This window comes from Mytilus edulis, chromosome 10, assembly GCF_963676685.1.
Source record: "Mytilus edulis chromosome 10, xbMytEdul2.2, whole genome shotgun sequence".
Taxonomy (NCBI): Eukaryota; Metazoa; Mollusca; class Bivalvia; order Mytilida; family Mytilidae; genus Mytilus; species Mytilus edulis.
In genome coordinates, this window is record NC_092353.1 from 68,538,065 (window position 1) to 68,682,243 (window position 144,179).

The following is a 144,179-nucleotide window of genomic DNA, read 5'->3' on the forward strand; positions in this document are numbered from 1 at the left end:
TTGGTGTCGGTCTTGAAAATTTACATGCAATTTTTAATAAAAAAAATCTACAGGCAATATAAACCTAAGAAAGAAAAAGATGATCAGCAATAAATGTGATGAAGAAAACTCTCAGGAAGATGCTGCAAAAAGATACTGTCCCTGTCAACCAGTCAGATGGTGATGTCCCTGGCAGCCAGACAGATGGTGATGTCCCTGTCAGCCTGGAAGATGGTGATGTACATATCTGTCAATCAGTTAGTTTTTATTTGTTCCTGTCAGTCAGTCAGTCTGTGATGTTCTTGTAAGCCAGTCAGAGGGTAATTATAATGTCCCTGTCAGCCAACAGATGGTGATGTCCTAGTCAGCCTGGCAGATGGTGATGTTCATATTAGTCTGTCAGTTGGTGATGTTCCTGTCAGTCAGTCATATGGTGATGTTCCTGTCATCCAGTCAGATGGTGATGTCCCTGTCATCCAGTCAGATGGTGATATCCCTTTCAGCCTGTCAGATGGTGATAACCCTATCAGCCTGGCAGATTATGATGTCTGTGTTAGCCAGTCTGATAAGGTCCCTATTAGTGAGTCAGGTGGTGACGGTCCTTTCAGCCAGTCAGATAGTAGTTCTGTGTCAGAAAACCAGATGATGGTGACTGTGTATGCAGACATACTAGTGATCTCCAATTTGACCATTCTACAGCAGTGTAGAAGATAGTTATTTCAAAATCTTGTTTATTTATCCCTTTTCATTCACCAGTCAACACATGTATCATGTGTATTTACTGATGCTCATTATAGAAATCTATAAAAGTTATCATAAATGTAAGATTAACCAGCAGAAATAAAACGAGATATAGGGTAATATGTCTATCAGACAACAACCTCAAAGATGAAACCCAAATTGTTCTTTATAGAAGTTATGTAAACGATTGAAAATAAGATTCTCAATAAATGCAGCTGTATCAACCTCTCGTAGATTTGTCCATATTTTGTCTTGGCTTTTCATACTATTAGTTTTAAGTGTAACTGTGTCACATGAATGAGGGATACATGTAATCATTTTGTACCCTTACTTTGTCAGTATTAGTTATTGAGTGAGAAACTTCGTGGATGCTGATGGTTGTGTGGTTGTCTTCTTATCAATCGCATCCCTGTGCATAACAAAACGGGTTGCTTACTTACTCAGGGATCTCCATGGCCTGTTTAACGATGGCGCCCCGCCATCGTTCAAATGTCTTGCGCCATCGTCAAATGACTCGCCCCATCGTTAAATTATCTTGCGCCATCGTTAAATTGTCTTCCGCCATCGTTCAAAACTTCATCATTTTTTGTAGCCCGACGCCATTTTTTTATCAATTATAATCAAATGCATGTAATTGCATAACCCTTAGGCTTTTTATGTTATAATCCAACACAGTTCTAACGCCTGAGGGATATCTGGATTAAGATCGCTAATCACTTGTACCTGAGCTTGTACAGGTAGATCAACAAACCAGACAGGAGAATACTATCTGAGGAGAGACTATCCATTTGTCGAATTAATCAACTAAGTTTCAGCAAATGATTATGATAATTTAGATTATATAAATAAATTAATAATCCAGTTACAAAGAAAACAGTTTAACAAGTCGAACACGTGCTTTCTTTTGACTTACGCAATCAGCATCCCCCTTTTTTAAGAAGAACAAAATAAGACGCATAACAGTAAATGTTATTTCATTGCAAATAACTCGAGTACTGCTGTAACGATAATTTAGAATTACTTTAAAAGTTTAAAAGTAAAAACTTATAAATATTTCCTGTAAAGAAATATCGTATCGTAATTCCGAATAAAATACTTCCGATCGCGCTACACTGTACAGCGTAGACACGGTTTGTAATGGTGAAAGTTCCTCCATGGTTCAATTTTCATCCATGGAGATCCCTGCTTACTGATATAAAAATGTTTCATGTTGTGGAAATTTTGGATGACTCCTTCATCAATTGATCTATCTTTGGTCTTAATTTTATTTTTCTGGTTATTTTGACATTTGAATATCGTTTAATTTAGCCTTCCATAGTGTACCAACATGAACAAGCATAACTACTGGTATAGTTAAAAAATATGTCTGCTGTCTGAAATTTAGGTGAATGGTTTTGGTATTAACCACTATTTAAATAATATCATATATGAGAAATGTGGCAGTATAATTGTATAATTTACATTCAGATGGTTGTTTGGAGGCTTTTTATATCTTTTAAGGTCAATTCTGGCATGGTTCATTATTCATATTTTTTGTGTCCACGTTACATGCAACATTTAAGTCACTATTTTATGACAGAAATGAAATAATTGCAAAAATATTAATACAATTTTTTAATGTGAGGGTAACACAATGAAAAAGAGCCTTTACATGCTCAGAAAGAAAATGATTCTTACTGTATTTATCTCTTAAACATTGCATGTAACATTGACAGAAAAGTAGAGGAAACTTGCTTTCACAAAATTTCTGAAAGAAATGAAAATATAAATTTTAGAGTTTTGATGATAGACAATGTTTTGTGATCAATATATATGATATTGAATGTTGAATAAGTTAAGGAATCATTAATCTCAATTTGGAAAAAGTGTCCATGTTACATGCTCCAAACTCATTATTTGCTTTGGTTCCGAACTGACGTAAGTTTAAAAATGATTTTTTTGGTTACAAATAGAAGGACACCATTTGTAGCAATAATTTGTAAAAAAAATTAGAAGCTTATAATGATTTTTATTTTTTTCTTACAATGTCACACTAAAGTAGCATTAGCGAATTCCTGCCCATCTATTTGTGCATATTATACAATTTTCCGTCCAATAAAAAAAAATACATGTATTTAAGGATTCCAATTTTTTGTACTCTTAATCTGGTATTTTTTTAAACTCTTTTATATGTTATGAATTTACGTAAAATAATTACAATGCTATTGAGTTTTGTGTTTGATTAACCTAACAATCTACAAGATCTGAACAGAATTTTTGATTGCCAGATGATTTAATTTTATGATTACATAATATCTTTACATTCAAAAATCTTGTGGCCGTACAAATATTTGTATGCCAAAAAATACATGTAAGTTTATTTTTACAATATGTGCCTCCTTACCTTGACACATCCAAAATCTTGACTCATTTCTAATGCTTAAAAGTAAAATAGCAAATAAACCATTCTGAAAGGAATATTTAAAATAGGTAGTCCTTTATATAACTAATTCAAACTATAATTATCTCCCTTATGCTTTTTTTAATCAAGATATCCTAAAACTGTGTGTAACAATATCAGGGTTTAGAGTGAAGAATTATTTAATATTTCTGTCTCAACAGTTTCCAACACGATTTATGTCAAACACAATATTATACTATGCTTTACAAATTCATATTTTTATTATATATGTCTATAAATTTAAAATTGAAAAATATATACATGTATGTGATGTTATACTTTTGTTGAAATACAGATAATCTATATGTTTTTGTTTTTGTCTCTTATTTTCAAGAAATGAGATACATATGCAGTTGATGGTATAAATTGACTCAAACGGCTGTTTCAATGATGATTTATGAAGGTACAATTCTTGGGAAATTTGTGGGCAGCGTTATCCCTTTTCTAGATACAATCCAAATGGGAAAATTGTAATATATTCAATTATTCCCCTTCTCTAAAAGAGGGACGAAAGATACCAAAGGGACAGTCAAACCCATAAATCTAAAACAAAATGACAACACCATGGCTAAAAATGAAAAAGACTAACAAACAACAGCACACATGACACAACATAGAAAACTAAAGAATAAACAACACTAACCCCATCAAAAAACTAGGGATGATCTCAGATGCCCCGGAAGGGTGCTCTAAGAGTTGGGCCTCTACAGCAATGACTTTGTCTTTCTAAGCATTCATCAATTAGATATTTTTGTCACTCTTTTCTCTAGATTACCTTAGCTGTATTTGACAAAACCTTTAGGAATTTCTGGTCCTCAATCGCTCCAACTTCATACTCTATTTGGCCTTTTGAACATTATTTGATTCAAGCGTCACTGATGAGTCTTTTATAGACGAAACGCGCGTCTAGCGTACCGGTAAATATAAAAATTTAATCCTGGTATCCATGATGAGTTTATTTCTAAGATACTACTGAACAAAATGACTTCATATTGGTCATTAGATTTATATGGATGAGGGGTCTTGACAGTCAAGTGGTCTATATTTCGAACTACTGTATCACAAGCCTGTTCTGATAACCAATCCTTGAACGAGTTGATCGATTGATTGGGGATTACTTAACGCTGCTTCAGTACAAAAAGGCTATAATGTAGCGAAATATGGATGAGATGTGATGTCCGAGTACTTTTGAGATTTGTTCTGACACCTACATACTGTTTGCCTATACTTTGAATTATCAGTTGGGTATGCTTAGCGCAACAACAGTGACATGCATCCTCTTGTTTGTTCTTGAAAGAAACAATAGCATAGTTTGGGAAAGGAACACTGCTCACTATTTTTATCTTGTTTCTACATCAGCAAATAGATTTTTACTTTTGGATTTGATCCGTTTTCAAAGTAGCATGGGAACCTTTCATAAATGGCTGGTTGTTTTTTATTTGACCGGGGCTAATTTATTACCCTGGTCGGTGGTATGTCCATCTGTCTCATTTAGTTTAGGTCACATTTATATGAGACTCTACAAACCAGAGCTGCATGATTTTTTTTATTTTACTGTGTGACATGATTTCAGATACATTGATAATCTACTTCCTGTTTACCAAATTGTTGTAAATCATAGAAACAGACATGCCATTAAAAAAAAATTCAACACAGTTTCCTTGGGAAATACAAATAAGGCCTTCCTTAAATTTGTTATTAGGCTTTATACAAACATGCTTTACCTTGTAATGGGTTATCAGAATAGCTTCTCTTCCCCTCTTCAATCTAATGTTGAAAACTTTTCATTATCACAACTGGAAGTTTAAGTGCTGGCAAATGAACAGATGAACAATGTATACAAGATAGCCTTTCCAAAATGTCCCCTGTTTTTTTTTCCTTGTGCATATAGCTCAGGCTTAAGTTTTCAAATATTTTTTTCCCTCTTTAATACTGTTAGTCTTTTCTTTTGGCTTTGGTGCTGTCCTTCTTTCTTATACCTGCTTTAATGATTGTCCCCTTTTTAAAAGAGTTGATGCATTATTTGTAGGATATAATTTTGTGTGGATTCCTTGGTTAAAGATATACAAGGTTTTACATGTTCCATGAAGTACACATATTTTCTAAAGGCTGGTAGGCAAATCCATGAATATCAATAAAAATATAAGCTGTCCTTAAAACAGGAAAAATAAGTATTCGTGAAAATGATAAATGAATCCACCATAATTAAAAACAAGGAATGTGTCAAGAGAAAGAGACAACCTAACCAGAGAGCAGTGAACAACCAAAGACTCAACAATGGGTCATCAATGCAAATATAAAATCAGAATCAAAACCCTGGCCACATTCACATCTTCAATATACAGTAAAACCTGACTAAACCGAACCCTTTCAGGACATGAGATTTTGTTCGGTTTTGGCAGGTATTCGGTTTCATCAGGTTCACAATGCATAACATGTGATATGATTGGTCTTCAGAACAAGTTTGGATTAGACAGGTTTCCGGTTTATTCAGGGTTCAGTTTAATCAGGTTTCACTGTATGTACAAACAGCCAGCAAAGTGGGCAATTCCTAGAACTCTAACTGTAGGAAGAGTTATCTGGAACAGTTTATACCCATAATGGGATTGACGGAGAGACAGGGGTAAAACAATATGCCCCCAAATTCCAGTTACAGGGGCATGAATAGGAAATCTATAGGACAGAAAATGATCCATAAAAGAGTTAAAGGGAATAAAATGGATAAATAAAGAGCAAACAGAGATTTTAAAAACCTTTGAACATGCAAAATTTCTGACATGGACAGACACGCTGAATATATTTCATTTAATACAGGATTTAACCACTTTGATGGACTATGAAACTCTAATAAGAAATGGAAAAGAAAGCTTTAAGTTGAAATTGACACAAAATCCTTTCTAACAAACCACAAGCAAAGAAATGGCACTTTCACAGCCTGACGTCCATCAGTTGAGACATAAATAACTATGTGGGAGACAAAAAGAAACACTAAATCTCATTCTAGAGCAGATTAAACCCTTTGATGGAACATGAAACCTTATATGGAAAAGAAAGGTATAAGTTTAAATTGACACAAATCATTTCAAACATACCCAAAGCAAAGAAACAGCACTTTCACAGCCTGACCCCCATTTCTTGTTTGTGCATGTAATAAAATAACAATATTCATATTTAAATTTCATTTTATTTTTATACAAAACCATCTAAATTACAATCTAAAAAGAAGAATGATGAAATGAGAGATGAGATGATAATAAATATAGACAACACCCATTTACACACTCATCAGCATTCTATACAAAAGCAATTAACCCTTAGTGGTCTAGAGGAGACCTTATGGTCCATAGAGGACCATACACGGTCCACGGAGGACCATACACAGTCCACGGAGGACCATACACGGTCCACGGAGGACCATACATGGTCCATTGAGGACTATACACGATCCATAGAGGACCATACACGGTCCACAGAGGACCATACACAGTCCACAGAGGACCATACACAGTCCACGGAGGACCATACACGGTCCATGGAGGACCATACACGGTCCACAAAGGCCCATACACAATTCATACCCTTATATATAAATTTATGGTCTACTAGAGACCCAGAAAGATCATTCTTAAATATACATAAAATGGTCTTTTAAAACCAGTACAAAAGTTTATTACCCAATATTAAAAAGTTAGTTGTCAAATGACCTAAATATAGGAAAGGTCCTTAATAAACAACTTTGGTCTGTTTTAAAAAGACTGCCATAAAATTTGTACCCCAAAATGTAAATAATATAAATTATATTGCAGATCTTTAAAAAAAGACCCACTATTTAATAGATGTATAAAATCCAGTTTAAGCATAAATATTCCATAATGAAGACCTGTATATGAATTGGTTTAGAATGTACAAAGTGGTAACCCATATGGTCTGTCTCAAAAATACACCTTTTTCTTTTTGAAAATTGATTTGCGTTATATATGAAATTTTATTTTTACTTCAATCTTGTAATCCAATCCATTACAGAATATATTTTAGAAGGTTGTATATAAAAAGTCAAAATTAATTCAAAATTTGCTTCACTGTATCTAAACACCAAAGGTACTCGTTCTCATGAAGGTGAGTAATTCATTTCAAAAGGTAACTTGATAAGTCAAATTTAGCATTTCAGACATCCTATAACGACAGGAATTGGTGTTTCAGAACTCTTCCCATCCCTACCCCAACAGTATACACTACAAGGTGTGAAATTCAAAATTAAATTTCCCATACAAAGGGATGACGACAAAATATATAAATATCAAGAATAATTAACCATAACACAAAATATCTCGTGATAATTTATACAACATACAATCCATTTTATTCCCTATGTATAATTCCATATTGTATCTAAGCAACAGTTTAAAATATTTCAAAAACAAATAATCATAACATTTAAACTTGTCAAAGCTTCTAAAAATTATATTTTACAACTTTCTCTCAAACTTTACAACAGAAATATATCTTTTGTATTTAAAGCTTATCAAAAAACTAACCACATGAAATGCCTCTGACACTAGAATTTACCTTTTTAACGGTCACAATCAGAAAAAGAAATAAATATATCAAAAACTTAATAGTTTATGCTCTTATTAATCAATTATCTTGATGAATCGATAGCAATAATGCCAAGTCAGAGAATATCAATTTTTTTTTGATAAATTCACTATAACAGAATTCTCAGAAAAATATTCTAGCTTTGACTTGGCCTCCAGCTTTTATCATCTACTTTAATTGACTAAGAAGAGCCTTTGATAAGAACAGGAAAAATATTCTGCTTAGACGGGTTTCTTAAAAGATTAAATACTACAAAATAGAAATCTACTATCAGTCTCAGAAGCACCATATAAAAGTTTTACCAACAAGTGATTCTAATAAAATAGAGAAAATCAAATTGGTTCAATAAGATCAGTGAACTACAAATACTTCAGTGAAAAAATACTGTAAATTCAGAAATTATTGCAATTTTGTCATTTTAATTTAATTGCGATTTTAATTTTTGCGATATTCAGAAAAATCTTGTTTGATTTATATAAAAAATTTCAGAATGCGAGTTTTAATTATTGCGATTATAACCCTTTCCCATTTTTTGCAATATTTTCCAAATCTACAGTAATAACTAACAAGTTGACTGAATAAAATTTGATTGCTGTGACCTACTTAACAAAATACCTTAACAACAGACAACAGTAAAAACATCACACAGCCTTGTTTTACTTATATATATACAAACTAAATACAATATTAACAAAGTAATAATGTTGTACAGCAATCAATTTTGTACAATACAAAAACATCAAAATCTCATGACGTTAAAGTGTTGATCTGAGACGCCTGAAATCTAGCTTCTAACAAAATATCAAAATTCAAGGTATAAATTGTTTGAAAATATTAACAAGTCCACAAAAAGTTCTCAAAATTTTTTCACAAAACTGAATAGCAACTAAGATAAATAAGAAAAAAACTCAAAAAGGAAACATAGAATAATTTGTAATTGGAAAGTTGCCAAGAAGTAAATCATGCCTCTACACAAAACATTCTTTGAGCTCTTGGATTTTTCATTATGCCATTTCATGGCTCCGTTTAGCACATCTTTTTTTATGATAATAAACTTCTAGTCATTTTACCCCATTCATAACAAGCTCTAAATTTCTCATGTGTATATAACATAAAATAACTATTTTATTACATATTTTATACAGAATTTTTCAATCATTCACAGCTATTCAGTCAAACAAGTGCCAATAGTCAAAAGTTTCGTAATCAAAGTGTGGATTATAATCCATTTATGTATTTAAAATTTACTCAAGTTTTATTACTTTGAAATTGATGTTGTAAGAAATAAATCATTCAAACTTAATTGTTTTTAAATTTGAAAATAAATAAATTTTTTTTTTACATGAATTAAGAAATCAGATCTTTATTGATATTTGTGTACCGGTATATATATGACAATCAATCTATTGCGGCTAAATAAATACTGTTAAATCGCTGCTTCATTCATTGTGAAAAAAATCAAGTTTGCACTACCTATTTATATAATACAAAATATCTACCATTAGGTTGAGCTTCGTGATAAAAAAAATAAATAGTCAAAATTGTTGTCAATAAATATTGTATAATATGTACAATTGTTATTATCAATTAGCATTCTCACAAATATAAGCACAGGCAGATATTAAGATACATAGAAACCCTGACGAACATTCTGATTGTTCACATAATTAATTTCTGCATCCCACTTCATTTGGTTCATTTTACTTCATTTACATTGCAATAAGTGAAAACATAGTACAAAACCATATTTCATTTAAAATTCATATTTTCAATTTTACATCATTTATTTTTTTGTTATGTACAATGTATTTTCTTTACAATTTTAATGTGCATCTAAGGGTTTCCATTCAAACTTCAGACCAATGGAAAATAGCAAACACTTGAACTCTTCACTTTAATTGGAAAATATATACATAATCGCTACCACTTCTATTGTCTAATTGATAGGCCTCACAATAAATACAAATAGAAGCATGTTCAAAAGTTTGTGAAAGGTACAAACATATAAATGCATGTTGCCAATATTATAATTAAGACTTTATTTTCAATGGTATTTTCAAACTGACAGTGCTAGATAGAACTTGAATATTATAAAACATCATCTTATCTTAGAGAAAGAGTTAACACCAAATCACAACTGTAAACAACATATATCATCACTTATGCTAGGTTGAGCTTTAAAATGTAATATTTATTTTAAGAATAAGACAGCTCAAGTTTTACTGTACTGTTTATGACTTTCAACATTTTCTTTGAAATGCCTCCTGATGCAATGGTTAAAAGATGCTTTAGAAATTTGTTGGCTTTTTTTTTTTAAAGATTTTTCTAAATTATCACTCATTATCAACTTCTATCCAACACAGCATACAAATTTGGCTGTTGTGTATAACATTTTCTATAGCAATAATATAGGATGTATATATTTCATTCATGACATTTTTACTACAATTCTTAAGATCACTATAAATATCCACACAAATAAAATAACACACACTATTGATTCACAAAATTACATGCATACACATGATTTACCGTTACGTAGGATATAGGTAACAACGTTGATAATGGATGACAATGGTGATGACAATACTGACAACGCTGACACACATGACATGTACTTTAGATGGCATTATAAAATCTACCATTTTGATGTTTTTTCACCCTGAGTTTGCTTGTTTTGTGATATGACCCTGCATAAGTTTTTGGCTAGTATTCCGAGCATGGACTATTTACACTGAGCTGTTTATGTGTTTTGTTTTCTCATATTGTTTTCTCCTTTGGAAATCGCATCTCTTGGGGTACAAATACCATTTACTGTTTTCTTACATTTTAACCAGTGATAAAAATAATTCTTATTAAATGTTGTAATTTAAGTGTTTCAAGTCCTAAAGCTTAATTTTACAATCTTGCTATTACAGATCCCAAACAATCACAAATTTTGTTTATGATAAGCAGGGACCAAATATCAAAAATCCATGACAAGGGACATAACTCTTAAAAATTTCTGCTACATTTGTGCCAACTACTTTCATCAAAATATTCTAAGCTGCTGGTTAACACAGACTATTTTATTTCAGTTTCAAAGAATGCTTAAAAAGCATTGACCAAAAAGTATATTTCAAACACATTAGTGATTTATAGAGTTATCTCCCTAAACCAAGATTTACCTCCCCTTAATTAACCTCTAGCACTCTTCCAATAGCATGGGTCATAGCTTATTTGGTAATGTTATAATAAAAATTCATCACAAAAAATATCACAGTTCTTATTTTACTGATCAATAACTAGTATGTTTTTATAATAATAATGGATGTTTCAAAGTTACAATGGAAACTGCATGATAGTGTTAAACATTATATTAAAGCATGTGTACACAAAATTAAAGATATGTTAGTGTAAACTCTTAAAGAGTTAATTATGTATTTCAAGCACCACTTCCAATCACACAATAAAAATTGTCAAAAAGTAGATTCTTTTTGGATGGCTGGTCTAGCTTAAACCAATTAGACAACCACGAAACTAATATATGTGACTTGATTGCATGTCTAAATTTTCAGACTATTTATATGCCAACTCATTGAATACTCATTTAAATCACAAACTTTCAAATTACAAGTTTACTAAATCCCTACATTTTACAAGCAATTGAAGGTGATGCTTACTTACTCCAGAAACACTTCTAGTATTAACCTTTTTATTGCAGCTGGTCAATTCTACCAAAACTTTAATGATAGTTCAACTTTAAAAATTCAAGGAGTTGATACAAAAAATTTGTTAATAAAAGTTAAAACTTTTAAAAATTCAAGAGGTTGAGAAATGAAATTGTTTATTTTAATGACAGTTTATCTGAATAAAGCTGTATCATTGGTATATTACAACTTCTTACAATTGTTTAAATACCATTTGCAAATATTTTTTTTCAATTCAACTGACCGTGACAGTTGCAAGAAAAATAGTTAACACATTTAAAGTATCTGATGTTGAAATACATAACCGATGATAATGTAAATGCTGAATACAAAACTCCTTTTTTATAAATACAAATTACAATTTCATTAATTTAGACTACACATTTATTTTTAATCAATCCTTTCTAACTAAATGTACCTTCATTGGAGAGATCAAAAGATTGTGAAAAAAAAAAAATATGATATCCTATGCTTTTGCCTTTTTGTCATAATTTATTATCACTAACTTTTAAGGGCCGGTATTATCTTTAATAAGTCTTAAAACATACTAAAATTCATTCTATTCTTATTCTCAGGTTAAATATTACACATGTACTTTTCTGGTACCCCAATTCTGATTCAAACCTAGCTACATTATGATTTTTTCAACTAGATCATGCTTTCATACAGATATCAAATCAGCTTCTAACAAAAACTATCGATTTGTAGCACATTTTTGAAGTCTTCTTTTACTGGCCATGTTGAGCAAAGTACACTTATACTCTGAAGGCACTTTTATTCAGTAGAAATTCTCCCATTTTCATCGTGATTACCTAATGGCTGGTGTTTGTATATATGATATTCGATAATACACTGTTACAAGATAGTGCAAGTCAAATGAACGAAAGCCTAATTCATTGAGGCATATGAGGTAGGATTGATATAAATAAGACTGTTACCGGTTTCATTATTTGAGAAAGAATATCAGTGGCAAAGCTTTGAACTCAGCAGATGTTCTACAATCTTTACATGAATTTGTGTAAAAAAAGCGTTAAAATATTTTCCAAAGGGGACATAATTAATGCTATGTTTCGCTCATAAAAAAAGAATCTTATGTCAAGTATTGTTCATACAAGATAATATGCAGTATAAAGCAATTTTACTATCGGTGAATGTAGTTATGCTACATTGCATTTTAACGGCATATATTATCTATTGATATGTGTAAATATGGAAAATTTTGCCTGTTTTTTTTTTATTATTTACAAAACAAATGGTTGGTAGTTACCTGTTCTTGTAAACAACTAACAAGGAACCAGTGGGCTGATTTGAAAAGAACTGTTATCTTTTTATATTCATATTTCATTGGCAATCCTCATAATTAGGTAGACTTTCAGTGATCCCTCTCTAACCAATATGACATTTGGAACCATTTACAAAATGGATATAACCAAAATTGATCTTTTCTTTAGTCTCAAAATAATCAAACTGGAAATTATATTACACCTTCTAAAGGTGAATGCTTTCTTTAAACATTTTGTATGAATTCTAATGAAAAAATAAGCATATAATGAAATGTTTATAAGGTAATTTAAATAAATAATTGTCTTTACTTTTAATGTATTCCATATTTAAAACAAATTGACTTTAATTCATTTGTCGATACAAATACAATTAACTTATCAGAATATTTATGAAATCTAATGATTAAGACAAATAAACTGTTATCACAGAGATATGTCTCCCCTTTTTGTTATTTTGATAATGCAAATATACAAAGTCGATGAACCATAACTCAAGGTACATGGCTAAACCATCTCCATGGAATGAGATGTGCCAATGCTGATACAACAGCATACCAAATATCATTGACTTATCATAAGTTGTTACCTTTAAACAAACCTAAACACAAACATTAACTTGTAAACTACATGCATGTAAAATTTTCAAAGTCTATAGACCATGACTAAGGGGCGGAGCCAAATAATCTCCATGGAAATGAGATATGCCAATGCTTATACAACTGCATACCAAATATCATTGACCTACCACTAGTGGTTCCCCATAAATTGACCTAATCACAAACTAATACATGTAAACTATGAAAAGTTTCAAAGTCAATAGAACTTGACTGAGGGTGTGGGGGCCACATAATCTCCATGGTAATGAGATGTGCCAATGCTAATACAACTGCATATCAAATATCATTGACCTACCACTAGTGGTTCATAATGAACTAGACCTAATCACAAACTAATACATTGTTGACGCCGCCGCCGCCTGAAACAGTATACCTATGTCTCGCTTTTTGACTCTGTCAAGGCGAGACAAAAATTAATGAAAACTAAATAATTGCACTTAAATATCAATCTGACTAGACATTTAAAATGTCCTGGATCTTAATTATGTATCAAATAGTAATACCTCTCTTTTAACTATTTCTTATATAATAGTCCTTGTCCTACTAGGTGATCTTTACAGAGATGAAAATCAAAATTGTCTGGTGTAAAACAAGGTGACAATTCATCACCTACATTGTTTTCAATTTTCATAAATGACATAATAGATGAACTGAATGAACTGAATGAATTGAATATTAGCATTGACATCTCGGACAGGAAATTATCGGTGTTGCTTCATGCAGACAATATTGCATTAAATCATTTATCAAATTAAAACCTCATAAAAAGGGTAAAGGTCAAACATTTCTATGTATTACTCAAAATTGAAGGTAAGCATTTAATCTAGATGAGAAATCAGCAGCAAAATGTAATGAGAAGTAAGTTTTATGATTTTAGTTTAAAAATAAAGTTTATTTATAGTAAAAAATAATAATGAGTTTATGTAACAAGTTAAAAATTAGTTAAAAACAAAAACACAAAAATTAAAACATATATAATGACTGATATTCAACTTTTTCTGTATTTGGTAATCTAAAAATCAGATTTTATGTTCCAAATAGGATCAAATTTCCATGATATTTTCTTCTATATTTAAACATTATATTATGAAAATATTGTTACATAGGAATTTTCCCAAATTTGAACAATAAATTCATATCATAGTGTACAATCTAAACAGGCTAATGATGTTTTTCATGTTTTATTGCAGAAGGTTATAATGAGTTTACTGAATGATGAGGTCAAAAATATTGTCACAAGTAGCAATGAAAAACACCATACTGTACCACTGAGATTTGGAGAAATTTGGCATGTATATCTGCTAATTTGAAAGGAAAATTATGAATTTGTAAAAGAATTCAAGAATTTTTTAAATTGTCCATTGCAAATAAATGCCGTCAACAGAAATTCAATTATTAAAATTTTTCTTTTTTATAATTATATGTCAAATGTGAAATCTAAAAAAAAAAAACACTTGCTAAATTGTTTGTTTGCTTATGCTTTTTTAAACTTTCTCTACAATGAACATAAGTCTTATCTGTGTGGAAAAAATGTGTACATCAAATGATTTCAATTAGATTGTATATTTTTTTTATCTAAGAAAAATGAACTTTCTACAGTGACATACATTGTGTAAGGCACTACATAAACTAGTGATGTTAAAAAAAATGTCATGGTTTAAATTAACTACTGTGCACATAATTTAATTTTGGTCATTTCATTTCATGATTCTGACTGACTGGAATACATTTTGTGAATTAATCAAATCTACCTCTACAAAGGAAATTTAATAACTTAAATTTCAGTCTTTTTACAATTATTTTAAAAAAAAATGGCAAAAATAATAATATACACAGTATAAAGCAAAAAAATAAACATAATGTTTGCAGCAAATATTGACAATATGGTCATAATTAACCAATATCATCAGAATATAAAATTTCAAGGGAAATAACTGTGACTCCCAAGGGAGGTAATATACATTTGATATGAGGAATTTTGAGACAATTTTCAAATTTATAATCCATTGTGCCTGAGTGATTTGATCATTGTTGTACAGTTTCTATTGCACCTTTCTTAAGCTTGAATGATTAGCAATGTCCTTTCAAATTTCCCAAAATAAATGCAATGTTTTATAGCAGTACAATATGAACTACATGAATATTTGGTGTTGATGTGAGATAACAATATGCAGTGACAATTTTAAAATTAAACCTTTTGAATTCATCAAACATCTAACTACCTAGTTTAAATTGAACCTATGTCCAAATAAAAAAAAATACATATAAAGAATTTGAAGCTAAACTTCATTCAAAAAAAAAAAATAATCAAAGCCCAGAAACCCTAAATTTTTCATTTTTGTCATCTTATAAAATATGTTATCTAGCAAATACATGTACAAACAAAAGCATGTGCATTTAAGTGGAAATTTGAAAAGGACTTGTTTAACCATTCACGCTTTAAATCACACGTATGACATGAATAAGAACATATTTTGAACAGCATCGTCAGCCTTCAATGATCAACTTTTATCCCTGAGATTCAACGGAATCTAAAATACTTGGTCAAAATAATGATTAATAAAATATCTTCTTCTCTGTGTTGATGATGAAGATGATGGTCGTCATTTCCGCCTATGTCTTCTGTAGCGATGCTGACTAAACAAGGATGGATGTAACGCCGTGACCGAGTCACGAGGTAGTTTTCTGAGTGGAATGACACAGGTTGATAAAGACTTAGCTTCTTTTTCTGATACCCAGGAGTCTGGAATTCTGAAAAAAATGAAATCAAAATAAAGACATACGATTAGAAGGTGAAGGTAGCCAGCATTAATATATGATTGGTTGTGTAGTCTGTAATTATAACTTTTTAATTGATACTCTCAGTTGATATAAGCAATATATACCATTTTTACATCATATTAGTCATAATAAGAGAGAAATTAATAATACTACTAAAAATCCTTACTTTTTTCAAGTAGTCACTGAACCACTATCCCTCTATCCAGCTTCTGCGACAGAGTTGGCAGGTTCAACAAAATTAACAATACAGCTTTGTGGTGGGTTATCAACACAAAATTATCACAGAAGCCTAGTGGTGAGGGCATCAAAAACAAAAATACAATATATTTCCAGATTCTGAGTACTTATGCTATTTCTTGATAATTACAATACATTTCCTGTTTCTGAGTAATTGAATTATCTCTTGAAATGTTGTTTAATTATTCATCTACTAAATATATCATCTGTAACAAGATTGTGTACTTTCACCTTAATTAGCAGACGACAACTTACACATTCCTGGGTGTCCATTGTAATAAAACCTTGGCTTTACAGCTATCTTCTGTTCTTCTGGCTATTACCTATAAAAAAAAATATGACCAATAAATAAACTAGTATGGCGTTCATTATCACTGAACTAGTATATATTTGTTTAGGGGCCAGCTGAAGGACGCCTCCGGGTGCGGGAATTTCTCTTTGCATTGAAGACCTGTTGGTGACCTTCTGTTGTTGTCTGCTCTATGGTCGGGTTGTTGTCTCTTTGGCACATTCCCCATTTCCATTCTCAATTTTATTTTTATTATTTCCTTTTCTCTCTAAAATTCTTTTCAATATCATCTTTAGATTCCACAAAGGAAACAGTTAAAAGTTATCATAAGCTTGTATAATGACCAGTGAAGTGTTTCAAGTACATGTTTTTCATCAAAAATTCCATTTTCATGTTAATGTTTGATTATTTTATATTATACAACTTATTTCTTCAATATTTATGGCCATTCCACTATATTTTCTCGTAATCTTGTCTCCTGTTCATTTTTTCCCAATTAATAGATGAAAAGTGGAAGCTCTTGTATCCATAAAACTGATAGAGAGATTTGAACTAAGGACATGAAGGAGGATTAAAGTTACTTTTCATTAAACAAAAGGGAGGGAGTTTTAAAATAAAGATTCTAAACTTCTCTGTTTGATTTTTTTAGGCTTTATTTTTCTTTATAATAAATAATTATATCAATACATTTTTTGAAAATTTACATAATAGCTGCACCAATGATACCCAAATTTCTTGCAAGTGATCAATTGTGAAGTCCTTAGCAATAATGTGCCTATTTTTTTAGGGTTGCTGCTCGAGTTCATCTCTTTAAACAGAAAGTCAATCATTGGAATTAGAATTAAAGAATATTTTAATCACACTGCACCTTCATTATCTCACTTTCAATGAGCATAATTTTGCACTAGTTGACCAAACTGCACCTTATTGAGTTATTGTGACAATAATTATATAATAGAACTGGGGAAAAAATTGGTTACCAGCTAGTGTATGGTTTCTACTGAACCAAATGACAACAAACAACAATACAATATTACTAATACTCTTTCACTTAATTGGAGTTATGGTAAACAGGTATACAGTTTCTAGTGTACCTAATTCAAAGACATCAAACAACAGGTGTATGGTTCCGGCTGTACCTAATTCCTGAACCTAACTCAAAGACATCAAACAACAGGTGTATGGTTCCTGCTGAACCTAATTCCTGAACATAATTCAAAGACATCAACCAATCTAATACAAAACTTCTAATCATTATTCCTGTAATTGGAATTATGGTTAACACTCCTTTCTATTCACAGTTTTATTACTTTCCATTCCAAATGTAATAAGCCATGATTTTCAATACACAGGTTTATAAAACCTTGAATACACATAATAAGATTCTGTAACAAATGGCAATTCCATTCCAGTGGATGAGACATATATTCCAGATTGATCACATGCTGGGACTTCAGTGCAATGCTTTGGATCACTGCATGAAGGCATGTAATTGAATGGTGTTAAAAAACAATTAAATCTGTAAAATTATCTAAAGACTAAAATAATGCTTTTCAAAATGAGCAGCTGCGAAATGCAGTCTTTTGACATCCCACATTCTTTTTGAACAAAATATGTATTAAGTCGCAAGCATGAGTCATCTTTAGATGTGACTTAGAACAAAGTGTGAAATATTGATAGATAAATAATAACATTTACAATCTAAATTAAAGCAGTGCTTCAACCTTGATGCAGATGTTTTTTATTTTCTGAATGTTTTTTGGTCACTGATGTTGAGGTTAGATCTAAAATAGGTCCTTAAATAATTTTATATTTCATATGCGCCTGTCTTGATTTTTTAGTGTTGCTGGGTTGCTGTCTCATTGACATATACCCCAAATCTCTTATAAGTCTTCTGAAGACACACATGTAATATCAAAGAGTAGTATTTCAATAAGTTATATTTGATTTCCCAAATTGAAAAAAATTCAAAACCGTAACTATGGCTGATGTCATCTCAGTTTACTGTTAAATCTTCAATTTTTTCAAATTATATTTTATTATATGACTTGATTGATCTTTCAAGTATTACTTAATTTTTTTTAATGTGTATCTAATACTGTAGTAATTTTAAAACTTTCATCAGGGGCAGATGCTATACTGTGTTTTTTTTACAAAAAGTTGAAATATTAACAATTTTCTGTACAGATTATATTCCATGCATATTGATGCATTGCTAACATCTCATCTAGATTTCAATAGTGATATGCAAATGTGGGTCAGGATTTTGTAGAGATCCTGCTGGTTTCTGCTTGAATTTTGTCTTTGATTCCACAGATTATAAGATAAAGAAGCAATTTTCAAATTTATCAGCAAAAAAAATTTTGTAATGATGTTAGACAAGTTACTGGATTAATGAAATAGCTTACCATTCTAAAACGTAAACAATCTGTGAAAGACCCTTATGGGTGGCCAATGTCTTTAATTATATTGAAATTAATAGAGAATAACAGTGCATAAAGGGAAGGAAAAGAGAAAAATGGCTTAAATTCAAACAATACAGAAATGGAGTCCATCTAATCTCTAGACCATAAACCTTATCACTATTTAGAAATCTGCAAGGCTTGACCTGAGAATTTATGCATTTTCAACTATAAAAGTTTTTACGAAAATCTTGTGATGTCCAGTAATGGTGGACAAATAGTGATAAGGTGTATGATATACAACTCTGATGTGATATCAATTTCAGAACCTAATGTAACAAATTTTGGGAATAAACTTATGTCCTTTTACTTAAGAGGAACCATTCCATATATAGAAATATATTTAATTAACCCTAACCCTAAAACTGTTCCTTACCCATGCTGCCATGCAATAACCCAATGCTTGAAATTAAAACATACTGAGATGCCAACAACATGAAGCCTTTGGTAGCATCAATAACTGTCTCACACGTAGTCACACGTAACAATATTTATATTTGGAAAATTTGGTTACAGAAATTGTCTGCTTCATATTACCAGTTACTAGTAAATCAATGAAAATCCAGGCAAACCATAGAAAACTTAATAAAACGTGAGTGTTTATGTACCGAAAATTCATAGAAATGCTTGTGTTTCTATTGAAACTTGTGTGAAAAATCGAGTAGAGTAAATAGAATTTTCTTTGTTTTCTGTGTGACAGGTAAAAAATATTTAAATTACCAAAATGAGTGATAATTCCATGTTTTACATAATACTAAATAATATGGTTCCAAGCATAGAACTGGAATTATTTTCAATTATCATTATCTCCATGTCAGCTAGTCAATTAACTTTTTATTATAAAAAATTCAACGCAAAAACTTATTCTATCTGAGAAATGAACAAAAACTCAAAACCTTAACAGAAAGATGAAACCAGCCAAAACCATAAAAAGCGATGAAATGTGACTTAAAATTACGACTTACTGTGATATGGAATGTGACTTTAACAATGAGTTACTGTGCTATGGAATGTGACTTAAAACTACGACTTAATGTTCTATGTAATGTGACTTAAAACATCAACTTACTATACTATTGAATGTGACTTAACACAACGACTTCAAACATTGACTTAATTTTCTATGTAATGCGACTTAAAACATTGACTTACTGTGCTATGAAATGTGAATTAAAACAACGTCTTACAGTGCTAAGGAATGTGACTTAAAACATTGACTTCCTGTGCTATGGAATGTAACTCGACACAGTGACTTACTGTGCTATCAAATGTGACTTAAAACATTGACTTACTGTGCTATGGAATGTGACTAGATACAATGACTTACTGTGCTATGGGATGTGACTTAAAACTATGACTTACTTTGCTATGGAATGTGACTAGATACGATGACTTACTGTGCTATGGGATTAGACTTAAAACTATGACTTACTGTGCTATAGAATGTGACTTAAAACATTGACTTACTGGGCTATGGAATGTGACTAAAAACATTGACTTACTGTGCTATGGAATGTGACTTAAAACATTGACTTACTGTGCTATGGAATGTGACTTAAAACATTGACTTACTGAGCTATGGAATGTGACTTAAAACTATGACTTACTGTGGTATGGAATGTGACTAAAAACTATGACTTACTGTGCTTTGGAATGGGACTTAAAACTATGACTTACTGGGCTATGGAATGTGACTAGACACAATGACTTACAGTGCTATGGAATGTGACATATGACTTACTGTGCTATGGAATGTGACTGAGTCTGAGCTGCCCTTGAGATCAATTTGTGTTTTGTTTGTGACAAAAGTCACCTGGTCTGATAACCTTTCCATGATGCCAGGGTCAAAGTAATCTGTTGTTTTCACTGAAAATACAATCAATCAAAACATAAAAATCTGAACTTACAAATATAATTCTGTCAAGCTAAAATACTTGTACTTCTTATTAAAACTTGTCCTTTGTTATGGAAGATGGGAGCACGGAAAATTGCATGTAAAAGGAAAGTTTTCTGTCTGGTTCAACTTTTATCATTTCAAATCAATAACAATTTGAGGAGTTGAAAGGACCCCTCTAACCTGTTTCTATTATAGTACTGAAGTTACCTTTTAAAATTACATAATAAACTGTTTATCATAAAGCAATTTTCAAGCAAGTGGTCACATTTAAAAAAATATTTGGTTTTGAAACAAAAACTGATCAACTGGAACTTTAAACATTTTTTAAGTAAAATCACCATAACCTAACCAATTTTCCTAAGAAATACTTTGCAATTAAGCTGTTTTGTTTTTCAAAAGATCTATTGATATAAGTAAACTGTAGATAAGTGTTTTTGGTTATTTATAAAATACAAGATTCAAACTTGAGTGTATGCAGGAAAAAGGCATTTCCATATGAGCTAAAGTACATGTAATGCAAGTCTTTCTTAAAACCTGTCTACTTCTTGACTGAATTATTTTGTTCTTAGAAGACAGGAGGTCATTTTATACAAGTTATATAAGAAAAGAGCATGTATTTTAAGTCCTGTTGGCTGTCATTGTTCCATTAAGAAAGGTTTTTTCTCCTTTACTTTTTAACAGGTTTTATTTATATATATATGTTATAATGCTCTCAACTTTTAAATTAAGAATTTCACCTCACTGATGGAAGTTGTATCAAAGTGACTCAACAAGGCCACACCAAGTTTGTTTGTATTTCAAACAAACTATTTCTAAATGGATTAACCTACTTTTTTTTTCTTCAGTAAAAATCATTTCATACGTGTTCAGATTAACGTCTATCTTAACCCAATTGGTGCTATTTCCTGTAACACTCACGAAAGTAATAGCAAATATTTCATCTTCAATCAAAGAGAACAGAATAGAATAGTCAATTTTTTTCTTTCAAGTCTCAGAATTGAAATAATCCTCTTCTTAAAATGAATGGAAGAAACCTACATGTATATTAATTTTAATCAAGATTTAAATAGTAATTTTTTGGGGTCTCTTTAACTGTCCATGATTTTAAAATATATGTATATTGATAAACAAAGACAAAAAAATCTGCACAAGTATGTGAAATTTGATCCAAAAATATGTGCACTTAGTTCTAATTTTAAAATACTTCATACAAAAAAGATGTCCTCGGTGTCATGAGTTTGTATAAATTATTGTCTATAGTTTTTTACGTAAGGAGCCAGTCTATTTATATCAAGCACATTTGTTTAAAGGTCTTAAAATTGATACAGTTTTTCAAATATATAACCAAGACACATGCATGAAACACAAACTCATTAATAATATTCCAGACAGATTTAAAAATTAATAAATTATCAAATTGTTCCAGACTTTACAATTAAAATAAAGAAAATTTTGATTAATCACACAACGCAAAAGTAACATTATGCATAAACGATCTACTGTAATTAGACAAGGTCTACAATTTTCTGCACATTAAACAAAAACAAAGAACTTTGCACTACTCCATAGATAATTCAAATACCATTCCTGTCATCCAAAACCTCATTAACTCGGAAAAATATACCATTTAACTGTTGCGATTTATAGCCTTATCTTATTATTTCTTCCTTAGTTTGAAGATTTATAATTATAATGTTTTTGGTCACAAACAAGGACAACGAGGGCATATCCACTGCATTAAATATGGACTATACAGGTCGTAATTAGGTTGTACTCTACCGATATTATTTCCGAATACAGAGCTCGGTCTTGTAGAAAATCAACTATTAACATTTCAATAAAGATTGTGATTTATTGTCAAGCATGCTCTGCCTATGTCGCGACAAAGTCAACGATTTGTCGGTAATTTACTAATTGCATTTTCTGTACTGCAGTAAAAACTGGCTGCTTTAATAAGATGGCATGTTAATACGCATCAAATAAATACAGGGAATGGATTCAAATAAATAGATTCATTCCACGTCTAACCATGATTTATACAGAAATCTTCAAATACAATTGCTCATCCTTTTAAGGATATTGAATCTTGTCGTAGATGCAGAGCAATTAAATAACAGTTGCAATCACAAAATCACTTTTCATTCTGTTTAAACAGCTAGATTAATGTCAAATTTAACAAGTCTATCGAACTTATATAAAACAAATATATCGTCTAAGTGATCTAAGGCCAATTAAAATTAATAGCTAGATTTTCATCCCCGCCCGCCCCTCTGAAATCGTCCCGCCCCGATTTTTTTTATTTAACAAAAATACGATTTCCGGATTTTGTTCATGTCCGTTACCGGGAACCATCGATAATTTCATTTAATTCAAAACTTCCTATTTACGTTTCAATTTCGTTTTTTGTATTTCTTCGAGTAATCTAACGAAAATGATTGAGTCGACATATTCTGCTGCTCTATGATGACAACATCATCTACCCAGAATAGAGATTGATAACGAGAAGGGCATGAAATATTCGAGTTACGAGTAAAACGCCTTGTCCTTGAACGCAAATTGCGGTAGTCACAAGTGAATTGAAAACCGTGTTTTTTTCTTTATTTATACAATGACTTTGTGTCAGGAAATTTGGACTGTGAATGATATCCAAAGCGCAAGAATCGTAGAACAAATTGGTACAAAAAACATGACTGGATTAAAGAAATTGACACAAGCACGAACTTGTTTGATTTATGACCATATATTGAGAAAAAAAGTCGACAAACACGCATTTTAATTTGGTTAAGTTCATGTTTTACATCATAATTACTTTCAACACTGAGTTTACATTTTATTCTGTACTCAATACTTGTGTTGCATACAATTGTACCAATACATTTTTTTGATTTTATGGGGACTACAAACCATTGCTTAGAAAGCAAAATAAATTTGGTGTAGGTATAGTTCAACTGAAGAGAGCATTTCTCTTCTTTTTGATGTATACTATAAATAGGTTTCTAAAGCGGCAATTACATGTATAACAGTGGTTGCCGATCAGGGATTTTTATTTAAGAGTTTAAAAAATAATGTAGCATTCCTTATACATCATGTCTATACATTATACAAGCTTGTTTTCCACAAGCATATACCCTGCGGTTTGAAGAACTCGTGACGAGGGTTTCATAAAATAAAATCCTCCCACCCGCCCCATTTTTTTCAAAACTTTGGATGAAAATCTACTAATTAATTTTAGTTGGCCTAACCTTAGATAAATTTCTCCAAAAATTTCCTCCAAAAAATTACAACCCTAAAAGTCGTGAACACCATACTTTTTGGGGTAAAAGTATGCCACAAACTTTAAATTTCAAATGAGGAACAAAATTCTATAGGCTAGTATTCAGACTTCAACAAAAACCATGAATTCAACATTCTAACTCAATCCACCAAAACTGGTACCAATGGAAATACCACAGTTATGAATTTTCTGGTTAATATTGGATCAAAACTTCAATGTAAACTTGACTTTGATAAGGGAGAAACACACTGACAGACACCCAGAATAGAAAACATTAAGTGTCGTACATGTACCAATGGAAAAACCACAGTTATGAATTTTCCGTTTAATATTGGATCAAAACTTCAATGTAAACTTGACTTTGATAAGGGGGGAACACACTGACAGACACCCAGAATAGAAAACATTAAGTGCCATACATGTACTAATGGAAATACCACAGCTATGAATGTTCTGGTTAATATTGGATCAAAACTTCAATGTAAACTTGACTTTGATAAGGGTGGAACACACTGACAGACACCCAGAATAGAAAACATTAAGTGTCGTACATGTACCAATGGAAAAACCACAGTTATGAATTTTCCGTTTAATATTGGATCAAAACTTCAATGTAAACTTGACTTTGATAAGGGGGGAACACACTGACAGACACCCAGAATAGAAAACATTAAGTGTCGTACATGTACCAATGGAAAAACCACAGTTATGAATTTTCTGGTTAATATTGGATCAAAACTTCAATGTAAACTTGACTTTGATAAGGAAGGAACACACTGACAGACACCCAGAATAGAAAACATTAAGTGCCGTACATGTACCAATGGAAATACCACAGCTATGAATTTTCTGGTTAATATTGGATCAAAACTTCAATGTAAACTTTACTTTGATAAGGGTGGAACACACTGACAGACACCCAGAATAGAAAACATAAAGTGCCGTACATGTACCAATGAAAATACCACAGCTATGAATTTTCTGGTTAATATTGGATCAAAACTTCAATGTAAACTTGACTTTGATAATGGAGGAACACACTGACAGACACCCAGAATAGAAAACATTAAGTGCCGTACATGTACCAATGAAAATACCACAGCTATGAATTTTCTGGTTAATATTGGATCAAAACTTCAATGTAAACTTGACTTTGATAAGGGAGGAACACACTGACAGACACCCAGAATAGAAAACATTAAGTGCAGTACATGTACCAATGAAAATACCACAGCTATGAATTTTCTGGTTAATATTGGATCAAAACTTTAATATAAACTTGACTTTGATAAGGGAGGAACACACTGACAGACACCCAGAATAGAAAACATTAAGTGCCGTACATGTACCAATGGAAATACCACAGTTATGAATTTTCTGGTTAATATTGGATCAAAACTTTAATGTAAACTTGACTTTGATAAGGGAGGAACACACTGACAGACACCCAGAATAGAAAACATTAAGTGCCGTACATGTACCAATGAAAATACCACAGCTATGAATTTTCTGGTTAATATTGGATCAAAACTTCAATGTAAACTTGACTTTGATAAGGGTGGAACACACTGACAGACACCCAGAATAGAAAACATTAAGTGCAGTACATGTACCAATGAAAATACCACAGCTATGAATTTTCTGGTTAATATTGGATCAAAACTTCAATGTAAACTTGACTTTGATAAGGGAGGAACACACTGACCGACACCCAGAATAGAAAACATTAATTGCCGTACATGTATCAATGAAAATACCACAGTTATGAATTTTCCGGTTAAAATTGGATCAAAACTTCAATGTAAACTTGACTTTGATAAGGGAGGAACACACTGACAGACACCCAGAATAGAAAACATTAAGTGCAGTACATGTACCAATGAAAATACCACAGCTATGAATTTTCTGGTTAATATTGGATCAAAACTTTAATATAAACTTGACTTTGATAAGGGAGGAACACACTGACAGACACCCAGAATAGAAAACATTAAGTGCCGTACATGTACCAATGAAAATACCACAGTTATGAATTTTCCAGTTAATATTGGATCAAAACTTCAATGTAAACTTGACTTTGATAAGGGAGGAACACACTGACAGACACCCAGAATAGAAAACATTAAGTGCCGTACATGTACCAATGAAAATACCACAGTTATGAATTTTCTGGTTAATATTGGATCAAAACTTCAATGTAAACTTGACTTTGATAAGGGAGGAACACACTGACAGACACCCAGAATAGAAAACATTAAGCGTCGTACATGTATCAATGAAAATACCACAGTTATGAATTTTCTGGTTAAAATTGGATCAAAACTTCAATGTAAACTTGACTTTGATAAGGGAGGAACACACTGACAGACACCCAGAATAGAAAACATTAAGCGTCGTACATGTATCAATGAAAATACCACAGTTATGAATTTTCTGGTTAATATTGGATCAAAACTTCAATGTAAACTTGACTTTGATAAGGGAGGAACACACTGACAGACACCCAGAATAGAAAACATTAAGTGCCGTACATGTACCAATGAAAATACCACAGTTATGAATTTTCCAGTTAATATTGGATCAAAACTTCAATGTAAACTTGACTTTGATAAGGGAGGAACACACTGACAGACACCCAGAATAGAAAACATTAAGTGCTGTACATGTACCAATGAAAAAACCACAGTTATGAATTTTCTGGTTAATATTGGATCAAAACTTCAATGTAAACTTGACTTTGATAAGGGTGGAACACATTGACGGACACCCAGAATAGAAAACATTAAGTGCCGTACATGTACCAATGAAAATACCAGTTATGAATTTTCCGGTTAATATTAGATCAAAACTTCAATGTAAACTTGACTTTGATAAGGGAGGAACACACTGACAGACACCCAGAATAAAAAACATTAAGTGCCGTACATGTACCAATGAAAATACCACAGTTATGAATTTTCTGGTTAATATTGGATCAAAACTTAAATGTAAACTTGACTTTGATAAGGGAGGAACACACTGACAGACACCCAGAATAGAAAACATTAAGTGCCGTACATGTACCAATGAAAATACCACAGTTATGAATTTTCTGGTTAATATTGGATCAAAACTTCAATGTAAACTTGACTTTGATAAGGGAGGAACACACTGACAGACACCCAGAATAGAAAACATTAAGTGCCGTACATGTACCAATGAAAATACCACAGTTATGAATTTTCTGGTTAATATTGGATCAAAACTTCAATGTAAACTTGACTTTGATAAGGGAGGAACACACTGACAGACACCCAGAATAGAAAACATTAAGTGCTGTACATGTACCAATGAAAATACCACAGCTATGAATTTTCTGGTTAATATTGGATCAAAACTTCAATGTAAACTTGACTTTGATAAGGGAGGAACACACTGACAGACACCCAGAATAGAAAACATTAAGTGCTGTACATGTACCAATGGAAATACCACAGTTATGAATTTTCTGGTTAATATTGGATCAAAACTTCAATGTAAACTTTACTTTGATAAGGGAGGAACACACTGACAGACACCCAGAATAGAAAACATTAAGTGCCGTACATGTACCAATGGATATACCACAGCTATGAATTTTCTGGTTAATATTGGATCAAAACTTCAATGTAAACTTGTCTTTGATAAGGGGGGAACACACTGACAGACACCCAGAATAGAAAACATTAATTGCCGTACATGTACCAATGAAAATACCAGTTATGAATTTTCCGGTTAATATTGGATCAAAACTTCAATGTAAACTTGACTTTGATAAGGGGGGAACACACTGACAGACACCCAGAATAGAAAACATTAAGTGCTGTACATGTACCAATGAAAATACCACAGCTATGAATTTTCTGGTTAATATTGGATCAAAACTTCAATGTAAACTTGACTTTGATAAGGGAGGAACACACTGACAGACACCCAGAATAGAAAACATTAAGTGCCGTACATGTACCAATGGAAATACCACAGTTATGAATTTTCTGGTTAATATTGGATCAAAACTTCAATGTAAACTTGACTTTTATAAAGGTGGAACACACTGACAGACACCCAGAATAGAAAACATTAAGTGCCGTACATGTACCAATGAAAATACCACAGCTATGAATTTTCCGGTTAATATTCATATTGGATCAAAAGTTTAATGTAAACTTGACTTTGATAAGGGAGGAACACACTGACAGAAACCCAGAATAGAAAACATTTAGTGCCGTACTTGGGTAGCAGGGGTGGATGCAGGAATTTTCGAAAGGGGGGGTGCTAACCCAGGGCACCCAGGGCAAAAGGGGGGGGGGGGGGGGGGGGTGCAAAGCATATGTCCCGATACAAATGCATTGATTGGCAAAAATAAAGGGGTGGTGCGCACCCCCGGAACCCCCCCCCCCCCCCCCCCCCCCCCCCCCTGGATCCGCTACTGGGTAGCTATAGGATGAGCTTAAAAACATGTAGCAAAGTATCTGAAAGTGACAATACAAATATTATCGGATGTAAAATTCTGATAAGATCTTGCATACAAAATTTCTTTCTTATATGTTCTATATAAACATGCAACATTGAAATAAAAGTTTCCTATAGCTCGCAGCTGCATAATAAAAATCTAAATGGCAGTAATCAGATATAGCTTTAGTGTTGTCCAATTTAATAAAAGATTTTAATGAACATTAAAAGAATCATTGATCTAGAATTTTGTAGACTATGCTGCTTTGATAATCCTGTTTATAAAAATTTGCTTATTCCATCAAAATATGTTACTTGAGAAAATAGATGGATTTTAAATTAGTCAAATTCAAATCTCTTTAACATGTTTTGCCCTATTAAATTGGGAATGACATAGATGATGCTTCCTTTTGCTTTATAAAGGAACATAACTAAAGAATGGTAAAACCCAGGCGTGGATCCTTGGGGGTGGGGGTGTTCTGGGAGTTGGAACCCCCCTTTTTCTGGACGATCAATGCATTTGAATGGGGACATATAGTTGGAACCCCCCCCCCCCCCACTCCCTCTTTGTCCTGGTTTAGAATCCCCCCTTTTAAAATGGCTGGATCGGCCCCTAAAACCGATGCTACCCATATCCGTACTAGATCTGAGTTTTGAGGTAATAAGCATTGTGTATAATTTTCAAACATTTGGTTGAGGACATATTTTGGACTTTGGATGAACAGATGGACTAATGGAAGTAGACTGACAAGGGTAAAACTTAACCATCCACAGAGAGAGGGCATATAAAGTGCATTAATTATAAATTAAAATTTTCAAATTAAGGAGCACTCTGTTTTTAATGTGTTTCTTTTATGTATTATACAAGTTTTATAACATATGGTCTATGTACATTTATGTAAAATTTCCGTCAATCCTTCAAATTATTTATACATGTATTTCTACTATTTATTTATGAAAGGAAATTAATTCTCCCACACATTTTTTTTTCATCTAAAAACAGAAATGTGGTATACCATATTTTCATTAGTGAATCATTTAAAAGACCTCACGAGAATTAAATTGTTAAAAGGTCTATGTTGACATGAAGAAATATAATCTGTGTTTTGATAACTTAAGTGTGACCAATTATAGTTTTTAGGTAACAGATCTCAAAATCTTAAAGTTACAAGTTACAACCAGTCATAGTTAACCATCAAATTGGATGAGCTTGAGACTCAGTTGATATATTATTTGAGCAATTGCAAGTCATTTTAAAAAATAGGATCAGAATTGAATTTTATAAAGCTTAATGTCACTGGACTTCATCTAAAGATTACCCAGAATGCAATACATTTAGGATTGATTGACAGGTGTTTAACACCACTTCCAACACAATTGTGCTATTTAGAGGTCAGTTTTTAATGATGGAGGCAGCCGGAGTGCCCGAAAGAGCAACCGACCTATGATATTGGTAATGGTATATCAATTTATGATGCAAAATAAATGCATGTTTATGTAAAAATCAAAAGCCAAGGTACTGGGCTGTTCTTCATCTCAAAATAATCAACTTCATCATGGAGCAAGAATGTTTACTCTCATCTCACTGTTAGTAGTCTTGTTTGAATTGTTTACATTTGTGCTTTCAGGGCATTTTTTAGCTGACAATAGGGTATGAGTTTTGCTTGTAGTTGAAGGCAGTACAGTGACCTATAGTTGTCAAATTCTAAGTCATTCAGTCTCTCATGTTTGAGTAAAATTAGCTGCTATATTTTGATCACGTTAGGGACGACATCAAAAGTTCAATGAAGGATAAAAAACTTAGTTCACATAGTTTTTTCACTGACCCCCCCCCCCCCCCTCTTAACATAATTTGGGAAAAATTGATTGACCAATAGGGATATATATAAAATCGATTTTAGATTAACAAAACTTGCAGCAATGTTGACCCCCCACCCCAAACTATTTGATTTAAGTTTTTATCCTACATCATCTTTTGATGTCATCCCTTACATTTTGCACATTGAAAAACACAGCTGTGAGTTGTTATCAACAAATGACATATATTTATATGTCATTTTCAACTTGCCCACCCTAGCAGCCCACTTGAGCACTTAAACATCAGATTTGAACTGATATTAAACACAAAATTTATAGTTGCAATTCAATTTTATCATTTAGGCAAATGTTTGCAGTACCACAAACTAATTATAAATGAATTGATAAAACTGTGTTTAGTTTGCCCATTTGTAGGTTCACTCCATAGGGTGGCCATAAACGACAATTCAGAAGAAATGGTCACTCTGCCATGGATGGGTAAGAATAACAAAATCAATTGATCAATTGCTGTTTACTTAATGTTTGTATGCAAATATTTCATGCATTTTCAGGATAGGTCAATCTAATGTCCAAAAAAAACCCACATAACAATATTATTTCTAATCTATTGTATTTTGTAATCAGAATTAATATATTAAAAGGTTATATACATGTATATAAAAAGTTAATTCCAAGTGGTTATAATTTCTACTAAACTTTTATTTCACCACACCTGCAGACAGGTGATATACCACACATCTTGAAATTGACTAAATCTAATTAATATGAGCCTTGATGAAGACTTATGACTAATGATAAACTTCTTTGACAAATCTAATAACCTGACAAGGTGTGGGGTACAAAGTAAGACACAAAATACAAGTCAACCACACCAAGGAAATCATTCAATTTATTGAGATTTTCATTGCAAATAATTCTGTATTAAGTCATGAAAATAATATTTTAATTAGAAAAATAGAATTATCTTGAGCGCAGAAATTTAATTAGTTCAATGATCAAACAAAGTTAAATCTGGGTAATGAGTTCTCAAAGGACACATGTTTATATACTGTAGCAACATGAATTTTGTGGTTTTGTCCATGAATTTGATATCATGGCATAGGCGGATCCAGGGGGGGCCCCCCCTTTCGTGGGGAAATTTTGGTTGATTATATAGGGAATCATTGAAGCATGACTGGAGCATGGCCCCCCTTAGGTCAGTCAGCGGGGCCCCCTATCGTGTATCGTGTTTCTTGTGGTTAGTACTTCGCTTTAGGGTTAGTAATGAAAGGCGTTGTGTTCAAATCAAATTGTATTCAAGTTATGAGACGTTGCGCACAAGGCAACGTTACGTAAACAATAGGCAACGTAAACAATAGGTAACGTTAGTGACGTTAGTTACTTAGTAAATGTACAGCGGCTAATACTTGACACCCCCCTTAGGAAAAGTTCTGGATCCGCCACTGCATGAAAATTATTTTCGTATTTTCCACTATGTGACCCCAAGATTTTTTTTTGGTTGTTTGTATTTCATGGATAATATCAATTTATGATTTAAACCAAATTTAAAAAAAAAATCATTATATATATTAAAAAAAACAAACTTTTGAATAACAATATATTGAATTTGCAATTATCTAATGGTCTATCTTTATTAATTTGCCATAGCATTGCTATTTTTGTCATTGGCTTGAGAGTATGAAAATCCCCTTATACCTTCTGACCCTCTTTAAGAAATGGAAAAAAAAGTTGAAAAGAAATTTTATTCCTTTCCTCTGGAATAAAAGTCTACTTTATGTTCAATCACTCTCTCACGTATGTTAATTTAAATGTGTCACATTTAATATGAAAGGTAACAAAAATAAAAAAAATATAGAAAATGTAGGTTAACCACAAGTGACACTTAAAAATACAGAAACACAAATTAATCAGAGTATTTCTACGCTGTATGGTATACACTACTAAAGTATTTTACAAGTCTACACATAGAAAATATTATAGGTATTAAAATCCTAAACATCACAGATAAATAAATTTTAACTACATTCCTGTATGCTTATTCATGTTATTCATATTCACTAATTTCTATATTTTTGTGGTTATTTTTATCTGATCGTATTTGGATAAGCCATTTAATACTTGATCAATGACCAATGTAAAATGCACTGACTGATTTTCATCAAAACCAAACTTTTCCTGACAAAAACATATGCTTACTTAAGTCATGCAGAAAAATCTTATTACTCGAAATCTATTTGCCCTCAGGGTAGGACTATTGTGTTCAGAAAACGATTTATTTCTATGGAAAATTTGCACCAGTCACAACTTTTCTTCTTTTCAGCCCCTCGGCTAACTTAATTCCTCCAACGACCACTTATATCTAAATTCAATGACATTTTAAACCTCTCCGGAAGTCTGAATCACCTTAATAATGAACTTCAATTTTTTTTTTTTTATTTAATTTGGATTTAAACCCCTTCTGTATTCACTTTTTTCAACTGAAGAATTTTCAAAACTAATTAACAGGTGACAATAAAAATAAAAAGTCCGCAAATCAGTTCAAATGTAATTGCAGGCCCGTAGCCAGGAATTTCCAAAGGGGGGTTTGTTGGACTAACAAACTCAACTTTAACAGTCACAATTCGAACAGAACATCGACTTTAACAGTGCTTATTTGTTTTCAAGGGGGGGGTTCGGACGAACCCCCCGAACTCCCCTGGCTACGGGTATGAATTGGCTGGGTTTATATCAGAGCTGGCACAAACTATGATGCTTTATCTTATATATATTGATGCTAAACATTATTCCAAATTTAATCTATGAATCTTTGGTCAACCTGACACGTGGATTTTACAACATTCCTTCTTCAGCTTTATCATTTATGAAAGGGTTATGGATTAAAATGAGTTCAGCTCAACTTTAAACTGTTTCATTAAAGAAAATAAAAACTGTTTTTTTTGCAAAGTTTAACGAACTGCTATAATCTATATACAGCCCTGACGCCGGGGAGGAAGTTATGAATCAAATCTACTCTAACATCGTTAGGTTGATTTTCTAGGCACTGTATATATATATATATAAAGAATCTTAATATTCCTTTTACAACACAACGTAATTAAAACGTTTAGCTGACTTTACAGAGTTATCTCCCTGTAGTGTTAGGTACCACCTTAAATATCGATGTCAAGCAATCTCACCTCATTTTTAGAACATTTACTCACCTAGAGGTCTTTTTCTCTTACACCTTCTTTTCCTATACTGTTTGGTTGGCGTGTCTTCCCGAGGTTTTGATGGTTTCTGGCTAGTGTGTTGTAATGCATTGAAATGGGTATTTACATGACGTTCCAGTGCTTTCTGCGACGTGAACCTTAAGTAACAGCCATCAAATATACATTTAAATGGTTTGTCACCACTGTGTGTCAGAATATGTCTATCTAACCAAGATTTAGAACTAGAAGATTGATTGTAAACTTTACAGCCCTCCCACAGACAATGAAATTTTTCACCCGTTTGCTGTTCTACATGGCAATGTTTTAAGTGGTCCATAAGACGACAAGAATCTAAAGAAATATCACAGTTTTTCCATTTACATATAGAAGGGGTCTCTTTGCAACTCTCTTGGACGTCAGGGGCCCGAGAGTCCTTGCTGATTTGACTAGACACACAACTTCCTGCGACAGACAGCGGCGTGCACGAACGAGAAGCATCTGGTGTAAGCAGATTCGAACAACTGTCGTTCCCCATATCATCTATAAAGCTGTAAATAAATAACCATAACAATGACTACAGATGTTATTCAAATTTAACTCAAGCTTAAAATCAACACTTTAGTAACCAAACACGTAACAAAAAAAAAAGAATTTTAAATTCAATAGCAACAATTGTTAACATGGCAAACAGGTGATGATTTTTCGGTAGAGTAACCACAAACACTACGTATGACAAAGTGTGCATGACACTCAAACATAAGGGTCAGACTAAATACATGCAGATCAAATCTGGAAAAAGATATTGTAACAATTATAAAATGTATGTGTCTCTTTTAACTGAATAGTTGATGACAATAAGACAGCGACCCAATGGCACAAATAACCAGCAGAAATCTCAAGGTCAACTAAGAGTAATGAACAATATATCGTTTGATAACTAGTTATTTTGGGGCCCTTTCAGGCTTACTGTTCTGTGTGAGCCAAGGCCCCTTGTTGAAGACTACTTTATCCTTATAATAATGAATTACATTGTGACATGGATGGAGAATTGTCTTATTGGCACTCATACCACATCTTCTTATACCTAATACATAAGTGTCTATACCAGCTCTAATCTATAAAGTTTTTATGTAAAAGTAAGTACATTTTTAATGCCCTAGATGTCAAAGCACTTACCATGAATCACCATTTCTTTTCACTGTAATGAGATCAAGGCATGATAGACCTAACTGTTTCTGGACTTTTTCTTCTGTGATTGTCCTGAAAAATAACATTCAAATTAGTAAGAGATAGAAATGCAATCTGTGGTTTACATTTATAGCAAATAATACTGGTGACAATAATTACAACCCTGGATTAAGGAGGTAGACCTAGGTTAAGGGAAATAACTCTTAAAATCATCAGTACGTTTGTGTCAACCATTTTCAAAAACATATTCTAAGCTTCTAGGTTACATAGATTATTTTTAATCTGTTTCAGGTAAATGCTTAAAAAACATTGATGAACTTGACTTTTACAAACGCTTAACTGATTTAAAGAGTTATCTCCCTGAACCAAGGTCTTCCCCATTAAACCTTGATTGTCAACTAATACAGAAATAAACATGGACTGTACCTAAACACTCTCATGAAACTGAAGGATCTACGTTTTAATAATTCGTATGTTTGTACATCAAAACGAAAAAAATGTAATTTTTTGTGTATCCATTGCTTTATGGGATGCTATGACATCAACACCTTGGTGAACTCTTTAGAAATATTACCCTGTAATACTCTGACAGTACAGTTGAAATGCTTTATTCTAAGTTCTGAAACTGCTAGCTTTCAAATAAGTCTGGGATAGAATACAAACCCATTGCAATTCTTCATCCTTTTTGAATATCAAATTGTAACTAAGTAGATTAGTTTTTTATTTAATATATTTATTTAAATACAATGTAATATATAACATCAGAGGGTTGAAATTTAAAACACCAACAACCGATTAAACTGATAACTACCCTATATATATATATAAATGGTAGAAATCAATGTATAAATTACTTCCTTATTTATAATCTATGATGGTAAAAAAATTGACGATTTATCATTTTTACATCATATTTTATCAATATGTTATCACGATCTGTCCTCCATATTACATAAACAACTGAGAACTGTTCTAATACTTCCTACATGATAACAATTGTATTGTATAAACCCTGCAACTCTCACAAAAAATCAAACAAGAAAGAATAATTTTAAGTCATGAACACTTATAACTTACGATTAATTTGAGAAAAAAACAGATGCTTCGCAGGGCACAGCTTTATACGACCGCAGAGGTCGAACCCTGAACAGTTGGGGCAAGTATGAACACAACATTCAAGCTTGATACAGGTCTGAATTTGGATTGTGATTAAATAGTTGACACAACATAGGTTTCTGACACAGAATGAATGTGGTCTAAGAATTTAAACTTAAAAACTTAAAAATTTTAAATTGGACATTAATACCTATTATGGTCCAATATCCAAAATCTAAATACATGGTTAGATTCAGCATATCTTAGAACCCCAAGAATTCAATTTTTGGTGAAATCAAATAATGTTCAATTTTAGACCCTTTAGACCTCAATGTGGACCAATTTGATAACTAAAGTTATTGTGCAAAAACCAAGAAAAATGCTTATTTGGGACCTGTTTTTGGCCGTAATTCCTAAACTGATGGGACTAAAACTCCCAAAATCAATCCTAACCTTCCTTTTGTGGTCATAGACCTTATGTTCAAACTTCATAGATTTCTATTTACTTATACTAAATTTATTGTGAGAAAACCAAGAAAAATGCTTATTTGGGCCCTTTTTGGCCCCTAATTCCTTAAACTGATGGGACCAAAACACCCAAAATCAATCCCAACCTTCCTTTTAAGGTCATAAACCTTGTGTTTAAATTTCATAGATTTCTATTTACTTTTACTAAAGTTAGAGTGCGAAAACCAAATGTCTTCGGACGACGACGCCAACGTGATACTAATATACTACCAAAATTGTTTTTCAATTTTTGCAGTCGTATAAAAACTTGTAAGTCATGAACACTTCAATATAACTTATGATCAAATAGAGAGAAAACACTTGTAAGTCATGAATATTTCAATATACATTTTTGTAACTTACGATCAATTTGAATCGTATGATCTTTTGTGATAAAGAGACACTAGTAAATCATCTTCAACTTTTTGCCAATAATTATTTATAAATAGTACTGTAAAATGGAATCGGTAATCTTCAGTTAATATTTAAATAAAATGCATGTTTGCCATACTATTTGAAGAATGAATACATTCTTTACATTTTCTTCAGGTTCTCTTGTTTTATAAAATCCAATTTATTGGATATAATGAAATCTGTGTCTTTATGAAATTTTTATGTCTCATCAGGAAAACAAATTTTGCAGTCGAAATTTTACATCAAGAACGAATTACAAACAAAAATTGGTAAAATCAATTACTTTGCTACACTATTTTTAAAAGGTGTCCCTTTCAGATAAATGTTTAACTATACCAGACAATGTAGAAAAATGAAGAACAATATAAAAAATCCAAGAACTATTAACATTTTATGATTTGTTTTTTGCTATAAATCCTCTTTGCAACTCTCTCAATAAATCAAAGTGCTGTTCTTTATTCATTATTTCTAAGCAATATTTAAGAGGTAGCTCAGACCTCAAATACTTCATATTATATTACATGAATATTTCAGTTCAAAATTGAAAAAAAAATAAACCAACATGGTTAAATCATAACAAAATAAGTCCCTAACAATTAACTTGCATTGTTGTAAGAGCAATAAACGTTGTCTAAAGCCATAAGATGTGAAATACTGTCTGGAAAATCTTCCCTCAAGATTACAATTTTTTTCGATAAATACAATAAGTACTCAGCATCAAAAACTTACAGCATTCTTCTTTTATAGACTGTCTCAACCAAATCTAACATCACACAAGCTGTGAGCAGTTATTATGAACGAATAGAAACCACAAGTGCTCTTGTCTTTCCATTTTAAAGAGGATTAAAAACCTTACCACATACAACACAGGACAAAGAAATTGTAAAAAATTATTATTTAATATTTCCAGGATGAAGAAATTAGTAATGTTTGAACTTCAAACAAGGAAGTGTCTCTTACATCTGCTTATCATCGTAAAAGTGCACTGTCCTTCCAAAAATAACGTGATTTTACAAAACTAACCTTTTGAATTTGGAACTGCCAAATTTAGGTCAAAACCCTACATGTAATCTGCGGCACATATATATTTTATGTATGCTAAAAAAATTACAAGTTTATGTGACCACAAAAATTTTAACCTATCATTCAACCTTCTACGTATATACCTGACAGATAGATAAATGGAAGAATGCACAGACCGCAAATCCCTATACTATTGTAGGCTTGGCAAAAAACGCATAAATTAAATAATTTACGATTGTTTTATCCCAACTGTACGGTTTACGAACTGTAACAAAAAATAAAATGAAAGTTTGGGATAATCTTTTACCAACTGTAACAAAAAATAAAATGAAAGTTTGGGATAATCTTTTACCAACTGTAACAAAAAATAAAATGAAAGTTTGGGATAATCTTTTACCAACTGTAACAAAAAATAAAATGAAAATTTGGGATAATCTAAGTTGTTCATTCTTACTAATCCCATTCAAAATTATTATGAATATAAGATGCAGAAATGTGTCAGTAAAAAGTTAATGAAATAAGACAATATTTTTAATAATAATAATTCTTTATTCAAAGAGGGTAACAAAATTAATCTTCCCTGAGGCCCTCATAAAATACATAATGAAAAGCAATCAGGAGGGCATTATCAGCAAGGATGTCCGATGAGATACAAACTTCAATCTTAAATATTTTTATTGCAACTATTAAATTCAAGCCAAATAATAAGAACGAACTGGAACTTCACCATAAGAGGTTAATTGCTTCTGGAAATTATTTTGATGAACAAAATGTTACAATTACAAACATTCAGACTCGATTATCCCTTATTATTTCCTATTGATTTAAGTATTGCTTACAGTTTGTTGAAAAACAATTAAATATATTCCTGAAATTGTTAAAACTTTTATCGATTTAATACTAACTGACATTACATTGCCTTCCGTCAAAGGATTTTCTGTAAACGTCATTACCACAAAAGGAAATGGAAATGTTTTTGTGACAATTTAAGGAAATAAATGCACTAGACAAGTGTTTTCCCAGACAATGTGCTATATACAAAGTGTTCTCTAAGTGTTTTCAAAGTGCTGTAATGCTAATGTCATTGGTGGCCTATGGCTGTATTCTGCTCTTGGTAGGGGTTGTTGTCTCTTTGACACATTCCCCATTCCAATTTTTAATCCTATGTATAAGCATTTGATTATAGCTGTAATAGTGCAACTGCACTCGACATTAAGCGCTTTCAACAAAGAATAAAATTATTGATTGTCAAATGTTTAATGTGTCCTGTGAGGATGCAGACATTAATATGTATAATGAATAAAGAATCCAAATTATCTATAGATATCTTTTTTTTTTAATGTTGTTAAATATCAGACGTCTTTATTAATATTTACCACACATCTCCTTTTATTCATAACATTTATATGATATGCCGTTATAAATCCATAATATTTAATATTCAGAAACAATCCTTTCCTTATTTGCCGCAAAGTCTTGTGCAAATGATACATTAACATGTTAATATAATGATTTGTATGAGGGACAGGTCCATTAGTTACTGAGACTGTCTATGTTTGTAAAAATCAGGTTTATAGTTATCTTCTTTAAAATACTATTGTAACCTATAGCTCGTTGCACAATTTTGAAAACTTTAAAATATGCCCATTAGTTACTGAATTTTACAGAACTATATATATACTAAACTGTAAATAGATTTTTAACACACTTCAAATCTTACAAGGAAAAAAAATCATATACCTTCACGTAATTTGTACACATGAGCTTATAAGAAGTTTTTAGATCAGATAATTTTCAAAAATATGATGTTTCAAGGTCTGACAAAAGTATAGACATTGGCCACGGCCATTAATTTGCCATTAATTTCGTTAAGGATAAAACATTAAAATGCATGTATACCATGGTAATAGTATTTGTACATTATCTTTACTTTTCATCCACATCTTATTTCAGATTGTACTCCCAAAGGAGATCAAACAAAATCCAGGTAATTCCAATGCTGACACAGTTAGCAGACAGCAGGTGAAGGTCATCAGTAATAAACATGTCGTCTGCTGCTACTGGAGCAGAAACTGATTTCATTGATCCATCCACATCTGCAGATAATTGGACCCAGGTCAATCAAATATCTTATACAAAGTTTAAAATCTATGCCAAAAAAATCTTTAAAAATTATAACAACAGTACACTGAACATTGCCATGAGCGAAAACAGATAACATTTAGATAATAAAAACATCTTTGAAAATTTCTGGTTATATTGACACCTTTTCAAATACAATGAAAGTACCATCCAATATCAAAATATTAAGACAGAAAAAAATAAAATGCTCAACTTTAAAAAATCACAATAGACTTAACAGCTGCATGCTAGGTCATTTTAAAATTTTTATGTAACAGGTCTAATACCAGTGCGAAATGCAAGGTATACCCTGGTAATATTAATTCAGCCATGGAAATATTTCCAAATGTCTCAACTCAACCCCCCCCCTTTTTTTATATTAAAGATCTGTACATCAGCACAAAGTTTATAGCAAAAAATCTTGCTGCTAGATGGGATGTATGGGGTGCAAATATATCACATAAATATCAATATTATTATCAATATTTACATGCCTACAGTCACTATGATCAAGAGAAGAACCAGTGGTTAAAATAGATTTCCCAAATTCCCACGGGATTTCAATTAACTTAATTAAGTCATACTGATGAAAATTGTCATTATAATAGGTTTGTCCTAATTTATTGATGCTCTTTAAGTTAAGTACTTTTTAATCTATATAAATTGAAGTTAAGTTAAGAAAGAGCATAACAAAATCATTTCATAGGCAAGTCTTTAATACTTATAATAGTACATGTACAAATACTACAATGTACTAGCTGTATATGCACTTTTTTTTTACGGTGTACTTATTTTCACGAATTTCGCAAAAATAAATACATGTGAATCAAAGGCAGCCTAAATAAATGTAAAACCTTTAAAACCTATAATCTACTCAGGATTTTTATTCTAAAGAAAATACTTTGAACACTACTGGTACCCTATGCATAACAAATGATCGTTACTAACTCTTACCCATAGGAAAGGACAATTCTATTCTAAAACATGTCTTGGTATACATGTATATATATATATAGATGTTACTTGAGATCTGAGAGTTATAAAGTGGTGTAGTACGTTAATAAATATGTCACCAACCTCTTTCAAAAAAATCTATTTCTGTAGTATATAGTTTATAAAAGGTCAAAATTATACTATTAATTTTTTGTAAGGTCCTTTGCTTTAAACAGAAAATAAATGATAACATGTTGTAATGGAATATATTACCTTTGATATACGAATCTCTTCCTACTATAAACTGGGAAAATGCTGTAATAATCTTGTAGATGTATATAATTCTGTACATGTTTACAAGTTACTCCAATATTGTAGTATTTCCAAGAAATAGGATAGAGATATTATAAACATTTAAAATAGGTCCCTTGTTCTGGCTGTTTTCGAATATGAGGCTAAAAAAAAACCAGACTAGTACTGCAGACTACAAAATTTGGACCTAAGCCTCATGCCATGGTAGTCCTTTTTTTATTTTTGATATTTTGACTTTCATGCACATAAAAATGTTATTCAAATTTTCTATTGTAAAACATCATAGTGTAATATCAATTTGACAAAATATTGGCAAACTTCTTTGAAGAACTTTATAACATGAGGGTGCCCTGATGTTATATGATTATTAACAAAATATAATCGTTTAGATTTGATTAGAAATGAAATAATCTCAGAATTCTTATAACATTTTGTTGGTCAAGTAATTTTAGCAACAAGACACTTTGATAATTTCGTCTATGCTTTTTGAAATTTCTCAGGGAAGACACCAGATTTGTGTCCCTACTTATCTTGCCAAATTTTAAGTTTTTTTTTACAGTTTCTTGACAAACAGGGTGTCTTAGCTGTGTAGTATACTTGTAATAAAGTCAACTTTTTTATCATCCTGTGACTTTGATGTGAAGTACAATTTTTAATACTGTCTTGTGGTTTGAAGATGCAAGACAATATAAGTCCTTCATGCAGGACATCATACTACATTGTACATCCAACAACTGTCATAAAACTATGTCAAATAATACTTAAAACCAGTCTGCCCTGACTGAATGTGTCACATGTCTAAATTTAGGTCCAACACAAATTAGTGGTGTCGACAACGTAATTTTATTTCACTACTATATTTGTCTCTGATTACGATCTCCGTTATTGATTTGACATAATAGCTTACAATTTGTGAGTCGATTTCCATTATATAATGCGACATACATTGAGATATATATCAGTCAGCAAATCTCAGTTATAAAGAAAGCACTCTTTACTGCATGTGTACACAAACTACAAATCTGTTACCTTTGAATGGAGGGAACTTATGTTTGCCTTATAGTCTTCAAAGTTTAAGAACAATTTACTGCAAGGACCAAAGAGACAAAATTATAAAGCTCAGGTTAAGAAGACAAAATAGTCAGCAAATTTAAATGCAGTTATAAAGACAGCACTCTTTACTGCATGTGTACACAAACTACAATCTGTTAGCTTTGAATAACTCATGTTTGCCTTTTAGTCGTGCTAGTCTTCAAAGTTTAAGCACAAATACTGCAAGGACAAAGGAGATGAAATTATAAAACTTAGGTTAAGACAACAAAGCCTTCTAAACTATCTTATTAGCTCAGCTGACTTGAGTGGAACTTGTATACAGTAGTTCTAAATATAAATTTCAGCTCTCAGAAATGCTTGCTTAATATAAAGAACTAAATTTACCAATTGCAGGAACATGATAAACCCGTTAAGTTTTATCCTTTCAGCTGTATAATGCAGCTAAATCAATAATTTTAAATTCTGATGTAGAAGTTAAATAAATTTGAAAAGATAATACAAGTACATTATATGCTTTGTGAACAGTGACTGAACTATCTCATAGCAGAAATAGAAAACACAGAAACTGAAGAACACTAATGGCCAAAACATCTGATTCCAATAAATCAAATCTTTTTACTTGAATAATGAAAACTGTTCATAAGAAAATGGTTTCGACTTAGTCTTAGAAAAATATTGCTTCTTTGTAATTTTTCAGTGATATTTCGTCGTTATAGTTCTACATTAAAAAGCCCCCAAAATTGTCCTTATATACTTAGTTTTTGGACTTTGATATAAATCATTGTTTTGTAACCTTATTATTTTAAGTATCCAATGATCTGTCCACTGAAGTCACTTTTGCTAAATAATTTATAACGATTCCTGTATGAACTCAGGATTGAAATACGATAATATGTTTAATTGGACAGATGGACAACATGGACAACTTTCCTCCTATATTCAACTGGCCTTTAAAAAAACATTTATTTTGTGTTTTATATATAAATCAAATCAGCCAAGTGGTAAAGTTACTATTGATATCATATAAGGGATTCAGAATTAATTTATATGGTTCATGCCAGCAGGAGAGAGATTATTTTGAAGTACAGTAATAAATTAAAATAAATGACCTTGACCTTGTTTGCTTTCAATAAATAAATATAAATTGTTACTCCTACACCTGCATGTAAATTTCACTTTGATGCCATTATTTACAAATTCATCAAAATGATTTGTAAATTTATATTAGCAACTTTGATACATGTGTAGCATACAAGTATTCTATCCAAATAGACCTTTCTACTAAAGTACATTGTACTGTACAAATACAGGTGTGCAGAGAAGATGAAGCAATAAACGACAATATTTTAACAGTCTCCTGGTAGACTGCTGCTGTTGTGAGTCGATCAACAGTTACAGTTTATATGATAAATCACAATCCAATTTGGGGACCCCATCAACCAAAATAATTGCATTTTTCCAATACACTATTTATTTTGATTTCATTAATTTAAGTTGCACTTTTTGTGTACAACTTGGTGATTTTCAAGATAATAATAATAAAACAACAATAATGATTTGAATCAAATTGTATTTATCATATACCTCTTTAAAATCTTTTCAAAAAAATATATAATTTCTCTTTGATTATTTCACCATTTTCCTATATTAGAACTGGCTGAAAAGAATTGCTTTTGTGATAAGGTTCAACTGTATTTCCAATACAATTCATCATCTTGAATATGCATAAAATAAGTGGAACCCGACATTTATTGAAGCTTTACAACAATCAACTATACAATTCATCCTGCTGTTACAAAGTCTGTGACAAACACGATCAAAATCATATTAATAAATTTATTCCTGCTCATTCAGGAAATTATGATTTAAAAATATACACAATTGTACCTGCAATTCTATAGCTAGAGTCTTATAAAATAGCACATGTCGCAATAGACAACTTACAGACAAACGTACATTTCATGGCATAACATTTACAAACGCGATCAAAATCATATTAATAAATTTATTCTAACTCATTCAGTAAATTTTTATTACAAAATTTTATTCAAAATATATGCATATACCTGCACTATTAGGGTCTTATAACATAGCACATGTTCCAATAGACAATTTACAGACAAACGTTCATTTCATGACATTCATTTCATGACATAATGTTTATAAACATGTATATTTCTGTCTGATAACTGCCTAGTCAAATCAACCTTTGTATTCATTCATACAGAAATATACAAATCTATTTATTGATCAGGAAATATTACAAAGCATTTAATTATCATGGTCTCAGTTATTATAACATATATATAACTTTCTATTTAACACCTTTTTGATAATTCCATTTTTATAGCACTACAACCTCTTTAAATGGCTAGTCAATTTGATAAACGTTTTACCTACTAACCCACTCTACATAAAAACTCTTTGTAGTCTATATAAACAGGTACACTAGCCAAGATGCACTGCCAGTACAGGTAATCTTGTTAATACTCTGTCGGACGCAGTACAGTATTTAATGCATTGAAAACGAAAACATGTATAAACATGCCGCATCAATTCAAGTACTGTACACATATGCAGTTACAGTCCATCAGCGACTAGAAATCTGTAGAATCTAATCAATAGGAGATATAATGTAATCAATATCAGGAAGTAACAGTGAACCGCTCACATCAAAGAACAATATTCTGCATGATCAGCAATTTCCGTTTGTATTTTATATAAAATATTTACTCTTAAGCCTCAAAGCCATCTTTCTTAGCATTGAAAAATGACTACTTGTAGATTTACTTTTGAACTATCTTCTTTTGAAATTTTGAGATTATGAAAATCTAGATAAAAACAGACTTTTACAAAACCATTATCTGGAAAAATTTTGTTAAGAATAAAAGGAAAGTTCAAAATTTTTATCATTTGATAAAGTATCTACACATTAAGACTACACATGACAGCCTACATGTATATCAGCAACCTTTCTAGGAATTAATTGAATAGATCAGAATGAATAAGGGCTAGATCTATTTTTGATCTTCTTTAATCAATGTATTTAATCAATAATTTAAATTGGAGTTTTAAAAGCCGACTAATTATACAAAGTCATGTGTCTGCAATACTACCAAAATCCACAGTGGCATTGTTAATTTATACCCTAATCTATAAATAATGATCTTTTAATTGAATGATTAATTGTATTATTTGAGAGTTACTTACCCCTTAATGAATAAGTTGCATAACAAAGTATTGTGTAAGCATAGTAAACTATATGCATGTCACAAATTTCCTCCCACAATATAATTTGATTCAGTTTAATTTAAATATACATGTATCATTCACACATGACTAAAATATGGAGAAACAACCAAATGGAATTTGATAATCATATTGTCTCAGACTACATGTATGTATTGTTAACACCTACAAATTATTCTGATTAACACAAGAAAAATGTGTTTTCAACAATCAATGAAACTACATGTATGAAAACTCAAATCTTCCACAAATTTAATTTCAAATGCAACCCACAGATAAAATTGAGAATGGAAATGGGGAATGTGTCAAAGAGACAACAACCTGGCCATATAAAAAACAACAGCAGAAGGTCACTAACAGGTCTTCAATGTAGCGAGACATTCCCGCACCTGGAGGCGTCCTTCAGCTAGCCCCTAAACAAATATATACTATATCTAGTTCAGTGATAATGAACGCCATACTAATTTCCGAATTGTACACAAGAAACTAAAATTAAAAAAATACAAGACTTACAAAGGCCATGCCAGAGGCTCCTGAATTGGGACAGGACAAAAATGCGGCGGGGTTAAACATGTATGATATATGACCCCTATATCTATAATTTAACCTGATAGAGACTCAACAACTAATCTGCAGAAAACTGTGCCTATAAAATAACAACAGCTGTTCAAGCATGAAAGATTCTAATCATAAATGACCATAACACTTTAAAAAAATAGTGTGTTCTGAATTTTGGATTCGCAATGCTCTTCAATTTCATACTTTATTTGGCCTTTTACCTAAATATGATTTAAGGGTCACTGATGAGTCTTTTAAAGATGTGTTTAAAAGTGTGTCTGACATACAAAATAATGTGCCTGGTGTCTTTGACATTTTTTTTCAAATGCTTGAAAGTGTGATCAATGTTTCAAGGTGTGATCAATGTTTCAAGGTGTGGTCAATGTGGTGTGATCCATGTTTCAAGGTGTGATCAATGTGGTGTGATACATGTTTGAAGGTGTGATCAATGTTCGAAGGTGTGATCATGTTTGAAGGAGTGATCCATGTTTGAAGGTGTGATCCATGGTGTGATCAATGCTTGAAGGTGTGGTCAATGTGGTGTGATCAATGTGGTTTGATCAATGTTTGAAGGTGTGGTCAATGTGGTGTGATCAATGTAGTGTGATCAATGTTTGAAGGTCATTGTTTGAAAGTGTGATCAACAACTTGGATAAAAAAGTTTATCCTTTAAAGGTGCTTCACAGTTTTAGCGGCTGCATTTTCCCTACTATAGATGACATTAAGGTGATAGCAGTTTGCTAATCCTTATTTCATTCTTATTAGGAATAGTACATGTGTACTTAATTACATAAGTGTACTTTGCTGTAAAGAAACAGACAACTTAAAGCATCTGTCTTTTATTATGATTGGACATGAGCTTCCATGAATCTTAATGTATTTTCTTTTTAGTTCTTTTCTCTTTCGCTTTTATTATTTTCATAACTTTGGGGTTTGCCTGGAGTAGGAGGTACATATGTAGCTGCCTACATGCTTCCACATAATTAACAGCCCTAAAATGATTTTTATTTGTTGGATTGCTGTCTCATTAGTCTACTATAGATCTCCATTTATTCACATAATCGTAAAAGGGTAAAATATGTTGTGTGATGAAATCATACTTATATCTATTATATTTACAATTTAAGGCCTAGCTCTTAGTCTATGATATAATTCAGTTATAAAACATCAGTTAATATTGAACTGTAATGTTTGCCTATCAATAAAGTCATCAGATAGATACCAGGATTAAATTTTGTATTTACACCTGACGTGTGTTTCATGCTTGGTCTAAAAAAAGACTCCTTAGTGATGCTCAAATCCAAAAAAAGTTACCTTTTAAATGCATTTTTAAAAATCTTGGTAAAAAGTTGTATATTGATTGACATCCATATTAATTATGTCAATACACAGTGACACTAATACGTTACCCTAAAAAACAAGTATGCACATATATATCTATTACATGTATGATGACATGTGAAAAAGAAGATGTGGTTTAATTGCTAATGAGACAACTCTCCACAAGAGACCAATTGACATGTTCATCATTAAAAGTCAATATTTTGAACAATTTATCTGTTCTAATAATTTCTAAAATCAAATTAAACCTCTTTTTAAAAAGCCACTGTACAGGGCTTCTGTCCAGTGTACCAACAATACATTAGACATTAGCTAATGTGTTTATTAGGTCAGAAGTTCATACAGTACATAACTCAACAGAACTGGTTTCCTGTCAGATATTTCTGCCTGATTTAACTGATAAGTTATTGGATGTGACTTGTGCACTATTACATAAATGTCCTATTAAATTGAAACATCCAAAAATAGCTGTAACAGACATATATATTTACAGAAATGCCAGAATGGGAGTCAAGACTTATAAATATTTTTTTTTCTAAATTCTATTTTGAAAATTAAATTAATAGTATATGATCCATGTACATCTACATCTATTTTACATATTTTGGAAACGTAACCCTCTATGGTCATGATGGTTAAATTTTAATATGGAAAAATTAACGGTATATATAACTTAACCCTCTCAGTTTTTATTTCTAAACTGACAGATTTTAACATGCGTCATTTAAGGATGCATCATATCATATGTATGTAAATTGCAAGCTAAAAGTACAACAATCTACTGGTAATGATTCAATTAGACTTTAGACTATGTATATATAGTCTTTAACATACATGTATTTATAATCGAAAATGGAAATGGGAAATATGTCACAGAGACAACAACCCAACCAAACAACAGAAAACAGCAGAAGGCCACCAATGGGTCCTCAACGATTGCCCCTTTATAAAAATGTGGACTTACGTTCAGTGAAAATGGATGTCTTACTAAATTCAAAAACATATAAATGAACACATACAAGATTAACCCTTTCCTCCATAATGACGCCTTTTGACGCCACCCCCTTTACTCCATAATGACGCCTTTTGACGCCTGTGTATTACATCAGTTGAAAAGCTTGGACTACAAAGTGTCTTTAGTAGACTCAAAAAAAATTTGTATCCAATATGAAAAGGAATATCATAGAAATGTCTGACTTTAATCTATTTGATGAACTATTTGTTTTTCGCAATGCATTAATACTTTAAAGCATATTTTCAGCATTTAATTGAAAAATCCTATGCAAATCAAGTATGCAAATAAAAAATTTCAATGGAGGAAAGGGTTAACAAAGGCCAGAGGTAGTAAAATTTTGAACATTTCAAATGACTTATGTGAGGCTTTTTTTTCAGGATTTATTAGATATTTTCATGTGTTGATTCAGATTTGTTTCCTCATTTTGTGTTGTAAAGTATTCATTTTTCGTTTTGTCATTTCCAAAGTTATTTTCAGTTCTTATCCCAGATAAGTTATCTTTTTCCCAATTCTTCTTTGAAATTTGTTTTACTCATAAAGAAACAAAATTCACAATCTTCTTTTTAAATTATTGATAATGAGGCTATTTTGTTTTGTTATATTGAGATTTATAGTTATATGACATTTCAAAATTACTATAATTACACAGAAGTATGGAATATCATTAGAAATACGATAAATAAAAAATACAAATGAGCACTCAGCATATGATGTCTGCAATACAAAGCTTGCAGCGGTGCTTAAATATGTCAAATCATAAATGTCGTCAATAATTTGTACGTTAATGACAGAATTGCACCCAGAGCTAAATATGTAGGGCAATGTGATCTAAGATTACTAGATCAATGTATCATTTCAAACATTTTTCTCTTAATTAAGTCAAATTATATTCTCATATACTGTAAGTAACAAAATAACTGCTCTTTTATATAATGATATAAAGAAAAAGGCCTGTTTAATTGTGATTCGTATGGTGTAAACTTTAATCCTTATGCAATTTCCATGAAAATACTTTAATGCATGGTGTAGAAAGTTGTAAACCAGTAAAAATCCTTTGTTGATCACTAAATGGATTTTGATTTTTTTTGTGTTGCTAGACTGCTGTCATACCAATGCAAGGTATACTCTTAAAATGAGTGTGTGGCAAATTCCATAGAATTTTGTCAGTTATTGGAATCTTGAAGACCTCTACATGCATGAATCTTTTGGTTTTTTGTCTTGTGTTAATTTGTAGCTGTCTAATTAACTGTTTAATGAAAAGACTCCTTACTCCTATACAAATAAAAAAGAAGATGTGGTATGATTGCCAATGAGACAACTATCCACAAAAGACCAAAATGACACAGACATTAACAACTATAGGTCACCCTACAGCCTTCGTCAATCAGCAAGGCCTATACCGCATAGTCAGCTATAAAATGCCTGATAAGACAATGTAAAACAATTCAAACGAGAAAACTAACAGCCTTATTTATATAAAAAATGAATGAAAAACAAATATGCAACACATAAACAAACGACAACCACTGAATTACAGGCTCCTGACTTGGGACATTTTCAGATGTTACATAGAGATTTATTGCAAGTTTTAACAGTTTAATAAATTGAACTTTTTTGTTGCTGACAATCGATCAAGACACTTAATTGAAAATCTGCAAGACAGGCACAAAAAATAACTACATTGTAGTTTATCAGGATGAGAATGAGGTTTAAGATGGGGTTTACAAACTTATAAATAGTGGGCTAAATTTACAGAAAAATGGACCAAAACTATAAAGAATACAGAATAATGGAAAAAATATATAATTTTGAATAAGTGACCACTGTTTATTAAAAGAAACTGGAAGATACAGGAAAATTCCAAGAGATTTAATGTTTTAAGCCATTGACCCATATGGGTGTAAAATGCTTTTCAATAAAGTAATATAATATAGACAAGAAAAATTACATTAAAAAGTAAACAATACAGAAATGAAAGGGGTATGTTTTATGCTATTTTAAGAATCCAGTTAAACAGGAAGTAAATCCTCAATAAAGTTAATGTAAAATACCTAAAAGAAAAATATTAACAGATGCATTAAGTATATAGAGCAGTGCTGTTTCATATCAATTTCAGAGATTTCAAAGAAAAACTGAGATTTTTTTCAAGTCTGTTCATGAATACTAATATCCAGATATAATTGACATAATAGCACTTCTGTTATCTCAGAATGATCATGATCTACAAATACACATTTTGTAAAAGTCTTTTTCTGTGTATTGATTTTTATTGGGTCATTAGTCTTATGATGAGGATTCGTGATGAACTAGTTATTGATCAGAAGGTCATTGGACAGGAGACAGACAGGGTATTGCCCCATAATAAAAAGTAACCTTCACCTTCAAGTTCTTTGTGTTTCAAATTTACTTACGCAAACAGATATGGATCCATTTTTTAGTTCTTTTCATGTACAAACAAGTTCAAAGACATTTTGACTTTTAACATGTAAAAATTGATCTATTTAGAAATGGTGTTTTTTTTATACCAATTTTATAGTTCTGAAACTTGAATTTGGAAAAGATAAAGCTACAAATGTAGTTGTATGAATCAAATACATATAAAAATATGGGATTTATTTTGTATATATTAAAGACAGCAACATAAAAATGCAAAAAAAATCCTTGGCCAGTTTTCAGCTTCTTACACTGAAAAGTTTTTACTGCAACTACATGTACAACTGTAAACATGGTAAATTAACTAGAAGTTGACAAAGTCAATGATTTTAATTTATATTTGTGCAATACATTACACATTGAACTCATAAATAATACATGTACAAAACATGTACATGTAGATGATTTATGTGTGTGTGTTTTTTTAATTTATACATTTTGTAAATAGTATGGACAGGATATGGTAACAAAAAAAAGGATAGTTTATTTAAATAGGCCTGAACTGATAGTAGTCAATTTTAAACTTTTAATTTCAAATTAAAGGTGACTGCTAGTCTGTCGGCACAAAAACTACATTATAATCATGATAATGAAAAATTTATTGGACGTCACAGTATAATATGACACTTCAAGTATAAAGCCTGGTGTCTTCTTCCGACCTGGTGTGGGTGAAGTTACCAAAAGTCGTAAAACCTTAATCATGTTAATCATGATCGAGATTTCTGTCAACAAAGGATTGCTGTGGTTTACCATGAAAAAAAATCATAACATAACTCTAACCAAACCAACCAGAGAATGATATATATATATATATATATACACATACATGTACATCCACATTTATCAAGGAATTATAACTATTTGAATCTGGAATGATTTTGAATTCTGGAAAAATTTATATTAAGAATTGTATGATGAAAAATAAACTTACTTAATGAGGGTTAGACAATTGCACGCATAGCTTAGGTTAATTTTACTTTACAATCAGGACAATGATAATTTCAGTTTTCATATAACAAACCCACCTAAATTTGGTCAGTTTTCATCTGTAATCCTTATCAGTTTTCCAAAAAGTCAAAATTATTCCAGATTTGAATAATTCCTTTCATTGTTACATGTATATTTCCTTGCATTGTTACATGTACATGTAAGATTAATTATGTACCTATCTATAAATATACTGACATAATGCTCCTGAAGTATACATTAGTACCCGATTCAAAAAGATCAACACAAAAAAGACAAATAATTAATGACTTTTAAATTCTAATAAATATCTTAAATGTATTGTTACAAGACTCAATATTTTTACAACTTTTAAAGTGTAAAATATATATATATATATATAATAGTTAAAATCTCATTGCAACAAAATTTTTGGAACCTTATATAGCTTCATTGTTATTAAAGTACACCAATTATTATATGTAGCTGTACATAGTTTTGTCCAATAAAATATCCATTTTCGTACATGTATAATGTATTGATAAAAATATGATAAGCTTTTATGATTATGCAACAAAGAGTGTTTTTTCACATGTAAGCAGATGGTATGCATGTGTATTCACATGTTAATATGCATTTTATTGATGAGTCCTAGTATAGACAGAGATTTATTGAAGCAATTTCCAATATAATTTTATGAAATTTCATGCATAATTTATAAAAACTTTTTCTTTAAATTTTAACAGTTGTATAAGAGTATAAAATGCAAAAATCCAATTCAATATTGTTGCACATACATGTACATACATTTTTGTACATGTATGATTTACAAAATTTACACATGGTAATATACATGTATACATATACATATATGTACAAAATGTATGTACCATCGTGTTTATAATTAACAGCTGTCAACACTATCTTATATCTGCATGGTACATTTTGTAAAATACATTCTTTTAATTCACAGCAAATTGAATTATTACATTCTTAGATAGGGGGAAAATATATGAGAATATTTCTCAAACAGGAAATAACTTTTACTGAAGAGTATCATAAAAATAATTCAGTACAGTCTGGGCTAAAGTAACTTGCAGTATCACACATGTCACAGCATAGTCACCCAGCTGACCTTATCACAAATACATTGGAAACTTACAAATGTCATTTTGCCAAATTGTAAGAAGAGTCTGAAAGGCCTTTGGATCTGGGCAGCATGCCGCATGTGGAATGAAAGTGCGTAAAAATTACTGAACCAAATATCATTTTACCGCTGATCTATGTTCTTATGAATTTCTTGATATAAAAAAAACAACATTAATCTTGGATTCTTCTGCTTTTAGGCAACAATTAAAAATATTTTGGTTTGCCCAAACCCTACTTAAAGGTTGAGACAGTGGGTAGGTACATGTAGGTAGGCATTTTCTTTTTTTTTAAAGAGAAATTGAAGTATCGGATGTTTATTTGTCTTCATGCCTATCTGATTAAAAAAAAACTTCTTCAAATCAGGACAATAAAAGAATTTGAGTAGGCATCTTTTTTCTGGGTAGGTAGCATTTGGACAAACAAACCTATTCTTTTTTTATCTAATATGGCCTTATTAATTTTTTTACTTAAAAATTTAACATGCAGTCAATAACCTTGTAACATACATTTTTTTGTACATGTACATTTTTTTGGTCATTCTGACCTTCATGAATTTTTATTTTCATTTAAAAAAATCTACTAATGTATATGCACATTGTAGAGAAAAGAAAATGTAAATGTCAACATCTACATGTAGAACACTGATTAAAGCATTTGTGGAGTAAACCTCAATGACCGACTCACTGACTCACTGAGGAAGCAACCAAACACAAATCTAACCAAAAGATATCAAGAAGACTGGAAGCAAACAGTTTATACATACATTTTATACAGGTATAAATTGATTCGCTGCACATGTTCATTTACTTCTTAAATATATCTGTGTCTATGTGCGCGTGACAACATTGTCAGAAAAGCGTTCAAGAAAACGTTGAAACAGCACGTAAAAGCTTAAATACTTTACTTTAATATACATGTGTCTTTACAATGTACATGAGGGGACATTTTCTCCAGGACATTTCCAATAAAGGGGTACAACATTGAAGTCATGGGTTTATTTTGACCAGTATAATTAATATGTCCAGCATTGCCTTGATTAACAGATTTACATGTTAAAAAGTCAAAGTTGTACAGAACTTATGTTGTATATTGTTATATGTATAACCAGCTTTAAATAAATCTTTATGCTTTGTAAGTATAAAGGCCACTGTTCAATAAAAGTACAGAGCATAATCGTGATGATTGTACAAAACAAATGACTGAAATGTACATTTCCTAGTGTTGTTATCAGAACTCACAATATTGTGACTATTTTCATGATTTTCCTAAAATTTAAAAACATTCAATATTTCAAACAGGACTGTTCCTGGGTTAGTGAGGTAATTTCCCTCCTCAAAACTGTAAGAAAACAGTTGATCTGTTCCTTTTAATATGAGGTTTGTGATGTGGCTATCCTCCTCAAAACAATAATAACCCAGGGGGGGACTGGATTCTATGTTGAACATTTTCTTCATGTATTTCAGAGTAAATAATCAAATATCACGAACCCTTATCAACCCTATTGGTAATACATTTACTATACTTTTCATTAAAATGAAAAATAAATGCTGTTTAATTTTTTGTGTAATTTTACATTTATCACACACCCTTTATGTACCCCATCACAGATGTCTTTGTCCGTAAAGTGTAAAACTGCAATGCGAAATTTGAGAAAATTTAGAATAAAACTCAACTTACGCATTGTTCACATCGATTTTATCATGTCTTGACGACCTTCTCCTTCTTTTTGGTGGTTCACATCCCACAGAATTCCGCTCACTACGAGATCGAAGTGCCGGGGTAGACGGTTTTGTGAATGAATTTTGTTTCAATAAGCCATTTAGTTTATGATTTTTTTCTTGAAAAACACTTTTATTTTTATTGCATTCAAGAGAACTTTGGGTACATAAACAGCGATGATTTAATCCATTTTTTCTGCTATATCGTTCCAGTTTAGAGACGCTATGTTCTTGGCTTTCTTCACTATCTTGTCCACAACTTTCCATGCACCCGACCGCCGCCATCTTTGAACTCTCGCCGTGACGTCATTCATTTTCGTAAGGAATCCCCTTTTGAAAAGGGGTTTTCCCAATATGGCAGGTGCTAGATTGACTTCAATTTGCCAAATTTAGAAAGCTTGATATCTCTGAATGGTAATGTAATGAAAACATATCATATCACGGTTGATGAAGTTCATATTTTTTCGAAGCATCTGAAAAGTTCTATATTTTATCAAATTGATTTGAAAATATTTGAACGTGGAAATATTTCACAAAAATCATTGTAAATAAATCACAAAATAACAATATATAAGAAAATACAGATGAAACTAAAAAAAACCTGCAGTTATCAAGGAAATATGGAGCAAATGTCCTTTTAAAGATCATTTCAATACACACTCAAGCAGTATGTAAAATTCAGGGATGACAGAATAAAAGTAGGTTTTTTGTCCTTCTCTGGGCAGTAAAATGCTTGCGAAAGGGACTTAAAAGTTTAAACAGGGCATCTGTTTGGCCGTGCAGGAGGTCTGATGTCTAGTGTCGAGCAGTAAAATGCTTGCTGAAGTGCCCTGTAAAAGGGCTTCTGTTTGGTTGTATGGGGTGCAGGAGGTTAAAGTATGCATCCACATTGGGTCTTGTATAAAGAAATTGCTGGTGCTCTCTGTATGTTATGAAGGTGGCCTGTTCATGTTTTAAATCAAAATGTCTGTCCATATGAAATTTGACTTCATATTCCACGGGCAGTATAAGTTTTCAAGATCTCCATCCCAGAAAACATACATACCTGCCAACTTTTCAAAATGCCCATGGGGGTTTTGCGTGCAAGATGGCTGTCATAGTTCTAAAAAACCTTTATGGGGGCCTTCAAATACGTTTAAATGTTGTTTTTTGGCTTCTTCATACTTTTATAAGCCTCATGTCATTTTACAATTAACTTTTTTGTTTAAAATTGTGGACATATTGCTCTTTCAAAATTTCAATTTGGGAGCCTCCATGGGGGAAATCCCTAACAAATATTGACAGTTGGCAGGTATGAACATATATAACAGGACCTATCTATTGTATTATGTTTATTGTTTATTGTAAATCTCATTGGGGTCTAAACCTGACACTGGATTGCAGATTTTTTGTAAGAGTATTTTAAACACGTGAAATCAAGAATTATTGTGCTGTGAAAACTGGAATTATATAAGGTCTAGCGGGACACAAGAAATTGCAAAAAAATGATAATAATAAAATTGAGAATGGAAATGGGGAATGTGTCAAAGAGACAACAACCTGACCAAATAAAAAACAACAGCAGAGGGTCACCAACAGGTCTTCAATGTAGCGAGAAATTCCCGCACCCGGAGGCGTCCTTCAGCTGGCCCCTAAACAAATATATACTAGTCCAGTGATAATGAACGCCATAATAATTTCCAAATTGTACACAAGAAACTAAAATTAAAATAATACAAGACTAACAAAGGCCAGAGGCTCCTGACTTGGGACAGGTGCAAAAATGCGGCGGGGTTAAACATGTTTGTGAGATCTCAACCCTCCCCCTATACCTCTAACCAATGTAGAAAAGTAAACACATAACAATACGCACATTAAAATTCAGTTCAAGAGAAGTCCTAGTCTGATGTCAGAAGATGTAACCAAAGAAAATAAACAAAATGACAATAATACATAAATAACAACAGACTACTAGCAGTTAACTGACATGCCAGCTCCAGACTTCAATTAAACTGACAAAAGGTTATGATTTCATCATATGAACATCAGGCACAATCCTTCCCGTTAGGGGTTTAGTATCATACCATCATAACATATATGAGAAGAACATAACCCGTGTCATGCCAACAACTGTTTTTAGAATAAATGTGTTTAGTTCCGATGCAAAGACCTTATCAGTGACTCAATATTAACGCCAAAATATGCAATCTTTAATGACTTGACAACAGTATCGTAATTATATCCCTTCTTAATAAGTCTATTCAAAGGTTTTGTAAGTTTCTGAGGTGAATACTGACACCTTTGTGCTTTATAAAGAATATTTCCATAAAAAAATGGATGTGAAATACCTGAACGAATTAGAAGTCTGCATGTTGAGCTATATTTACGAATGATGTCTTTATACCGATGATAAAATTTAGTAAATGTTTTGACTAGTTTGTGATATCGAAAACCCTGGTGTAATAATTTTTCAGTAATACATAAATTTCTCTCGTTAAAATCTAAAACATTATTACATACACGAGCGAATCGTACAAGTTGAGAATGGCCAAGGTACATAGTGTTAGCGGGATATGGGAATCTGACAGAACAGTAAGCGGGATCAGCGATTAAAACCCTCAATGAGACCCCCTTTATTTGTTCTCATCCTGAACATGGACATTTGTCACTGGACACTAAATTAAACTACATGTAGCTATATGACATTGTGGAAGATTATTTAAACCTCTTGTGTCAATTGCAATAACTGATCTAAAAAAAGGAATAGAAATACTCCCTTACATCCTTAGGAGAGGTTATGACATATCTGAGTAGTTCTTGCTTAGAAGTAGCATGTTTGGCATCCTATTTTGTATACATGTAACAAGAGTCCAAAAAGTAAAGAATTAAAAGTTCAGCAAAACCAATCTTCAATTCTGGATATAGATAGGTTTTGATTGACACATACATTTTGAGCAAGAGACTGAAGAGTTATTTCTTCTTTGTTGCAATGTTGAAGGTCTATATACATGTATGCAAAAATTACTTCATAACTCAGCAAAATTCACCGCTAGACTTAAGTTCTACACAACTCTATATGTAACAATCTAGTTAGGATCAGACTTGCTAAGTTGGTTCACTTGGTTGTAAATAACTGCTGGTTTAAGCCAAGTGCAATGGAATTGCCCTCAAAAATCCTTAGTGAGAACCCTGGTGAAGCACAGCTTTACAGATGAAGACAGATATTTCTGAGTCTCCTAACCACAATTACATCCTCCTTTATTCAAATATAACTGAATTATACTTGTGTACCAGCCTGTACTTACATGAGCATCATGATAGGTACCAAATGTGGATCAGGATTTGCTTATACTCCTGTAAAATCTGACATCACAGCGGGTAAAGTGGGTCTCATTGGGGTCTAAGCGTGATATGCGCGATTGCCGATTTTTTGCAAGCATGACACAAGTAAGTCAAATTATTGTGCCATGAAAATGGGAAATGAAGTCTAGTGGGACGCGGGAAATTAGAAAAAATGAGAATAGCTTACGTACATTATATAGTGTAAGCGGGATACAGAATCTGACAAAACAATAAGAGGGATCCGGGATCAGAACCCCCAATGAGACCCCCGGTAGAGTGTGTCCAGTTTAATGTATTGCACTTCTTAGAATTTCTATGTTGTGTTATGTATATGGTTGTTTGCTTTCTTTTATTATTCCCCCAGCATAGCAGAGGGGTTTTTAGGTTTTCTCTGTTTGTATGTCTGTCTGTCTGTCCGTACATCCGAAAATTGGTTTTTGTTCTTCAGGCCAAATAAAAATATATGTGTGGTTCCAGTTACCCTACCTACCTTACTTTTTAGTCGTAAAAATAGCCTACCCTAAAGATTTTTTTGTCATGTTCCATGAAGCACTGTTAAAGTCAGAATGTTGCTCCCATAGACTCAATGTAAAAAAATAACATAAAATAAAAAAAAAAATCCCTACCTACCTACCCTATTTTTTTTAAAATGTAACTGGAACCACACATTCTATTTTATTTGGCCTTAACATTAGTTTTCCGGAACCAAATGTTATGAAACTTTTACACAATGCTTATTACCACAAAATACACATCAAGTATGAATTTTGGTAGTGTCACTTCAACAGTTCTAGAGTTATGCCCATTTACAAAAGGAAAAATTGCAAATTTTATTTTATAATTTCAGCCAAGTAATGAATACTGTATACCTAGTAATTAAACTGTAGTCATGGAGGCAGACTTGCACCAAAGACCATCTCAAACTTTATCAGATGACATAGACACAGATGTACCTCTTGGTGAAGAGGCTTATGAAGCAGAAATAGAAAATAATGGAGATATTTTAGAACCTCCAAAGGTTCTGGTGGACCCCGGACCTTTTCTGTATAACAGAAGAGTATGTGTGGTAGCCTTGCCTGTTTTTCTGCTCATGTTGTCAATGGTTGGAGAAACGTAAGAACATGAAAAATATATATTTAATCAATTTTTTGTTCAATTTTGTGCTGAGCCTTAATTGTTAACGTAGAGTACATGGTGATTAAAAGTATTTTAAGGCATCTAAATCAACTATTTCATCTGAGGAATTTGTATTCAGAGTATGATCTAACTATTGAATAATACTACATAGATTATTGTTATTACTTAAATTGACTGGTTGCAGGAAAATAAGTTTTTGCCTACAGAACTAATTCTCAAATTTTTGGAATCTAAACTTTGAAAGGAGTAGGTTCAGTAAGACCCCTTTTTGGCCCCAAAATATAGCAGTTTTAGAAAGTTGTGAAAATGTAATCTTCAAGCTATATTTTAGAAAATAAAATGCTTCTGCTACAGAAATATGAGCTGTTTTTGGCACATACAATGCACAAATATCGCCTTCTAGCATCATTAAGTCATGATAAATTACTGAAATCTTCAAAATTTTAGCATTTTGGTTAATTTTTAGACGGTTTCCGTCTAAAATGAAAGTGGCCGCATTCGTGTTCATTCATTATATTGAAATGTAAGTTGTATTTGATGATAATACAAAACATATATAAAGGTTGAGGATGAACACGGATGCGGCCACTTTCATTTTTGACAAAAATCATCTGAAAAGTGATGTTTTTTGGCATATTTGATAGATTTTTCATATTCAAGCTTGAATCAGAGCGTTTTTAATGACTAAATCAGTTAAAATCTTTCACATAAACTAATCGAATCAATTGAAATAGACACTTAAGTGTTTAAAAAGTGTCCAGAAACTTTCGTTAGATGAACCTGAAATTTGAGGCCAAAATCGGCCCTTACCGGACCTACTCCTTTAAATAACCATAAGGTTTTCAATCATTTTTGTCAATGATATACATAACAAACACACACACTGTAGTCTGCTATAAAAGGTCCCCGCATGTTAAAATGTGAAACATTTTTTTTTTATATCAAAAACATGATTTAAACTTGAAAACTAAAGCAAAACAATCATATGACAGATAGCAGCCAATCATATGACAGATAGCAGCCAATCATTTGACAGATAGCAGCCAACACCATCCACTAAATTCCAGGCTCATGACCTGGTCAAGTACATTTAAGGTTTGAGGTAAATTTTCTTTCTTATATCTATATATGCAACAATATTTGTTCTTCTTTTCTTTGTAGACTTGTGTTGTTGATATGTTTTGGTCTAGCTGTATTGTTATGTGTAGACAACAAAGGCTTACATCAAAGGTAAATAAACCTTATACAGTGTCAAAAACCATGAAAACTGGATTTTAAGAAAAACAAAATTATGAGGTTTCTGTTGAAATATGATTAATTGAGATAAATTTGTAGTACTGTTTATGTTAACAGAGCATAAATATTTACATTTTTAAGACCAAAGCAAGACTTATCTTAATTTTATAAAATAGTGAAATTTTAGACAAAAAGTTATTTTCAATGAGCAAGCCTAATATTACAGAAAGTCCTGAAGAAACATTTTACCATGGACACTTTATAATGTATCAACAGTTTGTGTGAATCTTAGAATACACATGATCTATTTAAACATTAAGATTATCTCTGAAGAATTCTATAGGTCATATGAGCTGATGTAAACATAGATATAAATACACAGGCAAAATAGTAAATAAACATTTTACATATAGTCATGATAGTTGAATGATTTTGGTGGCCAGAATCAGTCTACAAAAGGAATTCTCAGATGCTCTACTTCACTTTTCAATGTTGCCATTTCTTAAGAATAACTAAGTATAGTTGGCTTCATCCCAGTTAAGAGTTTAGAATTGAAATTCGGATGGATACAGTTAAATTAATATGAGTTAAATTATTATTATTGACTTGCAAATGAATAATACTTCATCAATGAATTTGAGGTTATTTCTAAAAAATCGAACCAAAACTGATTGCTGTCAGCGAAATATTATTTCACAGTTCGAATTAAATAAATGTTTAGACAAAAAAATCATGTTTTGATTTTTTTGTCAACTTTGTAGCTAATGCCCTTTTAATGACATTTATTTCTCTTTCAGTTGCTAGTAAACAAAATTCATACTGTTCTTTCTTTTCAGGAGTATGGTTGTATTTATGTCCATTTTTGTTCCAAGTCATATTCTCATCATTTACTCATTCTTTCCTTTAATCTGGTAAGTATAATAAACATCATGTGTCAGAAATAATGCATGTATTTATAATACAAATATTTAATAAATAGCATGTCAAAAAGTAAAATCACATAAATACTGAACTCCAAAGAAAATTCAAAAAGGAAAGTCCCCAATCATGCCAATAAAATGGCAAAATCAAAAGTTCAAACACATCAAACGAACGGATAACAACTGTCATATTCCTGACTTGATACAGGCATTTTCTTGTGTAGAAAATGGTGGATTGAACCTGGTTTTATAGCTAGCTAAACCTCTCACTTCCATGACAGTCACATCAAATTCCATTATATTGTCACCGATGTGTGAACAAAACAAACGGACACAATAGGTAAAAATGTCAAAAATAGGGATACAGCAGTCAACATTGTGTTATCATCTAAATCACTATAAAAACAACAAATGTAAGGAAGAAGCACACAAAGGCATGCATCAAAATCAATGTCCTCGTTTTGCTTATATTATATGATTTTATTTATCTATGTACAAATGGAACTCCTTCTGGGCAATAGTTTTATAGGTTTTGAAATAAGAGTTCAGCATTCAATAGTCTATGTCAGAAGAGAAGTCTAAGAAATAAAGACAATGATTACAATATGATAAAATCAAAACAGTGTTTTGTCGAATCAGCTGATAGTTGTTTTCAGTTTTCAAAATTTAATTAATAATTGTAGCAATCAACAGACAGTCTGAGGTATTCACCTAAAACAGAATTCTTTTGCATATCTTACTGAAATAATTTTCAAAAATTTCTGAATTCCCAGTGCTTGATTATTTTGTTAAATGAGTAAATTCAGAAAATATATAAATCGAACAAGTCTGGTGTAAAAGTTTATAATTTACTTTCATACATACATTATACATTTCAGGGTATCTGTACTGAATCTCATATTACTAGTTCTAGTTAATGCTTTTATACTGATGACTGGAGCGTGGATAATTCTACAGTTCAAGGTGTTCAGAATGAACGAATATGATGTTTGTGTGGTAAGAAAATAAGTCAATCACATTTAATATTGCTATTTTACGAAATTTTCCTTTGATCTTACTGACTGATAATTTTCATTGTGATATGAAAAATATTACTTAAAACTAAGGGCGCATGTGACGTTGTCAATGAAATTATCAATGTTGTCATAGGTAAAATAGAAATAATCATCATTTCACTGTACCAGCTCAAGCGAGAAAATCAATCTCATTGAGATGACAAATGATAATCTATAATTTTAAAGCAAATTAATTCGAATCTGAGATATTCTACTCTATTGTTTTTGAAATTTGATTGGATCTGCAATGTACTGGTAATATATTTGTTTAGAATGTTATTTAAAGTAATAAAGTGAAAAAGAAAAATAACAACTACACTTGAACTATAAATTGATTGTTTTCCTTGTTTGTTTTTATTTGTTTTAATTTTTGTCGAGCCTGCAACTTTTGTTGCAGAAAGCTCGACATAGGGATAGTGATCCGGCGGCGGCGTTAGCTCATTTCTTAAAAGCTTTATATTTTAGAAGGTTGAAGACCTGGATGCTTCATACTTTGTATATAGATGCTTCATGTTACAAAGTTTCCGTCAGTCACATGTCAAATGTCCTTGACCTCATTTTCATGGTTCAGTGACCACTTGAAAAAAAAGTTCAAATTTTTTGTAATGTTGAATTCTTTCTTATTATAAGTAATAGGATAACTATATTTGATATGTGCGTACCTTGCAAGGTCCTCATGTCTGTCAGACAGTTTTCACTTGACCTCGACCTCATTTCATGGATCAGTGAACAAGGTTAAGTTTTGGTGGTCAAGTCCATATCTCAGATACTATAAGCAATAGGGCTAGTATATTCGGTGTATGGAAGGACTGTAAGGTGTACATGTCCAACTGGCAGGTGACATCTGACCTTGACCTCATTTTCATGGTTCAGTGGTTATAGTGAAATTTTTGTGTTTTGGTCTGTTTTTCTCATACTATATGCAATAGGTCTACTATATTTGTTGTATGGAATGATTGTAAGGTGTACATGTCTAGCGGGCAGATGTCATGTGACTTTGACCTCATTTTCATGGTTCAGTGGTCAAAGTTAAGTTTTTGAGTTTTGGTCTTTTTATCTTATAATATATACCATAGGTCTACTATATTTGGTGTATGGAAATATTTAATGATCTTCATGTCAGTCGCGCAGGTTTTATTTGACCATGACCTCATTTTCACGGTTCAATGTACAGTGTTAAGTTTTTGCATTTTGGTCTATTTTTCTTAAACTATAAGTAATGGGTCAACTATTTAATATGTTGTATAGAAGCATTGTTAGCTGTACATGTCTGCCTGGCATGGTTCATCTGACCTTGACCTCATTTTCAAGGTTCATTGGTCTTTTTTAGTTATCTTGGTTAATGTTAAGTTTATGTCACAGTTGTACATGTAATAAAGTTTAGCTTTATACTTAGGACTATCAACATAATATCAATGATTAGTTTAGAAGGCGAGACATTTCAGCGTGTGCATGCTTGTTCTATTATACCTGGTAACTTTTGAAATTTCCTACAAAAAAATCATCAGTCATCTCCCTTTGTTTATGTATGATTATGGTAAAATTAGAGTTGAATATAGCAATATGACAACTTTACGTCAGAAAAATATATATTTTATGATTTCAAAGGGATTGGGGATACACATTATACACTCACATCTAAATCTTTAACTGGGCATAGGTGTAGAAGAGAATCATTCTGAAGTTCAGCGTCATAATTGTCAGTAGAATAACTGTATGAAGTCCATTTTCTACTTGGCATATTAGGAAAATAAAGCAAATTTTTGTTTTGAGCTCAGACAAAACAATGTTATATTATTTAAAAAGTAGAACAACTGTATGAAGTCCATTTTCTGCTTGGCATATTGGGAAAATAAAGCAAATTTTTGTTTTGAGCTCAGACAAAACAATGTTATATTATTCAAAAAGAATTATGTCATAATTCTATATATATTCATTAAGAAATGTCCTAAATCAATTTCTGATAGTGCATGGTTTTTTTTTCTTGTTTCAAATTTAAATCTACATTAAGGCCTAAGCATGTATTGCTACATATACTACAATATTTCTATTTTACAGTTTTTTGAGGAGACACTTTTTGCTGTATATCCTGCCATATCGGCAGGACTGTTATGCTGGGCCGCATCCACTGTGGTACCAATACAACATATTCCATTCCTCTTAGCTTTTATAGGGTATGTTTTAATAAAGTTAATGATTGTGGATTCAATATTATTCATGGGATTTCAATTTTCATAGATTTCATGTGTTCAGGTGAACCATGAATTTTAATGTTAAATAATACACCTTATCGCTATTTGTCCGCCATTACTGGATATCACACAGGTTCTTGTAAAATTTTGACGTCATAAAACAAAATATCTGACGCCACAATGGAAAAGTGATTGTTGTATGCGTCAAAAGTTCAAGCGGCCGGGTCGGCCGGCCGATAAGGCTAATAGCAATAAGGTGTATTACATTAGATGTATGTTTCATTATAATACTTTATTCTGATTGGCTAACTGCACATCACATGTTATTCCATAAGCAGTTGCATTGCTCAATACAACTTTTCATTCATGTAACACGTGGTCCAACAATAAAGTGCACAGGTGAATTAAATGAAAAAATATATAAAATTCGTGTTTTCATGATCATAGCTAAAAAATGTAATTATAAGTATTGAATGCTTCTTTTTGTAACTTTATAGGGTTGTAAAAGCGTTGACCATGCGCACATTTTTAGAATGAAGCGCTTCTGTGCTTCATACAAAATGTACTTAGGTCAACGCTTTTACACCCCAATAAATTTACAAAAAAAAGCATTCAATTCTTAAATGAAGTACATATTTTCTTTAGGCTTGTGTGCAGACTCTTGTAAAACCATGAAATCACTTGACAGTGTAAATGATAACTTATTTCTATCGACATCATCCTTACTAATTTTATAAAGTAGAAAATAAAAGAAGACACTATTGATCACAGCTCCCAAAATTTAGATGAATAATGACAAACAATTATATACAATGAAACAATATTAATTTCATTATGATTATTCAAACAAAAAGGTTTATAAACAAGAAAATGTAATATAATTTCGATTTTAACTTGCTATAAATCTATAATACTAAAATTACGAGGTCCAATTTGTCAGCCGTCATCGGGTAAAAACGACAAATCAAAGAATTCAACTCTATATAGAACTAATATAGGACAATGGTGTAGATTAAAAATTACACCAACCCAGACCCTTTTGTTTTCCACATAATTAATATTGCCAATAATTAACAAGTTCCGGGTCGAATCCGATACCGATACCAATAGTATATTCACCTGTTAGCTATTACCTTATCTGTACGTTCCGCATTTGACAGGCGCACCACCAAACGGTGTATTTAGGATTTGTTATATACACGGGTCATAATCAAAGGGCTGACACTACTAAATTCAATCATTGTCAAATTGTTCCCTATTGTAGTTTTATTCAGCAATCAGCAAGACTTTCTAAGATAACTAATATAGGACAATGCTGTTGATTAAAAAATACTCCAATCCTGGATAGCCAAGACCTTTTGTTTTCCAAATAATTAACATTAATTTACCAATAATTGATAAGTTCCAGATCGACGGGTTCAAACAGCAAAATTTAAAAGCAGAGAAAACTCTGTATCTTATAATCGACATGACTTTATCAGATGATAATACCAATTACTAAAATAAGGCTTAGGCATAGTTATAAACTTTAATTCAGTCACGGACCCGCGATATCACGGGTTTGTACTTGTCTGATATATAAAAACGTGAACTTGTTTAATAATACAAATAAGCTAGACTAAATAAACTTATCCTAGATACCAGGAGTAAAATTTTGTACACACAAGACATTCATTTCATACAAAAAACTCATCAGTGTTGCTAAACTCAAGTGCCACTTCCTTTCAATATTTCTAATACCGTGTAGCAGGTTATTCTCACGAAGTGTAAATTTTCCCTTATTTTCACGGATAGAACAAACTCGCGAAAATAAATTCTGCCAATTTAAAGTATATTAAAGTTTTGATCTGCCAAAATAATAACCACCAAAATATTTTTTATACATTTTTCATTGAAAATCGTGAAATTTTTGCCCCCTATATAGTAACATGTTCTTGTAATTTTGCAGGTTTGTATTCCTGCAGCTGTTTATGGCACCTACCACATCATCATTCAGAAAACCTAAGTCAGAAGAGGACAATTGTAACATCCTGAAGGTCGCCAGTCTGACGGCTATCTCTGTGATATATTGTACTTTACCAACCATCCTACAGATTGTTATACATGTTGTCCATCGTAGTCAGATGTTTCATATTTCATTTGTTGTAAGTAGGAAATGTTTCATGAATTAAGAAGGTATCCTGAAGTGAAGGGAATATCTTTTTAAGAATTACTACTATGTTTTTGTTAATTTTTTATGAATTTCTTTCAATTTTTTTTATGCCCCACCTACCATAGTAGAGGGGCATTATGTTTTCTGGTCTGTGGTCCTTTAGATCAACTGTCCGTTTGTTCGTCTGTCAGGTTAAAGTTTTTAGTCAAGGTTGTTTTTGATCAAGTTGAAGTCCAATCAACTTGAAACTTAGTACACATGTTCTCTATAATATGATCTTTCTAAATTAAATGCCAAATTAGAGTTTTTACCCCAATTTCACGGTCCACTGAACAAAGAAAATGATAGTGCAAGTAGGGTATCTTTGTACTTGGGACACATTATTATTACCATATTATGGTTTAGTTTTAAAATAATCTTCAAAAGATTAATGAAAATGCTTTTTATATACTCAATAGTGATATAAAAAGTTATCTCCCTTTGCCCGTAACCAGGTTTAGCCAGAAATTAGGCAGTTAAGGTATATGTCTTTGCATTCACCAACCTGTTTGTCCATCTTGTATCAGGTTTAAGGTAGATTACCACTAAGATGTAAACTTTTTAAAATATAAATGCCAAATTAGGATTTTGACCTAGATTTCTTATCTCATTGAACATGGATAGAAGACAGTGCAAGCTAGACATTGGGTTAAAGAACATTTATTCTTGTTTCTAGTCTTTGTCTTGAAAAGTTTCAACAATTTTCACAAATATTTCTTTTGTGTTTTTCTTTTGGTTTTAACAATAGCACAATACACCACAGTTGTAAAAGTAAAGATTATTGTCATGATTGTATTTGAATAATGTAAGTTATTTTTTAGTGCTTAATACTTTTATGCATTTTATGTTTCTCATCTATATTTTCAGACTGAAGTTATTTTCCTATCCATGACACAGATATTTTTATTAACGTTGATGAGCATCAGACCATTAGTGGAAGCTCTAGGTTAGTATGCTGTATATTATATCATCGTTATTTTGTGCATTTTTCCTTTGATCTTTTTTTGTGATAATTTTCATATCATGCTACTCGCTTGTGATGGAAAATTATCGCTAGAAACTAAGCAGGCACGTGGCGTTGCTAACGAAATTGACATGAAATTGACACATCGTCATAGGAAAAATAGTGATAAACAGATGATCATTGATCATCTCAACTCGATAGCCTTTCTCTCTTTCGCCATCCCGGCTCAAGTGAGAATATCAATCTTGTTGAGATGATCAACGATAATCTATAAATATCTATATAAGATAGCAGTGGAAGAGATAAATTTATAATGAGAGAACAAAATTAAAAATAATGCAATTTATTATAGAAATTACAAATCAAAATTAAATCAAAGGGTCATTTTAGAGCATATAAATCAATACACATCACAAAGTTTATTTAATATCTAAACACAAACAACGCTTGGAATCTAATGTACATACTGATTGTTAATTATTAAAAATGGATAAAAACAAATATGGATACATGATTTAAAAAAATTATATACATGATTGGAGATAACAGCTTCCCCAGTTCATTACTACTGATATAGAGTAATAGAAGTTGTAATTTTTAAGTTGTGCACATTAAGAACAAAAAGAAAATGAATATGCAGAAAGAATTCTTTATATCATGCATGCATGGTTTCATTGGTACATTTGATTGCATCAAACTGAAAAGCACAAAACTTCACATTCTTTTGAATTACAGGTCATGATCATAGTTTAGTAGTAAAGTTGAGATGGTTGAGTGGAGCTTCAGCCACCATTTTATGTTATCCAGTCCTGATGCATCTTGGGATATCCTCTCACTTTTTACCTTGGTTACCAGCTGCCATTGGTACATACTCAGTTTTTGGTGCAGTTCTAAGTTACAAGAAAACCAAGGTATAGTTCACATAGTAGAAGAAATTTAATGTCCAAGTGAATAAACTTCTCAGAATCAAAAAATAAATTAACAGGTTAATATAACTACAAGTGGAAAACTTGCATTTCTTTTGCAATAATTATAATTTCATAAGTAAATTAGTTGAAGAAAAAAACCAACACACACAAGACTTTTTCAAATAAGAGCAAGGACAACAATATTTAGGGTCAACTGGGGTTGACATGAAGCAGTTCCTCATGTCATAATTAAAAATATTTTATAAAAACATCTTTTTGTCTTTTTTATGCTAATTATATGAGATTTACAAATACTTAATTAACTGCTAATCAGTTTCTAAGAAAGAAATGCAGCTGTATAAATTTATGATATGGTGTATTTTATTTTATAGAGAATATCTGATGGAGTGTTAGCAGTAGCCATTATCTTTTCTGTTCTATGGGGATCATTGTTACCATGGAAACTTGCATATCCTTTTTTGGAAAATATTGTTACACCAAAGTTACTTATCATTCTGGTTAACATGCACTAAATTGTTGATGGTAGTTTAATCATCTTACGCATTTGAACCCCAGCTTGATTTTAATCAATTATTCAATTTTTCAAGGCAGATGTCACCTTGAAGGTTGTGTTGTAGCTAGGGTGATGTATCCAGTGTTGTACATGTGACATGTTAGCTTGTTACTGCTGTCTGTTTAGGTCATATGTATAAAATCCAGTATAGAATGCAAGACTTATGCAAAACAGGGTTCATATACAGTCATTGGACAAAAGTGAGTTCCCAGTCAAAAAAAGTCCTAACATTTCAACTAAAATCGATATTTTTCAAAAAAATATTACGAAGTAACTATGAGCGATTTTCTAAATATAGATACCAAAAGATGTAGAAATATCTGAAGTTTTATTGTTTATTTGGTTATAATATCATTTATGCTCATTTTAATTTTCTGACAAGATGAACATAAAGAAAATATTTCTTGAAAAGTTTGCTATTATTCTAACCAAAATAAAATCGTAAAAATTTGCATTTGTGTTTAACTCATGAGATGATGAAAACAAAACTCAAGAAAATTATGACTAAATAAACAATAAAACTTCAGACATTTTTACATCTTTTGGTATTTATTTTATAAAAATCGTTCATACAGTTACTTGGTAATATTTTTTTGAAAATTTTTGGTTGAAATGATAGGACATTTTTTGAGTGAGAACTCACTTTTGTCCCATGACTGTACTTTGGTCACACCAATATGTTCTCTTATTTTACATGTATTTTATAAAAAGATTACACACTTTTGGTCGTTTGAAATTCACCAGTCTTGTAGTTACCATTGAGGGTCAGTCTTGCACCTAATTTTATCAAACCTAAATTTTGTTGACTATGTTAAGTGCTTGAATTTATTCTAAACTGAGAGGTAATTACTCAAGCATACATTGAAGTCACATAGCTATAGTCTTAGAAGCTTTACAGAGATTAATTTCCTGACAAATTTCTAGAATTGCATTAAATTGTTGTTCTAATGTATATGATTAATCTTTTTATATTTCTAAATATTGAACCTTAACACAGAACACATTTAAATTAATATTTGGATTGCCATTGCCTGCTGTTTATGTGATGATGTTAACCAACGCTGTATTGTGCCTTCTGATTGGTTATGTTGGTAGTCATGGGAGACAAGAAATGTTTAGTATACTTGTTTGTATACAGACTGTTGGTATGTATGAAAGTAAGAAAATAGTGTGCAGGTTTTGTGACATGTCTTAGAAAGCAATATGAATTTAAATACATGAGTTCATTTTGGATAATTACTTACTAGAAAAAGTGATACAATTCAAACAAAAAACAAATCTGATAGACAGCAACCAACAACAATGAATTACAAGCTTGTGACTTGGAATAAATTTATAGCACCACAATTAAAAGAAATGCTATTATAAAATCCATTCAGAAAGCACCATTGTAAAACAATATAGTACTAAGGAACAAGGTGATATAATGCCCCGTGGAGAACACAGTATGTATTTAAGTTAAAAAGTGTGTACTTTTAAACGGAAAACAAGCCCAATATCTCACCAGATTTATTTTGACAAGTAGAAAAATAAAGCTAGAAATCATAAAAATCAGATAGCTAGAACTATGGTTGTAACAATTATTTATAATGTGATGGTGATTTCTTCCCTTAGTAAATGTGGTGGATACTTAGTCAGCCATAGGCAGTTGAGCTAAGGAAGTACTTCTTTAGCTCAGTTGGTAAATGTGCTGCCTTATAACACAGAGGTTCAGCTTTCTAGTCCCAGAGAAGACCGAAGATAATTTTGTAAGAAGAATCATGCTCTCTCGATACAATATGTTAATATTGTTAAACATAAAATTGCTATATAACAGAAGCTTTTTATCAAATCAAACATTTTGATTCTTTTTTACAAAATTGTTTTAGGAGGAATTTTACTTATTTCATGCATATATTAAGACTGCCTATTTGTTTTGTCTTGAAATTTCTCTTTATTTATTTAAGTGTTTGTTTGCTGTGAGACTGTGCTGTATGATGCAGGACTATACAGATGGCAGCTGTTTATAATAACCTGTGTAATAGCAGCATATACATTTCAGAGGTAAGACAATTAGATCGAGTCTTAACCTATCCATTAACATTTTTTTTTCTTAATTGATGCTGCAAATAGACTTAGAATATGTGATATGATTTGCTAGTGAGACAACTCTCCAAGTCAAAATTTGTAAAGTTAAACCATTATTGGTCAAAGTCTTCAACACAGAGCCTTGGCTAATACAGAACAGCAAGTTATCAAGGGTCACAAAATGGCTAGTGTAAAACCATTCAATCAGGAAAACCAACGGCCTTATCTATATAAAAAAAAGGAGAAACAAGAAGTACTTATGAACCACATAAACAAACAATAACTCCTGAACATGAGGTTCCTGGCTTTAGACAGGTTCAAACAAATGCCGCTGGTTTTGAATTTCTGGATTTTCACTAAAAAAATTAACCACAGGTAACTGCTTGTGAAGAAAAATCATGTTCACCTATCAGAGGGCCATAAAGGGGGATATCTGCACAGAACGACATGAAATAAAATTGCCATATCAGGATGAATGAATAATTAAAAATAATCCATATTGAGTCATAAAAAAATGGGTTTGAATCAACCTCCAAACTATCCATGATTCTGTAATGAGGAGTACCCAAATTGCATCCATGCTTATAATTCGCATCGTCAAAAGTCTAATAACTGAGCTTTTGTTTAATTTCTTCAAATATTTTGAACAATTGGATATTAGTTCATGCTTACTCTTCATATTTTACGAATGGATACTTATAATATATTGTATTTGCTAATTTTAAAAAGATGACGTTTTGATGATGTCGATTGGTGACGTTTTCGTAAATTTTGCTTTTTCAGTAAACAGTCAATCTGTTGATAAATACTGTGAACGTTTTGTGTATATTTAAATATGTTTACCTATGTTGAAAGACGTGCATAGTATCAAATCATAAAAATACAGATTGTTTAGTCTCTAGGAAATCTTGTAAGATTTCCGCTGCTGTTTTTTCTAAATAGGTGCAATTTGGGTACTCGGTGCAATTTGGGTACCCTTACGTTACATTTATTAGTTTGTGATTAGATCAGTATTAGATGAACTGCTAATTATGTTAAGTCAAAGATATCTGGTATGCAAATTTATTGGCATTTGCAAGTATTGTTTCCATGGAGAATATATAGCCCCACTCCCTCTTCATGGTTCAGTGACTTTAAAACTTTTACATAGTTTACAAGTTAATGTTTGTATTTAGGTTTAGGAATGACTTATAATAATATTAAGTCAATGGTATTTGGTATGCAGTTGTATTAGTATTGGCACATCTTATTTACATAAAGATTGTTTAGCCATGTAACTCAGTCATGGTTCATTGACTTTGAATACTTGCATAACTTGTGTAAGATGTTAAAGTATTGCTATTTTGATTTCAACATTTTCTTAATCAAAATCAAAAACGGTTGGGGCTAGTATGGACACAACATTCAAACTTGATACAGCTCTGAATTTGGATTGTGATTAAATAGTTGACACAGCATAGGTTTCTGACACAGAATGAATGTGTTCTAATGAACTTAAAATGTTTTTTTTTGCTTTTGAGCAATTCACCATGCTGTTGAATATTAATCCTTTGATATTTGAAGAAATTTTCTTTTTCATTTCTGAAATCTGAAATAAAAAAAATTGAACCCCACCATTTTTTTTCACCTCCCCCTTTCCCTTATTCCAAAAATGATCTCAATTCAAATTTCTAATGGAGTTTTCAACAATAACTACTCATTTAAATACATCATAAAATATAAAATGTCATACAGTCATGATTTAAGTTGATTTAACTACTATTCTGGACAAAGAAAGATAACTCAAATGCAACATTTTATATTGGCAAATTTCCAATGAAGTCCATTAAACTAAAGTTTTTGGCAAATTTCCAATGGAATTTATTAATAATAAAGTTTTTGGCAAATTTCCAATATACATAATTTAAAAGCAGTTTAGGTGAGATATTAAAATGAGTTACAATTACCAACCTTACACTGCTTTTAAATTATGTTTTGTACGTAATTGTCCATTAACCTGGAAACCCTTCCCCCCACCTTTTTTGCACCTTATTCCTTATTCCTTTTAATTTTGGACCCTTTGGACCTTAATGTAGACCAATTTTAAAACTGGACCAAAAATTAAGAATCTAAATACACGGTTAGATTCGGTATATCAAAGAACCCCAATAGTTCAATTTTTGATGAAATCAAACAAAGTTTAATTTTGGACCCTTAAGGCCTCTAATTCCTTGGGACCAAAACTCCAAAAATCAATCCAAACCTTCCTTTTGTGGTCATAAACCTTATGGTAGAATTTCATAGATTTCTGTTTACTTATACTAAAGAAATTGTGCGAAAACCAAGAAAAATGCTTATTTGGGCCCTTTTTGGCCCCTGATTCCTAAACTGTTGGGACCAAAACACCCAAAATCAATCCCAACCTTCCTTTTATAGTCATAAACCTTGTGTTTAAATTTCATAGATTTCTTTTTACTTTTACTAAAGTTAGAGTGCGAAAACCAAATGTCTAGGACGACGCAGACAACGACGCCAACGTGATACCAATATACGACCAAAAAATTTTCAATTTTTGCGGTCGTATAAAAAGGCGAGACTTATCTCTATGATAACAGTTTATTACAACAAGTGACATTTATTAACAGCTTTTGATAAAATGATATAAGAAATGGATACCACATATATGGTTATTGTCATAAATTTATGAAAGCAAACCAGAAAGTCTTTAATTTCTTTTTATTTTTCAGGTTACATTTATCTAAGAAATTACCGTTACGATTGAGTTGTTTCTGCATGTCGCTATACCTGTCTAAAGCGACCATTGTATTGATAGAGCACTTTGTATTCCATCCTAACAAAGTACCAGTCTACAGCTACGTTACAATCCTGTTTCTGGTGTTTATGATCATCAGAATATTTGTCACAGAGTTCGATACAAATGCTCATTCGGTAGGTTATACTGTATACAGTGGATTCATTTATTTTCATGGGTACCAAATTTTCGTGGATTTAGGAAACTTTCAATTTTGTAGATATTTGATTTCATGGTTTTGCCAAAGTATAAATCACTTTTTAGAAAATTTGTAATTTGTTGAACTTTTAATTTTGTGTTACACCTGTTCACACTAAATCCAAGAATAATAATGAATCCACAGTACTTAATGTTACAGGAAACATATACCATAATTTAAAAAAAAAAATCATTCTTAAGGTGGTACCCAACACTTTCACTAAGATTAATTTGGCTTGTTTAATTTTCATTAAATTTTGTCAATTATTTACTTTGACCCTTTAACAAAAATATAATAATTTTAAAAATTTTGAACAAACCATTTTGTCAGAAAAATTACACTGGTTATATAGCAGTTTGACAAACACCAATTTTGATCATTGAGAAGCTTAATATTCCTTTTACAACACAATGTAATTAAAACGTTTAGCTGACTTTACAGAATTATCTCCCTGTAGTGTTAGGTACCACCTTAATAACCCAATAGTTAATTACTCATTTTATGTTCTTTGTTTAACAAAAGTTTGATATTGAAATTAATGAAATGTGAAGGTAAAATGTTTATATAAAAAATTTTATGTGAAGACAATATGTATTTGATCATAGAATAAGTCAACACTTTTGCACTTCAATTATACAAGGTAATTTTCTAAATCTTTTTAGGAATAAAAGTTCTTGTGAGGTATAAAATATTTTTCCGTAAGAAAATGATTGGCCATCAAAAACAAAGGATAAAACATTTTAAATATTAATGTGTAAACATACAATATTCAACAAACTTATTTTTAAGTAAATATTTGTTTGACATCTCTGAAAAAGAAAATAGGATTTATTTGATTAAATTTTTTTCATTGCTGTTTCTTTCTTTCAGTTTACCAAACATTTAGGATTATTATGTGTATCAGTTATAGTGAATGCCAACCCACTGATATATGTTTTATCATCGTACATCTTTATGACTGAATCTGCTGCTAGTGATATTGCAGGTGAATATGTGAATAGGATAAATGTTTGTGTCTAAGGATACAAAATTTGCACCTTTTGGTAAAAGAACATTTTGGATTATAGGTTGCTGCATGTTCCTAAGCTTTGTCCAAAAAATGCACAAAATCTTTTGACAATATATATTCAAAATGTGCTGACTTTGGTGTCTGTAACATACAATTATGAAGACATTTATTTTACCGACCATTAAGCTTTTCAAATAAATTAATTTTAGAACAGGTCATGGCCTTTTGATATGATTCTGGTCTGATATATGATAAATGGCACATCAACATTTTGGAATTCATTATTTTCATTTGTCATAGCTTATGGCCTAAACAAAATGTTGTAAAGTAGCTGAAATATTATGGTTGAAATCATCTTCTTTTATAAGTGTTGTATACTTTTTAATAAGGACATGTATTATAAATTCACAGCCCTGGAATTCCAGGTTAAATGTATCAAAATTACCTTGTAGGGTAAATGTGGTAAAATCATCGTCTTATCTTACTAATGACTTACTATCAAAATTACAATTATTTCGTGTTTTTTTATTGCAGGACTATGTAGTATGGTGTGTGGTGTACTGATAATAATAGCCCAGTCGATACATGTTCCAGAGGACCTCCGAGTCAGATACACAGGTGTTCTGGGTATATTTCTTGGTCTGGTGTTTATTGTTTTTAGACCTGACTTGACACCAACTCTGTAAGTTTGACTTTACATCTGGCAAGTGATATAAAGAAACCATTGAAGTTTGTATTTTATAAATTTTGTGTGTCAAATGGCTCTTCTGGATTTACCTTCATCAGCTACACTCAAACCTAAACATTTGAAGGACAATACAAACTGAAGTTCAGTGAAATCAAGAGCTGTTGAAGAGTAAACATATTGTCATGTCTTGCTGGAAGTTGCTCACATTTAAAATAGTATTTTTTTAAAATTTATAACAAAACTGAAAAAAATGATAATTTTTGTTATTGCTAATTTGACATGGAATTAATTTACCCGGTAAATTGTTTGTATGTCTTTTTATTGATAGAAATATGATTTGTTCTGAGAATTCAAGATGATCAATAAATGCGGGATGAAAATTTCAGGGACTGAATTTTCAGCTCTCCCTTGACACCATTTGCAAGTATTGTCTTGAGGAAACGATGAAAGTCCGTCGGATAGGGACAATAAATGACTGACCCGTGTTAAGAGAGAGCCATATCTCTTGCACGTTAAAGACACCCTTGTAGATTTTGAAAAAGAGCAGGCTAAAGCCGCTACAAGGCAGCACTTGCACCCACAAAGTGGAAAGGGATTAATATATGCTTCAAAAACTTGTTTCCCAATCCACTATAAATAAAAATGTTTAAACTAAAATGCAATATTCTAACTACAATTCAGCTTTTATACATTTATAAATTTTATCTGTCTGTTTTATGTTTGTAGCTACAGTGTTTTCCAATGGATAGAGGTATTTAGTGTTATAAGTTTTGTAATTGTCATGGTAACAGACTCGGTGACACAATTTCTACAGATCATGTTATGTTCAGCAGTACTTGGTCTGTGTCCTGGATTCAGAGCAGCTATCATGTTAGGTATATATTACCATGGTAACAGGATCCTAAAACAACCTTTGGCTAAAAAATTTGTAAAATACACATCTATTATCAGGGTTTTAGCTGCTTTCAGATTAAATGCGCAAAAAATTAATACAATAGTCAACTCTATAACTATATTGGTTTAGAATCCTGACTCCTTTCATATGTATAGATTATCGGGTTTTCTACACATTGATATCGTAAAATATCAGCCGCGAGCCACAATGTGAACTTTTTTGGCGAGTGAGCGTAGGGAACGAGCTAAAAAGTTTGACATTGTGTCGAGCGGCTGATATTTTACGATATTTATACAAAGAAAACCCGATTATCTTTTTATCGTTCTATTTCTGGTCGTTTCTTTCTCCCTAAGACAGTTTTACGCTTGACAAAATGCAAGCTTGATAACGTCTCTCACATTGTGACGTCGCTGATAACTTCTATTATCGGTCGTCCCACTGTCTATATCACTCTGTTCAGCTCTTAATATTATTCCGTATCATGTCTTTGTGACGTCAAATACGTAGACCCGGCCTTAATAACTTTCACCCGGACACATCAACGACGTCATAATGTTTGAACTGACGTTAATAACTTTTGCTTTTAAACCACAAGTTACTTCTTTATTGTTTTACAGTGGGTTTTTTTAGTTGAATAATAATTCTATATTTGCATATTTTTTCAAAGAAAAATGCATTTTTATCATGTTTGATTCTGTTTATGATGTATGGTCATGATCAGATCATATGTTTTTGTACGTCATATCAATTCGTATTAAGTATGCTTTTTCAATGGTAATTGTGACACAACAATGCATTCTTAATAGTCTGAAAACCCATAAGATGAGGATACTGTATTTCAATCTTTATATTTGCAGTTGTATCCAGAAGACAATATACCTGTGTCAGGTGTGCTCTTGTTTATGTTGTCATCATGTATAATAACCTGCATCATCTTGTGTTTCATCAAAGCCCAGCATCTAAAGCATACATTTGAAAAGAGATTTATAAAGATGTAAGTCATATAATCGTGGAGAGGGCTTACATAGGCTATGCCTGTTGCCCAATCCAATTCAATTTATTTGAATAAAATATTGTTTAAACTAAACTAATTAAACATATAATCGTTTGTAAGTCAACAGGATGTTGTAACAGAATTTGGAAAGGAAAGCTATCCCAATAACAGGGATTTAGTGTAGATTCATTTAATATAGAAAATTGGAGCTTAGTTGAATATTTAAATTCTTGGTTGACCTTTACCCACAAAATCAACAAATAATAGTTTTTATGTCCTATTTTTATGGTTGTCATGTAAAAATTAATCATCAGATTGAAAACAAATTTTGTTTATGGTTATGAATATTTTTGAAAATATTATTGATATGGTAGAATTTATTTTTAAATAGATCAGCCTTTGTAAAATTTTCCAATTGTATTCCACATATTTGCGCCTGTCCCAAGTCAGGAGCCTCTGGCCTTTGTTAGTCTTGTATCATTTTTGATTTTAGTTTCTTGTGTACAACTGGAGTTTATTATGACGACCATTATCACTATACAGTACATTCCGGTTATTTGCATAGCCTATTTGTCAGACGAAATTATGCAATAAAGCGGAGTATGCTTATATCCGAAATGCCAAATTACGGAGTCAAATAACATCGATAGTGCAGATCAACAAAGAAGGAAGATGAACGTCCATAGTCCACTTACAACATATTGAATGCTTATTTATTCTAATAAAAGTTATTTGTCTAGTGTCATACATTTTATTTCAATAAAGATTATAAACACATTTTGTTAAGTTTATTTATGTACCGATTTTTCCTTTACCTGAGATACGAAAATAAAATTGTTCTAAAAATAGATTTGTTTCTATGACCCAGATGTACAAATTACATTGTTACACCTTGTTTAAAATAAACTGTTTAACAATACTACACAGTTTATAATCATTGTAAACAATAATTGTGCAATGAACTGCCTTTGATATTCAGTATTTACCGATTACAAAGTGATGTGACACTGTTACTTTAACACCGCTAGTTTCGTTTATGCAAAGCAGTTCACAGGTGATGGGGCCATGCACAGGTTATTTGCTGGACACGAGTGTTGAAAGTGAGAAATATATAATAATCAGAAGTTAATTTTCTTTTAAAAAATATTAAAAAGAAAAGATTAATGTATAAAATTCTTCAACCATATATAAAAGCCCTGTAATATTTAACATAAATGTAGATCACCCAAGCTGAATTACGAGATTACACATTGGATAATGATCGATAATTAGGAGGCGTTAATGTTTTAAAAATTCACCCAAAATGGAATCTATGAACAATGTTTGAAATCCAATCAATAATTAACACCTTTTGAGATAGAAGATCATAGAATGGTTGTGTTTTTACAACAATCAGCTGATTGACATTTTTATGACCTCGAGGCTTAAAATAGATTATGGGAAACTTTATATGTGTACAAATCGAGGACTTTTTTATAATCATATAAACACGAAAGATACTGTTTTAAAACTTTATTTGAATAACACACAAGTAAATGTGAAATAATAATGAAAATTATGATGCATTCAAGTAAAATATACTTACCAAATTGCCGTTTCCGGTCAAAAATCTCGTCAGTTTTAACAGAGCATATCTAGCTGGCGATTATTTTCTATGCAATAAACCGAAATGCCACTTGTAAGGCTATGCATATAACCGGACAATTTAACATTAGGTGAATGGGAAATGGTTTCGTGCAGGAGAAAAGTATGCAATTAACCGAATTATGCTATTAAGCGGTATGCAATTAAGTGGAATCGACTGTACTAGTAACATATTTGTTTAGAGACCAGCTGAAGGACTCCTGCAGGTGCGGAAGTTTCTCGCTGCATTGAAGACCCATTGGTGGCCTTTAGCTGTTGTCTGCTCTATTGTCAGATTGTTGTCTCTTTGACACATTCCCCATTTCCATTTTCAATTTTATGAATTTCACTACTAAAAAGCCAATGTGCAATGATGTGGCATTAAAGCACCATTTTGATTTTCTTTGATTTATTGTAGGTCCACCATGTTGGCTGTGGTTTCCATGGTAGCAGTGATCTCAGATATAGCAACAAGAGAAAATCATCAGATGTTTCTAACATTACCATCATTAAAATTAATTTTATGTGCAAATCTTGTTATCAGCATATGTCTAAAGTTACTGGCACTCAGACAGGTTAGATTTTTATCTATTCAATGATAAGATGAAGGAAATTTATATTTCTTCACATTACTTATTAGAAAATTTACTAGTTGTCTCCCCTTAACAACTTGCAGTTTCAATTTTTATTTTCAATTAGGAAGAGTTTGTATTTATAAAGGAAAATTATCAAGTGACCCCCTACAATTGAACTGAGATCTCAATGATTTAACTGTTACTCATTAAATTTCTTAAATCTCGTCATAGAAATTAATCTAAAATATGCATATAATTTAACTTATAAAAGTGAAAGTTGAAATGTCTATGATGACTAGGGTGTTGATGGTTGTAATAGGGGTAATCATATTGATCTCTGATATCTTGTTATTGTAGATTGGTGAACTCCTACCACTTACAGAACCTAAAGATGATAAAGAGGTTCCGTACTTACCAACAATAGGCAACATAGCAACATTCATATCATTTGTAATGATTTGTCTGATGGCACCAACATCCAGCTTTTTCCATGATGTTTGGGTAGGCATATGGATTTATTCTATAAATAAATATTTATTATATCCCACGCAACGAAGTTGCGAAGGGTATGATGTTTTTGACCTGTCCGTCCGTCTGTCAGTCCGTCCGTCCGTCCGTCAGTCCTGTTTCTTGTCATCGCAACTCCTCTCAAACCACACAACAGAATTTCATGAAACTTTTCAGATAATAATGACATACTATGTAGTTGTGCATATCGACGGGAAATTAAGATTCAATTTTATTTCTAGGAGTTACGCCCCTTTGAACTTATTTGCTTCAATGTACTTCTGCAACAGTTTGTCATCTCAACTCCTCTGAAAACACACAATAGAATTTCATGAAATTTTGTAGATAATAAGGACATACTATGTAGTTGTGTATATTAACAGGAAATTATTATTCAATAATTTTTCTAATACAGTGAAACCTGAGTAAACCGAACCCTGATAAAACCGAATTTCACTTTAAACCGAACAATTTTCAAAGTCCCACACAATTTCCCTATCAATTAACGTTAATCTGACCTGAAAAAACCAAACCCTGTCAACACCGAATTCCGAACGCTTTTTGGAGGCTCAATAGTACATGTGTATTTAAAAATTACCTGTCAAAATCGATCGATAGCAATCAAAACAAAAGAGTATTTTTAATTATTTGCATGATTTCATTAAACAAACACAGGATGACAGAGTATCCCCGAGGATAATTGCGATTTAATGAACTAATTAGCATGATTGTGTCTATGTTTGATTTTTTTTTGTAAAGAAACGTTAAACTGGTCCGCTGTCCCTTTCCCCGAAAAGGACAAGAATTGAACTTTCCCTTATATCAATTAAATGCTTGTTACTCAAATATTTACGGCCACAAATTCGTAACTGCCATTCAGTAGCTAAACTCTTTAATTAAATAATAGTTTTAAAGCGTTTCACTGGATTAAGAAGTCGTGCAACACAACAAGGTCAATGACTTTCAAATTATATTTACGGGATGCCGGATTCCCTTTAGAGGCCCTATATATATATATATATATATAATTCAGATGCTCCTGCAGACTTCCGTTAGCTATTTATCAACGATAAAGTTAACCCGAATAATTCAGTCGTTATATTCCGCTGATCTACGAAGACTACATCGTGTGGGAGAAATCGGACATGGAAAGGGCTTGAATTATTCGAGTTACGATAAAGTCCGAGAATAAACTGGACCCCTGCTGTTGTTTCGCTCTTACCTTGTGGCAAAGTATCAATCTGCGGGTGACAAGTTTAGTCCGAGAACTCGTGTGTACAGATAATTTAAAATGACGATATCTCGATCAAACTACGGAATCGTCATTTGACGGTGACTGAAGATCTGAATTGGTCAGTGAATTAACAGTTGAGAAAATAATCATAAAAAGCAAAATTGCTCCACGTCGGACATCATTGAACAATTAATCCCTTTACACAACGAGGATCGTGATTGACGGAGTGGCGTTTGATTCATATATGAAAAAAAATATGTCTATCTTCGTCTACCTAAATTTTTATATTTACATCTTAATCATCATGAAAATAAATTATCGTCTGTTGTGTCGTCTATCGTCCCTTGTCAGTAAGTGCAAACATTATTTTGGTGTCGACTTCCGTTTACCTCTTCAATCCGAACACCTGTGAAAACCGAACAAAACGCAAAGTCCCGTGGGTGTTCGGTTTGGACAGGTTTCACTGTACAATTTTTTTTTCTTATACTTATTTAATTTCTCCAATGACAATGTGGGGACGTGGGGTATGTGAGCGTGCTCACTAAGGTTCTTTAATTTATAAATATTATATTCATTTTTACTTTGTTAAGTCACTAATGATGTGAAAGTAAAATAAAAAAAAATGATTTCCAATGAAAATTCAAACAAAAAGTCATTTATCAAATCAAAAGATCAAACACACCAAATGAATGGAAAACAACTGTCATATTCCTGACTTGGTACAGGCATATCCTTATGTAGAAAATTGTGGATTAACCCTAGTTTTATAGATAGCTAAACCTCTCACTTGTATGAAAGTCAAAAAGAAATGAAAGATATTGACAACAATGTGTGAACATAAAATGTAAAAGTGTTAAAAATTGGGTGCAGCAGTCAACATTGTATTATAATTTTGAAAACTATAAAAACAAACAACTATGTCAAAAAGAAAAACAAATGACATATAGACACTCTATAGACAAGGCACAAAAGTAAAAAAAAAAGCAGAGTGAGTCAATACTATGTTTATATCTAATTTTATGTTTTTTATGGATTTCCAGAATTCCAAAGATTTAATTGTTATCCAAAACATCAACAGGTTTGGAATCATTTTCATTAAAGTTCATAGAACTTTTCCTGTCTGTTGAAAGGCTCTGAAAAAAAATCAGATAATTTTCTTATTTTTTAGGCGTTTCTTTAAAAAACAAATCAGCTTTCTTTTCAGACACATGGTCAAATCTAAAAATAGCATAATTTATTGTTATCTTTTTATATTCCTTTTATTTCTATTTCAGTGTTGTGGAGCTAGCCTTGTGTTAGTTTGTTTACAAAAAGACATGAGAATCTTCAGTAGTTTACGAGAAGACAACCAAACCACTGCAACAAAAATAACCTCTTTAGTAATTCTAGTGACGGCGACATTATATCGCAGTGACATTTGGAATTATAATTCATCTTGGATGTTTGCACGAGGAGTGACAGAAATAATTCTAGTTTTATTTTCAATACCAAACTGTTATATTTTATGGGGTTTACTTTATGACAATGTTTTAGTTTTAAATGAACAGGTTGTAATATTTACGTTGCCTCTGAACTTTCCGTTGATTTTGTATTCTAGTAGTTATACAGGGTGGGCATTAGCAGTAACTGGCATCGTATCGTCAATATGGATGATGTTTGCAAAGTTTGCTCTACAGCCGTATCATGACGATTATTGAGTTGAATTAATGGGTCGAAATTTTTGTTATAATATCGAACAAATATGAAGCTGGTAGAATTTCAGGATAGAAAATGATATTTGCCTATAATACTGTGGATTTATTATTATTTGTGGGACACCAGTTTTCATTGATTATGTGGGTACAGGTGAACCAGGAATTCATTGATTGCTGACTCAAAAAAACTAAATTACAAAACCAAATAGTTATAATTCAAAGTATAAAAGATTTTTTTTTTTTTTAAATAGCTGTACCTTGCAACAAACTTTAAAACATCAGCATTTTGTCCTGTGAACTGCATTGTATCTTATAATCTGCCATTAAATTGTAAAGATTGATGCCTATTTTGATGATGGTAAAAGATGACAATACAACATTATTTTTTTTTTTATGAATGTCTGAATGTTTTTACATTCTTTGTTTATTATTGTTAAAAAAAAATATTTTGAAGACAATCATTGATGTGTTAACTGAAAAGACTCATCAGTGATGCTGTTACAAAAAAAATTGCTCATAAACTCAACACATTTGTATAACCAAAAGGTTTTTAAGGTTAAGCTATTTAGATTCAAAATAATGAATACATTAGAAAAATAATACATCAATGATTTCTGTTAAAAAAAAGTTACTTTATTGCTTATATAATTCCAGTATAATGCTCTAAAAGATTTATAGTACTATTAAGATGAATTGATATTTATTGATCTATTTTGCCTGCATAAAGGTTGTTAAAATGTATAAATTTTCAGATTTTTTTATGTTGACCAATGAATTTCTAGCTTGCATTCAACATTTGAATTATTATTTTTTGATTGGAAAGATTTTGCTTTTATTCAAGTTACTTGTTCCATATTGAAAATGTTTATCAATGGATGGGTGTATATGTTCAGCAGCAAATAGTATATGCATATTCTACCACTTTATCAAGTGTGATGGGATATTTTTTGAATCGAGACAGTTTTAAGTTTCAAATTTAGATAGTGAGGCTTGCCAAGGGTTTTTGAATAGTTGACATTTAACTGTAGAGATTTCTCAAATGCGCAAGATTCAGTGTAGGAATCTATTTATTTAATGATTTTTAGACAAAATGTGGACAAAATATATATCCAGCTTTTTTAGTTCTTTATATGTGGTAGATCATGAGTTTTCACCTTTTTGTGAAATAATTGTAGTGAATGAATTGGAAAACAAGAAAATTTAAAAATATAATTCAACCTTAGAAATTTTAGATTAGAAATTGACTAAAAATTAAAGAAAGGACAATAACTGGTCATATGAATATACCTTGGCGAATCAAGAACTTTTTTTTATAAGGGGGACTAACTGACAGGCCTTAAAAAGGGGGGGGGGCTCCAGTCATGTTTCAGTAATTTCCTATATAATAAAATAAATTTTTCCAACAAAAGGGCCCCCACGTGGATCTGCCTATCATGTTATTTTGTATTTAGTTTAAACATTATATTTGCTTAAATATGCAAAAAAGGATGAGACATAATCAAACTTATACAGTCTTCTTTGTTTTGTTGGTATTTGGTGCATACATAAGTGCTTCTCTATTTGTTTTTACAGACACACAAAGCTAAAACCAAAATATATAAAATATATTTTGTATTGAAGTTAATTTCAAGTTTATCAGAGTTGTGTTAGAAATACTGGGTTTGCATTATCATGGTTGTTTAAGTGGTCTACTAACGGTAAAGATACCTCAAGATGGTAGATATTGGTTAAGAGAGAGAACTCTTGAAATCTTTTTACCATTTATTTTCAAACAGGATACAAATATTTTTTGAAAATAGTTGGCACAATCATACCAGTTAATTTTAGGAGTTATATCCCTTAGTCTGGGTTTACCTCCTTATATTGATTCAATTTCATTTCAAATATTTTTTGCAAGAAGATATTTATATAAGAACTGCTTAAAACAACATGATGAAGTGCTTTATAAGTTAATTTGGTGCATATGTTTTATTTATTATGTTATTTACAGGTACATGGTGCATACATACGTGCTGCTTAATGTTTTATCTTGGATACTTTCTCTTATTGTTGCGATAAGTTTCGCTTGCATGCTGAATACTATTAATCCATTAGATTTCTTATTCTTATAAAGGATGTGAGATCTTTCATTTGATATTGTTAATATATCAATTGTTTTTATTTAATGACATATAACTTAAAGTGAAAATGCAAAATGAACCTATTTGGAGGCATACTGGGAACTTCATAAAACAACAGCAAATGTTGATATTAAAATGCTGACATGATACTCATCAAGTTTAATGAAATTTTATTTCAAAGGTTTCAAGTCAGCAATATCTTTAATGAATGAGTTCAAACAATTAGCACTGAGTGACTTCTTCCAAATATTTTATGTCCATGAAAATCAGTTTGAAAATTTTGATATAGCTATTGCGAACATAATATCTGCTCTATCAATTTTGTTCCATCATATACCCTATAGTTGGTTATTTTTCACGAGTAAAATTTCGTGATTTTCATTGAATCCGGTATACGATAAATGTTAGCAGTTATTATTTTGGCAGATTCAAAATCTTTGTATGTGCCCTTTTAATTTGGTGGAATTTAATTTTGCAATTTTGTTCTATCCGTGAAAATAAGGGAAAATTTACACCAAGCTAAAAATAAACTGCTGTACGGTATTTTAAAGACAAAGAAATGCTTAATACTGAAATGAATCCAGGAATCAACAAATGTTACCTGTCTCCTGTGTGAACTACTAAAAAAATGTGTTATACATGTATTGTGATTTCATGTTTCATCTGGAATCTATCTGAAGAGTTGATAATTCATACATTATAAACTTACTTATAAAGATGATAGATGGGTATCTTGTTTGTTGACATCTTTATATTTCACCTAGGTCATTTAACATTAAGAATGTGTTATGTGTTATAAATGTGTAAAGATACAAGATCAATAAAATATATGATATAAAACAGTAGTTTTGTTATGTATGAAGTAAAGATTGCATAAAATGCAAATTAACCATAAGATCACTGGCTTGATTGCTATATCTTCCAAGCCTTATATCTACCTTTGAACGTTTAAACAACATAGTGCTTTGAGGTGAACATATTTTTATCATATTAATGCCCATGTCAATCAATATATCAATTATAATATGCTCAGATATTCAATTAACACAATTATGTGCATATTTATAACCATTCTTAATTTTAACCAGGTTTAATCTACCAACTTCTACTTAAAGAAATGCCTGTACCAAGTCAGGAATATAACAGTTGTTTTCCATTCGATTGATGTGTGAAAGATTTTGATTTTGCCATTTGATAAAGTACTGTCCCATTTTAATTTTCCTTGGAGTTCAGTTTATTATTTTACTTCTTTATATTACACAAGTTGTGAAATGTGTATCAATTTAATGGTTCTTAAAACAAAGATCAACTCCAACTATGAACAATGGAAGATATCCCAATTAAAATTATTGCCAAACAGCGTTCTATTCAGCCGAATTAGATTCACTGTTTTATTTTACTATGTAGAATTGAAATCAACCAGTATTGCCATAGAAAACAACCATACTTTTCTTCTCACAAAATTGTTTCCATATATTTATGAACTTAATAGAGGCTTTTCAGAAATAATTTAAAGGAGGTAGCAGTAAACTTTAACTTCAAGTTCAAGTATTAACATTTAAAAAAAACGGAGAAAAATCTACCTTTATTATACTGGATACCAAAAACTTCACAAAACTTCTTATAAAGAACGATGCATAGCCAGATCCTCAAGATATTCCACTAAACATATTTCTAAAGTTCTGACTAATATTCTTTCTACAGTAAAAGATGACCTTCAAATATATTGTGATGAGATATGTTCCACTAGTAATGTCAATCAGATGTGGGTCTTAAAAATTCTAAAGATCTACTTCTAAATCTACAGACTGTGCAATTTTGCAGCAACATTTGATTTTTTGATTTTTCTACGCTTTACATTACTATTCCTAAATGCCCAATTAAAAGATAGACTTCACCATCTCATTAAACGGAGATATTTCTATAAAATGGTTATCATAGATATGATTTTTTGTTTTGGATTATAATAATTCTTATTATTTTATGAAGAACCACACTGATTCTACCAGAAAATATACTGAAGATGATATTATCAAAAAGCTGGAATTTTTGATAGACAATATATTTGTTGAGTTTGGAGGATTGATATCTCAACAGACAGTCGGTATTTCAATGGGTACTAATTTTGCACCCTACTGGCCAATTTAATTTTTTTTGTTCTCGTATGAAGTAGAATTTGTCCAAAAACTTCTAATAGACAAAAAGAAAACATATCTTGCGAAATGTTTTTATTTTTATACCCCCGCTTTAAAAAAGGGGGGTATACTGTTTTACCTCTGTCTGTCCGTCCGTCCATCAGTCCGTCCGTCCGTCAGTCAGTCCGTCCCATGAAACTTTCGTCACATTTTTCTCAGGAACTACACATCCACCCTTTCTGTAATTTGGTATCAACATTTATATATGTCAGCCATACCGTGTGATGCGTTTTCAGATTCATCACTTGACAACTTCCTGTTTACCGAACACTTGTCTGATTTTACACATGATAGCCAAGTTGAAAATTTTCGTCACATTTTTCTCAGGAACTACAATACAAGGATTTCTGAAATTTGGTTTCAGGATTTATATAAGTCAGCTATACCGTGTGATGCGTTTTCAGATTCATCACTCGACAACTTCCTGTTTACCGAACACTTGCATATTTTTACACTATTAATATTATCCACTTGCGGCGGGGGTATCATCAGTGAGCAGTAGCTCGCAGTTTCACTTGTTCTTTCAGCTATATGGATGATATCATATTACTGAAAAACCCATATTTCAGCTAGTACTTACATCTCATATTTCCCTTGATATTAAGGATACTACTGTAACTAGAAGGACTGTTTCATACCTTGATCTTTCCCTCAATATTGACACAAATGGACGACTTCACTTTAACATCTATGAAAAACGGGACGATTTCAACTTCTCAATTATCAATTTCCCATTTCTCACGTTAACATACCCTCTGCCCCCATCGTATGGTGTTTACATGTGTCGGTAGATACTTTTTGATCGTGCATGTTCACATAATACTGATTTTATATACATGAGTGTGCTACTTACGCAAAAACTGCTCTAAAGAGTTATGAACAGGAAGGATTTAAAATGACGCTCCGTAAATTTTATGGACACCAATTGATTGAACTTATATGATATGTCTGTGTTTAAACTTACGAACGACATTTTTACCATATCTTAATCTTAGATTGTGGTTTACCATCTACGTCTAAGTACCGAACGTGACATATTCCCGAATATGACTGTTTTTTCTAAAGTAAATTCGCATTGCTATTAGACGTGTCTCGGTATTTGTACATCCAACATTCATGTATTTAGTTATGATGTTACATTTTTAATTCTGGTTTGGTGTTGTCTTATCGTTTGTTGTTTTATTTCCGTTTTTTTTTTTATTTTCTTTATGTATGTAAAAGTGGAGATATGAATCACTTAAGAGTTCATTTATATGATTTTTAGTTTGAATTAAGCAACTATATGCACAGGATGTATTTGTTTTTACACGGTTCGATTTTGAAGAAAAACCAACATGGTTATAATTACAAATAATTACACCATTACTATAAACGAGGGACGAAATATACCAGAGGGACACAATCTCCAGCGCAGAGATCACATATCCGTTCCGTTCAATACTTTGTAACACTACACTCATATTAAGGCCAGTATTGCGGAGCATGTATGGAACGGATATGAACTCTGCGCCGGAGATTGAGAGGGACAGTCAAAGTAATAAATCGAAAATAAACTGACAACGCCATGGCCAAAAATGAAAAAGACAAACAGACAAACAAATGTTTTTGTAATGATAAAAAATGCTTCTAATAACAACATAACAAACTCAATCCCAATTTAATATTCTATTTTTACAAATTACCTGTGACGTTGTGCTGTATTTCTGTTCTGTCGTAAATTGATTCTAGGTGTCGTTGTTATTTTGTGGTTTACATGATAAAATGAACTTTCATATTATTTATCTATGTATTTCTCTGTATTGAATGTTTTTGTATTTATTTGTACTGTATTTCTATCACGCAATGTTGTCTTGGTAGTGTTTTTTTTAACATCACTATACAAGTGAGAGGTTTGGATAGCCATACAACTAGGTTCAAAGAATCATTTTTTCTTAAAATGTCCTGTACCAATATAGGAACATAGCAACTGTTTTCACATAGTCCGTTTCTACGTATGTTGGTGTTTGTTTTTGCTACAGTTAAGTGTTTCTGTTTCGGTTTGTTTCCTCGTATAGTTGATGTGTTTCCATCAGTTTTTTTTTTACATTTCCATGGAGTTCAGTATGTTTGTTATTTCACTTTGAGATAGAAAAGGAGAACAGTTGCTACAACTGGGAATTCCGATTGTTTGTTTTAAAGCATATTCTTTAGAATTTACACATTTGTTATTAGGAATTCAAGCATAATGAAAGTGTCAGTTTCACAGATTGTTTGGTTAGAATCAGTACTTTTTACAAAATACGATTTAGCACTCTTTCTGAAGTGCTCTATTTATATACAGAAAAAAATCAACAAGAAGAGGAGCACAGTGTTATACAATAGAACGCCGATTGCTTTCTTTCTGCAACGTGGACTTATACGTGAACTTATCAATATAAAAGTGAATATAAACAAACGATATGACATATTTTGAATTGGGGTTGTCTACCATTATTCATAATTGTATTTGAACTTGGTCTTATTTATTTTAACAGATAGATTGGTACACCATGCACAATATATGTAATTTTTTATTAGTTGTCTTGACAAGTACGCTTATAAACAAACACATAATTTTGTAACTTTAATAAATAAGTTTATAGAACTTATAAATTGCTTAAAATGGGCATGGCTATGATCTTATGAATGTTCAGCTCAATGCACTATTTGAAATCTCCGGTCTCACTAATGAGTGACAAGAAGAATTTTAGCGACAAAGCTAACATGCCAGTGGCATTAGGGTATTGATTGCGTTATATGCAATTTTTACTTAATAAAAAAACCAAGATTACTCTCAAGACATCATATGTTTTAGTGATTTAAATCTTTATGAATTTTCAACAAGTAATACTTACTAGAAAGTTGAATAATTTGGTAAATTATAAAGATGTCAACAAACAAGGTACCGATCTACCATCTTTATAAGGAAGTATAAAATATAAAATAACTTAAAACTCCTATCAACTGTTTTGTTCAAATCCAACAAATCACAATATTAAACATTTCTATTTGTAAAATGCACAGAAGATAAGGAAATTATGTTAAATCCCATTTCAGTTTTTGTATTTAATGTATGAATCATCCATTTCTTCAACATTTTTAAGTTCCAATACTATAATGAACAATGGAAAACTCCAAATCAACATGTTGCCTCAATGTCTCACTCAGCTTAATAAGATTCAGTATTTGATTTTAAGTAAACATGTGGAACAGGCCTAGGATCTGTCTGCTTATCCTTCAGGAGCACCTCTGATCACCCCCAACTTTTGGTGGGGTTCGTGTTGCTCAGGCTTTAGGTTTCTATGTTTTGTTTTGTGTACTAATTTTTGTCTGTTGGTTAATTTTAGCCATAGAATCGTCAGTTTCTTTTCGACTTTGATGCGTGTTACGTTAGCATTTTCATATCCACATCTGCTGTTGTTTTATGTTTCTAACATATATTCACAAAAGTATGTTTCTAGCATGTCTCTACATAAATAATTTTGCATTCAATTCAATGTTTATGTTATGAAAATAATCAAAATGCTTGTGAGCAATGAAGGGCAAAGATTGCTTTCATTTTGCAATTTGTGTATTTTAGATAAGCATTGAATTGTGTTTATAGACAGTGACCAATTTACCGTGGGAACAGGGCACGTGCTCCCCCCTAGGTGCAGGTCACTAATAAAAAAAATCTAACATAATTTTATAGCTTCCGAAATAAATAAATGAATTGAAATGCTATTTTTATGATATCTACTTTATAACATAATCTGGTACTTATCAGTTATATATTAGTCAAAGTGTCACAAATAAAAACTGGGTGTATCTGTGACTGGGAAATGTGTTGGCCTGGAACCACACACACAAAATAAACGGTACGACAAGTCTGCACGGACTCTTAACTCTGGGACTAGCTCTTGTAACAAAAGACGACTCTGGTTAGCGCGATGTATAATTTAATAAGTTCAGCATGGAATACAATTGTACAGAGTTGGAACTGCTCAGTGTAATACTAAATCCAATCTCCCCATCAAAATAATAACATAGTTTATATAACAAACCAAAAACTTCAAGAATAGACTTGACAAATATTTCTCTAAATGAGTGAGAAAAGTCAATTAAGGGATTACAGAAAAATTAGCACATAGATAATGATTAACAATAGAACATACAGACTTATTTATGGAATTAAAGTCTTGGCCTGTCATATACGAATAATAGATCATTTGAAGGAAAATGTCGCTAATTGAAAAACAAATTAAAACATGAAATTAGATTAGCTTAATCTTCTAAACTTGACTTAAATCTTGCACAATAAAAATAACAAAATGCCTTAGTGAAATATTGCAATTATAACAAAACAGTGATTTTACAAAATCTTTTACAAAATGTCCGAAAAGTCTCAAATCAATATTTGTCCATTTTTCCACTGTGACAACATGCCTTTTCTCCCACTGAAACACGACCCGTGCTTCGAATCGATTTAACGAAAATGTCCAAATTGTGGTAGAAAAGGTCTGGGTTGGTTATGGTACATGTATACGTTCCTTTGGTTTAGCGTGGATCGCAATTGTTCTTTTTCACTTTCGGATTCTTTTAATTTAATATTTAATTCTCCAATTTGTTTGTAATACTCGTCCACTTCGAAATGTAAAATGGAGTTTTCATTAAAGAACTGTCTCTTTTCGGTGGATATTTCTTCGTATTTTTGTTGGATGTCGAGAATAAAATCACTTTTTCTTTGTAGGTATACTTCCAAATCATTAATGCGTTTTACGTAAATCTGACAGTTGCCCTCATTAATGGATTGTCTTTGCTGGTTGTCTTGTAAACTAAGAACATCTGCACGTAACTTTTCATTTTCAACTGAAACACTTTGAAAATGAAGTAACTGTTTGCGTAACTTCAAAATGTCGGCTGTCTGACTTTCACCCTTTTTCTGTACTGTTGAAAGTTTCTCTTTTACACTTGTTAATTCACGTTTGATAATACTAGAGGAGTCCAAACAACTTCTGAATGCTGAATCACGAAGATTAGCAAATGGCAAACTACGGGTAAACGATTTTGAATCGAAATATTCCTGTATCCTTCTCGAATCTCTATCCTTTTGTGATTTTGATTTTGTTTTTATCTGCGGCACATCTTTGCACTTTGGAATTTCCTGATGAGGACGGGAGACACACATTCGGGCGTAGTGTCCTACCTGATGACACTTAAAACATTTCATACTTGCTGCATAACAAAATGTTTGTCTATGCTAATTTCCACATCTGGCGCACGCTGGAATCTGACGCATCTGGAAAAACCATGGTCTCCACTGTGGCCTGAAGTTGTATTCCATCACTGCAACTCTGCTACATGTATATGTACGTCTCTTGGGGAACTTGTAACTCGCTTGCTGCTTTGAGGTATCAGGAAAGCGTGTTGAGCTGAAAAGTCAACACGACCCGGACCTGGCACCAAATGTCACAAATAAAAACTGGGTGTATCTGTGACTGGGAAATGTGTTGGCCTGGAACCACACACACACAATAAACGGTACGACAAGTCTGCACGGACTCTTAACTCTGGGACTAGCTCTTGTAACAAAAGACGACTCTGGTTAGCGCGATGTATAATTTAATAAGTTCAGCATGGAATACAATTGTACAGAGTTGGAACTGCTCAGTGTAATACTAAATCCAATCTCCCCATCAAAATAATAACATAGTTTATATAACAAACCAAAAACTTCAAGAATAGACTTGACAAATATTTCTCTAAATGAGTGAGAAAAGTCAATTAAGGGATTACAGAAAAATTAGCACATAGATAATGATTAACAATAGAACATACAGACTTATTTATGGAATTAAAGTCTTGGCCTGTCATATACGAATAATAGATCATTTGAAGGAAAATGTCGCTAATTGAAAAACAAATTAAAACATGAAATTAGATTAGCTTAATCTTCTAAACTTGACTTAAATCTTGCACAATAAAAATAACAAAATGCCTTAGTGAAATATTGCAATTATAACAAAACAGTGATTTTACAAAATCTTTTACAAAATGTCCGAAAAGTCTCAAATCAATATTTGTCCATTTTTCGACTGTGACAACAGCATACAGTATGCTATTCTTGTTTCAATTACCATGCATGAAGCTATGAACAGGTAATCATTTATGATGATATTAATTAGGTTTACAGATAGGAGATTAATGGACAAAAAGCTTGTGCTAGAAGCATGACGAAAATAAAATAAAAAGATGATGAAATATAAAGAATAAATTAATCGATTGTTTGTCACGTTTCGAATTCACCCCGTATAACCCCGATACAAATGAAACCGGACGTTGACGCGTTCGAAGCGATAATCAGGACAATATTTAGGATGACAACAATTTGGAATGCCTCTCTTGAACATATTTGAGTATATATAAATATGTCAATGTGCATGCTAGTTTATTTATTCAATTATACAATTGTTGTTAGTTTTAGATATTGCATAGAACGTTTGATAAAACTGCTAGATGCAAAACGCACATACATGGTGCAATTTCATACGTTTTATGAGATAAACAATGCTGAATATCTTTTCGTGCATACATCTTTGCGTATTGATACATTAAGCAATATCAAATAACTATACTTTGAATTACTTCGTGCCTTCAAATGTTCCCTAGAACTAAGAATAAACGCAATAGCATTGTAAATAAGTTTTCTCTTACTGTATTGTTCGTTCCACTAAATGTGTCGCGTTCGTTGTGCGTTTTTAAAAAATCACTGTACAGTTCGTTGACAAAAACCGTCACAAATCACTTTCTTGTCAAGGTATTCGAGATGATGTCGGCGACCCTTTTATCTGTATTGTATTGTAAATGCTTATCCGTTAAATTAGTCAAAATAGTTGAACTTAAAACACCAGTCACCCAAAGCCAAAACTGCAGTGTTTAACCAGCGTACATCTGATAGGAATGTTTCTATTGAAAATTAGGACTTTCAACGTTATACCAGATGAAATGAACAGTTAATAAATATATTCCAGAGGAAATAAAGTTTCAAAAAGTATAGAACAGTCATTAAAACATTAATGACTTCCTTTTCACAATTTGAGGCTCTTCAATATGCTGATGTTGGTCCAAATTCGCATAGACGAAAGCAGACATAGGAACTCGTTGAACTTAGTTTGCCGAACGCCTTAGGTGGCATTCCAACTGCTTTATCTATGGATTATTTTTTTTTTTTTTTTTTTTTTATACATATAAAACTTTTTAGATGGGGTGTGATTGCAAGTGATACAACTTTCCACCAAAGTTTAAATTAAGTGGGTGAATAAAGCAATTATTATAGTCCAATGTACAACATTTAACAGTGAGGAAAACCTATACCATATAGTCGACTATAAAATACACCAATATAAATAATGTGAAAAAATAAAAACGAGAAAACTAACGGTTATTTATTTATAACTAATGGATTATTTATCAAAAAAAATAAATATGACAGATCTATATAACCTATGTTATACAGGCCCATGACGTAGGACCGACACGAAAAAAATGCGGCGGGATTAAACATGTGAGCCCCCAAACCCTCTCCTCAACCTGGGACACTGGTGTAACAGCACAACTTATAAAAAAAACATTAAAAAAACCTGTACAGTTGCAATTGGCTCAACTCAAAATGTCGGTACAAGGCACAAAAAACATATACATAAAATATCGACAATGGAGTAATTGTAGTAACTGATAGTTATTTCAAAGCGAATTAAAACTAAGAGTTAAATCATGTGTATCTAAAGTATTAGTCAGTGATTATGTTCCAGACCGTATGAGTATTTGGACCGTACGCGGTACGGTCTTGGCCGTATGCGTACTTTTTCAAAATACTCATACGGTCGGACCGTACGCGTACGGACTGACTAATATTAAGAAGTATACATAAAATATCGACAAAGGACGAATGGGAATATACGATCCAATGTATCGTGTACTTTACGAACCCTCGAAAAACTTTTTGAGAGGTCCATAAATGGCCTATTGAAAGGCAACATTTGTGTCCTTATTCAATATACCTCATTTTATCCAGCACTTGGCAGTCCAACCTTCCCTGACATAATTCCGGAGGGCCTCCTTCCAGGACCTACATGTAGTATGTGTTGCTACTTTGTGCTTATCTTGAACGTTAAGCAGCCAACAATCAGCTATTACGTACGCGTGTTATTAACAAATAAAGGGGTCCAGAAATTGTTAAGTATCAACTGTGAAACGTTTCAATTTTTTTATTGAGAACTATTAAGACATGATAAAAGAAACAAAGCAAATGTCTAAGGTTAGGTTGATGGTTGATGATTGATGCTTTGCTCAATTGCATAATTTACCGATGACGCCAAAATAACTGGGGAATATAAACATGATAAATATGGTCCTTTTGGTCTTCTCCGAAATAAATCAAAATTTGAATGAAAGGCATATGGGTGGGTATAGACTTCAAGGTGCTTAAAGTACCAGAATTACCAATCATGTAGATTTTGGCATCACAGTAGAAAGACTGTAATGTTCGAGGAAACTAAGTATAATCTTTATACCTTAAAAATTAAACAAACAAAAAAAAAACATAATCGAAGAAAGCAATTCAGTTTATATTAAGAAGTATCTCTTCATCTTTATATTTTTACATTAAAGAAACTGTATTACTTTTGACGGCTATAAAATACATGTTCATTGTGTACACATATTCTCTAGCCTTAATGTAACTCTATTGTAATCTATGACCCCTTGGACCCGCCTCTGAGATTCAGGCCAAAAGCCTATAATCCATTAATTGTTTTTGATTGCCGTCTACATCAAAAAGAAGATGTGGTATTGAAACAACTCTTCGCAAGAGACCAGACGACACAAAAATGAACAACTATAGGTTCCCGTACGGCCTTCAACAATGAACAAAGCCCATACCGCATAGTCAGCTAAAAAATCACACAGAAATGACAAATGTAAAACAATTTATAAGAGAAAACTAACAGCCTAATTTTTGCAAAAAATAGTGAACACAAAAATATATATAACCACTGATTACAAGCTCCTGGCTTTAGACAGGCACATACAGAATATGGCGGGATTAAACATCTTAGCGGGCACCTAACCCACCCCTAACCGTACATTGACTGTCGTATGGTAAACATTTTCTAAAATGCTATCAAATTAGATATTCGTACGTGTGTATCTGTATGCTTAGTCATATTTGCATCTGTCGAGTTAATGTATTTCTACCAATTCAACTTTCGTATATACATAAGGATTTTTTTTACATGTACAAAATACCTCCAAGAGTGTTTCGACAATACAACGAATATTATGGGTGGCTGTCTGCATGTTATGGTGGTAAATTATTTATTTTTTAAACATGCATATTGGTTATAATCATATCAAAGCATTATTTCATACACGCAAAATTCATTGACAAACGCAATATTGTGTCAACGAAGCGTACAGTATAAAAAGGTGTAATGACAACGAAGCGTACACAACATGAAAATAAAGACACTTTAAAACGTGTATTTTTTTGTTTCTAGACACAACACAAACATACGACCTTTATAAGTTTGTTAATTTTAACTATGAAATTTTCAAAAATGTATGTTATAAAAACTATGAGGTACAAGAAACATTAAGTTTTGAATATTTAAAAATACCAAGCACGTTTTATCATTGATATCGTCACGGGCGTGCGTTATTTGATGTTTGTATATAAAAATTCCACATATTTGAAAAACCTTTTAGTAACTAATGAGTATTATGGCAAAGAATATATCTGAGCAAAAATCCGAAGAATAGATATTGGATTTTCTTTAAAAGTATTAATTTCTTACTGTTTGAACTCCGTGTTACACGATGTGTTCGATTCGAACGCGTCAACGTCCGGTTTCATCTGTATCGGGGTTATACAGGGTGTAATTGTCCAGTGGCAAATAATTCATGCATGTTTAGGACGAATATAATAGATAAAAATTTAAAAAGAAAATGAATTGAAAATGGTTAAGAATTGAAAGGCTTTAAAGGAACGATCCAACATCCCTAACACCACCAAACACTCGCAGTCCGATATGCGGTTTAAATAGAACAAAAGAATTCGACCTCTTGTGTTTAGAAGGTAGAAAAGTGAAATGAACTTTGTATACGGTTGTCAAGATGTCACAAAAGTTACTTTCCGTAAAGTCATTATAAATATTTGCATTCACGTTGTTTAATTTTCATATTGTACAATTGTTGACAATGCAACTTGCAAACAATCGTTTTTAAAACCACCATAAGTCAAGCTGTTACGTCATTTAGGGGGTCTCCTTATAAACTGCTACTTTTTTTTGCTGGACATAGAAAAAATCTGGGGAAAAATTACAAAAATTGAGAAATGAATTGCCAATCGTTTAAGACCATTCCCAAAGTGGCACACCTAAATTTGACATTTGGACGCAATTTCAAAGTTGGATGTTATATGACGGGGTTTTGTTAATTAATTTACGAATCGAACACACCCGTCCTATATATGTAACATCACATGACATTTAAGTAATTATAACTAATTTTTTTAAAATAATATTTGCATGTTTGACATGCGTTTTTTTTAACAATAACAATTACACCGACAGTCATAATTTCTGTATTATTTAAAAAAGTTTTGTTACACATTTTGTTACACCTTAGTTATAAACAGTAACCCGGATTGGTTGACCATTGTGAAGTTGAGTTTTTGGGGTAGCAGATATTTATATCGTTGTATTCCTTTTGTTTGTGTTAACCAAATGTCGTTCCGAATTATTTTTTATACGTCATTTATTTATCTTGCAATTTCTTGTAATTTAGTTTGCGTCTTATTTCTTTGGTGTCATATTCACCGTACGGCTTCAACAATGAGCAAAGCCCATACCGCATAGTCAGCTATGAAAGGCCCTGATAAAACAAAGTAAAACAATTCAAACGAGAAAACTAACGGCCTTATTTATATAAAATAAAATGAACGAAAAACAAATATGTAACACATAAACAAACAACAACCACTGAATAACAGGCTCTTGACTTGGGACAGGCACATATATAAATAATGTGGCGGGGTTAAACATGTTAGCGGGATCTATGTTTGTGTTCGATCATACAGTATAATAAGTCGGTAGTTGCCCGCGAATGGATTTTTTTTCTTTGCGTCTTATTTGTTGATTGCAGTTGGTTTTTTGTTTTGTGTCATGTGGAGATATGGTGTGATTTTGTTTTTCTTTTGATGTGTTTGCATCTTAAATTGGGATTGCACCGAGTTATTTCATGATTTCTTTTGTGCTATATTTTCGATACATTTTTAGTCTATCTTATAGCATCTTACAATTGTCCGGCGACATAATGTGATACTTTTTTTGTTCGCCAATATTATTCATACGAGTCGATTTGAATTTACTATTTATATCTTTTTCTTTTCTTATTAGTTTACCTACAGTCGAAAATTTGCAAGACATTAAGAGTCTTTACTTATTTAACCGTTTTACATTAGACTCAATTTTATTATAGTTTATCACATTAAGACTCGATTGTATTATAGTACTTTACATGAATAACCGTCCCACTGTTAGTTGTATGTTAGTTCTTCACAACTCAGAAACAGATTCAAAAATATCAAATTTCCCTTTTATTAATTTTTATACGCCCGGGACGGGACGTATTATGGTATACCGTTGTCCGTCCGTCCGTCCGTCTGTCCGTCCGTCGTCCACACTTCGGACAATAACTCAAAAACACTTTCACCAATTTCCAAGAAACTTTGGTGAATTGTTTATATCTATTGACGTAAGCTCCCTTTCGTTTTTTTTTAATTTCAGATTTTAAGTTTTGGATTTATGGGGCTTTATTCATAAAAAAGGGGGGATTTTCAACACTTCGGACAATAACTCAAAAAGGCTTTCACCGATGAAACTTTGGTGAATTGTTTATATCTATTGATGTAAGCTCCCTTTCGGTTTTTTTTAATTTCACATTTTAAGTTTTGGATTTATGGGGCTTTATTCATAAAAAAAAGGGGGATTTTTAACACTTCGGACAATAACTCAAAAAGGCTTTCACCAATGTCCATGAAACTTTGGTGAATTGTTTATATCTATTGATGTAAGCTCCCTTTCAATTTTTATTAATTTCAGATTTTAAGTTTTGGATTTATGGGGCTTTATTCATAAAAAAAGGGGGATTTTTAACACTTCGGACAATAACTCAAAAAGGCTTTCACCAATGTCCATGAAACTTTGGTGAATTGTTTATATCTATTGATATAAGCTCCCTTTCAATTTTTATTAATTTCAGATTTTAAGTTTTGGATTTATGGGGCTTTACTCATAAAAAAAGGGGGATTTTTAACACTTCGGACAATAACTCAAAAAGGCTTTCACCATTGTCCATGAAACTTTGGTGAATTGTTTATATCTATTGATGTAAGCTATCTTTCAATTTTTATTAATTTCAGATTTTAAGTTTTGGATTTATGGGGCTTTATTCATAAAAAAGGGGGGATTTTCAACACTTCGGACAATAACTCAAAAAGGCTTTCACCAATGTCCATGAAACTTTGGTGAATTGTTTATATCTATTGATGTAAGCTCCCTTTCAACTTTTATAAATTTCAGATTTTACATTTCCGTGTTATGAATTTTTATGCTTAAAAAAGGGGGGATTTTCCAATTTTGGGACAATACATTTAAAGCATAAAAGACAAGTTAAAAGAGCAACGGGCGTATCATGCGCTAAAGCGCAGCCCTTTATTACCGTATACGGTGGCTCACTCTATTTTCTCATACTTGCTCACTATTACAAGTCAAGTACTATAGAAGTACACCGGTGCACCCCCGGACTATATTCTTGAAAACGATGTTCTTATACATACTTATCTCCATGTTATTGTCTCAAGTCTTCAGTCTCTGCACCGAACTCTTACAATCAACCAAGTCGTTGCTAAGACGGTGCTTATACAAGAGCAGCGACTTGGGTTAAAATTGTACTTACTAGACAGTCTTTGATAATCTGTTACAGTTTTGTACAAGAGTAATGTTTGGGATGCTTAAACCTTTGGCATATTTTGTAAGTTGAAAAATGAATATACTAAAGACCTTTTTTGGGTGTTAACATTTGCGGTTGACTGGCATATTATGTAGAATTTACAACCTGTTTTATTTTAAAAAAAAAAAGAAAAAAAAAGAAGATTCTAAAAGATAACGAAAATTAAACATAATCTTTTAACTTTTCTTGAACAGGGCTCCAATTTAAAAAAACCAAACCAAGAATGTGTCCAAAGTACACGGATGCCCCACTCGCACTATCCTTTTCCATGTTCCATGGACCGTGGAATGGGTAATAATCTAATTTGGTATTAAAATTAGAAAGATTATACTATAGGGAACATATGTACTAAGTTTCAAGTTGATTGGACTTCAGCTTCACCAAAAACTTTAACCTGAAACTCCCACTTTCATTTTCTATGTTCAGTGGACCGTGAAATTGGGGTCAAAAGTCTAATTTGGCTTTAAAATTAGAAAGATCATATCATAAGCAACAAGTCTACTAAGTTTCAAGTTGATTGGACTTCAGCTTCATCAAAAACTACCTTGACCAAAAACTTTAACCTGAACGGACGGACGCACAGACGAATGGAGCCACAGACCAGAAAACATAATGCCCCTCTACTATCGTAGGTGGGGCATAAAAAGAAAGAGTTCAGATGATCAAGTTCTTTGAAGAAAGAGAAAGGGAAAACCAATAGCACTGCTATATCATCTCAGAAATTATATAAATTATAATTTACCATTAGTATTACAAGACTATGAAGGATGCATTCACATCTCTTCTGTTATGGAGACGTTTGACAAATTCTGTACATAAAAAAACAAGTTCCTTTTGTGACATAACTTTATTCATATAGATTATTTCTCCTACATATCTTTATATATTGCTTTCTTTAGTTCAAATTGGAATCTCAGATAAGCATCTGGTACTTTAAAACCTCTCCTCTCTGTTCCATGACTCTGGTCGACATGTGTACTTCATAATAACTACCGACTGTCAAATGTATAGCAGAACGTACATAACTTCTTGATAAAACTGCCGTCTATCTCCCTTTTCGACACTGCAAAAAAAAAAAATCGAACAGGCAATTAAAGAGGGGGTTGCAACCACATGTTCCCCGTACAAACGGATCGGAATTCAATTCTCATTCTGTAAACAAATATTGTAGGATTGTTAAGGTATTTTGGTGTTAAAAGCCCCTCCCCCTTTTTTGTAATATACACCACAAAAAAACCATTTAGTTAGGATAAAGAACTAATAAACGATAGTCCTATAATGTAAGGCTTCAGAGTTTCAAATATTTAAGATTCAACATGTTTTATATCGGATTGTTTTTTACTATCAATGTTGAACCGTTAATTTTTATCGTATTTTTTTTAACTACCAATGTTGAACCGTTGATAGTTAATAACAAAAATTCGATAAAAAATGTTGAATGTAAATGATATGAACCTCCGGTCTTATATTAAAGGACAATATATAACACTTCTGAGGTTCATATCATTTACATTCAACGGTTTTATCGGAATTTTTTTTACTATGAACCGTTCAACATCAATAGTAAAAAAAAATCCGATATAAAAACGTTGAATATAAGTGATATGAACCTCCGAAGTTTATATAATAGCATTACGGTAAATAGAATAATTGAAATTCAGTTAATTTAGCGTGGGAGGCTATTTTAATCCACTTTCTGAGTGTGTATTTTATAATGTTACAATGTAACAAACCTATCAAACACACCGTGAAAAATAACATTATCTCCCCTAGATATGCTTAACAACAAGACACAAAAAACTACTACCTTTTTTTGCTCTATATCACATAATTATGAAAACACATTACATAGATAGGGAATATTGTGCTTGTGTACACGTTTGAATGTGTAGGTGGCACACTCAGATCGATCGTCTCTAGATTTTTTTTTTAAATTCGTCCCGGCCTTTCCGGGTTCACGTAGCAACACGTTTCTTTCCTTTTCAGCTATTTCTGATTATCAATTAATCCAAAACATGCATTTAGCACAAAGCAACAACTATTAAACAACTCACCTATACCAATGGTGATCGTCTAATTCCTAGCTGATTCCTTTAATCGTACCTTTTTTGACGACACCCATCGTTGTAGCGTCTACCATTGGAGGTAGCGAAATTACATGATTTGACAGGAGAGCGAAATAAACAAGGGGAGCAATTTTATCGAACTGCATTCCGGACTGCTCGTACACACACTACAAACATTATCATCCACGTTCGCATAGATAACATTTGTTAACAAATACATAATTTTTACTGATCTTGAAATGAAAATATTTTACGTTTTATTTACCGTTATAAATTTGATAACCATTTCAATGAAAAATATGTGTGAACAGAGTGTGTATATTATTTTGTAAAGTCATTGTATATTTCTCGATTTGAGGAGAAATGGTGTGAATTTTACCTTGCAGCAATTAATCCTTAGGTGTTCACAGGTGTGAATTCAAGCGTACACAGCTGTGAATGTTGTCATTTCGAATGGATTTACAGAAAGGGTATAGCGAGTTGAATACACCGATGACAATAGAGAAACAATAATTTAATTGTATAAATGTATTGAAAATAAATTTCGGAAGTGTATGCATTACAACATTAAAATGGAACAATTTCCGATTACATTCTACGCAATTAGCATAAAATCAAAATATTAAGTTTAAGAACAGTACTTTTAACCTGAAACATTGAATGTTGCATTTTCAAAATAAAAATTATTGCACATCTGTTTTACTTTTTCGGAATTCTTTAACTTGTATATAAATCTGGCGAGTTTAAATGCTAAGAGTTGCAAATCTTTCGCAATTCAAAATTTTTTAATTGAAAAAAATACAACAGTGCAACATGCAGGATTTTTTAAATTTTTTTTTAACATTTGGTTCTTACTTATTTAAATTCATCTGACAATCACTAACTAAATTATTTGTGAAAAGAATGCCAATTATCGGTTATTTAATTAATGGATATACATATGTTATAAATCTAATCTAATACATTATTTTGTTTGAGGATTTTTTTTTCACGTTTTTTTTTATATATTCTATGCATGATAATTGTGTTCAATGCTGAACAGGACTGCGATCAATAATCCAAATTAGTAGTACAGTAGTTGCAATAAAAGGAATATCTTAGTAATGTAAAACTGATATTGACGATTTTATATAGAAAATTTCGTCCCAACCTCGTTCTTCTTAAAGCAATCTTTACTTGTATACTTGTAAGTTTCCTGACGTATAAGTGCCATTGAGGATGAGCTCCAGAGTTCCTTTCTACCAGACAAAGCAGACTAGTAGCGTTTCGTTAATTTGATTGTTGGGACAGATGAGGTCAACCACTTGTATACAGATAAACAGAATTACCATATAAGCTTATGTTGTCAACACTATCAGAGAAGAGTTCCCATCGTCGAATGGGGTACATGAAGGCTTCCAAGAATGTACAAGTGACATGTCTGACTCCAAACAGTTAGTAAACGAACTTAACAGTGACCTATATATAGACATCGACCACTAATTGTTCTTGATATTTGAAACTGCATGCATATATACGTTTTTGAGAGTGATTATTTATCTAATGTCTGACGAAAACTAAATGCCTGCATGGTTATATCTTGCCATACGTTCGTTTTGGTTTGGTGAGTGTTCTCTCAAAATAGTAATTCAAATCTTTTTTGTGAGATGTAAATTCATACCAATACCGAATTTCGTCTATATATTTCACAAGTATATACCACGGAGAAGCTCTGAAGGTATATACTACTCCCATTTTGTTTGGGTGTTAAAACATCGATGTTTACAGCAATATTTAATGCATAAAATGATGATGGTAGAAAGAAATATGAGCGTCATGTGGCAAATATTCCACGATGCCGGACCATGAGTTGTCAATCTGTGTTCCAATACAACCATATTGAGTAGCTAGTATTAAAGGGTTCTTATGTCGTTTGACTCCGACACATATCTTTTACTTTAAGATGTATGAAAGGTTCTCTCTCTATATATGTATATATCTAAAATGTAACAATAATCAAACGTATATAGGCAATTACTAAACGGGTATGAATTTTTTTTATACAGTTTACACAATCCTTAATAAAGAAACACAGCAACATTACGATATAACAAATGGAAAACTTAATTATATTTAAGTTATAACCATGCTATGCAGACATAAAGTAAGTGCACGTGAATATCAATTAGAAACACGATGTGTGATTTTGTATAACTAAAAATATCAAAGCAAGCAATAACTTTGTCATGCAAACATTTGTTGTCCAATGTGCTTTTCTTTATATCTCCGCTCCATTGCAATAACTATTTCCCTTTTTCGTCGATGATTCTCTATATTTTTTCTTAATATTAATACAATGACCAATTATCGTGTCATCCTAATCCTTATAAAGATAGGGACATTAGACATAGGTAAACTATGGTGGCCGGATGCGGCCATTTACCCTTTTCGTGTTTTCGCGTTTTCTCCTCTCACTTTTCCAACGTGAAATTGAGAAAACGAGAAATCGAGAAATTAAGAAATCGGGAAATCAGGAAATCGGGAAATTGAGAAGTCGAGAAATCGGGAATTGTGGGAAATCTGGAATTCGAGAAAGCGAAAACGCGAAATCGAGAAATTCATTTTGCGTTTTCGCGTCTTCGATTTCGTGTTTTCTCGTTTTAGATTTCTCGATTTCTCGATTTCCCTATTTCTCGATTTCCCTATTTCTCGATTTTTCGATTTCTCGATTTCCCGATTTCTCGATTTCCCTATTTCTCGATTTCTCGATTTCTCAATTTCTCGATTTCTCGATTTCCCGATTTTTCGATTTCCCTATTTCTCGATTTCCCTATTTCTCGATTTCCCGATTTCCCGATTTCTCAATTTCTCGATTTCGCTTTCTCGATTTCGCGTTGGAAAAGTAGGAGGAGAAAACGCGAAAACATGAATAGGTGAAATGGCCGCATCCGGCTACCATAGTAAACGGTCAGACATAGAAGGGATTCTCTTATCTTCAATAAATCAATATTGATAGTGACTATAAGTGTTGCATTACTTTATATCTGCATCTTTGTCAGCCGAAAAAAGCTTATATTTGCATGAAGATTTTTTTTCTCGCAAAAAGGGTCCACTATCATGACAAAACAGTATATATTTGTCTAAAATTTCAAAGATCATGTTTATAAATTTTTTAAACTTTTTATCATACACAAATATGTGGTTCAATAAATGTTACCTGTGCACACCGGGTACATCAATAAAGAGACTATGCATGAACCTGTATTGTTTAATTGTGTAATACGAATTTTAGTCGACAGGATGTCACTGGAATACACAGGGAAATGTATCGAATATACGTCCTTGGAATACCTAACTGAATTTGTCACTCTGAATTTCATGAATGTAAAGTACCGAATTAGACTATTTACTGGATTTGTTATCACATAGGCAACACGACGGGTGCCATATGTGGAGCATGATCTGCTTACCATTCCGGAGCACTTGAGATCACCCCTAGTTTTTGGTGGGGTTCGTGTTGGTTATTCTTTGGTTTTCTATGTTGTGTCATGTGTGCTGTTAACGTTGTTTGTCTGTTTGTCTTTTTCATTTTTGGCCATGGCGTTGTCAGTTTGTTTTGGATTTGTGAGTTTGACTGTCCCTTTGGTATCTTTCGTCCCTCTTTTACATCTAACAATAATTCTGACATACCTTTTGTCAATTCGGGAGGAAGCCATTATATATATTTAATAAGATAACGAAATAAAATTTAAAAACAAAACAAAAGCTATACATTTTTCACCGAATATACCAGATAGGGTCACACATTTTACTGTAAAGTGTCTTTATAAATGACCGTTCTGAATTGATTCCGGATCAGTTTGATATCATTTGAAGATTAGTTAAAAAAAACAACACTTTTAATAATTAAATTGAAACGTCCGATATTTCGATATTAACATTTCTATAACCTGCCAGTGGGAATACTATATTACATTTGTATATCAACATATTATGTCCAAGCTAAAGTTCTTCCTAACTTCGCTCCTTGTCAATAGCCGATGAATAACATAATTTAAAAATGTTACTTATATTAGTATAACTTTATTAATTTGAAAAATTACCTTGTCTATATACGGAACTATTCTTGAAATAAAACAATGTACTTTAACTAAAAGAGGGACGAAAGATACCAAAGGGACAGTCAAACTCATAAATCTTAAACAAACTGAAAAGAGGCATACTAATGAATCTTTTGTATATCATTGATTGTTACAAGAACACTGCATTTGTCTTTCTTATAATTGAAACTTTTCTTCCTCATCAAATCTATATATTTTTTTAATCAACGAGATCTTATCATATAAGGGATTTGATAACTATAGCTATCAGCACTGCTAGGTTATTTTGTTATTTAAAGAATATTATTACCAATCTCCCCCGAAAGAAGGTTGTTCAAAATGGTCTTCACACACCAACTAAAGCTAGTTTTAGATGAAACTTTTTGCTATTAGTTTAAGGTTGCACAACCATGTCTTTCTTTTTTTGGGGGATCGGGAAAACTATGTACACTTTTGTCACAACCATGTTTGACAGAACAACCCTACACATGACAAGACATTTTTACACTGTGTGACGTCTACGGCAATACCCGATTGATTGATGATAACGCACGGTCGGTAAATCCCCGATTTTGTTTGTTCTTTTTGGTCTATAGATATCACCATAAGTCACGTGACTTTTTATATCCGACATGCCGACAAGATGGCGATTTCCAAGAACTTATAATTAATTTCAAAAATCGATTTTGCTCTCTTTACATAAAGATTAAAACTTTTTTTTGATGAACATGTGGTTTTTTATGCTTCAAGAACAAAATATCATTTTTTTTCATTTTTTTGCGGAGTTTTCCTTAAAGTATTGAAATTATTGCAGTGTTTGCAAATGAACTATACATCACCAATTTGATAATATATTCTAGGTCTTGCGTTTCCTATCATCATTTCCTTGTTAGAGTGTTGCTTCTTACAAGCTAACTGTCGAACCAATGGTTTCATGAGATAAAGTTAAACCCATCTCTTCCAGAGTTTTAAGGATGGAATCATGAGTTGTTTACGAAACGCGCGTGAGGCCGAAATATTTAATACTTAATTTCAATCCTAGAATGTATATACATTCAAATTTCTCTATGGTTGTCCACAAGCCCGCATTTTTCTTCGTTAATGACGTCGCTGGATTATGGTCTTATAAAAGTAAATAAGCATGAGTTGAACATGAATTGATTACGTTCCGGCATGCGTGAGATTTTGTTTGGTTTGTATTTCTAAGTTAAAGGGAAACTTCGCAAAAAAATCAAAAATTGATATTATGTTCATTCAGTATAAAAATGCTCAAATTCATAGTTATTAAAGTTTTATTCCGCTAGATAAGCGATCACCATCGGTTTTAAATTTAGAGTATCAATTCTCTGCGTTCGGCCATTTTGTCTTCTTTCCCCGATTAATAACAACGATATGTTTATAAACCACAAAGGAACAAAACTACAGTAACCGATGTAGTCGTAATTGCGTGTCGACATCTTGTCAATCGTACGGTTGTTTTATCCGACTAACTAACTTGATACGGAAAATATTCTTATTTTTTTTAAATTACCATGGTCTGTTGTTTTTAAACTGTTGATATTGGAATTAGGCAAAAAGTCAAAGTTGAAATCATAAATAAGTGTTCCGTGAAAATTGTTTTCGAAAATCTAATTTGTTCATAATTCTTTAAAGTAATAAACTTTTTTCAAATAAATTCTGATCTTCCCTCATCTGATCACCAGCATGGCTAAAGGTATTACTTCCAAAGGTATTGTGAGGGGTGTGAGGTGACACGTCCAGGTATTCAAGCGATTTCCTGTCGGGCTTGCAAGTTCATGCATCGTTTCACCTCTGCAGGTATTGATCAGTGTACACGGCGGATAACTTATAACTTTCCATTTTGAACTATCAGATGTATAATATACAACTCTGTCTTACTTGTCATTACTAAACTCATACGCTTGTTTACAAATAACATTTCTGGTGTAAAGAATATTATTCATAAAAAAATAAATAATACCCAAAAAATAAGATTTGATGAAATTAAAATCTATTTAAATATTTTTTCCAAGGGTGAATTTGGGGAAATGTAAATAATATATACTCATTGTCAATAGTGAAGGACAGATTGGAACATACCAGAAATATTGATTTTAAAAAATGTACGCACTTGTCGACGATTCGTTTATACGACTGGGTAGAAAGTTACGGAACTATAGCGCAATTTAAAATATATACATGTATACATTGAACATAAGAAAAAAACATATCTTTTGAATAAATTGGGGTAAAAGTTTTGTAAATAGACTAGTCCACGTATGCCAACAGTATGTAATCATCGAATGTCGATAGACTATTGTATACCAGAAGAAGAAGAAGAAGAAGAAGAAGAGAACCAATTTGATTTAAATACAGGTCAATGTATAATTTGCTTTGGTTCATCGAAGTTGTGGACATAGTAAAATCACAGATTTATATTTCAATAAGATTGTTCTCGAACAAAGGAAGGAATTCGTCATCACAATTGTTATATATGCCACTGGACGAACACTAATTATACCCAAGGGATGTGAATATTTTGCTGGGAAACTATTGAGTATCAAAGTTTCAAATTAATTTCGGGATTTATTTTCTTTCTTGGTATTCAAGGGAAATATGACATTAAATTGGTTCTGTCTTTTTTTTTTAAACATCTTTAAAAAGATGTGTGTCTAAGGTGGACGCCACAAGAACCCTGTAATACTAGTACGAGAGTATAGCATGTAAACATTCCTTCTCAATAATATGGTTGTATTGGAAATCTTTTCATACAGATTGACAACTCATGGTCCGATATGCATGTAATATTTGCCACATGACGCCCATAGTTCTTTCTACCATCATCATCTTATTCTTTGATATTGCTGTAAACATCGATGGTTCACACCCAAACAAAATGGGAGTAATGTACCTTCAGAGCTTCCCTACATCTTCAAATAACGATTTTGAGTAATCACCTTACAAACCAATATAAACGTATGGCAAGATATAACCATGAAGGAATTTAGTTTTTGTCAGACGCAAGAACTCATCACTATCATAAACGTATACGTATATATGCATGCAGTTTCAAATATCAAGAACAAGCGGTCGATGTCGATAGTCCGTTTTCTAACTTCAGAGTTAGACATGTCACTTGTTCATTCTTGGAAGCCTTTATATTCCCCGTCCAACGATGGGAACTGTTTCTGGTTGTGTTGACTATAAATGCTTGTATGGTAATTCTGTCGTTTATCTGTACAAGTGGTTGCATTTCCTCTCCTTTCCCAACAAACAAACTAACAAAACGCTACTAGTCTGCTTTCTCTAGAGCTCATCCTCAATGGCGCTTATACGTCAGGAAACTTACATGTATACTAATAATGATTGTTTCAAGAACAACAATGTATGGACGAACTATTCTAAATTCGTCAATATCAGTTATGCATGACTAAAATATAAGTTTCATTACAACTACTTTATTACTTATTTGGATTAATGACGGCTATCATGTTCAACATTGCACAAATATTATCATAGAATCTAAAAAAAAAAATGTACAAAAATCCTCAAAAAAAATAATGCCTTAGCTTAGATCATTGGTATTCTTTTCACAAAAAGTTCGTGTAAATGATTGTCAAATGAATTTAATTATGTAAGAATGAAATGTTAAAAAGAAACTAAAAAAAATCATGCATGTTGTATGTTGTATTTTTTTTCAATTAAAAACTTTAAAATTGCGATAGTTTTATGAGCATTAAACACAGCCAGATTTGAATACAAGTTAAGAAATTCCGATAAAGTCAATGATATCAAACAGATGTGCAATGGTATATCAAATTGGGAAATATTGCATTTAGTTTTTATTAAAGATTAAAACTACTATTTTTTACTTCATATTTGAATCTTTACGCCAATTACCGCTAAGAAAGTAATCCAAAATTGTTTCCTTTTATTTTTATACACTTTCGGAATTATGAATCTGAATTTTATTTTCAATTAATTTACACAATTTAATTATTGTATCTTTATTCTCATCGTGTATTAAATCTTAGTGTATTAAATACAGCATACTCTTTCTAAACCTTTCTGTTTATCCTTTCCAAATAACAACATTCATACCTGTGTACGCTTGAACTCACACCTGCGGCTAAATAGCTACAAGGTAAACGAATTGACCTCAAGCCCAGAAATATACAGTGACCTTTACAAAATAATATACACACTCTGCTCACACATTAGTTGCATTGAAATGATTATCAAAACAATAACGGTAAATAGAACTGAAATATTTTCAGTTCAATATCAGTAAAAATGTTCAATAAACATTTTATGAAAAAAATCTCAACAATAATTAATGAAATTTATTCGAAAACATTTACTAGAGACAATTCTATAGGAGTTTAATTCAATGAATACAAAACGGTATATGCATATTCATTTTCGTTCATTCTTATATTGTGGTAAATAACTACGACCATTCGTCAGCTGTGCGCTTTTAATTACGTATATTGTCGATAAGCTATAACAGTTAAACAGATTTTATTTTTTCCCAGAATTCAACAAATCGGGCTAAAACGTCACGACCCACTCGAGAATTTAACCAAAAAAGTTATAAATACTTGATTTTCTCCGTTATTAGAAGGAATATAAATTTAAAACTTTGCAAATGTGTTTTTTATGTTAAGATGAACATAATTAGATGATAAGTAAAAAATCGCGGAATTTCCCTTTAAGTTCTTTATGAAGTGTTTTGTTGACTTGTTTTTGTGTTTCGTTATCTTTACAATAACATTTACAGTTAGTATTCGACTTGTGAGTTTTGAATGTCCCCGTGGTACCTTCGGCTTCTTTTTTCTTAATGTAATAAGTTGGATCACATCAACAAGTAAAGACCAGTATGGATACATGTCTTTAGTCCTGGCCATAGCCATCTTAGATCTGTAGTAAGGTTCATTAATTTTGTTCAGGCTATGTCCTTGTTTTTTTTAATTTCAAAGTTACGTCATGTTCTAAGGATCACCACGGAATTAAAAAGAGATATAGCGATTCTGTAATAAACATTCACTACGACTTAAAGGTGAATGTTTTTTTGTTTTAAATATAAGAAAAAATATTTGCACAGGAACATATAAATATTAAGTTATACACATGTTTTGCATAATATAATATATAAGCAGAATATATACCCATATTAGGTACACACAGCTGAAATAGTTTGGTGCATTGCAGAATATGATTGCAAGACAAAGGCTCCTTGGATAGAGAATGCATATTTTAACTTCTATATACATGTATATTGTGTTTGTTGTTTATTGTTTTATTATGATGATAAAAGAGTTCAGTTATATGTGAATGTTTATATACTTGTAGTGCAATAGCTTGGATTTATAAATCAATGCTACTCTAATGATTAAAAATAGTGTTATCAAAAGTGAGTTTTGATATTTTGTGGTTATCTATACTCGTGTGGTTGAAAGCTATAAATATTGCCAATCCTTCAATCCCCTCCCTCCGTAACACGCATATAGTCACTGAAATTCCTTTGCTTGGAGATTGAAAAGCGTGATCGCGTTAACAGACCGCGAAATCAATAAAAATCCATCAGATAAAGTTGTTGGAAAATTACATAAGATCTTTGGAGTGTTCCAAGTTAAATGTACGTGAGTACCTTTATCATTTCGTCGTTTTCACTACTTGAATCGAATCAATTTCTAAAGGGAAACTTCATACTATGTACGACTTATGAGAAGACTTTTAATTCCCTATTGTCAATTTTCCTTTCAAAGACGGCTGTTTTTCTTTGGCTCCATCCTTAGAACAGTATATCTAACAATATATATGTTCCTGCGCCACTACACGGTGCTTATATATCCAAACTCGTTTGTTATGTCCGTGTGTACCAGGATTATAATTTAATACGCCAGACGCGCGTTTAATCTACATAAGACTCACCAGTGACGCTCAGATCAAAATAGTTATAAAGCCAAACAAGTACAAAGTTGAAGAGCATTGAGGAATCAAAATTCCAAAATGCTCTTCCAAATACGGCTAAGGTAATCTATTCCTGAGATAAGAACTTCCTTATTTTTTCGTAAAATTCAAAGTTTTGTTACAGGAAATTTATAAAAATGACCATATAATTGATATTCATGTCAACACCGAAGTGCTAACTACTGGGCTAGTGATACCCTCGGGAACGAAATGTCGACCAGCAGTGGCATCGATCCAGTGGTGTAAATAGTTATCAAAGGTACCAAGATAATAATTTAATACGTGAGACGCACTTTTCGTCTACATAATCTTGACTCATCAGTGACGCTGAGATTAAATTAGTTATACAGCCAAACAAGTACAAAGTTGAAGAGCACTGAGGATCCAAATTTCCCCAAAATTGTGTCAAATACGGCTATGGTAATGTATTACTTAACATATTACTAAATTTCTTTCACACAATTTGATTATTGAATTTCGCTGAACCTGTAGAAAACTTATTAAATTTTACTGTAATAGTGTACAAAAGCGTGGAAATAACTATGTGAACCGTGTAAACTGACTTATTGTAAATGTTATCTTTGCAATGTTGTAATAAGATCTTTAAACATTGTTTACATTGGCACAAATATGGATTTTCGCATCATCATATTAAAACATAACAATATTGATGGCTTAATCACACGTGTTACAGATTCTGCATGAAAATACACGATGATTAAAATTAATTTTCAGATCATCCGACATTTTTAAAAATCCCGAAAAAGTCACTTTTTTAAATCGATGTTGGACGGCATTTCCTCTAAAATTAAACTCTTTAAAGTAGAATATTTCGCCAGATATATATTAAAATATACTACATCGATTTGCAAAGTTTGCCTTTTATTTATTTTAATTTAAATTGCATTTTTTACGATTCTCCAGGGACGGAATTTAATAAAATATTTAACTGTCAGGACCAACATTGTTTGTAGAAATATGTTTGAATATCAAGGATTGATTTGCAAAAGTTAGAAAACGGGTCAGATTAATGAGAAAATTTAACTTTATTACAGCAAATATGCAATTTAAATTGGAAAAATAATTCAAAATGGCAAGTCACAAAATTCACGTGATGTCTTAAACAGCTGAATATGCATATCAATTGATAATTCATAGTGTGTATTACTATGTTGTAATGTTACACTTATATTTCAGGTTAGGGTGAAGGTTGGTGCTTTAAAAAAGTTAAATCCCGCTGCCTTTGTTTGCAACTGTCTTAAGTCAGGAACCTGTTGTTTAGTGATTGTCGTTTGTTGTTGTTCATGAGTGTTATTATTTTATATAGACGTTGGTTTTCTTTATTGAATTGTTTTAGTTAGTGCGTTTACCTCAGTTTTAGTTTTTAACCCCGATTTGTTTTCTCTCAAACGAATTTTTGTATTCGTACAGTGGTATATCACTGTTGCCTTTATTTACACTAAAGTCTTGTAATTTTGGGCCTTTATAGCTTGCTGTTTGGTGTGAGCGAGACTCCGTGTTGAAGGCAGTACTTTGACTTATAATTGTTTACTTTTTACTCACTGTGACTTGTAAGGAGAGCTGACTCATTGGCACTAATACCACATCTTCTTATTTTTATTAGTTTAAGATTTTTTGGGACAATTGTGAACAGATAGCATGATAATGTTCGCTCCCTGTGCTAAAATTTCATCTTCAACTTGAAAAAAAAATCATTGAACTGTCTTTTCAAAACAGAGGAACATTGATATTTAAAAATGATTTGTTTTCATTCGTTTCTATACGAAGATAACACAAAGGAAGGATAATGAAACAAGTTTTCAAAACCAGTATCAATATAATCAGTATTGATTTTTAAAATGCATTAACACTTAAAGATTGCCAGTGATTGAAAAACCCGATTTTTTAAACGACAATAGTCAAAATTTTTAACTTTGAAATATAAGATAAAACCAGGTCAAAGACCTGTAGATAAATTTCGAAAAATAATCAATTGTTACTTATAAGTATCAAAATTGTTTAAATCAATTTCAACACACAGGAAAACATTGAATTATTTTTCAATTTACGAGAAAAGAGTTTATTCCTGGTAAAGAGGAAACACTCGCCTCGTGGAAGGCGGAAATAACAATTGAAACTTAATCTTAAAAATCATTGAACAGTCTTTTCAAAACGTTGGAAAACTGATATTTATAAATGAAGTTTGTCCATTCATTTCTACAGGGAGACTACACATACAAAAAATTATGAAACAGGGTTTTAAAACAAGCATCAATATTATAAGTATTGATTTTCAAAATGCAATCACTTTTAAGGGTTAATTGAAACACTTAAAGACAATGAGTTAGAGTTTTTAAATTTGAAATAAACATGAAGACCAGGTCAAAAACCTTTATGTAAATTTCAAACGACAATTAATCATAATTACTTACAAGTTAATTATAACCCTGCAAAAGTTACCCTTTATCGTTTTATACACACAGGAAAAGAGTGAATCATTTCAGAAGGCTCCTTTTCGACAATGGTCGAGGTAGGCGTAAACCAAACTTTCAGCTAAATGGTTCACAATTCTTAGAAAGGAGTATGTTCAGTAAGGTCCTAAAATGGCCCCCTTTTTTAACGTAAATTTCAAATTCGGATGTATTGACCAATATCACAATAAATTAAAGCTAATATAGTGACTAGATAGGAAATAAGCTATTTTGTTGAAAACTTTACGTTTCTACGTTACATTATGACGTCACAAGTTGCACTCGTATTGATTTTTCACGAAAAAATCAATGAAAATAGGTAAATTTCAATAGATTATTGGACAGAAAACATAGAGCGCATACGTCGACAACAAAGATCTTTTAAAATAATGTTTGTGAAGACATTTCACATGTCTTATTTGAATATTAAGTTTGTCGACGCCTGCGCTCTATGTTTCCTGGTCCTTAATTTGGTTGAAATCCAGCTCATTTTGTCAAATTTCACCAAAATCCCTTATCTTGACCTTTTTGGGATGTAAAAATCAACGTCTTAGACTTAAACTTTGACAAAAGCAGTTCTGTTTAACTTTCTCACATGTATTTAAGGCAACTTAACACCTTTATTGGCTTGTAACTATGAACTTTATAATTGGGGCCAAATATGGCCCTTACCGAACTTACTCCTTTCTCATGATGCTTGAGTTTTTAAAAGATAATATATTAGTGAATGAAATTTAAAAAAGAAATAAATGATTGCATGCAATTTGTATGAAAAGAGTTAGTTCCTGGTCAAGCGGAAACATCGACTTGTGGGAACATGTTAGGAGGCGGAAATAAAATTAAAACTTAACCTTTCATCTGAAACACAGTAACTATTTTTTTTCCAATTAAATGTTCATTGGAGATACTGTCATTTGGGGATCCGACATTAGAAATAGTCTGCAGCAGCGGAATATGTAAGTATATTTCATTACTTTTAGCTCTGTTGTATTTTTGTAAAACATGAGAGTAAATGATCATATCTGAGGCCCCTCATAGGGGGGTCCTAGTAATCACATAATCACCAATTTTTTGCCAATATAATCACATAATCATTAAATATTTGCTTATCTTTAGTAATCAAATAATCATAAACTAAAAATACAGTCCTAGGTAATCAAATAATCATGAAATATTTGGCTTAATAATCAAATAATCATTAAAAAAAACGGCCAAGTAATCACATAATCAAAAACCCCATGAGGGCCCTCATATCTGTCTTTATTATTACCAGATGAACGGGAAATTATTTTAAGGCAAGAAAACAATGAAAACGTGACCGAAATTATGCAATTGTCTATGTTTACTCAGCTAATATTTTAACTGTTAACTATTTTTTTGCCTTTAAAATTTTAACCTCTATAATAAGAATCAATATACTGTTTTTGTCGAGCCTGCGACTTTTGTCACAGAAAGTTCGAAATAGGGATAGTGATCCGGCGGCGGCGGCGGTGTAAGCTGACCTTAAAAGCTTTATATTTTAGAAGGTGGAGTATATGCATGCTCCATACTTTGAATATATATGCCATATGCTACAAAGCTTCCGTCTGTCACATGTCGATTGTCCTTGATCTCATCTCCATGGTTCAGTGACTACTTGAAACTAAGTTAAGATTTTTTTGTAACGTTAGTTTCTCTTTTATTATTATTAATAGGATAACTATGTTTGGTATGTGCGTACCTTGTAAGGTCCTCGTGCCCGAAAGACAGTTTTCACTTGACTTCGTCTTCATTTCATGGATCAGTGAACAAGGTTAAGTTTTGGTGGTCAAGTCCATATTTAAGATACTATAAGCAATATGTCTAGTATATTCAATGAATGGAAGGACTGTAGGGTGTACATGTCCAACTTGCATGTGTCAGCTGACCTTACCTCATTTCGGTGGTTCGTGACCTATAGTTGTAAATTACTGTGTCATTTTGGTCTCTTGTAGACAGTTGTCTCATTAGCAATCATACCACATCTTCTTTTTTATATAGATAAGTTTTTGTGTTTTGGTTTGTTTTCTTATATTGTAATGCATTCACACTTAATATAAATGTTGCCAGTGATTGCAAAACATAATTAACGACAATGGTCAGAATTTTTAACTTTGAAATATATTTTCCACAGAAGAATAAAACCAGGTCAAAAACCTGTATATAAATTCCCAAAGATAATCCATTGTTTTAATTTAAATGTATCAAAATTGTTCAAATCAATTTTTACACACAGGAAAACAGTAAATTATTTTTCAATTCACGAGAAAAGAGTTAATTCCTGTTAAAGAGGAAACTCGCCTCATGGAAGGCGGAAATTACAATTGAAACTTAATCTTGAAAATCATTGAACAGTCTTTTCAAAACGTTGGAAAATCGATATTTGAAAATGATTTTTTTCCATTCATTTCTAGACTACGCATACGAAGAATTATGAAACAGGTTTTTAAGGAAAGTGACATGTAAGGCAACAGCAAATACATATTTGTAGGATAAAATGGAAAATTGGAATCAGGTAAGATTAACCCGTTAAGTCCTAGTATCATATGACTCTCTTCCTGATAATCTAAGAATGAATACATTTATAAAAAATTGATATATATAAACAGTAGAATTCTACATGCAGTACAAAGATGGATATTCAGAGAACCCACAATTAAAACAAATAATACAAAACTGTTACACAGTCAGAGCACTCCAAACAAATTGTTGGTACGAAAATGAAATTAAATTCATTGCAGACATAGGAATGAACTTCATGAAGTATCGTACCTTGTTAGCTGACCTGCCCCAAAGGTCCCGGTAAGATTTTCTAGTCAATTGCCGTCCGTCATATTTTGTTCTTTAACATTAAAAAAAAAAGACTTCCCTGAAACTACTGGGCCAATTTGGATCACAAATTATAATGTCTTACTTTTTGGCTCCGACATACCAGCAGTAGAACAAGTATGTTGATATTCAAAGCTGTGTAAATCTTTTTTATAAGTTGCAATCGATTAACATCCACAATTAAATAATATACCATTACTGTCTTTTGATGAGGTAAATGTGTGATTTATTGACTTTTGAAAAACTGATATTCACTGAGGCCAACGACCGAAGTGAATATCAGTTTTTTAAAATTCAATAAAACCACATATTTACCGAAACAAAAGACAGTAATTGTTTTATTCCCTATTCCGAGAGAAAGGTGTGTATTGGAAAATATTTACCAAAAGCAATTGTACATCAAACGTGTTTTTACCAAAATCATACACGTAAAAGCACGCGACGTTTGGCGCGGTGAATATCCTTTTCCGCAGGTGAATATGCTTATTTATTTAAAATCCAGAAAAACCAACTAAAGTTTTAGAAATATGGAATAATTCTATTTATTCACTCCTCCTCTATATAAAGAAATATTATTACATTCTTCAACAACACTCTCATTTTTCTAAAATACCTTTCACCCAATTCCTTTGCTTTTTTTTTATATTACATGTAATTCATAATGAATTTTTATTATGCTATTGTAATCATTGACTGTATTTTGTTACGTACATATTCGATAATCATAGCTAGTAATTTCATTTTTGAATTTAGTTAGTCGGATTTAAGAGCACTGCTCCTTTTTCCTTATCCCAATCATTGAATCACTTGTATATTCCGTATTTATGTCTTTATCCTTGTAGCTATATTTGTAACGATTTGTTTTAATAAAATATGTTTATACGATTATGAGATAATGTCTTAAGTAACATTTTCAAAATATATTTCTTTCACTTTTCAGTAACTTTCTAATTTATGAACTTTATTTTTGACACTTAACTTTTACAGACAGATAATATGATTAATTAGTTAGCCTTCATGGATTGTTATGAAACTTGGACATATCTAAATAAAACAATAGCATCAAAAGAAAAGTTTGATTCTTTTTTAAATTCTGTATTTAATTGATAAATGTCATCATGTTTAACAGCCAGCATTGTACTTTTTTACTGACAGCAGTAATTGCAGGCGAGAGAGAAGGTTCTGTGGAATCCTTTACAAACTTTTTATCAAATTCTGTCTATAAAATATATGCTATACTTACAGAAACTTATTACATCTGCTAAGACGGGAAAAGAAGAGGACTTGAAACTATGCATAGCGAATGAAGCAGATATCAATTATAAAGTAAGTAGCATATTTTACATAAGCAGAAACACATATACACCTATTATGATCTGAGCGTCACTGATGAGTCTTATGTAGACGAAACGCGCATCTGGCGTATATCCTTATAATGCTTGTACGTTTGATAAGTATTACACAACAATTGAATCAACACAAAACATGAACCACGTCATTACACAACATGTATTATTAAAACTGATGCTTAACACAAAACTTGTGCTATATCACTGATGTTGAGTTTAAAATACGAACTGCATTACCCTCAATTTGAATGTTCAATATAACATGAGTCACATCAAAATACTACAATTATGACAGAGTAATATGTACTCCACCAAAAAATCGGCTGTGATTACAGTTGCTCCGCTGATTGCTTATGACAAGCAGATTTTCAAAAACAGAAATCAGAAAAGAGGGTCACATCCTTACTAATCATTACACTGTGTATCAATCCAGACGACAAAACAAAACATTTACCACACAAAATCAAATCCATTATATACAACTCAACTCAAAAGAGAACATATCTTAACAATCATTTGAAGTCAACACCTTATTCAAACATTAATAAACTCGTCATAAATACCTAGATTAAATTTGGTTTATGTAATATAATATTTAATACACACCTCACTTGTATTACTCCTAGAACAATGGCAGTATTTTGAAGCAATACTGAATCACGCCTTTCACAATCAAAATGTTTTCACTAATCTTTTATGATTAATTGATTAAAAGTTAATGTTCATAGCCACATCAGCACACTAAGTTATATCCAGGAAGCCAGTTTATATTGTTAATGTTCATAGAGAGAATCACATAACTTCGGCTGAAAAACTGGCAGTCATATTCAATAAAGAATGCGAGTCAAACGCATCTGCTGCCAACAGGATTGATACTCTCCACCGTAGGATATATGTATGAATATATATTGACAACTTCATTTAAATTAACATTATTTTTCTTATCACGAACTACTGTTGTGTTGTTGGTTGCAGTAATAAGCTCTGATATGCCGCCTGACTTCAAACTATTAATTGTCATGAAGAAATGTTTGGATTCATGCTGAGGTCGTTCACTTATCGGGAAGAATAAATAAGATGAATAAACGAGGGTCACATTTCATATCCATGTAGACGGTCATAAATTAAGAAGTTAATTATCACATTAGTCATATGAAATCCTCGTTTCCTCGCTTCGGTGTTGACATGAACATCAATTATATGGTCATTTTTTTAAATTTCTGTTTGCAAAAAAAAAGAATAATTCTAAATACTAAGGATTTTCTCATCTCAGACATAGATAACCTAAGCCGTATTTGGCACCACTTTTTAGAATTTTCGGTCACCAATGATCTTCAACTTTGACAGCCAGCCATTGTTATATTATAGTTCGTTTCTATGTGTGTTACATTTAAGTGTTGTGTTTCTGTTGTGTCGTAGTTCTCCTCTTATATTTGATGTGTTTCCTTTAGTTCTAGTTTGTAACCAGGGTTTGTTTTTTCCTCAATCGATTTATGAATTTCGAACAGCGGTAAACTACTGTTGCCTTTATATATTTACCTTGTAAAGTCTCACCAGGTGATAAATGATAAAAAGTTCAGTTAATTCGAAGGGGATGATTTTTTGATATTCTGACTGAAGCTAGAAGAATTTTTTATGAAAGAATATTCATCTTCATTTTTTGGTACTCAGACTAGAATATATATGTATTGTCAATAATAAATGTCTCATATGCTATGCAAGCTTTTTCTTTTTGTTGCGCGATTTTTTTACAAACTTTTGTACACAAACACTTCCTGCATTTTGTGTTGTAGATCCTTTTTTTTTCATTTCATCCTGCCTTAAACAAACTATTTATTTCTAGCTCGTACTAGGCAAGGGTTTTCATTTTCTAAAATGACCACTCATCCCTCACCCAAATAAAATGGTCATCCCCTAGAAACAGATATTAAAACCAAATTTTTACAGAGATTAACTGGATATTTTGTACTTATTTAGTAGGGGTCATTTAGTTTTTTGATTCTTTTTGATGGTTAAGCGTTGTAATAGAAGATATTCAATTACTTTAATGACATCGTGTTGTAAATTCATTTATAAAAAAAAAAAAAAAAAAAAGTAAACACATGATTTTTTAAATAACAAAGATTTTACCAGAACATTCTTTTTAAATAGACGTTGTCCTAAATAAATCATTGACAATACCAAAAATACCGTCACTTTTTCAAAATTATAAGTTTTTTTTATTATAATTTGAAATATTATTATATGTATCCTGTTATTTTTATTTTTTTTTAATATTGGACGCAAATTATGCTAACAATACCACAATCCATCGAACTCTGAAGGTGAAAGTAACCTGTAATTAAAACACATCACAAACTGAAACTAGAAATCAAAATCTCGCAATGAATAGGAAACTTACCAGCAGTAATCAAAACACTACACTGAAAATCAAACCTTACAGTTATCAAACGACAACGCTGAATAATAGTTATCAAAGGTACTAGGATTATAATTTAATAACGTCTGACTGTCCCTCTGCTATCTTTCGCCTCTTTTTTAAACTGAAATACAAAAAAATCCCTTTTCTTAATTTTGAAACAAATAATGCGAAGTTTTGTTAACTTCCGCTACAATAAAGGGACATTATTTGAGATAAATTCATTAAGGCAGGGTTTTTTTTCCATGACACTATTCAAATAAGACAGATTTAAGACATTCGTGTGTTAGATTTTGAAAATCTGATAAATTTACAATGTATTTCAGATAATACTTTGACCTATGAATGTTCGTTTTTTATGTTATATGCCCATGTATATCGATTCCGTGCTCCATTTATGTCAGTTCTTTATTTTTTAAATCTATATATACCTTTTACACTATAAAATGAACAATTAACTAACTATTTGTCATTTCTGTACAATAAACATTGTTAATGGTTTTGTAATACCAAACTTGTACAGAAGTTTTTTTATTGACACGCTTCGTACATCTTTTTAAGTACTACTTTTAACATCTTTGTTTTATATGCACTTACATTTTGATATTGCATTTACATTGTGTCATAGATCTAGTTTATTTGTTCTGTGTGTTTCTTGTTTTTGATATTTTTTTAGTGTGCATTTTTTAATTTTACTGTGTCGGATTAGGGTGAATGTTGGTGCCTGTTAAAACGTTTAATTTGCACCGGGAAAAAGTCAGCAGCCTGTTGTTCAGTGATTGTCGTTAACTTTGTTGATGTGGTTCTAAGTGTTTCTCGTTTTTTTGTATAGATAAGACCGTAAGTTTTCCTGGTTGAACTGTTTTACACTAGTAATTTCGGGATCCTTTATAGCTTACTGTTCGGTGTGAAACACGGCCTCGTGTTGAAGACCATTTACCTATAATTGTTCACTTTTTATACATGGGGACTTGGATGGAGAGTTGTCTCATTGGCACTCATACCACATTTTCTTATTTATTCTGTTATATATTGGACATCATCATATACCTTGAATTTGATAGATACTTAAACGAAAATAAGATATATGGGCTTCCAAGGTCACAACAATGACGCGATGACTTACACAGATTTAATAACACATCATCAGGGAGGGCTTTAATATTTCATCATTATTTACACTTTTTTGTAAACACCATATATCTATCTGAACAAGTGTTAAACAATATACTTCAAAAATTTAATGTTATCAACATTAGATAATCATGATTAATGCAAGTTTGTCAACGAAAAGACTTGATAAAAAATACATATTGAAAACTCACTTGACGAACAAAAAATTATAAAATCATAAGAGATATTGTTACAATTGTACAATTATGCGAAAAACTGTATTTTAGGCAAATCATTGTTCAGGAGTAAGGTGCATCATAAGTTAAGTGATTCTAGCTCATAACATTGTATATTACTTTATTAATGTGTTCATTAAAAGTTGAAATAATACTCATTATTATCAAAATAGATTCACGAAAATTGATATTTTTATAGATTATCGTTGGTCATATCAACAAGATTGATTTCTTATTAGAGTTGGTACTTTATCGCTATTTTACATATGCCGACGTTGATAATTTCCATGACAAAGCCATGTGAACCCTTAGCTTCTAGTTATATTTTTCATATCACTCTACTGTGCTGAGAAAGGAAATTGTCAGTCAGTATGAGCAAAGGACAATTTCGTGAAATGGCGATAATACATAATAATCGGTGTGATATTTCAGCTTCTGAGTTTAGTTCTTTAAAACCAACACTAACATTTACACATGGCAACTCTAAACTATCCTTTGCTTTGGTTTCGGTATCAGTCTCGGTTTCCGTTTCGGTTTTGGCTTATGGTAGAGATGTCTATTTACGCACAACACTGTATGTCGAACATACCTGTAAGCTTAGTGAAACACTGAATGCGAAAACTACCAGTAATCAAAGCATTACCCTGTATTTCCTGTATGTGAAACTTACGTACAACCAAAGCACTTATTCGTAAGCTATTATTCGTGTGTTTCTTTGTCCAATATGTTTTCCTATTTATTTGTATTGTGGTCCTATAATGTTGTGTTGTCATTTTAATGTTATATTTAACATTGCCATTAAAGCGGGAGGTATGGCATGCCACAAAACCAGGTTCCTCCCACCATTTTTTTCTTTAAAAAATGTCCTGTACCAAGTCAGGAATATGGCCATTGTTATATTATAGTTCGTTTATGTGTGTGTTACATTTTAAAGTTGTGTTTCTTTTGTATCGTTTGTTTCCTCTTATATTTATGTGTGAATTCACATTATTATAAGACGTGTCACGGTACTTTTCTATCCCAAATTTATGTGTTTAGTTTTGATGTTATATTTGTTATATTTGTTATTCTCATCGGATTTCGACTAATGCTGAGTTCGTGTCTGTGTGTGTTACATTTTAATGTTGTGTCGTTCTTCTCCTCTTATATTTAATGCGTTTCCATAAGTTTTAGTTTGTAACCCGGATTTCTTTTTTTCTTTCGATTTATGAGTTTTGAACAGCGGTATACTACTGATGCCTTTATTTACAGTAATAAAAAATAAAAATCACAAAAATACTGAACTCAGAGGAAAATCTAATCGGAAAGTCCATAATCACATTGCAAAATCAAATGACAAAACACATAAAAAACGAATGGACAAGAACGTTCATATTCCTGACTTGGTACAGGCATTTCAAATGTAGAAAATGGTGGATTAAAAATTCCGTTATATTTACAATGATGCGTGAACTAAACAGACATGATAAATAAAATAGTCAAAATATGGTTACAGCAGTCATCATCGTGTAACAATATTAAAAGGAACAATTTAACAGATTACAAAAACATCTATCTACAAACACATTCATTGATTCGCGTGTCTGACGTCAGATTTGTTTATACGTCACATATATTTGTCGTTGAATGTATATACAAACAATTTTAAGATTTCACATGGGCAATGTTAGCATACAGGATGTGAACATGTTTTTATTTGTTGTTTATAAAGAATTTAAAGAAAACCATGTTTGACTGGTTATTTTATTTATTTATTTTTGATCACCGATTCATGTGATATATACAACATTGTCCAGTTTATGACAAGTTTTGAAGGCATATGTATTATTCAAGGATGATGGAAGGACAGCATTGATTGAGGCAGCCGTGCATGGACACCTGGAGGTTACACAGTTGTTACTTGACAGAGGTTGTGATAAAGAAGCCACAGATGTATGTTATGAAAGATATTATCTCATCAGTATTTTCAATAATGTGGTCATTTTTATTAATTTCCTGTTTACAAAACTTTGAATTTATGGAAAAACTAAGAATTTTCTTATCCCAGGCATAGATTACCTTAGCCGTATTTTGCACAGTTTTTTCGAATTTTGGATCCTCCATGCTCTTCATCCATGTACTTGTTTGGCTTTATAAATATTTTGATATGAGCGTCACTTATGAGTCTTATGTAGACGAAACGCGCGTCTGGCGTACTAAATTATAATCCTGGTACCTTTGATAACTATTTACACGATAATTTTTAAGTGATTTAACACAAAATCAAGTTTTTAAACAGACAGGTTTAAAATACGACAAATACTTGTTATAATCATATTCAGAGGGTTTTAATAAAATATTTTCTTTTTTTTCGAATGAGATAATTTAGGTCTTATTTTGATTTGTTGCTACAAATTATTTTTTATACGGATTTAATATAAAATTTCTTTCAAATGTAACAAGTTCTTTTTCTTCTTATAACAAAGTAGGCTACACTTTTACTCGTCTCATCATACTGACAAGCAAATGTAACTCTTTTCACGTTTCTGTCAAACGTTTTCTCTGAAATAGTTATTTTTTACAAAATTTATCATTATTCCGAAACATGTTAATCAGACAGTTTTTTGTCACAATTTATATTTAGAATTACAGTAAACTCTCGTTGTCTCGAACTCGGTTGACTCGAAATTTCGGATGAGTCGAAGTTTTCACGTGGTCCCGAACTTTATTCCATACAAAAATATGTAATTCGACTCCTGATGAGTCGAAATTGGATGAGTCGAAATTTCGGTTGAGTCGAACTAAATTTACGGTCCCAAGGTTAACAAAAGCATTCAAAATTCATTTTTTATCTCGAACTAATACACATATGTCAAAACATGACCTCCGGGATTTTTAAATATGGATTGAAGAGTTAATCTGACAATACACGTGTAATTAAATTTCCGGTCACTGAACACTGTATCGATTTATGACATGCTATTTCCATGAGTGTTTACCTAAGATTATCTTTTATAAAATTTTTATAAATAATTAGTGATACATTGTTAATGTTCATGGAAAAGTAATTTATAATGTTTACAAAACAATTAATTTGTGATTTACACTAATGAGCTTGGGTGTGTAAAAAGTGAAGATTATGGCTTCCGTTGATGATCACCTAAAAACTACTCAAACGGCGTTTTTAATCTTGTTATATTTTCTTTTGAAAAGAAAGAGTGAGATAAAACAAAATGAATAGAAATCAACATTTTCTTAAATCTCTTGTATCCGAGAATAAACAATTTTGTCAGCTATAACCGACCTGAATAACGAAACTATCGATTGGAAATTACTCTCTTGGAAAAGCCATAGGATTTTTTTTTTTATTTGAATAAGTAAAAAAAAATGTCATTATAATAATTAAAGACTGTGACATACAAATACATCGATCTGATACTAGAATATCGATCCCCTTGCCATATTCACCCGGAATTATTTTAGCTTTACCAAGCTAAGCAAGAGTTGTGTCCCTTAGATTGTCGAACTTCCGGTATTCGTTTGAGTCGAACTACGTTTATCTCGAAATATTTCTCTGGTCCGGCTGACTTCGACATAACGAGAGTCGACTGTATATAAAGTCAGATCTTACCTTACTCTGCATTCTACCGTGTCGACTGATATAGATATTAAAAAAAAATCCCAGACTTTTCACAAATTAACATGTTGTTTATGAAGAATATGAAAACACGTGGGACTTGTGATTGGTCTTTTTACTTCTTAGTATTCAGTTTTGCCTCCCAAGTCATGTGATATACATTTTGATTCTAATTATTGTATAACATTGTCCAGTTTATGATACAAGTTTCTATGTCAGATATGTTTTTCAAGGATGATGGATGGACAGCATTAATTGGGGCAGCCGTACATGGACACCTGGAGGTTACACAATTGTTACTAGACAGAGGTTGTAACAAAGAGGCCACAAACGTATGTTATGAAAGATAGTATCTCATCAGCATTACACGATACTTTTTAAGAGTTTTGACACAAAATCAAGTTTTTATACAGACAGGTTTAAAAGACTATAAATACTTGTTATAATCATATTCAGTGGGCTTTTACTTAAGTATTTTCATTATTTTGAATGAGATAATTTAGGTTTGATTTTGATTTGTTGCATCAAATTATTTTGTAAATTTCAGTTAGAACATATAGTACGGATTTGATATAAAATTTCTTTCAAAGTTTCTTCTTATAATGATATAAAAAAGTAGGCTAAATTTTTCTCGTCTCATTGTACTGATCAGCAAATGTAACTTTTTTCACGTTCTTTCAAAATGTTTCCTCTGAAACAGTTATTTTTTACAAAATTTATCATTATTCCGAAGCATGTTAATTAGACGGTTTTTTGTCACTTATTTTTTAGAAGTATATAAAGTCAGATCTCAACTTACTCTGCAATCTACCGTGTTGACTGATGTAAATATTAAAAAAAATCCTGGAAATAATATTTTGTTTAATGATTAGTTCAGACTTTCCACAAATTAACATGTTGTTTATGAAGAATATGAAAATACGTGGGACTTGTGATTGGTCCTTTTACTTCCTAGTATTCAGTTTTGCCTCCCAAGTCATGTGATATACATTTTGTTTATATTTATTGTACAACATTGTCCAGTTTATGACACAAGTTTTGATGTCAGATGTATTTTTCAAGGATGATGGAAGTACAGCATTAATTGAGGCAGCCGTGCATGGACACCTGGAGGTTACACAGTTGTTACTAGACAGAGGTTGTAACAAAGAGGCCACAAACGTATGTTATGAAAGATAGTATCTCATCAGCATTACACGATACTTTTTAAGTGATTTGACACAAAATCAAGTTTTTATACAGACAGGTTTAAAAGACTATAAATACTTGTTATAATCATATTCAGTGGGCTTTTACTTAAGTATTTTCATTATTTTGAATGAGATAATTTAGGTTTGATTTTGATTTGTTGCATCAAATTATTTTGTAAATTTCAGTTAGAACATATAGTACGGATTTGATATAAAATTTCTTTCAAAGTTTCTTCTTATAATGATATAAAAAAGTAGGCTAAATTTTTCTCGTCTCATTGTACTGATCAGCAAATGTAACTTTTTTCACGTTCTTTCAAAATGTTTCCTCTGAAACAGTTATTTTTTACAAAATTTATCATTATTCCGAAGCATGTTAATTAGACGGTTTTTTGTCACTTATTTTTTAGAAGTATATAAAGTCAGATCTCAACTTACTCTGCAATCTACCGTGTTGACTGATGTAAATATTAAAAAAAATCCTGGAAATAATATTTTGTTTAATGATTAGTTCAGACTTTCCACAAATTAACATGTTGTTTATGAAGAATATGAAAATACGTGGGACTTGTGATTGGTCCTTTTACTTCCTAGTATTCAGTTTTGCCTCCCAAGTCATGTGATATACATTTTGTTTATATTTATTGTACAACATTGTCCAGTTTATGACACAAGTTTTGATGTCAGATGTATTTTTCAAGGATGATGGAAGTACAGCATTAATTGAGGCAGCCTGGCATGGACACCTCGAGGTAACACAGTTGTTAATAGACAGAGGCTGTGACAAAGAGGCCACAAAAGTATGTTACATTGTATCTCCTCAGTATGGTTTTATTGATGTATAAACAAATATTTGTTAGAATGACACAAAAGAAAGCTCTCATTTTACTTGAAGCATTATACTGAATCCGATTATAAAGGTTCTTATTTTGATTCCTTTTATAAACGTTTTGCTTTTTATATGTAAATAAGAAGTGGAAGTTTTAAAATAGCCTTGGTCAGAAGGTATTTTTATGCAGATCTAATATTAAACATTTTTTTAAATGACAAACCTTTGTTAGACTTAGATAAGGTGTGTTCAGATTTTACTGGTCTCATCATAATGAATCAGGAAATACAACACTTTTTCATATTTCATTGAAGAAGTTTCTTTTGTCAAAGTGGATCATTATTCTTAATCATGTTACTCAGACAGTTTTAATACATGCTTCCACAAATACTTGTAAGCAAAAAAGTAGGATCTCATTTTACTCTGATCATTGTACTGAAACCATTATTATAAATATTTCATATGATAGGTCTGTTGGAATTTTGGACAACTGTCAACAAACATGTTATTTATTGTTTATGTAGAATATGAATATAAGCATAATTGTAAACCACTGATTCGTCTGATATATATATATTTCTTTAATTCGGTGTTAATTTAACCATTTCTGGACCAATTGTATAAAAAGTTAAATCAGAGTGTGTGGTTGCCGATGATCTCAGATGTTGATTCGATGAGTTAACGGGTCATAACCTTTATCATATCACTGAATAAATCAAAATGTGCTAACAGGTGTTAATGAAACAAAGTTTTTTCGTTTATCAAAACTGAAAAATTATTTGATAATCATTAGCAAAATAGATTTTTACATAGTTTTATCATATTTATATTAACATTGTGTCATAGTCTCATAAATCAAATTTTATACGTTCAGTGTATGTTCTCTTGTGTCTTTTTTAATATGCAATTTCAATTGATATTAGAGTGTGTCTTTCTGTATTGTGATTTTACATGATTGTTTCAGGTAGGATGAAGTTTGCCGCCTTTTTAAACGTATAAACCCGCTGTATTTGTTTCCACCTGTCAGAAACCTGATGTTCAGTGGTTGTCGTTTGTTTGGTTTGGTTCATAAGTGTTTCTCATTTCTCGTTTTTTATATAGATTAGACCGTTGGTTTTCCTGTTTGAATGGACTCTTTCATTTTTGGGGCCCTTTATAGCTTGCTGTTCGAATTCCATGAGAATGCCGTATTTAGACCTGTAATGGTTTACTTTAACAATTGTTGACTTGGATGGAGAGTTGTCTGATTGGCACATCTTATATCTATATAGTTACTCGTGGATATTCGGTTTTGTTCAAGATTGGATAAATCAGATAATCCACTGGTACTAATGTAAGAAACTATATATATAAAGTCAAGCAATTGTTCTATATTATACTTATGTATACAAGTCACATTACCTGCAGATCTGTGAAAGCAGTAAATGTACTAGTAAATGTGATGAATTAAAACCGGTACTATCTTTTATTAATTTTCTTATCTGTTACCAGCATACAGATTCTTCTTAACTTTTTATTATATATATATCAGAAAAATGGCAGTCAGCAAGGTTTAAGAACATCAGTTGTTCGACCTGTTAGTCAAATGCGTTTTGTTAAAATAAATTTTTTCACTCTTTATGTCTTTTGAAAAATGTTGTTTGTTCTGTATTTAGACCCCTCTACAACGAAATTTGTTACATGCCACGTATAAAAATTGCTGTTATCCGACGTAATCATAGGTTTGGACGTTTTTTTCAATTTAGACTTGTTTATATTTATTTCATTTGGGCTTGCATCATATTTTCCCTCCGGTTTATATAATCCGTTCATCCTATTTGACTCTTTAAAATTCAAGAGTAAATCCTAAATTGAGGTAAATTTAATAGCCTTCTAACTACCTTTCGATCCTAAACATCACTGTAGAGATATTCATTGTCGAAATCTGGATATGGTGGAAAAAATGTAGCACCTCATGTTGTGGCTTACCATCTTTGTCGCAAGTTTATTGTTTTCTACTTGGTATTAAATTAATAAAGAGATCCATTTTGTTACACCTTGTGATCATTTGTTTTTTGCAATTGTCAAAGGCAGTCAACAGGATTTAAAGAACATCAGTTGTTCGACCTATTAGTCAAATTCGTTTTGTTAAAATATATTTGTTCACTCTTTTCGTCTTTTGGAAAATGTTGTTTGTGCTGTATATAGACCCCTCTACAACGAAATTTGTTACATGCACACGTATAAAAATTGACGATTTTATCCACGCAATCATAGGTTTGAACGTTGTTTTCAATTTAGACTTGTTTTTATATATGTATATGTGTATATTGTTTATATATATATTACACAACATTATTTAGTTTGTCAATCATCTTTAGATGTGCTTTATATTATTCCAGAGTTGTAGTGGACATTCTGGAAGATATTTACTTTTTATCCAATATCTCACAATTACTAATCATTTTAATCAGACAATTTTAATTGATGTTTCAATACTTTGTTGTTTGAACTATATAAAGTAGATCTAATGTTACTCTTGAAAAATAGTGTTATGAAAGTTAAGCCATCTCAATAAATAACATATGGTTTATTTCTTGTTCATATAGAATATACATACTATAGTCATTGTGACTGGTCATTTAATATATATAGTTTTGACCATTGATTTGTGTATTTTACATTGTGTATGATGTATTATTCCAGGATGATGGAAGTACAGTATTAATGTTTGCTGCCGAACGTGGTTGTCTTGAGGTTGCACGACTGTTAATTGACAGAGGGTGTGACATAGATGCCACAGTATGTTAGATATTATCTCCTAAGTCTTATCACATCCATTTTAGTAAATCAACAGAAAACTATTTCATTAAACAGACTGTTAAATGGACGACAAAAAGTTGTAAGAATTTTATTGTAATCTTCTCATTATTCCTAATCAAATAATTTAACCACTAATTTTCGTATTGAATATTTTGTTAATATTTATAGCACAACATTGTCCAATTTATCAAACACATTTTGATATCAGGTGTATTATTCTAGAGTAAAAGCCATGCATGGACAGCATTAAAGTATGCTGCAAAGGGAGGACACCTGGAGCTCACACAACTGTTACTTGACAGAGGTTGTTACAAAGAGGCCACAGATGTATGATTTTATCTCTTTAGTCTTATCACATTTCTTTGAAGCCAATAAACGCAAAATTCATATGGGCTATATGGACAACAATTACTTGTTAGAATAGTGAGAATTCAGTTTGCACGTCTCATTGCAATGAATCGGATAATAAAAGGGTTCCTTTGATTTCTTTCTAAAAATAGTTCGTTAACACCTGAATTTGATGTTAAGAACAAATAGATTTTTTGTTATCATCTTAGGGCAAATATTTCTTAATCATTTTACTCCTAGCAATGTATTTTTTTACATGAGTTAGGTCTGATTGAAGTTATGTTATCTCACAACAAAAAATATTGTTTATTTATTGTTTATGTATATTATGAATACAGTAATGAACTCCGTCTGTCTGTCTGCCTGTCTATTCAAACACAACAATTATCTGAGAACGTTTGACATACAGATTTTGATTTAGTAGGATGATTTGTCATCAAACTTCAAGGCCGTGCTATATCGTCCTTGTGATTTAACAATTGGAAGAGTAGTTATAGTCAGTGAACGCATCTACTTTGAGACAATTTGACAGAAAGCTTTCATACTGATTACTATTTTTTTGCAATTATGTGTAGTCGACCACATTATACCAATATTTTGATGAGTCTTATGTAGATGAAAAGCGCGTCTGGAGAACTAAATTATAATCCTGGTACCTTTGATAACTATTTGATTTGACCATTTTTTCGGGAGATATTTAACTTTGACCATTTTGTTTAAGCATCGTGACAATAACACCTTTTAATCGTTTGACATATTGCTGTCATATTTGGTACTACTGTTTGCCATCATGTGGCGTCACCAAATTTACCAACATTTTGAAAAGAGTCAAGAAACTTTTACAACTTCATAACTATTGTGACAATAACAACTTGTGATCTCAACTCCTCTGAGACCGTTTTAGAGAAAGTTCACATACTTTGTAGATTAATTTGTCATCATTTGTATATATATATAATATACCATTATTTTAATTTGACCATTTTACGGGAGTTATTGGTATTTATATATCTTTATATATGTTTGAGCATTGAATCATTACCACCTTTTGAATTCAACTTCTTTGACAGAAACCTCCTATACTTTGTTTTATTGTTTGCCATTATATGAAGTTGACCATTTACGTACATCGAATTTATGTGACTCTTTTTAATGGGACTTTGATAATTTGTGGTAGTATTGTCACAAGAACGCATTGTGGAAGTAACTTCTCTGTGACCGTTTTTTAGGAGTAACCAATTATAATATTTATTTCAAACGAGCATTAGAATTGATGGAAGATAGCTCCTTTTCGATTTTGAAATTTGTGTCTTCGTCGTTCCAGATATCCAAAACTTTAACCGTTAGATTTAAGGCAATTTTTAACATTAACTCCAGTATGACTAGATTGATTTCCTAAAAACATCACATTATTGATGGGATTGTTTTCTACCGTTTAATTGAAAAAAAATTTGGTTTGTCGTTTTAGGTTATATCGTCATATTTAAATATTTATTTCTCATGTTATACCATAACTTGAGTTTGCTGGGATAGTTTTACTGTAAAATTAACATTGTTGGAATCAATGAACATAGGACACCACTTGATTTAAAAGCTGTTCCGACGTGTCGTTAACCGTAAAACTATGACCGTAAGATAAATAAAAGGCATTTCTAAATTGTTATGCACTTGGATAAAACCACTACAAACTGAACACTATTGTAAGGACTGGTGAACATGGACTCGCTTTTGATTTTCAAAATTTTCTAGTTTATCATTCCAGAGTTATGGGACTATTAAGAGTCATATTTGACGCAGTATTTATACGCCTAAGGGTATCACCGTGCATATTTTTGCAGAGCCATTCCATTTGTTACTGATTAAATGTCTTCTAAAAATCCCATTTTTTTGTTAACTTGTGGATGTAACTCCTCTAAAAGCATTTATCTAGACGCTCTTATATCCAGGTGTGTTGATAAGTCGTTATCCTAAGGCTATTCTTTCTTATTTTTTCTGTAGACTTAGCTTTAATTTTTTATTACCATGCATTGTCAAGCTTGGTAACTCATAATTGTTTTTCAGTAATTCAATGTACGATGCTGTCCCATGCTGAACCTTCTGACCTTGTTTGTTTACATTCAAATTTCAATGGCGTCAAAATCACATGATGTCAAATCGTTATACCCAATCAAATTGCTCTACTGTCAATTAGGGGATTTTTCAGTCTATGGCAATTACGTTATTTCTCTGTGGGATATTGCTTTAAAATAGTTTGCAATAATTAGGGGTATATTCAACAGGAAACCTCATTTTTTGCCATCCCTTTCGACATCAATGTAATTTTGTATAAATATTTACCTACAGTCGTGATGGTCAGAATATCGATATTTTTATAATGAATAAAAAAAGAATTCTATGAAAAATAAATGTAAATTGTTTTTTATTAACCTACTCTATATTCCTGTACAAAATTATGGCATGGACATCGTTTTTTCAAATAGTTTTCCTTTCATTTTGGTTGGGCTTTTTTCGCGGGAAAATCGCGAAATACGTAAGGAGCATGTCATTTTAAAATTCCTAAAAATACGATTTGCTTGACCTATATTGCCTGCCACAAGATTGAGGAAGCTGAATGGAATGTACACAAAGCAATGGAGGCCGAAAGTGGGATTTTGTTCTAGAATGTTTTTAGACATTCGGAATTCGGGATTGAAACGGGCATTAGAAAATTGGCATTTTTTAGCAATAATTGAGAACAACAATGAAAACTTACCTTTAGAAATGTTTTTTTATTCAAAAGTGCAGAAAAAACGTATTCTGCACTGTTTTTCTACGCCGGAAGTAGCGTAGTGACGTCAATGCGTAGTTTCCCCGTGTGTTAATTTCAAACGAAAATACCTAACGAACTGACAAGATGACCGATTTTAGACTACGGTAGGATACTTGGTCGGATTGTTTCCGTCATGTGTAGTTGACAATATAAAAATGTCATTTTGATGTGACCATTTGATTGGGAGTTATGGATGTTTGACCATAGTTTGACTAGAGTACCAAAATGACACAGTTTGACACACAATTTATTCCCTCATTTATTCAGCGCAGCGGACATTATGGAACGGCGTAGCAATCTTGTTCAGTTTTTACCATTAATTCATGTGATATATATATTGTTTACATTTATTACAAAATATTGTCTAGTTTATCAGACAAGTTTATATGTCAGTTGTATTATTCCAGGGTAAAGTAGGCCGTACAGCATTAATGTGGGCAGCCTGGAATGGACACCTGGATGTAACACAATTATTAATTGACAGAGGATGTAACAAAGAGGCCACAATAGTATGTTAGATATTATCTTCTCAGACTGATAATACTAGGTTTGGGTTTCTTAACACAAAATCATGTTGTAAATTAGACAGTTTCAATTAGAAAAAATGTTTCTTAGAATTATAAGATCTGGTTCCTTTTACTCGTCTCATCTTACTAAATTAGATAAATGAGGTAATATTTTGATTTCTTTCACATAATGCTTTTCGCATCTGAATTTACCTGTAAAGAACATATTGATTTCGTGTTAGAATCTTAAGTCAAAAAGTATAAATTATACAGCCCTTATGTAAAACACAGTTAAAAGATAACAAAGACTTGTAAGAATCTTAAAAAGTAGGAAACAACTACATTTTGTCTCAATGTATTATCAGATACTATAACTTGTTTTCATGTTTCTTTGAAATAGAGTTAGAATAGAAAATTATTATTGCTTAATAGGGTAAAAATGATATTAGTATATCTATAACTGGTGGTGATTTGATTTCCATCGTATAATTTATGCTCCAAAGTGTTAGATGTACAAACTACATCTTAAAAAAGAAAACTCGGGTTTATACAATGTGTATTGTGTACAATGAACATGAAACAATTAATAATTGTGCATATTATGTTTACGTGACAGGCGTATTACTCAAGTAGCATGGAATTAAAGCTTTGGTAGAAAAAAGAAAATAAAGTCTAATTTACAGTAGCTTTATAATGACATTTATGTTATTCGTAGGACATATGGAAAAGTTTTTAGGGCCTCAATGTAAAGATATAAAAATTTGATTTACAATTTTAATGTTAATGTATTCATATGTAAGGTGTCGAACATACCTGCAGTAAAATTTGCCAGATATAAGATGGATACGTGACTCTATTTTTATTTTATAATTTTAACGAAAACAGTTTTTAACTGATACGTAACAGTGACAAAAATATACTACTTGAAATCTGGAAAGGTGAAATAAAACTTTAAGGAATCAAACAAGTAGATCATAGGCCCATTGTTTCTATGTAAAATTCTGTAATTTTTAGAATTAATGGCAACTTTGTCTTAATTTCACATAGATGTATAAATAAACATCCACGTTTATGTTCTTTTTAGAGATTGCTTTGTCTATTTATAACATGCTACATATTTATTGTATGGTTAAATCATAACGATGCTACTGCCTGTCGATACTTATATTTCTGCATTGCACAAGTCAAGTCGTCTTTGTCCATGCCGTTAAAACACTAAATCCCTTGAATGTATTTTTATTGATTTTAGTCTCTGATGCATGATTTATTCATCGTTAATTGTTTAATTGTTCTTGACTTTTAACTAGCTTTTTGTCCCAGGTAAGAGTTCCTCTCTTTCAACATCTTTTTTATACCTACACAGGAAAAATTGCAACATATGTTTATCATATGTTTTCAAAACATATGAAAAACATATGAAAATCATATGTTTTTCATATGTTTAGGACAAACATATGATAAACATATGTTTACAATCATATGTTTACATATGATTTGAAACATATGAAAACATATGTTAGCAAACATATGTTAACATATGTTTTATGACATATGTAAACATATGTTTACAAACATATGAAAAACATATGATTTTCATATGTTTTCATATGTTTTAAAATACATTAATGAAAATTGGAGAAAATGTCTAAATTAGTATTGAAGCCTATCATCCTAACAGCAGAGCTTTCTAATTAATTTAATAAGAATGTAAAATAAGTGAATGAGTTATGATTAATAGATAATAATATGAATAATGAATAAATATTCTTTACTTAGTTTGTTCTTTATTCTAAATTAATTTTTTTATTGATTATCCCATTATTCTCTCTCTGTTCTTTATTATTTATTTTTTATTATTTATTCTGCATTTTTTATTCCCTTTTCTTAAATCCCGAAGTTTGATTCCAGACCCTCGTATTACGTACTTGGCCCGTCGATTTCGAAAACCGGGAAAACTCGGAAATATTTTCACCGTTATCGTTTTGTGCACTATGACGCAAACCATGGACGCTCACGCGATCATCTGCAGCAGTCTACAGCTGTTTATTTAAGTTTTAAGAATAGACAGAGATAGATTCTACTTCTTCTCCTACTTATAAACAGATAAATTGAATTGAGTGACTTGTCGATTAACTAGAAGAAACGGGGGAACGAAACACAGAAATGAAAGTCTAGAGCAAGTCAACGCAACGAAAGTTCGAAATGTCGAAAGTGTTTTGTTTTCATGGATCACGTACATTTATGTACCTTAAAAGGGCAACGAATGGTAAATATAATAATGCACCTTTTTTATTATTATAAATGGCCAAAAACAGGAAAATGTGTGTGCATTTTTCACAAAAAAACTATTTGACTGTTGATTGTAAACCGGAGAACCGGTATATCACAATACCAGCTCTGTCTTGAATATGCTTGATCACCTACATTAGAATTGAGACGAATACAAACAAGACTACTGGTATTCTATAAGATCATACACCAACACATAGCAATCTACCCTAAAGATCTTCTTGTTAAACAGTTAAATCAGACAGTAGAACAAGACATAAACATACCAACCACTTTACACTCGGCCACCAAGGCCTGCCAACAATTATAAGTTAAAATACAAGTACAAATGTAGTCTAAATAATAATGAAGTCTTGAAAGCTATTATACTTAATTTTATTTACATCTATGTCGCGCAACAAACTACAACATGAACTTCTAAATAACAGGCTTCTGACTTGGGACCGAAACATACAGCATGTACAGGATGTGATGGAGTCAAACCAGTTTGTTGGTGCCAAATTAAACCCCCTCCTAACCTTGGATAGTGGTGTGAAAAGGGCTTCACACATTTGCCATCAGATATGTACAAAGCAAAAAGACATCTAACAAAAACATAAACCAGACAGGGTATTTATACATCACCACAGGCACAACAAAAATAACCTCTTTAAGTCCAGATTTGAGAGTTACAAATGTACCTCTTAGTTACTGATAACTAGTTCAAAGCTAACAACAAGTTATTTACCACCAAACCTTGCCTGGTTAAGGTTTATTCCAGATACAAGTAGTAACTACAGCATACAAAATAGTTCAGGTTTTGGTGTAAAATGTATGCAATAATTATAATAGGGCATGAATGAGTCTGCAAGTCTGTGTCTATCAACATGATCAAGGTTCATTTGACCTTGTCTTGATCTCATTTACACTGACCAAATTTAAACATCATTATGTATACATGTACATGTAACTTCAAATTTAAAAAAAGAGTGGAAACAAAAAATCAGCAATTTTATTAATTCATTTGTAAAGGAGCATAACTCTTGAAATGTATAAGTAATTCCTCTAGAATTCAAAACTTGATCTGTGTTACAAAGTGTAAATTTTATGTGGTTTAATATCAGCATTGTGTGTAATTTTCGTTGCATTTGGTAAAAAAAAAACGGAAACTACAATAAGAAAACGAAAACAAAAAAAATCAGTCATTTTTTAATTTGTAAAGGGTATAAATCAAGAACAGTAAAAGTGATGCCACCAAATATGAACTCGATCTGAATTTATAAATGTGGAAATAAGCGGTGTGTATATAAGTTTCATAACATTTGGTTGAGGCAAACTAAAATTAGAGAGAAAAGAACAATAAAAATTCAGCAATGCATAACTGAAGAAAGGTAAAAGTAACACCAGTGACCACCCAATTTTTTGGGACATACAACAAAATGTATGTACTGACGGATGGACAAGGTTAAAATTTAACAAACCCTTGCTTTTCAGTAATTACCAAACTGTCTCATATAAAACATGTACATGTAATACATTAATACATGTCTGTAATAACCATGATAACTAGGCCTTACATGTTATACATGTACAAATGTTACAGCTAAGTTTAATCCCTTGAAATCACTTGTCTCATTGACTAAAGAAGTTACCATGGTTGATTAAAAATGTATACATTTAATTTGAAAATTAGTTATAAAGGCTGTGTATTTAATTACTGCACATATAAAGTTTCAAAAATTCCCTAGTGCACACCAAAAACAATAAATATATGTTACTACCGAAGAAAATTTTAGAAACGAAGAGTTGACAATGGTTGACAACTCATGAAATTATCTGGCATAACAACATGCATGTTATTTTCACTAATAACTTATTTAATATAAATAAAAGATGTGGTATGATTGCCAATGAAACAACTGTCCATATGATAAGAGGCCAAAATGACACAGAAATTAACAACTATAGGGCACTGTACGGCCTTCAACAATGAGAAAAGCCCATACTGCATAGTCAGCTATAAAAGGTCCCTAAATGACAATATAAAACAATTCAAACGAGAAAACTTAGGGCCTTATTTTTGTACAAAAAATGAACACAAAACAAATATGTAACACATATAAAACAAACGACAACCACTGAGTTACAGGCTCCTGAATTAAGTTATCCCCTTGACCATGTACATTTGTACTGTTAACTGATGAAAAAGATTGGCATTATACATTTGTAAATCATAACAAGAACTTATTTAGTCAGAGATCAAATTTAACCACTTTGATACACCATTGAATTCATACAACAGGCATATGGATTTAATAAGATGGATTAGAACATTTAAATAATTTAATACTTTTATATTATACATGTATATATACTAGTATAATTTTTTTCCGGGCAAGTCTAGATCTGTTGGTCTTGTTTTAAAAGATCAAAATAAGCCAATTTTGCCATATAACATGTATCACATGTATAAAAATATTTAAGGCAATTTGTCAGATATTTTAACTTCATTTCATTTTACATTATTTCTTTTAGCATTTTCTATGGAAGTACATGTACTTCAAAAAGAAGAAGCTAAGCAACAGAATGGAATTCTCTGAGGCATTGCTTTCTAGATTATATGATGGATTCATATTGATTTATGTGCATATAAAGAGCAGCCGGCAATTATTTTATGACGAGAGGTATGTACATGTACATGTACATTGTAATAAAAAGGATAACTTTGTTTGAATATTTTGATGTTGTCAGACTATCTACATGTTACACATTTTGATTTCGTGTAAGCTGTGAAAAAATATTTTTTTCTACTGGACCATTTTATTGAAAATAGCATTCACTGGAAGCTCTATATACACTCCATTGCTTGTTCTTTTTATACGACCACAAACAATTTTTGGGGATTGTATAATGGTAAGGTGTTGTCTTTATCTGCAGCGTCCGAATTCGAAGACACATTGGTTTCCGAACAATAACTTAGGTTTAAGTGCATAAATCTTTATGAATTTTGTTTAGAAGGTCCGATACCACAAAAAAAGGTTGGGATGATTTTGGGGATGATGGTCGGAAGTCCCAACCGTTTAGGAATTAGGGGCCCAAAATGGGCCAAAAACAAGCATTTTTCTAGTTTCAGGATAATAGCTTGTTTATAAGTATTTCAATTGCTCTGAAATTGTACCACAATGTTTAAAACCACAAGTACAAGGTTTTGATTCAGTTTAGGGGTCATGGGGCCAAAAACAAGCATTTTTCTAGTTTCCAGACAATAACTTGTGTGTAATTGTATAGATCTCTCTGAAATTGTACCACAATGTTCCATATATAACAAAGGGAAGGCTGGGATAGAGTTTTGGGTTAGTTGCCTAAGATATGCAGGAATTAGGGGCCAAAAAGAAGCATGTTTCTAGTTTCCAGACAATAACTTGTGTTTAAGTGACTCATAGGTGGATTAAGGTGGGAGGCCCAGGCAGCCCTGCCCCCTCCCCCCCCCTCTTTTCTGGGAAAATTTTGGTTGATTATATAGGGAAACACTGAAGCATGTCCGGATCAGTCCCCCTCTTAGGCAGTCACTGGGCCCCCACATATGGAAATTCTGGATCCGCCATTGAGTGTATGGATCTCTCTGAAATTGTACTACAAGGTTCCATACTACAAAAGAAAGGATGGGATTGAGTTTTAGGGTTATTGCTCCAAGGGGGATTTCAATAAGTTGAGGGGGGGGGGATAGTTTGTTTACAAATTTTTTAAGGGATTCCTTTTTTTTTCAAAATTTTTCAAATTTTTGATTTTTGAAAAGTTTCATGCAATAATGTTCAGCAAAGTAAGATCTACAATGGTCAACATAACCAAATTTTCAATGGACCCCTTAAGCAGTTGTTGCCCTTTATAGTCAATTTTTAACAACTTTCTCGTAAATTTTGCAATCTTTTCCTCTTTTGTGTTTTGAGCAAGAACTAAAGAAGATAAAGAGAAACTTAACAGGCTATTAATGAAATATGTTTGCAGGAGTTTTGCCTCTTGGAAATAGATATTTAATTTGTAAGGAATTGCATCCCACACATGTCTACTTTTCTTGTAGATTATTTTTATAATTTATGAAAAATGTAAAAAAAAAAAGAACATACTTATTTGTTGTGGTTATTGCTTTTTGACAGCAAATTTTATATATCCATCAATTGGTGAGGTACATTGAAACACTGTTCTTTTATTAAATGCATGAAGTATACAGATGGTAACACAAATGACCACATGTTATGTTCATGAGTTTAATATTTATATATATAGAATTAATTGCATAACAGTGTGGTCAACAGTAAAACGTTTGTAGGTTGTAACTTGTTTGTCAACGGCTATGATTTTATGCTCACCCAGTCTGTCAGAGGCCTTCCAGTGGGGATTGAAATATTCACTTGTTACACATTCTGATACATAAAATGAAACTTTCATTTTACAAAGCTTGAAAGGAATTTGTTTTAAATATTTATTATAATCATCACATACAACCGTGTCATTTATAAGAATAATAATGTTCAGAGATGATATTATTTAATAATAATAAAAAAAAAATAGGTTTATCCATTGTAAAAAAAACTATTAAGTTGATGGGGTTAATTCACAAAATATCTCATTGATTAAGAGCACAACTACTTCTACGGTGTGATCATTTAAGAATGGCCTACTATTTATTCAATGCGTATACATGTGGGTTTTGTTTGTGAAGAGTTTTGGATAATTAAAAAATCATTTGATTTCTTTGTTTAATACCATAAAACGATTCATTCTATCAGATATTTGTCACTTTGGCTTATCTTCAAGTCCAACACAATTTTTCACGTTTCTTACAAAACTTATATTCTTGTGATGTATTCTTTTGTTGAAAAAAAAATGTATAGATATAGATAGATATAGGAAGATGTGGTATGAGTGCCAATGAGACAACTCTCCTCCCAAGTAATAATTCATAAAAGTAAACCATTATAGGTCAAGGTACGACCTGCAACACGGAGCCTTGGGTCACACCGAACAGCAAGTTATAGAGGGCCCCAAAACTACTAGACTAGGTGTAAAACCATTCAAACGGGAAAACCAACGAGAAACGAAAAACACATATGAACTACATAAACAGACGACATCATGCATTGTAACTTTTAAAGCCAATTAAGTAAAAAAAATAATCTGAAAGAACGTGCGATATCATATTAGGAAAATTGATGGTCAAACCATAACAAAAAATCAAGTAAAGAATTTTAAGTATTCAACCTTTATAGCTTGCTGTTCGGTGTGAGCCAAGACTCCGTGTTGTAGGCCATTTTTATTTATTTTCAAATTACAAAGGTTATTCCTGATTAGTATTTTTAATTATTTTATTTAGGCGTTTAGAACCTTTGGTGACCTCACAGTTTAAATTTCTATGATAAGTACGTCGTGAGCAGTGGGCATTACAGACGAACGTTCACCTAATTTTCCCCAGTCAATGAATGGCCATAGCTACACTGTTATGAATTTCATTCTATGTTGTATTTCAACAATTTTGCCTATGAAACAGCAAATCAAGATTTAATAAACCAGAGTTAATGCCTAAATGGATTTTTTTAAACTTAGGCAGAAGAATAGTTTTTTATATATACATGATATATGAAAAGTTCATGCGATACATATATTTGTTGATTGTTTATAAATTAATTGTTTCCATTAACTCAAAAGTAAAAGTATTAATTAGTGAGCATCAGTTCATACTACATGTACATTTAGTTTTTGTCTGGACTTTTGGATTAACTTTAAATTTATAATTTTAGCTTGTTACCAAATGAAAGGAAAGTGCAGTATTAGAATCACTGAGGTACATGCTATGGTGTACATGTACATGTAGGTGCAGATGTCCTGTAAAAAAAACCTGGTACCAAAGTAAGTTCATATGTAGAATTGTATTTGATTTAAATAATTTAATGTTATCTATTCAAAACTTTTCAAAGTGTAATTGTACATCATGTATACAGTTGTTTATTTTTCTGTCATTTTGATGTCAAGTATGCATCGAGGAATCCTTACCAGTCTCATCTGCTTCTGCTGCACACGCATGAGAAATGAGAAGCTCAAATAATTATAGCATTTGCATCACAGACCGTATATTATGAATTGTATATTTAACATGATCAAAAGTTGTTCTTGTCTTGAATGTATACATTAAATATTTGCCACTGTACCTTAAAATAAACAAGAAAAATTAATTTGATAATTTTCTTTTAACCGTAGAGCGTTTTTAAAGAACTAGAATATTGATATAAGG

The 144,179-nt window shown here is 31.6% G+C and overlaps 3 protein-coding genes and 2 long non-coding RNA genes across 5 annotated transcripts in view; 3 read left to right on the top strand and 2 right to left on the bottom strand.

The window, feature by feature from the left end:
* Window positions 1-6,324: 6,324 nt before the first annotated feature.
* Window positions 6,325-55,114, bottom strand: LOC139491764 (zinc finger protein aebp2-like). The gene is made up of 6 exons (XM_071279615.1): window positions 54,775-55,114; window positions 34,938-35,021; window positions 33,774-34,309; window positions 20,856-20,980; window positions 16,619-16,686; window positions 6,325-16,096 (listed from the first exon to the last, which is right to left on the bottom strand). The coding sequence occupies exons 1-6, from the start codon at window positions 55,098-55,100 to the stop codon at window positions 15,949-15,951; spliced, it is 1,287 nt and encodes a 428-aa protein (XP_071135716.1). The 5' UTR covers window positions 55,101-55,114; the 3' UTR covers window positions 6,325-15,948.
* On the top strand, window positions 55,081-83,823 carry LOC139491763 (uncharacterized). Its single transcript, XM_071279614.1, has 20 exons — window positions 55,081-55,229; window positions 58,984-59,249; window positions 60,435-60,503; window positions 61,346-61,420; window positions 62,308-62,425; window positions 64,543-64,658; window positions 66,625-66,820; window positions 67,735-67,813; window positions 68,567-68,742; window positions 69,132-69,207; window positions 70,315-70,458; window positions 71,260-71,356; window positions 74,107-74,308; window positions 75,241-75,355; window positions 75,914-76,061; window positions 76,794-76,937; window positions 77,819-77,956; window positions 79,998-80,154; window positions 80,512-80,655; window positions 83,170-83,823. Exons 2-20 carry the CDS (start codon window positions 59,026-59,028, stop codon window positions 83,590-83,592), a joined length of 2,841 nt encoding a protein of 946 aa, XP_071135715.1. The 5' UTR covers window positions 55,081-55,229; window positions 58,984-59,025; the 3' UTR covers window positions 83,593-83,823.
* A 17,981-nt stretch (window positions 83,824-101,804) lies between these two features.
* Window positions 101,805-103,164, bottom strand: LOC139492530 (uncharacterized). The gene is made up of 2 exons (XR_011656881.1): window positions 103,027-103,164; window positions 101,805-102,035 (listed from the first exon to the last, which is right to left on the bottom strand). It is a non-coding gene; the product is annotated as an uncharacterized lncRNA (long non-coding RNA).
* Window positions 103,165-118,076: 14,912 nt separating this feature from the next.
* LOC139492930 (ankyrin repeat domain-containing protein 50-like) lies at window positions 118,077-135,637 on the top strand. The gene is made up of 9 exons (XM_071281079.1): window positions 118,077-118,094; window positions 119,654-119,734; window positions 125,359-125,457; window positions 127,336-127,473; window positions 128,165-128,302; window positions 128,994-129,131; window positions 131,846-131,941; window positions 132,185-132,289; window positions 135,527-135,637. Exons 1-9 carry the CDS (start codon window positions 118,077-118,079, stop codon window positions 135,635-135,637), a joined length of 924 nt encoding a protein of 307 aa, XP_071137180.1.
* A 1,972-nt stretch (window positions 135,638-137,609) lies between these two features.
* Window positions 137,610-144,179, top strand: part of LOC139491744 (uncharacterized) — a 7,255-nt gene continuing 685 nt past the window's right edge. The window contains exons 1-3 of the long non-coding RNA XR_011656619.1: window positions 137,610-137,891; window positions 140,429-140,577; window positions 143,689-143,797. This is a non-coding gene — a long non-coding RNA (uncharacterized lncRNA). The remainder of the gene's footprint in view (window positions 137,892-140,428; window positions 140,578-143,688; window positions 143,798-144,179) is intronic.

Bases quoted from the DNA above. Each gene is read 5' to 3' on its own strand.
- LOC139491764 (XM_071279615.1), bottom strand. From the start codon at position 55,100: ATGGCGGCGGTCGGGTGCATGGAAAGTTGTGGACAAGATAGTGAAGAA. The intron at 20,981-33,773 runs GTGAGTAAATGT...TTGTATTTTCAG, and splicing joins TAAGAGAAAAAGACCTCTAG to TGAAAACAACAGATTACTTT. The intron at 16,687-20,855 runs GTAAGTCATATG...TTTTTTTTATAG, and splicing joins CAGTCACATTCCATAGCACA to GTAATAGCCAGAAGAACAGA.
- LOC139491763 (XM_071279614.1), top strand. From the start codon at position 59,026: ATGGAGGCAGACTTGCACCAAAGACCATCTCAAACTTTATCAGATGAC. The intron at 62,426-64,542 runs GTAAGAAAATAA...TCTATTTTACAG, and splicing joins ACGAATATGATGTTTGTGTG to TTTTTTGAGGAGACACTTTT. The intron at 67,814-68,566 runs GTTAGTATGCTG...TTTGAATTACAG, and splicing joins ACCATTAGTGGAAGCTCTAG to GTCATGATCATAGTTTAGTA.
- LOC139492930 (XM_071281079.1), top strand. The intron at 119,735-125,358 runs GTAAGTAGCATA...GTATTATTCAAG, and splicing joins AAGCAGATATCAATTATAAA to GATGATGGAAGGACAGCATT. The intron at 131,942-132,184 runs GTATGTTAGATA...GTATTATTCTAG, and splicing joins GGTGTGACATAGATGCCACA to AGTAAAAGCCATGCATGGAC.